We start from the raw sequence: 144,179 nt of genomic DNA, 5'->3' as shown, positions 1-144,179 counted from the left end.
AGTGTCAGCCACATATATCAGTGGGAAGGCAGAAGATTTGGAACTGGCTTGCTGCTAGGACTGTCAGTTGCAAGTTTTACTCCTCTTTTTTTAGGGTAAAATAAAACCTATTAGTTTACACTAGATCAACCTGATACCTGCGGGTGAGGGGAAGTTCCCCAGCTTAGGACTACCCCAGGCAGCGGCAGTGCTGCCCACTACCTTGTATCCACCACAGTGGCCTATCTTAAGGAGTGGATTGAATAAAATGGTTGACCTAATGGAAAGATACTCCTAATTTGATGGGGAATGCAGAGGGGAGGGTCTCTGGGGTTTTTGCAAGGTCTTCCAAGGTCTTTGCAAGGATGTCCAGCCTGCTCCCAGCTCAGCTGCACAGTCACAACGGGTGACACAAAGGAGGCGGTGGGAATGTAAGGCCAGGAAAGGGAAGAAGAGCAGGAAAGCCCCTTTGGAATTTGTCTGATCTTGCACCAGGTGAAGATGATCTGTCAGAGCTTTTCATTTCCTTCCCAGGTTCATTCAAATAGGTTAGTTCAACCTGATGCAAATCATCTCCCAACACTTAGAGGTGCAGCTCAGCATGGAGCAGAGTTCAAGATACTGGGTTCTCCTGGGCTTACTACTAAGGTGATTCCACCAGAGAGCTAGTACTTCAAAAGACAAGCACATTTTTAAAAAGCTGTGTTCATATTGTTTATTTGCAGTTTCAATTACTTGCTTTGCATATGCACCCCTTATGTTTAGTGCAAGACCAAAAGTGTAGATAGGTCTGTATTTTCATACTTGAACGTGGAAGCAATTTTCCCACAGTATTGACTATTTACACAATTTTAATGTTAAAATAAAATGTAGATAAACATATATTTAAGACCTTGTGAATAAATTCTGATTATAAGACTCTGCAAGCCCTTCAGTTAGAGAGATACTCATAGTTTTTAATCCTGAATCATCCCAGGTTTCTTTCTTTCTTGTAATTTGTAATTTAAAACACTAAAATCTAATCTTTCCATAAGCAAAAATTCACTTCAAAGGAAGGAAATCAGTCACATCTTCTACCACCTACTGTAATTCTCCAAGTTGGGATTTTCAGAGAAACCCAGGGAAACTTGATCCCTCCTGACATATTGGAACAGCTGAGCATCTAATTCTTGTAGCTCCCTTTAGAAAAATCTCAGGCCTGAGGCAGCTTTAGGCTACTCTTTAAAAAAAACTAAATCAAACTTTCCTGTCAGACACCTATTTACTTGCTAAAAGGAGTTCAATCTCCTTCTCCATTTAATAAACAAAAAAATTATCTGATGCAATCATCATGATTGCCTTAATATTGACTCTAGTACCTGTGAGGCATTTCTGGATTTCTGGGGACTGAATGTTGTTTATGACCAGCTTGATTTTTCAATATACGATTTCATTTTCTCTCACTCTTTTTAATTCTACTTGAAGTTTATATATTTTCCATTACTGTAAAATTGACAGTCTTTGAATACACCAAATATAGAGACACTATTAAATGCCATTTATAAGCATCACTTTATGTGGAAAGAAATCACTGAAACGTCTGTTGAGTTTATAACTGGGAAAGCAGAACAATTCTTTCCTTCCAACATAAAAAGCCTTTTTTATCTAAGCAAAGACTTACAGCAAGTGGAAGTTCAATATCATGCCTTTGAGAATTACAATCTGTTTAGACCAAAGTAAAACTATTTGAAAAGAAGTATTAAATAGCGAGAAGTAATTATACGTGGTAAATTTCTAAAATATTTGGATTTCTCCTTTCAGTCTCAGTCACTTTTCTATCTGCAGTAGCCTTTCCACTTCATATCCAGTTCACAATTTAAAATCTGAAGGAGTCTTTGAAGTATGTCATTTATAGCAAAAAGCACAGGCAGAATACTACTTTTTTTTCCCCTGGTGCACTGAAGGAAAAAAGCATTGAGATCCTTGATTGTGCACCACGACCCATATGGAAAAAGCATTGCTTAAAACCCTGCACTGAAGGAGTGATAAAGATATTTATTCAGTTACAAGTGGAGTTATATTTACAACTATTCTGCTTTTACTGCTGATAGGCAGTCCTCAAGATATGACTAATTTATCTTAATCATATCATGTCAAAATATGATATCTTAACAAATCTTATCTATATGTTACGATAGCTGTTTTGTTAGGAAGAGGGTCTGCTCCCCAAGGGTGCTATAAGGGAAAATATATTCTTTTGCCCTCTGTCCTCCAGATAGCACTGCAAATACGCAAACCCAGTGGTCATGGTTTACCTCTAGATAGGTTTTCTGCACTGCTAGCTTCTGCTGCTTTCAAGGGTCTGACAGCCTCCCTAAAACAAACCAGAGAAAGCTAGTAGCGAGTTTCTAAATTACTGAAATGATATATATACACAGTGCAGTATTATTATTAGGTTTTCTGAGGGATTATACATATAGGTTAGATGTAGATATGAAAAAGAGAGAGATATCCTTCAAAAAAGAAAATAAACAAAGCATAAATGGTTTTTGCTTGGGTATGTACATTTTGGCAGCACACAGGCACTGAGCAGTCCCCGACTGCTTCCAGTGCCTGTCCCCGGAGAAGCGTGGTTAAGCACAGCCCTCGGGACACACGCGCGCAGCTGCAGTCACACATGGTCAACATACCTGCCTTGCTCTGGCCAGGCCCTTGGCGGTATCTCATGATCTCAGACCTTGCAGCTGCTGTATGAGAACCTGCAAGTCTCATGAAGCGTCACATCACGTCTGGTTTGGGACAAGTGTTACCTGATGTGCCTGTTCCAGAAGGGCCTATATGATTATAGTTACTTGTGATCCCTCTACTGCGTACCTCAGTAATAATTTTGGGTGTACGAAACGCCGTGCCAGCATTATCACTGTGTTCTGCTCAGGGTTAGGTATTTTGTGTCTCAGCAGAACTAGCTGCCTTGGTTACAATGCTGAGGAAAAGCAGATACACCACTTCTGATCCCAAAATCAGTGGTCAGTAGTAGTTCAGCCATGGTACAGCTTTGAGCCGTGAGACATCCATAGGAGACAGGCTGAAGAGACAGTGGAGTTGTGAGTGTATAGTTATTTTATATCTGGACCTGAACATAGATGACAGACCTTGGAAATGTCAGTTTTGATTCCCTGACCTATATGATACACACACATGTAATTTGGTGCAACTGAAGACAACATTGTCCCTTCAGCTTGAAATAACAGCACAAGGAAGCAAGGAAAAGGTAAACAGGTTTTTCCTCTTCCCTTGCTATGCATTTCTTCTTGTTGTTATTGGAATAAACAATCAACTGCTCTTTCCAGGACCTTTTTAAGTACTAATTCCACAAAGAAGGGTGAAATGAGTTTCTTGAGAAGTAAGCGGCATCAAGTCAAAGCTATGGTTCCAGGCAAAATCGTACACTGCAGTGCTGCTTTCTGCACCATTATCTTCTCTTTCAGTGTATATTTCCGAATTAAACCTAGAAATATTTTAATGTTCTCTGAAGTCAGTGAAATGGCATTTCCATTTGATTGCATATTTTTTGCAGAACCTTTTGCGAAACTTCACTGCTAAGTACTAACAATGTCGCTCTCTACAACTTCCTGAAAGGGTGTTGTAGCGAGGTGGGTGTTGGTCTCTGCTCCCAAGTAACAAGTGATAGGACGGAGGAAACGGCCTCAAGTTGTGCCAGGGAAGGCTTAGATTAGATATTAGGAAAAATTTCTTTAGAGAGAGAGTGATCAGGCATTGGAACAGGCTGCCCAGGGAGGTGGTGGAGTCAACATCACTGGAGGTGTTCAAAAAACTTGTAGACATGGCACTTCAGAACATAGTTTAGTGGGCATGGTGGTGTTGGGTTGATGGTTGGACTTTATGATCTTAGAGGTCTTTTCCAACCTTTATGATTCTATGATTCTATGATTCTCTACTGCCTTCTGCAATGAGAGAAAGAAATTTTATTATTACACACTTCTTATAACCATGTTAGCATCTTCTGAAATGCTTGAAGCATAATTTGTGAAATAATGTGTGTAACTCATTGGTTTGTTGAAAAGGTAGGATTACTGCTCACACACATTCTGTATGGGCAGTGTCGATACATTCACACAGCTACCTCTCTTCTACAGCAGACTCTTCTTTTGTTCATCATTTGTAACACTGAAATTAAATTCAGTTTAAAAATCCACACTTGTGGATCAGACAAAATAAACACATCTGCCTTTGGTTTAGCCATGGAGAAGGTCCACATATTTTCCTACTCAAGATCCTTGAGAATTCAATGGTGACACCTGTAGGTTGATATTCATCTTATGACGAATAGACTTGTCCCTGCAGTGTGGGACAGCATGTCAAATCTATCTTCTGGAGCATATCCTCCTTCTCACTTACTCTGGCATAATAGATTTCCCATAGAAATCTTCTTCAGTAACTGCAGCTCCATGTGTTTGCAAGGGTCACAGCAATGCAGAACTGTCTGTGCTGGTACACACAGGTAGACTGTGAAATTTCTCCTTGTCTCTCTGTGGACATGACACTACACTTGCTCAAAGCCAGCTCAGCCGACAGGATGGCAGGTGTCCAGTTAGGTACTGCTAGGTGCTGTGACCTGCTTTGCAGAAAACATCAGAAAAAGAGCACATCTCTACATTCCATTTTTACATCCAACAGATTCATACCAAAGCATGTGGAGGAAATTGTGTGAGGACTGTTTCCACACTGGTGTATTGGGTCTAGCTGAGATGGAGTTAATTTTCCCGATAGCAGCTGTCATGGTGCTGTGCTTTCTACTGGTAGCTAGAAAGGTGTTGATGACACACCAGTGTTTTGGCTACAGATGAGCAGTGCTCCCACAGCATCAAGGCTGTCTCTGCAACATTCCCCCCCACCAGCAGGCTGGGGGTGGGCAAGATCTTGGGAGGGCACACAGCCAGGACAGCTGACCCAAACTGGCCAAGGGATATTCCATGCCATATGTCGTCAGCTCAGCAATAAAAGCTAAGAGAAGGGGCAGGGGGGGCATTCACTTTCCAGTGTTTGTCTTCCAGAGCAACCACTACATGTGCTGAAGCCCTGCTTCCTGGGAAGTGAGTGAATGTCACCTGCTGATGGGAAGTAGAGAGTAAATCTTTTGTTTTCTTCTGCTTCCATGCACAGCCTTTGCTTTCTGCTTATTAAACTGCCTTTATCTTGACCCATGTGTTTGGTTATTTTTTTTCTTTCCATCCTAATTTCTGCCCGCCCCCCCCCCCGCCCATCCTGCTGAGGAGGGGAGTGATAGAATGGCTTGGTGGCACCTGGCATCCAGCCAAGGTCAACCCACCACAACTGGAAGTCAGAGACCTTCTCTGAACTAGAAAGACACAGTAAAAGGAGCTAATTCCTTATACTCTGGCTTGTGGATCTTTCCAAGGATCCACAAAGTAGACTACCTTTCAACCCTTTTTTATAAGTTTTTTCATCCTTTCATCTAGTAGACCTGACTTTTCTCTTTTTGAAGCTACTGTGTGATAGCAAAGTGTTACACATTCTAATAAAACATCACTAGAAAGAAAAACAAAGGATGGTGGGTTTGTTTTCCCAAAAGGGTGGGTGGTTTCATTTCCTCGCTCTGGCTGACACGAGTCCCTTCTGGTTCCCATTCCCACACAACACCTTTGCCAACCTTCTTTTTCAGTTGGGTTCAGGTGATGCGCTGCCTAAACAAGGCTGTCTGCAGCTAAGTTTGGGCTGATATGGAAGTCTGGGAAAGCAAGCAGAGGGTCTGACAGACTGTGTCTTCTCCCACTGCCAACTGTGCTGATTAGAGAGTAATATGACCAGAATGATTATGCAAAAATATGGTGTAGAAAATCTTGCAGTCACTTTCACTGCAAAATGCATTTTGATGAAGCACATTAATTTTTGCACTTCTGTGGTACTTTACTGCTGTTTCTTCTTTCCTTGTAGCACTTAGTGGTAAATTGAAATTACACAAATTATATCCAGAATGCTTTTTCCTGCCTTTTTCTCTGTATATGTGAATATGTGTTCAGTTCTTCAGACCCAAGCAAGCATGTAAAGGCTGCAAAATGACCTTTCCCCATTCCTTTAAAAGAAAAAAAAAAAGAAAAAATCAAACATAAGTGATAGACATAATTAACACCACAGTAAAACGAAGGAAAACCATGGCAGTAGCGATATTTTTAAAGTTTGAAATTTCCATCTTCTGTGAAATAGGAAAACTTCTGTTAGACCAAGAACTGTAAATGAGTTTCAGTGGGTTTGTGTGATTTAAGAATAAGAAAGCTGAGTTAGACTATGTCAGTTATGCCAAATAGTAGGAAGGGAAGGTTGTTGGTTGCTTTTCTTTTTGGATCCTGATCAAATTTCTGCAATTTTACAGCTATACTGAATATTGTTTGAAAATACACAATGGTCTTTATTTCTTAAGGGCTTCCTTGGCAGCTCATGCAAACTTGAATTATTTCTTTATCAATCTGCTCATGGGAACATCTTGGAAAGTGGAGAAAGTTCTCTCAGGAGAGAGAGATCTTGCAGCTCCTTTCTTCAGAGTTTGAGATTGTTGATTTTGGGGGTTTAATGGAGTTTTCACCATGACATTTTGGCCAACGAATACACAGTAAAATGTTGCTCTTACCAAAATCAGCATAGCAGCCACAGTACCTAAAATGTTACAGGACTGCTTTTTAGTGAGTTGTGTAGTTCACTTATGAACCAGTCTTAGATACACAGATCAACTAATTGTACCTGCATAAACTCCTTTGCTCCTGTACCTTAATACAGGTCTTTAAAGTTCAGTGGCCTTGTTTCAATTATCAGGAGAACAGGAACCATTTTTTTTTACTTATTATGCATTCCCCAGAGGCCATATGAGAGGTGCTTCTCAGATAAAACCAAATAAATAACAGGGCTTTTCAGTCAGGTGGCCAAGTGAACCAACTGATCTTGAGTTGCCAGTCAGACAGAAACTCCGGGGTTTCTTTTCTACTGCTGTGTTATTCCTTCACAGAGTACATAAGTTGTAGAAATTGATCTTCAACCACACAAAACAAAAGACTCTCAGAACTGACTCATTCTGCATTTATACCAGAGCATTGTCTCCGCTACCAGCATTTTGACAAGCCTTGAAAAGGCAGAAAAATACTCCTAGAGCTTACCTGTATGAAGTAAATGTGTGAAGCTGTTCTGTTTTTATCTCAGAGGTAGTGAACTTTTTCCTCTATTACTGATCATTCCATTTCAAGCAAATATTTCTGAGAGTGTTATATCAACTGGTGCGCTGTATGCAAGTGGAGCAAAGGGTTCAAAACGAAGAAAATGCTGAATCCTCATGGACTGTTGCAAAGCTGGATCTGCAAAAACAAGTCACTATTCCGACATAGACCAGGAGCCTGTTTATTTAGCATCTGATTTCTATGAGTGGCCAGTGCTGGATATTTCATAAAAGCTGCTTGTGGCTTTAACTTCTCCTTTTGCCTAGGTAGAGGTATCATTGCTGTGAGTGGGGAAGTTACCTGTACAGGTGTGATGAGATCTGTGAATAGCCCTTGACACAGAAGACTATTTTTAAGGATCTCTATAAAATCTGGGGGTGGGGAAGTTGGTAAACACATTAGAAATGAGGATAAATTGTTACACTTTGCAAAAGTTTTATAGTGACACTGAGTAATAAGTGGACAGTAAGTGCTGCCTGGTACCTAAAACCAATTCGTAGCACAGCTACCAATTTCTGACTATGCCACATGCTACTGAAAAATAGGTCTAGGAGTATTTTCACGTTGCTTTAAGAAGCTGCAAATAGTGAAGCACTTTAACCTCTGAACAGAACACAGAGAGTACCTTTCTATTGCAAAACCACACCATATCAAGACACTGTAGTATAATCAGATCCTTTCAATATAGGCAACAGTCTCCCATAATAATGAAGATTTTGAAAGATTTCATAATAAGGAAGACAAAAATGAAAATTACATTAAAAAAATAGGTATTTAGTCGTATTTTAAAACTGTCTTGTTGAACAATTACTACCTAAGTATTAATATTACAACTCTTGACCTTCAGAAGACATTTTCATCTAAATTCACTTTTTACTTGTACTGCATTTTGTGTGCTTAAAAAAGAATGAAGCTTTCCTATTAAAATCTTTGGCTCAACAGGAATGCATTCTCATCTGATAGAGGTATTTATAGAAAACACTGAAGTACAGATACTAATCTACTTATTTTGAATTATTTGGTCAGAGTAATTGATTTTCTCTGAGGCAGCTTAAGTATACATCATAAAAACAATTTTCTCTTAAGACTGATCAACCCCAAATTTCTCTGTGTGAGGGATACAGCACAGAATTAAAATTATTTAGCCTTACTGCAATTTATGTCTTGAATGAGATAAAAAATAAGAGGACAATGGGGTGAGGGTGGTGGGGGTGAATAAGAGTAAATCACCAGTCTTTAGTAAATTTTGGAAGTGAAGTCTGATCAATTTCACCAATTTTTTTCTCTCGGTATACACCCAGGGAATTCTAGAGAGTTCATCTTTTCTGTGAAAGGACAAAGCACTGGGTTGGCAGAGATGTTGCAGAATTGACACGGTTGCTGAAATACATTAGTTGGTGCTACCTTGGCCTACTGTGTTCTACAATGCAGTCTTCAGTCTGAAAACGTGTATGCAGGTTTAGCGCCAGTTAGGAGATCACTTCCAGTCAGCGCTGGAAGTGCAATGTGCCGTGCAGTGCAGAAAAATACTTCCAAATCTTGCTTGGCATGCTGGTTGGACTGCCACGTATTTTAAACAACTAAGGAGACATTTTCTCTAGGAATGTATTTTTATCCATGGCATTGCCTCAGATGCTATGTAGAGAGATTTTTGCTGAACTCATTTTTAGTCTTGGCTTTGAACCAGACCCTCAGATATATTGGTTCTCCTATTGCTTTACACTCTGCCTACAGATCTCACAGGAAGAAAGAGACAGTGATTGAAGAGAAAACTCTACTATAACACTGATGTTTTACCTTGTCTTTGAGGGATTTGGTGGGGGACATATCACACTAAATGTATACTTTGAAAAAAGAAAAAATGAAAAATATTTAAATCCATCTGAACTGAAGGGCTTGTTTTTCTGTGACTTGTGATCTTTTGGGGACAGCCTATGAGTCCCAGAGACAGTGAGGGGAAGGTATTGTTCTGACCCTTGGCAAGGTTAATCATATGTGTTTGTCCTCCACCAATATCAAATTACTATCTACACACATATTTGTAGATCCTAAATTCCATTTCTTATTACCCACCTGAGAAAGCAAAGAATATAGCACAGATAGTAGCTGTTTTACTGCTGCATGACAACATGCCCATTTCCAGAAAGGTACATTTGAAGGACAATATTGACCCTATTCCAAAGTTCTTTGGCTGCAATGATATCATTTGATGCTGGATAACCTTATATCTAATTTTTTCTAAAGTAAATACAGCATAAAAGAAATAGGAGAAAATTAGGAACACAATTCAACCGTAATGCTTGGTCTTGTAAGAGCAGTCATTTGATTCATGATCAGTTGCCTAAAATTGCATTTAAAGGTATGGATACATACCAAAATTACAAAAGTTCTCTGTATTACAGAAATCCTTCCATTTCCCTGAAATCTATTCCTTTAACTGTACATATAAGTCCAGGAACTTTACAAAAAATGTTTTTAAAAGCCTATTGCTCCTTCTTTTCTAGTAGGTATAATCAACATGTCACTGTTACTGACTTCATTACACTGCAGGGTCTCCCATTTTATAGGGAGGATATTTGGGTTATTTATATGTTTCTCTGTATGGTCAACACCAGTATCTGAAGGACTGACTGAATCTATTCTTGTAGGCTACAGGTACATCTGTAACTCAGACCTGCAAGAACAAAAAGCTATTGTTACAGAACCGAATAAGGTCTTTTGTGACGTAAAGTTGTTCTGTTCCACATGAACACTTAAAAGGTAAGATATTTTTCAGTCTGAAGATAAATTTAATCCCAGTCTTCCAGGTGTGTAAAACTGCATAAACCAAGCAGAATTATCATAGCTGGAAAACTTACTTTACAATTAATATTAGCTAATGCTTTCCAGTGTAGCTGGTTATGTAAATGAACATTTCTTAGGACCTGGTATTTTCTCTTACATTGCAGAACACCACATTGTTTCTTCCAACAGACTGCAAAGCATTCACAGTGAGATAGTTTCAAGTGGATGTCCTTGGTGGGAATACTATGTCTCTAAAAAATACATCAGGATCCATATAAGTCAGGCACCAAACCTATCTGGCAGTAGGTTTTAGAAGACGTGGGTGTAAGCTGTTCCACCAGTCCATGCATAATTACACTACCAATTTTTGTCTTTCTATTGTGGTGGTCACAGACCCTTAGAAATGTTGGCTGGAAGGACGTCTGGGGGTCATCTAGTCCATCATCCTGGTGAAAGCAAGACTATTCCCAGGACTACATCACATCAGCTGTAGCCATATCTGTGCCTTGAAAACAACCAAGAATGGAGGTTTAGTAGTCTTTCTGGTGAACCTGTTTCAGTGTGCACTATTCTGTTGATAAGGTTTTTCCTGATCTCCAGTCTAAACCCATAAAGTAGCAATTTCTGGTCACCACTTCTTCTATATTACTTGTCAGTACTGGTTCTGTTATCTTTCTAATCCCCATTCAAGTAGTTGTAGGCAGCTATCCTACTGCCCCATAGCTCCTCTTTGACCGACTATATAAACCCAGATGCTTCATCCTCTCTTTGCAGACTACATGCTCTATGTCACTGGCCAGTGGTGGTCCCCGCCTTGCTGCTGTCCAGTTTCTTAACATCCGTTTTCCACACAGACCACTGGACTGCTATCTGGGTTGAAAATTTCTCATTCATCCAGTCTGGACTTAATCAGATTTACAGTGAGAATGCTGTAATTTTCCTCCTCCTTGCCTGTCTCAAAGAAGGATGTAGGGTTGTCTTTTTTCCAGTCAGCAGGAACCTCTGATCAACATGAATTTTCTTAGGTGTGTCTCACCATCATTTCAGCCAACTCCTTCAGTACCCCCAGGTGTATCCCATCCAGTCCCATGGATCTGAAGACATTCAGCTGCTATAATAGTACCCTAAAGCTTTTGCTCCCCAACTGCCCCAACTTCTCTTCTTCCCAACCATATTGATAGAAGATGAGGTCCCAGGAGAGGGCTTTGTGTAAGGACTGAGACAAAAGAACATGTTGAGTATTTCAGCCTCCTGGTTTGCTCAATGCCATGGTGTCCTCCCTCCAAATGTATGAAAGTCCCCCATGAGAACAAGAAATAGATATTTAAGTCTCATCCACCACCCCCTCCGCCCCAGGTGATCTGTTACAGACCTCCACCACCACATACCAAAATTAGTCCCATCTCACCTTGACCTCTGGTTTCTTAATGGAGTTTTTCAACATTCAAGGGTGCCTTTAACAGAAGGTACAGGTATCCTTTTCCTGCCCTCCTGTCCATGCTGACAGCACATTTCACCCATGCCTGTGCTCCACTTGTTCATGCCATCTATATTCCACTTGCACTCATCTCTTTGTAGCACTGATCCTAATTGTAAAACCTAAGTTATTGGGCCCTAGATCTTTCCTCAACAGTACTTGCTTCTCCTCTGTTGCCAGGGCCTTGGATCTATATTTTAGGTCAAATAGCTGCAGAAGTCACAGAAGTCACAGGCTTCCACCCTGCTGGGTGAGTGTCCTCTTGCTGCTTCTAAGTTGCCTTCCCACTCTCAAGGTGGCTCTTCCCTCAGAAGAGTTTCCTGAAGATCCTATCAGTGTCTCATTTGTCATGCCAGGTACAACAAGGACGGCCCATTTCTTGGCTTGGATTGTTTTGCTTGTTTTAATGAACTGAAGGAAAGCGCAAAATAGCAGAGATCTCTGACTCCGGGTTCCCTTGTGTATTGGGTTTGCGTGGCAAGGTTTTGGTAGCAGCAGGGGGGTTGCAGGGATGACTTCTGTGAGAAGCTGCCAGAATCTTTCCCGTGTCTGACAGAGCCAATGCCAATCTGCTAAAATATGGACCTGCCACTGGCCATCAGCAACAGTGGTAGTGCCTCTGGGATAACAGATTTAAGAAGAGGAAAAGTAAAATGGCACAGCAACTGCAGCCAGGGAGAGGAGTGAGAATATGTGAAACAGCTCTGCAGACCCCCAGGTCAGGGCAGAAGGAGGGGCAGGAGGGCTCCAGGCACCGGAGCAGAGGTTCTCCAGCCTCCAGGAGCTCCTATATGCAATATGGATAAAATTGTCTGGCTTGTACCGATGGGAAGTCAAACTAGCTGACTTCACAGTTAACTATGTACTTAAAATCTGGGGTCTACAATAGTTTCTCCTTCTCTTTAATTATTTGTGAAGCAGAACCCTTTTCCAGCTGTGGAGAACACAGAAGAAGGAGGTGTGTAGGAAGAAATGCAGCTGAAAATCTCCAGTGTTAAGTCTAAACTTGCAGAGAAAGAGAGAGCATCAAATGCGTAGAGCCTGCCTTTTGGAGGTGAAATGCTCTCCAGCTGTTCCCACAGAGAGAGGAAAAGCTAATGAGCTGGTGTCCTACTGTGGGAGTGTGTGCTGGGGACCTCTGAAATCTAGCACAGCAGAAGAGATTTTTCCCTCTATTTCGGGGTGAATCACACCTCACAGTGCATATTTCTCATTTTTAACATGTTCCAGTGGAGAAACTAAGCTGTGAGTATTTGCTGCTGTGAAATAGTTTCCCTGCTCTAACAGAAATACATCTTGTGACAAACTGACACGCATCTTCCCCAAGGGCAGCGGAACAGACATGCAATTTTAGGAAGAGAGGCACCCTCAAGCGATCCACGCGGCAACCTCTGTCCGGCACCGAGCACAATTCAGTGTTTCAAGGCAGCCGCAAGACGCTTCGGGGTAAAAGCCGCTCTGGAATGAAATCCTGACGGAGACAGTCCGTCTGGAGTCTCACCTGTCCAAGGGCTTTGACACACATTTCTAATTTCTCTGCTGTAACTCTCTAATCTTTTGGAGATTGCTAAGCTTCCCAATAATGTAAGTTATTGAAGTTGATAATTATTACACAATAATGTAAGTTATTGAAGTTGATAAGAGTAGTCACTAAAGTATTTAAATTGTATGCAAAAAAATGGCCTGTGGCTTAGATTTTTGCAAATCCTGATGTAAAATAGTCTGCTTTGTCAAGAAACCAAGGTCATAATTCATAACGCACTCTTCTCAAGTGCCACTGACTCGAACGTTTAACTAAAAAGCAACAGAGGGATACCGGCTTATTGAATAGTGCACTATAAAGGAAAAAAATTCTCTGTTATAATTCTTCTTTCTCTAAATCCTCCACAATCTTAACTGTGGGTGAGAGATTTAAAATAGGATTATACAAGGTTTTACCCAGCAAGGCTTCCAATTAGTTTTTAAGGCAATACTCATATTTTTACTGTACCAGGAGAAGCAGCAAAATTTATGGATCATTAGGCCAGTAAAGCTGAGAGGAAAGTAGTTGCAGTTACTTTAGACAAGAATTGAATGCACCTATTTTTCTCAGGTTTTTATGCTATGAGTTTATACTATATGTCACTGCCTCCATAATTCTGAAAACTGCTAGTTTTTTCTAATTTTATCTTTCTCCAGTGTTAAATCTTTAGCACTGCTTGAAGAGAAGGTTTGTTACAAGAGGGATAACAAATAAATTATTATCACATTACCTGTCTGCATTCTCTTATTTGGGGATTTGTTTGAGGCTCTCTGAAAGCTGTTACTACCTTTCAGGGAAAATTGTAATAACACATGCTCTGAAAAGGTCTATATGTCTATTACCATAAAGTAACCCCATTTTCTTCAGCATAATATGAAGCTAGAAATCATAATACCATCTTTGACATAAAACATTACACTACATTAATTAATTTAAAATAGATTAGGAGCATTGGTTAGTCAAATAAAGGCTCCTAATTACACATAGTTCTGCTTAATTCTCTGAAATTATACGTATGCTGTATGAAATGCCCCTGGGCTGCTGTAGCCCAGACCAATGGCCCATGACCCAAATATATGCTTCTCCTGAGCCCACCTCTGAGTTCAGCACCATTATCCAGTGTAGTCACGTTGGCATCAAGGATGTCAGGCTGACTACATACGCAACAGTTTGGCAAAACTCAGGCCCTGTTTAGGAATCCCTTGAGACTGCCAGTTTTCACATGTAGTCTCTCAATACTTTATGGAATGTCTTGCAATTAATAAGAAACTTAGTAAGACATTTTCTAACAAGGTTCATGTACGTTCACAAACCTCCATGAGTACAGCAGACTGAGGCAGCAACTTAAAAAATCAGATTTCAAATGCTAGGATTTAACATTCCCAAATTTTGCATTTTTTTGTCTTTAGAACATCAAAATCATATAACTCTTCCTTTTTTTCAGTCTGACCTTGAGAAGAAGTCAATTTTATTTATGTGGCTTTCTCTCTTTCACTGTACTACTATTTTTGCAGCCAATCTGATCCCTTCAGTGCCAATACTGCTACCTCTTGCTTTTATCCCACCAAGTGTTGCCACCAGTTTTGTAAAGGAATTTCACTTTCACCTCATGGACCCCAACACGAGTAATATGAAACACCCCAGACACAATGCGGACAAGTAAAACCTCTGGCAATTATTCCAATTACCGAAGAAAGAGAACCACAAAAAAAAAAAAAAACCCAAACAAACCAAAACCAGCACTTCACTATGTTTATCTATAATTTTTCAAAATTATATGCATTATAATGACACTTTCACCACAGTGTGTGCATGCCTAATAATTCAGAAGAATTTGTTCCCAGACACCTGTTCCATGATTTATCAGGACTGAATGCATTTCCACATAAAATATTCAAGGGTTTAATTTTAAAATGTGCTTTGTATGTGAACCCTGAGTGTGTTACCATTTTTGTTCAAGTGTTTTACTAGATATTCATAAAAAGACCTCTCTGCAGATAGCTTCCAGGCAAGTGGCACTGTGGTGCTACTGCAGCAAGTCTACAAGTCATTTGACTCATCAACAAGTAGTTTGACTCATAGAATCATAATTTGTCTAGGAAATGCCCTCCGAAGGAAGCAAATTGAGCCAGGTTACAACATCCATGCCCGTTTACCTGCATTTCCCACTCTGTGGGAAACTGAGAAATGTACAGCAAAGCCAAGATCTCTCTCTCTTCTGCCAGCACACACAGGAAAGAGAGTGAGTGAAGTGTCAGATACTGTAGGCCAAAATATTGCTTTCAAAAATGCAATCCAGTGCAGGGGAGAATGGTTCCTTATGCTTATTTACTCCCTTGAAAATCATGGCTGTTGTTTAAACCTTTCATGCCTCTGCCATCCTTTGATCTCCCTCCAGTTTGTCATGAGTCAGGAGAAAAAGGTATTTTCCTGAGAGTTACCCCCTCTAAAATAGCAGTTTATTTGAAAGCATGATTAGCATGGCAGAAAAGGTGTCCAGCTGCATCCAGAGGCATTATGTGACACAATAAAACTCACAGAGTCTTATTTCACCGATGCTCCAGGGAGGGAGCAAATTAAGACAAGCTGCAACATATACTCTTCAGTAAAACAGCCATAAATAATAGGTTGCTCGTTCATTTTGTTTTTTTAACACAAAACTGTTTGACACAGTTCTTCAAGTGAATGGCTTAAAATACCAAATGTAAGCCTATGTGCTGTTCTGTGGATTAGCTGTTATGTCTTATTGGCTGCTCACTCTTTAAAAGTCACATAACCGTACATCCTGATTTCCATGACCTGGAGGGATCCTCTGAGATTTCTCAGTCTCTCTTTTTGTTCATAAATTATACAGGTAAGAGCAAGAACCAGGTTTACAAAAGAGAACTGTGGTAGCTTTCTATGCATGACACCACCCCCAGTGATACTTCTTACTTTCACTGAATGATCTCATAAATAAAGTTTAAAATATGAAAGCCCTGTGTGAAGCACACCCACAAGCTGCACTCTCAAGTTCTTCTGGATCTTTATTTCTGTTTTCACTGAAGTGATTATAGATCGTATTCAGAGTGAGATATAGAGGAGTAAGTCAGCCTTCACTATTAATAGAACTATGTTGACCACTGGTGAAACGGTGACACCCAACCATTCTACTTTGCTGCTGACGTGATCTTAATTATGACAAGACATCTTGTGGGCCAGTAAAAATCCACTTCAAGATGCATTTGATTCAGTTCCTTTTCCTTATACCTTTGCCTCCCCAATTAGTTTTGACAAATAGCAGCAATCATCATTTAGCTTCCTATTGCACTCAAGTTAATTCCTTCTCTAATTTATCTTCAAATATTTTTAACCAGCACTGAGGTAATATAGTCAAATGAACTAAACATACATAAATGTCCAAACCAAGAAAATAACAGCCTATATATCAATGGCCTTTAATTTCCTACGATCACAAGCTTTTTCTTCCTCCCTGAAATTAGACTGATAGTCTTGTTTGAGAACAGCCAAAAATTGAATTGGATTAAGCTACATTTTAACATTTATTTTTCTCATTAGTGTAGATCCATAAAACCACTGCTGCATTTAGCAGTAAGTTTTTCTTCGTAAGTTGAGAGGAATAAGATGCTGGATTTCAACCTGTTTATTTTTGCTTTTAGATAAAATTAGACCACCTAAGCCTTGGTAAATCCATGAAAACAGTGAGGTGGCTTCTTTTTTTACTTTCCAGCAGATGCAAGAAAACATTTCAAAATTATGCAAAATATGAAGCAACATTTGGAGGAAGGAGACTACTTTTGACTAAACAAAATAATTCTGAACTGATATGCTAGTAGTCGTGATGTGATCTCTGCAGTTTCCAATTCAGGCCTTTAAAAAGGTTAGTTTTACAATAACAGGGAAGATGTAGAAAGAAAGAGAGATTTCAGGGGCAAGTGGGTCCCAGGCAGCACTCACAAAAGCAAAGCAACTTGGTGCTCTCAACATGGTGGGGTTAATTTTTCACTTAATTTTTCAGAGGAGACCTGCTCTTCTCCTTGAGGACACGGACTAAGGCTCTTGACAATCAGGAGAGTGACCCAGTTCCTGAGCTCTAGGGTTTTAGGAGATGGGGTTCAATCTCAGGTTGCCCTGGATGCAGAGAACAGAGAACAAATTTCTAAGCCACCAGCTGGAGGCCCTTGGCCCATTTTTCAAACAGCCCACAAGAAGGGTATTAATTATTGGGCTATAAGTTATGAGGGTTTTGCCATAGTGCTCTGAAGAGCTTCTGCTGAATCACAGTCCTGGTAAGTACAGTCAGCCAGCAAATATGTTTCAGGGGAAAAAAAAAAAATACTGTCAGGCATCTATTTTAAGATGCTACATGTAGCAATCATCTACCTGACATTCACTGTAAATAGATCAGGGATCTCTTTGGTTGGTAAGAAGGAAAGGTGTATATATACACTCATATTTTATACTTTCAGAGTTCTGATGTGGCAGGAAATTATGTCACTTATGGAAAGTAAAAGGCAAATAAGGAAGCACCAGCAGCCTGGGAAATTTTACAACCTTGGCCTTTTCAAAGACAGAAAAGAAATAAGGAATTTTATTTCTTTTTGAGCCAATTGAAAACTAGTAACTTCTGACTAAAATAAGCCACCAAGAAGGACTCATTAAAAACTGTTCTGTGGCTGTCCCAAGAATAAAAATCAAAATACAGATAATTAGAGAAATTAAGCCAATGTTCTCATTTAGACAAAGACAATGTTTATGAAACTGGAAATGGAAGACAATTAAAAAGAAGGAACAGAGACTTGGGTTTGGAGGGTTTTCTTTTTATTTGACAAACTCTTTCCAACTTAAGGTAACACTAACTTTCCTCATTGTTGATATATGGTTTTTTGAAATTAATCTTTTCTAATGTCTTTTTCCCTACAGATATCAGGTAAAAATCTGTGCCATCATAGTATCATAGTAAAAACCGGTTTATTTCCCTGCAGTTTGGGAAACATTACATAATGGCGTCCATTGGCTTTAAAATTAGAATAATGAACTTAGGGTGTAATCTTTCAAACAAAAGATTTTTGTAACACTGACTACTTTGGCCTTGAACCTTTGATGTCACTCTTCTTAAATACACACATTTCAATCATACTATCCAAAGAAAACTTCAGCTAGAGTACCTGTACTTGGTAAGACTGCCAGACAGCTTTTTTTGTTTAGTACTACTGACTGCAGTTCAAGGAACCATTCCACACTGGTAGAATGAACCAAATTTCAAAAAAACTATGCAGTTTCTAGCTCCGTTTACAGCTGTTATCACACCCTTCCTCAGATTTCTTCATGAGCTCATTGGGGCACAGTGTGGCTTTTTGCAATTCAACAAGCCCTGTCACCTTTCAGGTCACTTATCTGCTCTTGAAAAGCAAACCGTATACTTATCAGCTGTAATCTCCATTACCCATCACCACAATATTCTTCCTACTGTAAGATGTTAGAAGCTATAAGTAAATAATAATAAAATATGCTATACACAACTGAAGTACAATAAACCCCTCGGATGTCATAGGTATTTAATCAGAGAACAGTCTGCAAATAAATGATTTATTCATGAAGGCAGGGTATTGACTGCCATCATGCAGGCATTGTAAAATACAAATATTGAAATGATACAGAAATGGTGATGCAGAAAAGAACGTATTTAACTGCAGACAAATCCCAAGACAACACTCTGATAGTTTTAAAAGTATTCAAAGTATTTTATATCACCATAAAAACTCCTGCAGAGCATAAGGTATTTCTTTGGCTACAGTGAACCATGAATAATATTGCAGAAATGCTTAATTTTGTTTAATAGCATTGAGATGTGCATTTCATATAGGAGAGAGCCTGACTGCTTAGAAATTTTGATTCACAGCAGTCCCCAGTGAAATAATCTATTGTAAATAAAACCTATTGTAAATTTGGCCATTTCTCATAATTAGCCATGAAAAACTTTTTTCATTATTCAGCCAGCTCTAGACCACAGTATATTTATTTCTAGGGAAGGTACTAAATGATTTGAGAAACTTTTGAGTGGAGAGTTATACAGCTTCACTTAAACTTTGCACTCATTTAGGCATGCTACTGTGCGTGAATTGTATCATATATGGCACATATATAAAGTAGAGAAAATCCCATAAGTTTGATCAGACTATTAAAAATAATCTTCAGGAAAAGACTTGTGTTTGAAATATTCACAATAATTAAGTGAATGACATTATAAGTTAAAAGAAATTTGGGGCCAAACTCTACAATGGCAGCTGATAACCTTCTGTCTACAACATTGTGTATTGTGTAAACTGTCCAGTCATCAGATGTTGTGCCACATGATTCCCTTTACGCTGCATTTCAAGTTTAATGAATAATTAGTGGTGTAAACAAAAAAGAAGTATTGTGGGGGTAAAAATTGTTTATGTTCCACATTCAAATGAAGTCAATAAATGCTTTTTGCAGAAGACCATGAGAGTGGCAGGCACCTTCATCCTTGCTTTCTCTGAGAATAAGCAAAGCTTATTATCTAGGTTGGAAATTATCTAGCAAAGGAAATTATCTAGGTTGACTGTACGTTAGGTTTGACACAATTGCTAATCTCTATCCTGGCATGAAAAGGGAATCTGAGCTTCAGCACTGGTTCTTTTGTCAAAGAACATAACCCACTGCAAAGTATATGTCCAGACTTCTCCTATAGCCAAAAGAGACAAATAAGTACATCCAGGAGGTGATTCACCCAAAATAGTTATCAGGAAACATTTTTCTCTGTTTGGTAAAGTAGCTGTCTAAACAAAGATTTTGTACTTCATTCTCAACTTCTAGTTGGCTGAAAGTAGGTGAGACAACTGCTGTCCTTGGATTGTATCTTCCCTTTGGGAAAGTGAGCAGAGCAGTGCCTTACTCACCATGATACTGAAGATGTACTTTTCTCAGCCTCATGTGTTAGAGGTATTTTCTGTTATAAGAAAATACCCAGCAAAGCAGCAGGTTGAATCCATGTCCCCTACACCCACAGTGAGTGCCATGGCCACTGGACCACAAACAGGTGTTTGGGGACAGTGTTATATTTGGTGTGGTTTGGTTTTTTACGTTTGTTCCTTTGAAAAACTTCAGCCCACCAAATAGATATTTTCTGACAGCCATCAAAAGTAAGAAAAAAAAATCTGACTCTGCTTACTACTAAATGTTTGCACTTAAGAAACTATGCTTACTAATGCATTCAATCTGCAAGCTCAATGTCTTTATTGCTTTTTACTAAGAGTACCTTTCCTTTTCAGTTGGAATCTCCTCACCACTTGCCATTTCAGTCTCATGGAAGACCTGTCCATCTATAAGACTCTGATTTATACTTTACTGTCTTCTCTTCAGATTATGGATAATGTTCTTAAAATCAGCACAGGGCCAGTACACATAGAAAACCTAGTACTTTTCTGAACTGTGTCCAGATGACTGCCGAGCATCCCACTTTGTATTTTCCTTTTAAACATTCTTCTCCCTACCTGTCTCTGGAAGCAGCCTTTGTAATTCAGGGGACACTTTTATATATTTTCTTTATTTTTCAGACCTTTCAGAGATAAGTTGACCTTTAAGCACCTTTTGCCTCCTTCCAAAGCCATGAAAACCATAGGTTGCCCTATTTCTAAGAAGCATGGACTAATGCTGCAATGCACTTATCTACAGATTCCTGTAAGCACACTTCTATCATTTGAAAAGGTAATCAGTTTTTCCCACATAAGTCAGCAGTTAGAGCAAAAAGTTATTAGCCATGAAAAGAATAAGCAAAAAAACACATGTATTGATGTTTTAATCTTTTCAAACTACAGTACCAGAAAGCTAGTGATGAATGATAGTTTTCAAACCATAATAAAATTAACATGAATTTCATTTCATAGTAGGTGAACATTCTCCCTGCTGATTTCATAGCAGGAAAACTGGAAAGTCAAATTATTTAGAGACTAAGTGTTTCAAATATAGCAAGAAACAAGCACATTCCGATTTATAGAGATAATACTGTTCCTTCAAATAAGAGTGTCAGTTCTCACCTCTTGATGACAGATGTGTTTTATCACAATGTTTACGACTGCTACAGGATATTTATTAAGACATATTTTATTCCCTTAATTGTGTCCCCAAGGCACACATTTATAGGAAAAGAAGAATTGGACAAAACATTTCTTCCTGCATTTATGGACTCGCAGTTGACATTTTAATTCCTGTAGAATGTTGTCAATACTGCACAATGCAACAGGGATTATTAGGACAAAGAAGATGAGATGAACTGACAGAGGGTGGGAAACTGTCTGAAATTTTAGCTGAATGCTGCTTAAGCCTATTTGCGCAGTTCACTGAAGCTGAGGGGCTGTCTGCTGTTTTGCACAACACCGTCTTGCACTATGTGCACTAAAAAATTCTGTTCTTCACTAGATAAAACTACTTATATGGTCTTTGACGTAATAGATAAAAGGAAACTAATGATGTGTTGCATAACTTTGAGTTAGGGAATGTAGCTGTTAAATTAGCAAATGTTCACAGACATGCTGCCGTTTCTCTGGAAAAATGTCACGGGGGTTCCTCTTTTATTCAATAATTTGGCTGCAATCTAAACTTTGTTTGAGGATCTGTGTCTATGATGTACTAAACATTTTCTGTGCCCATTAGAAAAAGCTGAAGGAGCTTGGGATTTACAGAAGGAATACAGTTGTGCCATGATTCCTAATAAAATACATATGCAGAATGTATTTATGCATTTAGTACTATATGCATAGATAGGCTTAATGGAAGGATGCACTCACTGAGGTGTCTTTGCTCTGTTGTACTTTACATATCGTCAAATGTTTTGTGGACTTTCTCTGAAATTTGCCTTTAGTTTTTGCAATAGTTTATAATAACTGTGTTTGTAAGATTGTTAGGGCTTGAGTTCTTGTGTTTCTTTTTAATGCTTTTCCCTACACAATAATAGAATTAAAAGTTGTTGCTTGGGATTTTGATTTTCATGGGGTTTTTTTGCTAATATTTCTAGATAATGTTTTTCTTTACACAACAAGAGAAGAAAAAGTTATTTTATGCTTCATTAGGCTGGGTGACATATTCTTCCAAGATTCAATGGTCAGCAGTATTTTCAGCAAATTGTGTGTTACACTTGACTGCAGTTTGCAGGAAATTATAGAACAAGTAACTATAGAATACAATAGGTCTAATTATGGATATATTGACAAACTTTCTTTCCTGTTCACATGCTGGTCATAAACAGATCTTGATTTCTGTGTACATATTTGATATCCATAAGTATTTGCCAAATACCTTGGATAAATGATACACTGATTTGTTGGCCCTGCAAGTTTATGATTGATCACCTAACCCAGAGTATATTATTTCTGCTTCCCATTTTGAGAAATGTTTTAACTGATGAACAGTGCTAACTCTTGCTCTTGAGGATGTAGCATGTTTTCAAATGGAGTATATATTGTGTATTAAAAAAAAGTTTCTCCCTTTTAAATTTTATTGTTGTGCCCATTTCTCACAGCACTTCTCATTTTGCCCTACTCAGTGCAGAATCCTGCCACTAAAACTTTAAATAACAATAAATTAAGTCCAATGAGGTAGTAAATATTAATAATTTATTAATATCTCTTTCTGAATTTCAAATAACAAACTTCTGCATGGCAAAGATGGTAAGTACAATGATTTGCTTTCTAAAAAACAAACTAGAACTCTATAGGGAGCTCCTTCTTAAAACAATTACCAGTTACAAATCTCCTCAGTATGCCTCATGTCGGCAAGGAACGCTTCTGAACATTTCAAGGAACATTGGCTGGGCAAAAGGCACTAGCTTTACACATCACTATGTCACCAAATGTCATTCGCCTTACAGAAATGTTAAAACAATACCACCAAAAAGCTTGTGGTAGTTTGGAAAGATTTTGGTTCAATATTGTGACAAATCACCCATGTCCAATTTAAAGAAATTACACTACTGTTCAGACCAGCTAACTGACTGCTAGTTGACGATGATGCAAAGTAGTTTCACTTGTAAGCCTATAAAATTGGCCTAAGACTGTAATGTCCCCAGCCTTCATTGAAATAGTTTAATCTGTCATTTCTAGATGTCAGTGCTAGAGTTTTCTCTTACATATTTGCCAAGGCTGTTTCCTCTTTGGGGACAGTGGGAGCATTATATTGAAATACAGTTTAAAAACAGGCTGTAAAATGTTTTCAAGTTCTGAACATGGATGAAGCACTTGCAGTTTGGTAGATTGATTTTTCCCTCAAGTTGACTGCTCTACATCATTGAGATTAAATATAGTTAAACTGTCATGGTTCTTAGCTTGTTGCTTTGTTTCTCTAAATTCTCACTTCTACAGGTAGTCTTTAAAAATGAGTTAGCACAGAGGTCAGTAAGAAATCTGAGTCTACTGGAATCCATTTTAAAGGATCAGCTCTGACTATTTTCAATCTCATCATCACATCTTAATGATCCATAAAGTGATAAAGAAATGGACTACTCAGATCACACAAATGCACATAGTCACCACCTAGCAAAGACAAACCAAGCTATGCTCTATACCAGAAACAAAACTGACCTCCAGATAAAATTCTCAAAAGCCATTAAAATGCTTACCCTATAGCAGAGAAGCCCAAATAGAAGAGAAATTGTCATCCACCTTTAGAGACAAAGGGTTAGTTTATTATTGTCTAAAATGCCCTATATCCTTACTTTAGCTTTGAAGCTTTACTTTGAAAAATTACCCTGCTGTTTGCTCATGTGTTGGTATAGATGCCTGGTTCTGTGTCATGTTCTCATGGATTCTGCAGTCCTGAACAAGCACATGCTCCTAGTTAGCATGAGAAATGGCTCACTTCTAAAACCTAGAGGCCAATAGACAGCAACATCTTGCCCTTAAGCAGCAATTTGAGCTCCACAAAATAATTCCACAGCTAGACAACTATTATTTTTAAAATTCCTCATTCTTTTTACTGACCTGTAAAGCCTGTTCTCACTCAGTTTTACGTGTTCTCTTCCTTGGGCATTCACAGTGGCCGCCCATTTCTGACACAAACATGGTCCCTGAGTTGTGGGGAGTGTGGGCAGCCACCCAGGGCTCTCACCAGCACAGGCAATCAGCCAAGGCACTGGCTGTGAACGTTGCCTCCAACCGGTTCTCTCTGCACAGCTGCTCTCTGTTCACCTCTACTGAGATCTCCAAGCTGAAGACCTGTGCAGCGGCTAGCAGGCAGCGAAGTATTCAGTTATGTTGATGCCACAGTGTGCACTACAGAAGCTGTTGTCAGCTGTTGGCTCTGGGAAGGGACAAGAGGGCCAGGGACCTTCCCAGCCAAGAGTGGCACATTTCTGGAGGAACCAGCTCAGATTCACAGCCAAGTGTTGGGCAAGTTCTGCTCCCCTCAGGGTCTGTGCAGCGCCATCAGTGATCAACCTCATGCACACAGTGGACCCTCATATGAGGAACTGTACAGAAATTTCAGCACAAAAATGAGAAAACTAACTTTTGTTCTTTATAGAGCTTCTCCTAATCGCACTGATCTCCATGACATGTGAACAGCTCTCAGCAGAAGACTAAGCAATGTGTTTCTCACCTTTTACACACATCTGTTCTGTAATCTTGGGTGAAAAGTGCAGCACAGAGTAGAAGATGGGATGCTTTTGATATGCCTTAATTCACATCCTTTGGATAGGCACTGAACAAGGAAGGTCCTGGTTATCTGAGCATGTGAGATGGGATGGCACAAGATGCAGTAAGACACAGGAGCAGAGTGGTGAGGGAGTTATTGTTCTGAGCAGTTAAAAATAAAACAGTCTACATTTGAATGGACATGTGAAGAGAAGTAAGGTAGTATGGGATGGAAGAAGAGGTCAACCTGAAATATTCATAAGCAGGGCTCCTGCTTAACACCCATGAAAAATAATGCATGTCGACACTGCACCGAACAACACTGTTTGGGGTTGTTCAGAGATTTTTGATGTGTTACTCTGGTCACAAATTTCAGGTGCCGCTCTCTAACCTTGACAGCTAGAGGCAGGCCTTAAAAAAGGGAAGGAAAAGTGAGCAAAGACAAGAAGAGGAATGGAGAGAGAGGGGAGAGATGAGGAGAAGAGAGGGAGAGGGAAGATTCCTTTCTCTGGAAAATTAGGTTTTCCATCAAACATTAAGTAACAGTTTCAGTAAAACCTTAAGTATTCATGGCACTTTATAAGTGAAAGCAATAACATAAAAATAGCTGCATTAAACTGACAAAAGTCTTGTTTCAATATTTTATATTACAGATGCTGAAACGTTCAGTTGTAGCCATAATGATTAAACAGTCTTGTTAGATAGAGACCCTAAAAGAATAATCTCTAAAAGGATGAACTGGTTTTCTTCATGAAAATCACAGTGAAGTTTGCTTCCCAGTGCTTACAAGCCTTTCTTTTTAACAGAATTTAATTTTAGTCATTAGTGTCAAAAGTGCCTATCAGCTCTCAAGTGATTCTATTTAATTGTCATTCTCTATAATCTAGTTCTGGATAAAGCAGTATTTGCCAGAAGCATTTTAATGACGACTTCTGAAACTGTTCAAACAAATGTGTTATTAAAAAATGCATGTAATAAAACAAACACAAAATACAAGCTAGTAAGACAAATATTTTACCCAAAATGTTCTCTTTAAAAATAAACACTGATATTTCTGGATTCCTCCTTCACTGAGCAGTAGCTAAAGCTTTCTCGAGAAGCCTTATTTTGTTGGAAGTTAGTAACATAATGCCTCAGGCCGAGGTTCTAGACTGGTTTATTCACAGAAAATATTTTATCCGTGTTTACTTGAGCAATACAATAAAACAGACATGAGGTATATGTGGGGTAAAATCGTGGACACATTGAAGTCAGTGTTGCCCCGTTATTTACTGGCATGTACAAATCTACAGTGTTTTGCTAAAAGTGCGGAACTTTTATTAAATATTGAAGACGTATATTGTGATTTATGATAAAATAGACACTAGCTATTATCATAGAGTTTATCATATATCTAGTGAATAATATCAGATTATCAATGCTTTTAAAAATTAAACCATAAATCCCAATAAGAATACCTAGGAAGTTAAGAGAAAGCAAGCTGATCCTTTTGCTTTAAAATCATATTGGCTGTTTAGTCCTAAGAGACTTGAAGTCTGTAGGCTTCTAAAGGAAACCAGAGGGTGATAAAATGACTTCTGCCACACTAAATTACATACCGTATGCATTCTCCATCCATGAAAGACCATTTATCCAAATGAAGAATCCTCCTACATCCGAGGGAATAAGGTAGTGAATGTACCTAATATTAGAGCTGAATCGTAATAAATGCCCTTATCAAAATTTGAGTGCCAAAAGAGTTCTTGTAATTAGGCAATTTTAGAATTCTTGTCTGCTACCTGTAAGGACTCTTGTCCCATATCCTAAAACAGGCCAGCACATTCATTCAGATGCCTAGCTGGTTTGTGAAAGACATCAAGCACCAGCTAGTGTGCATCTTCTGTGTGCCTTTGGGACTGAGGCTTCTGATCTCTGGCATGGGACAGCACGAGGCCTGATGCTCAGCCAGGGTCTGGCCTTGATACCGACTGAGGATTGGGCCAGTATATGCACTTGGATATAGGCCCTCCAAATTCCCTTATGATCTGTCAGCTGGGGACGTAGTCAAAGAATGCCAGGAACAAAATGGCTCATGAAATGCCCTGCTTGATTCAAAAGAAGAAACAGATCCTTTCCTCCGCTGCGATTTTTACAATGATGTAAAAATCATTGGTTACTACTCCCAAGATTTCCAAGGGTCTCTCAGGATAGTAACTGTGACCAGTACATGATGCGGAAGTTTTAACTGAGTAGCACCTTATTCCACGAAGGATACCAGTGAAGTCAACAGATAAACATGGAATAAGATGTTACTGTGAGAGATAGCTGTCAGCCTGTGGCATTTGGTCAAAATCAACATGTTTTCAAAGATATTTTCATGAGAAGAAGGGGGCTGGTGGGAGATAACAGTTTCAGCAGAAGACCTACATTCCTTCCTCAAGAGCTTTGCTCTGAGGGAGTGGTGGAGATAGGTGGACAGAGTACTCTTTCTGCCTCCTTGCAGAGTGGGGAAGCAATGAGAAGGGTCTCTGAAATTCCACCCAAGTTTTCAAACAGCCTCTGGAGATGAAGGAGCGGTAATCCCTCAAACTGAATGTTAACAGTGATGCAGGGCACCTTAGCCATCCCATCTAACCAAGGCCACTCCGAGTAATGAGACTTTCAGCCTGCTGTCTTCTGCTTGGCTTTCAAATTCCTGGATCATTTACAGAGAGGAATGTAAATTCCCTTTTTTTCCCCACTTCTATCTGTTTCCTGGTCTGTTAGGAAACATAGAAGAAAGATGTGTGAAAGAGGATATCTCCACCTTGGTTTTGTGCCAAAGCTGTTGAAATCCAGGAAGAAACAAGTGACCAACTACTTATGCCAGGAAGAAAAAAATCTAGTTCTTAAAATACTATCAAAAGCCTTCCAACTAAAATCTAAGGGTAGTGTAGAGTTGAAAATGAGCAATGCTTTTGGAAACAACACTAGTGATACCTCTGGGCCCTAAATTTGTCATGTTCACCATGAAAAGTGTTGTTTTATGTTTAAAGAATATGACAGCTAGTTTAGGAAGGTTGGAAGGATGAATAAATCACTGAATGAAAGAAATATACCTTTCATGTAAGTGGCAGATTAAGTACTTTGTTTTCAATTTTTCGAAGGAAAAAGATATTGATGATTTAATACCAATAACCGATGATTTTATTAATGATTTAATTTAATACCTGGTATTAAAAACATACGTATCCATAGTAATAAGATTAAAGCCTTGTGCAGCATTGAGTTTTTATACAAACTCACATCATGGAGCCATAATACTACTGATAATTTGTATCGGGTTTGCGTGGCAAAGGTTTGGTACCGGTGGGGGTTGCAGGGGTGGCTTCTGCGAGAAGTTGTTAGAAGCTTCCCCTGTGTCCGGTAGAACCAATGCCAGATGGCTCCAAGACGGACCCACCGCTGGCCAAGGCCAAGCCCATCAGCGACGGTGGCAGCACCTTTGGGATAACATAATTAAGAAGGGGAAAAAAAACAGCAGGCAGCATTTTGCAGCCAGAGAGAGGAGTGAGAATATGTGAAACAACTCTGCAGACCCCCAGGTCAGAGCAGCAGGAGGGACAGGAGGGCTGTTACATAGTGTGAAGGTCACGTTGGGCATGTCTGTCTCACAACTTCAGATTCCATTCTTCTGGTCTTTCCCCACGGTGGCCACTCAGATGGATTTGAAGGACAGGACTCTCTGCTGTTAGCAATGAATGCTTCATATTGCTTAATATTGTCTGCATTTGAAGGGTGCTGAGACTCTTTGCATTGGCCACCCTGTCCATGGCAGTAGTCCTAGGGGTTCTGACATTGCACTTGATTCCTGCTCGCTCCACAGGCAACAAAAGCGTGAGGGCATCAGTGGTGGACCTGACAGCATTAAAGAGGTTGGGAAACCAAGGGAAATCACTGCCAGTGGAGATGCCAGCAGCCGATAAGTTGGAGTTGCTGTCAGTAGAGCTAGGCAGACTTCATCAGCTTGGTGTACTTGTGACAAAGCTCTTTCTACACACTGGTGAGCTGCACAGCAACAGGCTTTGTGCTCGGCACACCACTTCCTGGGCCATCGCTGCCCAGATCAACTTCTCCTGACAGCACTGACTGCAGACACAGATATCTTACCTAAATCATAAAAGGGATTTCATTAGAGATCAAACATGGGAAAAGAAAATTTGCAATTTCTTCCAGGCAGTCTGAAAAATCCCATGATCTCTCTTATAAAGAGTTTCCTTCCCTTTATAAAGCTAAATGGTTTTATGGCATTTTAATACTCTTGAAAGAACAAGTCAATTCTTGGCAAAAGGAGCCCTTGAACGGCAAAGATCATATCAAGTTTCAGGAGAAAAGGAGACGTACAGAAGTGCAGAAGAGTGAATATGAAGTTTTTTTTACCAAGGAATAACTGAAGTTAAAATCCTGAAGAGGACAGCTAAGGCTGAGAGCAGTGATGCCCAGAGGGCTGAACTTGGCCTGCAAGAACACTGCACACAGAGCAGGATTAGAAACAAAAGCTGCATGATGTTTTTGCAAACTGAGCTCATGAAAGAATATAACAGTACTAAATACAAACCCTGCCAGTCATTGGGAGGTTTGCCATTTATTGCAAAAGCTGATTATACTTCATTATCTCTTCTTTATCAAGTGATGTGGCATACTTTTCAGTCGTGAATGCCTGGCTAGATAAGAGCCAAGCCTGGAAATGCAAAAAACCCAGATTTTCCATGCACCAGAATGACAGGATGTAGAGGATCTTGAAAATCTTTGAAAGTTGTAAAATAGCATTAGTCAGAGATAATAAATATAAATTTTCCTCTGTGTTCATTAATAACATATAGGCATTGGGAACAGTGTTGCATTTTTTGGAGATGGTAAATATAAATTAGATGAAGCAAACTACCTGAAAATGCAAAATCTCTTTCCAGATTCCAGAGCACTTGTGGTATCAGGAGAAGAAAATCGACAAACAAAATACCAAGGCATATTTTCATTGCATATTTGTTAACCCATGTCATGGATGCACTTCAGTGACTATTTCAGTAATTAATGGAAGTTATTCTACACAGCTATTTTGATAATGCAAAACAAGAGGCAATTATTTAACTGGTAAATTTTTTTGGCAGACATTTTTGGTAGCTTTGAGCAACAGCTGAGAATAATGCATTTTCAATTTAAAAGAGCAAGAGGGTGTCATGAAACACGGGACAGTCTATAATGAAGATTTCAGGAGACTAGATATGAGTGAGGAACTCTAGTATGAAGTGCTAAAATAAAAAATAATTTAAGAGCGGAAGACTTTTTAAAAACTCACAACTTGAGCTTATTAAGGCTCTTAACAAATATGATTTTCTGCCAACTGTTTCCTGTTCGTTCCTCCACTGAGAAATCTAGAAAGAGTAATGAAAAAGAAACCATTATCTCTCAAAAGCAAATTTTGGAAAAGAACATGCATTTTATTCTACAAAATTGAATTCAAGTCTCAATGAAAATGTCTCATTCACTTTTCAGCAGAAAGATACAATTTTGTACTTTTAAAAGAAAGCCATCGTCTTTCTAAAAGACAAAGCCAAAAAATATACCTGAAAGATGGCTTCTATATCCAAAAGCTTGTTTGTTATTTTATTGGCCTGATTAAAGGCATTACTCCTCACTTCTGATCATTCCCCATTTATATGCTCAGAAAACCATGGTAGCAAAAACTTGTTCACTAAGAATACACCACACATCTTGAAGACCACTTTTTCAGTGCAAAATTGTAATTGACAGCTGTGACATTTATTTGTAGAAGAAAACTATATGCCTGGATACATGCCTGTATTTGCCTCTTAGTGTAGAGCATAACTTAAATGGATTTTTCTATCTATAAATTATTTCTATTAGAAAAAATCCAATTATTATTTAGTGCATTTTGCCCATAGCCACTACTGTGCTATTACTGTGTTGATGCAAACCATTCCCAGGCCCTTCAAGTCATGGCCCCAGAGCTAAAACTTTCTATGACTGGGTGTGAATAGCGAAATCAAGAAAAGACTTGAAGGTTGTGTGACACTGGTATGAGTACAACTTACTGAAAACTTACTGTTTAGAGAAATATAACTGAGACGTAGCTTTGGCCAGTTCTCAAGAGCCAGTCCCTGAATGGGTATCAACAGGTGCCTCCTCTCCACATCAGACACTTAGAGTCCAACATAAACAGACATCTGCAAGGCAGGTGTCTGGTTTAAGCCCAATACCTAACTCGTCTCCAAGAGAGACCTTGACTTACCCCACAAGTCTTAGTCCCTTGCTTTTGGTGCTCCTGCTTAGGCATCTCTTCTGGAGGAGTGCATCCCTCACCACCATTACAGAAAGGACCCACCCACATACCTCACACTGGCCCAGTGATATTTGCTACGTAAAAGTTAGGTGAAATGAACACCACCCATGGACAGTTGCATACAGTGGGCACACGCCACCTGGGGAATCCTGGCAGCAGTTCATCTGGTTTTAGTCATTCGCTGTTCACAGAATTAAAAAAGAAAAAAAGCCAACAAACTAACAAACAGACATCCTATCAGGATCTGTTAGCAAAGGAAGCCGGACATACACAAGCAAAATAAATTCCAGTAAAGTGATGGAAAATACTAGGTGCTTATCTCAAATAGGTAACAAAATTTATTAAATCATTTGAATACTTTAGGCAAGCTATTTCAGTCATCTCTACTATCACATAAATTACATAAAAGAATGCAAATAACCAGCCAGTACTGCATAGCTGTTACATTAGTAGAGCAGCTGGATGCAACATTAAAGTCCTCATAAACGAGAGAAATTATTGTTGTTACGCTACAGTATGAGACTTGAACAAGAGTTTAAAAGTAGTGTTCATTTTCTTGATTAAAGATTAACAAGGTTAAGTGTTTAATTGGTATTTTAACTGGTTAGCAAGGAGAGAAATTCTGCAGTTGAGAATTGAATGGATTTTGTGGAACACAGTTCTTTGCCTAACAAAATTAAATAGCTAACTCAAACTGCATTTGTTTAGAAACATACTGGTCTAGATTTAGGTAAATTTTTATACACTTACGATAAAAGTGTATTTTGATTCCTACACTTTGTTTCTGTCTCAACTGTTTTTCTGCTTCATAGACAGTAAATCTTGTGTAAATAATCTTAGAAGTTTAATGACCTTTCAAGTTTGGCTCAGAAAGTTAACGATGCTGATATAACATTACTTCATCCATGCAATGGTGTCCTCTTGGAACCTTAAAGTATCCCTTTATCTGCCAAAAAAACACCTTCTCTCAATGCAGCAACATATTTCTGGACCTACATTTTTGTTCATATAATTTCAAGAATTTACTTCTCTTGTCTATGTTATAGGTTTTATCCCTTTCCACAGACTTCTGTTGCTCCATCTGTAACTTTTTAAAAAATAAGTTCTTTCTTCTTTAGCTGTAGTTTCCTTTTAATTTAGGTGTTTCATTTTGCCTTATGTCATTTAAAAAAAAAACAAAACCCTTCTAAAACCTTGTCCATTTCTGAGCTGGAAGCCTCACTTCTCCTGGCTTCATTGTTCAGTCTCTGCTAATTTTGCCCTGTTCCATAGTTCAGCTTAGTCCAGAAAGTAGCTAACGGGGCTGTTCATTGTCCTCAGCTGTTTCTGTCACCACCTTTGCTCATTATATTGGAATGAGACATGAAAGAATTTCTGGCTACATGAGTGGAAAATACAATGGCAGACAGTGATTCTTGAGAAGCAGGTTTTATAATAGCAACATAAGCATTTCCCTAATTTCAACAATAATTCATACTTTGTATGAATTATTCCATATAATTGTCCAGATTGTCATTCTTGTCATCCAAGTAAGATTAGATGAACACAGCTGTGTTTTTCTGACTCACCGGTTTGTGACTATTTAAATCTGTGAAACATGTTAATATTTAGTATTTGTCAAGAGGCTGTTTAATGCATTATTTACTGGTTGATAATGTCACTATGTTTAAAGAAGATGCTTGATTTTCAAATTTCACTGCATAATGAGACCAATTTGAAAGATGAAGCTATGCAATACGTGTCATAGTGCATAGGGACTAGGTAAAATTCAGCTGTTGGATTAAAGATGAGCCAAACAAAACTCATAGGCAACAGTAAGAACCTTCTGCTTTTAGCATCAGCACCTGCAGTAGCAGATGTTGATCAAACAACATGACTTGATAACTTGCCCATGAAACTTTATTGGATAGAGATCAGATGCTCTCTCCCAAATCTGTTTAAGGTACATCATGCCTGGTAAGCTCAGAGCTCACTTTCAAGAAATGGAGTAGAGTGCTACTTTCCTTGGGAGAGGTGAACCCAAATTATGTTCTCACAGTATTTTTGTATATTCAGAGATACCCAGCACAACTCAGACTTTTTCCAGACAAATCAGGAAAAGAGAATCAAGGGACTTTCATTGTTGAATATATCTCCTTCTGAAGGTTGTTTGGAAGTCCTCAGTTTTGCAGAAGTAGTACTATCAGCTCCTTTTTACACAAAACTAAACTGTAAGAGGGAAAAAGGAGTAGAACTGTTTGACTTTAGTTTTTGATATTGCAGTAGCGTTCAAATGAGTAAACCTCAGGAAAGTCACCTTTAGCAATAGAGAGCGATGATGTACAGAGCCGTGGGAGTTGTGGTGGCATGCTGACCAGAGCTATTGGCTAACCGGCCCATCTGGGTTTTTAACCCATGCATCAGAAGGAAGGAGATGTCTTTCCACAAAGCGAAATGCATTATTCCATGTGATGTGTATGAGGCACTTCTGTCACATGTGCATAACCCTCATACCTATGCAGATTGGTATGCAGGGGGACCAACAGATACAGACAATCTACCATAATTAAATCTTCTTCAACTTCAATAAGCTGGCTGGCAGTAACTAGGATCATAAAGAGTAAGGAACTGGTGGCTTGAAGTGAAACACTTATTTAGCTACAAGAAACTGTAGGCACTCTACAAACTCCTTCATACACAATGACTGGGATAACATTATGTGTTACCAAATAATTTTTTTAAGAGTTACTGGGAAACAGCATGCAGATGTAGTTAATAAACATAAAAGCAATATTTACAAATCCTGACACTTAGCAGAGATTCTAAAATCATCACAATCTCAATTTAGTTTCTGTAAAGTTTGTTCTATGGAGATCCAGGAAAAAACTCTCCAAGTTGCTCTGATTGTAAAGGGAAATCAAACAAGACCAGCAGAGAACAAGAGCACTGATCTGGACCTGCCTTGATACATTTACTTCTCTTTGATCCTTTTCCTTTGTTGAAGGTATTTGTGGGATCTCCATGTAATACATGTAATACCAGAAAACTTTCCAGTCTGTTGATTCAAGTGGAAAAGCACTGCTGCTGGCAAAAAAAAAAAAAAGATAGCCATCCTGTCTATAAACCTTCTGACCCAGAACCTTCTGACAGTATTTTAATATTTTACTTGCAATAAATGAAGAATTGTCTTTTGCATTAAAACTTAGGTGACTGTTTACGTTTGATGTCTCAGTTGGATAGGAAGAAAGATTTCTCCTCAGATTAGATTTTTTTCCCAAATATTGGACATGCACTCATATCTAGCTACAAATATTGATCCTTTGCTGAATTGCAAACTTCAACATGGTCACAATTGTGATAATGGTCATGATACTAATGGTCCTAATCTCTTCTGTCACTTTGACATAGACAAAATCATCAATTTGTCTCCCAGTTCATTTTAGGAAATTTTTTTCTACCTTTTCCAACAGACTGAAAATTAACAAATATTGTTTTATACAAATATACTTTACAGTGGACATCTTTTTTCTGCAAGAGCCAACTCTACAAACTGATTGACTAATTCATTCCCCACAACCATCTCATGTAAAATACACTGACAAAAGGCCAGCTGCAAAAGCAACTTCACTAAACTGCTTCTTCACCAACAATACAATAACGAAACTAGATATTTGTTATTTGGATTTGATTGTTCACAGCTGGTGCTTTCATCAGCCAAGCATAAATATTGGATGTTGGACCCATGCCACAAAATTCATCTTCAAATTGTAAAGCCCCAAAACAAATTTTGTGGTGCTCAGATGCAGATTTTTTTTTCTTAATATAATAAAAAGGCATGATTTGTAAATTGAGTTCTAGGGTCAAACTCCAGCCTCTCCCAGATCTGTAAGTAACTGGTTATAGTGACTTAATCTGAGTGCTTCTATATTCAGTACACTCACAGACTAATGATGCAATGAAAGTTAACCTCATTGACGTAGAATCATAAAATCAAAGAGTAGTTTGGGTTGGAAGTGACCTGAAGCACTCATTTTTTAAACATAAATCTGGACATACTGAGTAAAATATTTACACAGTCACCTGCTTTGCCTATGAAAAGAAGCATCTCTCGAAATCTAACCTCTAGCCTGAACTTTTGGGTGTACAGCACAACACACAGAAGCAGCCACAGGGATTTTAAGAAGAAAAGAATATTTCACTTAGGAACCTATAAAAATCTGGTTCCTCATTTAAGTCACACTTCATTGAGGTTAAGTATCTCTATTTCCATTTTTTTGTGCATGTGAAAGGGCACTGATGTAAAAAACAATATAGGTCAGAACTCATTTAATCAGCATTTTGGCAAAGGGAAAGGCCATTCTATATTGCTTTGTAGCACTGGCTGTTTGCCTTATGTTATCAATCTTTTCAAACATGGGAATTTAAGCTAAAGCAATAAAATATGAACTTCCAATCTTTTTATTTTTTTCCAAAAGAATACTGAAAAGGCCACATTAGTCAGAAGAAACATTGAATAAACGGAGTAGTAGGATGAATATGAGTTTCTACATGTGTATCCATATAGGGTTTTTAAACAGCCTCCTTCCTTCTTTAATTCAAGGTGATAAAAAATTTCAAATTAAAGTATCTGGTCTCATATCAGTTTGGGTAATCTCCAGAGGTGTATTCTGTTATGTACAAGCCCTATTCAACTTGGCTGTATTTTTGAGCTGGTCAAATCAGAAAGCAGTGTTTATCCAGGCCAGCAAATACATTACTTACAGCACAGCACTTTCATGATGAAAGATCCCCAACTGCTTTTACAAACTCTATGTTTACTCATGTTTAGACATATTATTTTCTAGTGAAATACATCCACTGTTTTGATGGATCATAACATCAATTTAAGTGCACAGCGACAACACAGCAGTAGAGGATGGGAACTGAAATATTCTGGATTTACATCAAATGACAGAAAAATTCAAGCAGATTTGCTACATACCGAGAAAGGGGGTACTAGCTGAAAGAACACTGTCAGTCTTGCCAACCACCCAAACAAAACTGCTCTGATTAAAGAAGTTGACATGTTGTGAAGAGTACATTCAATTTTTAATACTTAACCTTGTTTCTAATTACAATTATTTCTGGTTGTTGTGTGCAACTCAGCATCGATCAGGATGACGTGAGCCTTCATGAAAAGTTGAAAACATTATAGGAATGTGTTTAAACACTAAAGGCACCCTACACCATTGTGCAAACCAAGGACCAGTTTTTGGTTTTGGGATAACCACTGTTTCTCTAGGAGAGCCAACTCAGACAAGAACAAGCCAGGAGCTTTCTAGGCATAGCAGACTGACATCTATAACACAACGGCGAGTATCTTCACAAAACATATGGGATCTTTTTGCATTGCAGCATAGGACTCAAAATAAAAAACAAAGATGGGGGTTTGTCTCAGATATCAGCCAGGAGCTTCCTCTGGAGGATCTGAGTGACGTTCACCTATACTGCATGTTTCACATCAATTTTATGCTGACACCTGTTGAAAGAGAGGCTACCAGAATGAATAAAAAAATTAGAATAAAAAATACTACTTTTCCTTGTCATTGTTGTCCTTCTTGTCCTATGCTTTGATCAATTCACTGATTTTTAGAGTGGAATGTATCTAATAAATATGTAAACTTTTTCTTCAGATGTATCTACAACTATGTTAACAGCTTTAAAATATTTAAGTTAGTTTTAAACTGATATTACCATCTGATATTATGAATGAGTTACCTAGAAAAAGGAAGTTAGATGTGTGATGCAAAACTTAATTTAGTTGCTACGAATAATGAAATGTAAACATGTGTTGGGCTTTTAAATTATGACACAGCTTTCAACTTTAATGGGGGAAGGACTTAGTCCTTACTTGAACAGGTTTAGAGTTAAAGAATATGTGTGTATACATAAGCAAATTCCTGGGATTTGATTGATGTAGTTATAAATACAATAGGTTTGCTTTCTTGCCAAGCCAAACAGTTGATATAATTGCCTTTCATTTATTTCTGGAGTTTGAGGCTGAATTTACCAAATCTTTTACTCTTCCTATTATAATTTTACCAAACCCAATGTATCTACCTTTCCTAGGTGTCATACTGGAAAAAACTTCCTTGACTTACGAACAAGAAATATCTGAAGTGCAGGAATCAGCATCATTACAAGTGAAATAAGAATCTGGCCAAACTCATGAAAAGAAAATCAAATAATCTGCTGCTTCTATCATATTTTCATTTTCACATGAATTCCACCCCAAGCCCGCAATCTTTTTTAACACTTGTGTTTGCTGAATCCAGTCTTTTGCTCTGGATAATGATACCATAGATGAGTCCAACAAAAGCATTGCAATTACAGTTATTGTTGCAAAAAATATTAGAACCACTTAGATATGAAATAGACAATTTGAGAGCAGATAGTCTTTATAATTGCAAACAGAAGTAGATGGAGTAGGTGGCTGCTGAGGAAATTCAAAAGCCCGAGGAGGGCAGGGTCTCTGCTGCATGCACAACCTCTGCTACTGCCTGCCCTGGGTGTAGGGTCTAGTTTGGGAGAAGAAGGGCAGCTCCCAGCCCTGCCTTCACTTTGCAGTGTGGGGAATGAACCGCATGCTGCCAAGGGACAGGAGGAGACACCCGCTCAGTGGGGAAGGCAACAAGTATTAGTGAGGGGAGACACACCGACCCCCTTCCTGTTGGGAGCTCTGTGAGTCCAGCCCACCTCCATGCTCTGGCACTTTATGGTTGTTACCTACCGCCTCCAGAAATCTCCCCTTGCCACCCCGTCCTCCCTCCCGCAGCCCCTCCCGGGATTCACTCTGTGCCCCCACACCATGAACGGTGAAGAGGTGAAGGACAAGGTCACCAAGACCGTCACCTTGGGGCAGAATTGCCATTTTGTCTGTGCTGCTACATAACCATGAGCTGGCTCTGGGAAGAAAGCCCACCCTGAAGCTGAAATAGCTTTGAGCACTGTTGTCTTTAATGGCCCACGTTGGTCAGCTTTTCCTCTTGCTTAAACTTATTGTAAATCTAAATTAATCCTGCTTAAATTGCAGTGACACGAATGATTACTCAAACTTAATGAATCTCTGTGTGAAGGTGTTTCGGAAGAGGTTTCACAGTGCATCATAGAGTGGCAAATCTTTTTTATTAGGGAAGCGTTTGTGTTAAATAAAGAATATCAAATGGTATCATACACAAGCCTCAGGCCTTGGGAATTTACTGCCAATAGATAAAGCAAAGGAGGAACAGGAATTTTCAGACAAAAAAATCCCCAAGCAATTAAAAAATCAGATTTATACAGTATCTAGCTTGAATTACTGCAGCTTTGCATTTCAAATATGGACCACAGTAATATGGATTTAGACTAGAAAATAAACCCAAGACTCAAAAGTTTTCATTTGCATGAAAAGAAATGGTATTACCAAGAATACAGTTATTATTTCCTCCTTTGTCATCACTGGCCCTGTGCAACAGAGTTACTAATGCACATTCCAGAAGTGTGCAGTAGGTTTGGCATACTGAGGGTCTTTGTGCTTACTTTGAACTCAGGGCTCTGCACTGAGCATGATCCTGCCGTTCCTCAGCTCCTTTAAGGCATGTCCAGGTTTGGAAACTTTCTCCTCTTCCACTTCTTCTCTGAAGGAGCCGTCTTAGAAGTAAGTTATGGATTTGCACTGCAAAATCTGACCATGACTTTGCCAACTGTATAGTACAGAAATATTTTTTCTTCTTAGGAAGTCAGAAATTAGTAGGAATTTTTTTGAAGAAATTGCAGAGGACTCCAAATATACTAATATCACATCCTACTAATTTATCTCTGAAAACATTCAAAGGAGTTTCCTCTTGTGCCTAGTAATAGAAATTCATTGTCTCTCCGAGAACTCTTCCTTTCTTCAGATACTGCTATCAAGAGTCACCAGGTTCTCTAAAACCGGTTATGTATTCACAGTTCCATAATGAGATAAACTGCTTTTGGTTGTTCTGTCTTCTTATTAAGGTTAGAGATTATATAGGAGATTACATATTTGTCCCCAAAGAGAAAGTGATTTATAGCCTTTGCCAGAGAGCTGTAAAAAGCTGGAATATATTTTCTTTCTTCTTTCCAATACAAAGTATTAGAGGAGAGTTTTAAAAAGTGATATTGGATATGTGGACATGAACAATATTTAAGCATTAACAGCAATATAATAATATTACTACACTGCAGACCTTCTATATGACAGGTTCAGCTTCGCACAGCTTATGTGCAAAGCTTAATAATGCCTTTCTTTCATGCAATTTTAATAATGCTCTTCTTTGGTTTTTTCCTTTTTTTTTTTTTTTTTAAAATGGTAGTTATAAGAGCCCGGAGTTGCGTTTTTAAAACAAAATGTTTGTTCTTGAAGTAGTTATGGATAAGCTGCAATTATATTTATTGCTTTAGATTTTAGCCCTCTTCCAAAGCCTGTGTTGCGCAGCAACAGCAAGCACACATGCAGGCATATTCAGTGGGAAGGGCATGATCTGGAAACAGACGGCTACCCGACCCGCGAGCAAAGGCTGTAGAAGGATCTCTCACCCACCCATACTTACATCCTTTGAAGACCTAAGAGATGGCTACAACCACAGCCTGCCGGGGAGGGACACGAGCATGAGCAGGCCCACCCGGCTCTCTCTGGACAGACACCCAGGTGCAGCGGCACCCTCAGCCCTGACGTGATGCTCCGTGCCGGCACCAGAGCCACGGCCAGCTGGATTTCACCTGGCAGGCCAAGGCCTGGAGAGACTCAGCCATGATGCTCTGCACAGGTTGTTCCAGGCACGTTAACTGCTGTCTTTAGATGGGTCTGGCCAGCCCAAGAAGGCACAAACTCACGGGAGTTCCTGTCTGCCTTGCAAACCAAATACATGAAATTAAGATGCTCACGTTAGCAAAAAGGTTAAACCACCTGCAAGAAAAGTATGCTTGTGGGAGGCCGAGAGCCATGGACACCTCCACATATGACACAAGCTGTAAAATGGGCTAAAAGTGCGTTTCACAGTTGCTACAGGGATTAGTCTCATCCCACAATCAGTTTGGATACAAAGCCCTTTGACGTCAAATAGAAAACTTCTTTGATCCTGGCCACAGACAGGAAAAAGCTGTCGGGCTCAGTAAATCCCGATTCAGCTTTTTTTCAAGTATGCTCTAAGAATATGGCTTCATATGCTTAAGTTAACCGCAAGCACAGTGTTTGCACAGTCTGCAAGTTGCCTTTTGAAATTGTCTCTGCTGCCTTTATTCGGTAGTTTTCACTGAAAAGCAAGGGAAAAACTGTCTCATCATTCTATTGATAGCACTAAGGAAATCACTTTCATAGTATTGAAGGGGACTATAGATGATGTAAAAATTGTCAGGTCCTACTGACCTTAGGAAGAATACTGCGATTTTTAGTATCAGAAACACGGTCTCCCTAAAAAATCTTTTCCAACCCCAGAGAAGCTGTCACCAGCTATTCTGAAGCCTTTTCTCTAAGTTAATAGTGCTCATAAGCTAAAAGGCTATACATGGAAGGTGAAACTTTTGCTAACTGGGACAACAATACTCATAATATAGCAAAAAAGGCTAGAGACCTTTTTTTTTCTTTATTTTACTTCCCTACAGGAGAGGTTTCAGAGGGATTAAGATACGACAAATAGTTGACAGTGTAGTGAATTCCTACTCCAAATTGCCTGTTTCTCACTTAGCATATCCCCACTGGGGTTTATAATAAAGTCAGCTCTCGTCTTTCCATTCACACCGCTGGACTTATGAGGTGGACTGGTGTTAAGAGGACAGAAGTGCTCTTTCTATGGAGGATTTAGAAATCCAGGTATCATATCCCTCTGCATTTAATTTAAATTCAGGAGAAAAAAAATGAATATTGTGTATATTATTTTCATAAGAACACAATATATATATATCTTTCAAACAGCTGTACTAGATCACCAAAGGATATGCTAGTCCCTAGCTAGCCAGTGGAAAACTCTTAATAAAAATTATAAAAAGAAGAGAAAGGATGTTGTGAATATTTTCCCAGGGTACTTTCATAGCCTCTAGCAATCTATGGCACTAGCATTTACTAAGCTAGAGATATAAGTTCTAATAATCCACAATGGATTTTCCTTTGTTGATTTGTCCAGTTCTTTTTTTAAATCCTGATACAATTTCAGCATTCACAACATCCAGTGGTAAGAAATTCCACAGATTAACTATTCATTCTGTGAAAAATACCTTCCTCTTTGCTTTTGCTGTCAACTGACAATATAATTTGATAGATACTAGTTATTGTATTGAAAAAAATAAAGAGGAAAAAAAGTTCCCTGTCCACTTCGTCTATGCCATTCACAAATTTACAAGCCTCTTTTTGCATTTTGCATTTCCACTCAATTGTCTCTTTTCCAGGCTCAGCACCTATGACTAGAAAGTCATTCTTTATCTTTGTTTAGCCTTGCAACCCATGAATCTCTTCTGGTTTTATGATGTCCTTCTGAAATAGGACTGAAATCACACACACTGTTTTTAACTTAAAAAAGGGCACGGTGCTGAGCTCTGTTTTGTTCTCTACTCCTTTTCTGATCATTCCTCTGGCATGGCATTTGCTTCATTCTTTTACTGTTACTGGGCTTGGAGCTGATATTTTCATCAAAAGGACCTGCTGTGAAGGCTGTGAAACCTCCATCCTTGGAAGCTTTCAAGATTTGTGCCCAGACAGGGCACAGCTGACTAGTGTTGGCGATGGTCCCGCTCTGAGCAGCAGATCGGACTTGATGACTGCCAGAGGTTCTCACAACCAACGTTGCTGCGAGTCTGTGACTAAATGACTTCACAATTTTTACACTGGCTATGAAATTTTCTGATCTGTTTCTTCAGTTAATGGTGTAGCAAAGCTACCTGAATACCTTATTGAGAATTTGGCTTAATTAGATGTCTGTAAGTTGTGCATTCTGGCTTTAAAGAGACAAATCCCTGAGCTTTAGAGGATGGTAGAAGCAGCTGTGAAAAATCTCACTGGAATTCCATATTATTTCATAAAGCTCGCATAGTTGCAGTAAAAATTTGTTTGAATTGACAGTGATTCATTCCTAAGATTTCACATCTTTTAAAAATATTCATGTAAGAGCATTTGTGTCTTTGGATCTTCAAAAAGCAGAGAGCTCTTAAAAGAAAGTGTGTCTTTAGCACTTAACCACTGGGACCGATCAGCTTAACTCATACAATGTGATTTAGGCACCCAGCCAGGCTGACCAAGGGATCCCGATCCCCTTTGTTGGCTGATTCAGTGTATTACAAGCATGGGAGACGTTGAAGACTTTGAAACCTTCAGAGAGAGATGAAACAGGAGCAAGCAGGTCTCAAATGTTTTAAATATTAGAATATTTTCCCGTCAGCTCCTTCCCAAGAGTTTATATTGCACTTAATAAGGTTCATGGACTCATGATTTAAAAATAGCTGTCTTCTCTCAATACTAAAGAAAAGACACTGTAATATATCAGGTTTATTTCCAGTAATCAGTCTTCACAATAAGCTTTGTTCTGTCTTATTCACAATATAAACTTTACCTTTCTGTCTTCTCCTTGCTGCTTTTATTCTAATTCCCATTGCAGTGAAGAAGTGACTAGAAAAGCATTTCTAGCATAAATTCAAGTGTAAGTGCAAAAAATTCTTGTTCTGGTTTATATCAGTGAAAAACAATTTCTCCAAACATTGGTACGAAGAAATTAAATTTTACAGAAAATGCTGCAAAGTGTATGTTTGAAGATAAATACATTTAAGTTTGTAAGACACATTTAATGTGTGCAGCTTTTCAAACATACAACTGAAAATGTTTTTATTTTTCAAGGAAAATATCCACAATACAAGCCACGTGCCTGTTTGCTTTGAACTGGGAGTTTGTTTGCACTTCATTCCTAGGGACATAATTCGTTGTCTATAATGCAGTAAGTTTTGCTTTCTTACTACCTGAATTTTTTCTGCTGCTTTCTTGGTTTCTTTTTCCACACTAATTGTCAAAGTTCTTACAAATATTGCTCTTTAACTTGCTCTTCAGGAAAAACAAAAAATTGATCATACAAATGCTTTGATTGAGCACAGTATATTTCATTACCTGATTTGGTTATGACAACCTTTAAAAATAGGTTCATGGTGTGAATAAAAGCAGTAGAAAATTCAAAATTAATTTATTAAGTACACTGCTTAAAATAAGCTGTTTACCAGAGAGACAGTTCATTTGCCAGATATATATGGGAAATGCAAAAGGGGTGCAGCTAGGAACAAGACAAAATAATTTTTAAATTAAAATAAAAATATATGATGCTATTCTGCTGTGACCTTGGGCTCATGGACTTCATTCAGATAAAAGCAAATACTTCAGCAAGTACATAATAAGTGGCACTGGCAAGAAGAAAAACTTTACTGACATGTCATGCTTTCATACTTTTGCAAAATGGAGGAAAGCTATTGCAAAAAGATGCATCTAAACGATAAATTCTGCTATTTCTCAGGTAATAGGAGCTGAAATGGCCCTCAACATAGTTTTCACTAGTTTAAGCTTTACTCTTGCGTTATCTCACGTAGCAGTGAGATGATGTGGAAGCCCATGCCGGCATAACTCGACAGCCAACGATTCGATTAAGGAAGGGGAAACGCTTCTGTCTCTGCACACACTGAAAGAGACAACGAGCCAGAAATGTGGAGATTTAACAGGCCAGTCATCTCACCCCGAGTCCCTGGAAGGGGCCCTTCTCCACCTCCTCCACCCCTTAAAAAACACGTTCTGGTAGGAGGCATCAGCCATCAGTGACACAAATCAAGCCCGGTCCCTTCTGCAGGACACCATCATGCCTTCCAGGGTGACACTGGGGATGGAGACGGGGACAAAGGCTGGGAAAGCCTTACCAAACTTGTGGCAAGTGTTTCTGGAACAGACATCCCAGGGCAGAAAAGCGGGTGCAGGCTGGAGGGTGAGGCACTGTAAGCGAAGACCTCCAGCGCCAGGCCCTCCAGGGCAGCAGTCCTGCGACCGGCCTAGGAGCGTGCACGGGGCCATCAGAGCCATGCCAAAGCTTTCTGCTCCATCGCCTCCTCCTGAATGCCCGGCACACAGGGACGGGGAGCAGACGATGCAAAACCAGTGACATGGGCTTTTTGACCAGAGGCTCCCTGCATGCCAGGAGCAGCGGCAGCCCCTTAGCAGCCTATTTCCAGCTGGCTTGCAGCACGGAAGCGGCGCGATGCACCCGCAATGGGGGCTTAAGGCCCTAAAGGGACGCAAAAATCCGGGAGAAAGGAAAGCTCAGTTAAAGCTGCTGCTCTGACTCCAACTCAGGCTGCTGAAAAAAGTAAGAGAGGCCATGGGAACAAAAAAAGGGCTTGTTCCTGCTTTTTAGCTGTCGATCAGTGTGTTTGTGTCACAGGCTTTCAGTTTGTCCTCCTGAGAATCCCATGCTGTCATGCAGTCCCCTTGTTTTGGGGACTTGTTTTGGGGACCCTTGTTTGGGTTTTCAAACATGCAGATGTTTGAAAACTCCTATTATTTATCCAGAAGAGCAGATTCCAGCAGCTACTGGTTGCATGAGGATGTACAGGAACAGTGGTGGAGTACTAAATGCTGCAGCAGTTACTGTGGGTCTTCAGAGCATGAAGGGACTGAAAAGAAGAGCTGTTACATGCAAGTACACTAAGAGGGAAAAAAAGCTGAGAAGTCTAAAAAAAAAATACACTAAGGAAAATTTCAAGAGACAAATTCTGGTGTCAAAAGAGACTACAGCAATAGATTAATTTTAAACAATGTCATCTGGATTACTACAGTATGAAGGGACAAATGCTCCTTTTTAATACGTGAAAATGTTCTAAGAGGTGCATTTTAATAAATTAAATGAAAATGTTTTAGAAACTTAAGAAAAACACTCTCAAAGGATCTTCAAGGAGTTAAAATCTAGGCAGGGTGTTCTTAAATGCATTAACATTTATGTGGAATGAAAGCTCACACAAGACCCTTCCATCCTATATATGATTCAAGCCAATAAAGAAAGAAAGCCCTGCTGTGTTAATGGGAGCCTAACCATTGGTTTCACTGGGATTTCAGTCCAGCAAGCCTCAGATATAGTCCTACTTTAATTTAAAGTTGGATGTTGGATTTGCAAACTCAAATCAGCACTTTTTACTTGAGGAAAGTTTCTTAAGCTGTACTGAAACCCAGCAAAGATAAATGCTGCTTTCCTGTCCATCTCCCAGTTTCTTGCTTTTTATGTGCTTCAGATCAGCTCACAGCCAGCTGCTCACCCATCAGCATCACGCTGCAGTTACCTGCAGGTTTATTCCTGCCTGTTCCTCTCCCAGATCACTGACCTCTGTTTTGCACTGTCAACTTACACTAAATTCACCTTATCCCAGCTTTGGTCCGGAGCAGAAGAGCCTTCTCGCTCTGAAGAAATTAACCTTTCATTTATCAACCTGTTTGACTAGGTCAGCTGGTGCTACATCACAATCAGGGAAATTGCACTTCTTACAATAAATGCGCGGTGGCTGTGATTTACCTAGGGCTGTTGGTTCCTGACACCTCCACTGGTCCCAGGAGGTCTCCTCTCAGAGAGCTTCACTGCCATATCAGTGCAGATGAAGGCTTCCTGGCCTTCACACAAAGTCCCAGACAAGGAAGATGCAAATACCGATACCCACCCAGCCTTCATCTGAAGTGGCTGGAAAGACATGGAGAGAAAGGTTGGAGAAGTAGTAAATTTGTCCTTTACACCTCTATTAAGTAAACAGATTGGCTTTAAGTACATTGTTGTGGTTTAACCCCAGCCAGCAACTAAGCACCACACAGCTGCTTGCACACTCCTCCCCTGTGGGATGGAGGAGAGAATCAGAAGGGTGAAAGTGAGAAAACTAGTAATAAGTAAAGCAAATCCTACGCACACAAGCAAAGCAAAGCAAAGCAAGGAATCCATTCACCACTTCCCATGGGCTGGCAGGTGTTCAGCCATCTCCAGGGAAGCAGGGCTGCATCACACATAACAGTTACTTGGGAAGACAAAACGCCATCACTATGAACGTCCCCCACTTCCTCCTTCTTCCCCCAGCTTTATATGCTGACCATGACATCACATGGTATGGAATATCCCTTTGGTCAGTTGGGGTTATCTGTCTCAGCTGTGTCTCCTCCCAACTTCTTGTAGACCCCCAGCCTATTCACCGGTGGGGTGGGGTGAGAAGCAGAAAAGGCCTTGGCTCTGTGTAAGCACTGCTCAGCAATAACTAAAACATCCCTGTATTATCAACACTGTTTTCAGCACAAATCAAAACCATAGCCCTGTACTAGCTAGTATGAAGAAAATTAACTCTATCCCAGCCAAAACCAGCATAGATATATATGTGGGTTTCTAGATTACTGTCTAGAGCCCTTAGAAAGCATAGCTCAAGGCTGCAAACCTAATATATAAATCAGTGAGCCATCCAACCAGTCGAGTAAGGGATCAGAGAGGGAGAGAGGCTTCTCTGTCTCCAGTGCTGCTTCAAAGGAAGAGTGACTTCCTTTTCCACCCTCACCTTGCTGTTGATGGATTTCTCTCACGAAAGACCTTTAGCATTTAATTGAAGACTGTTATGTTAACCATGGGCAAAGGGAGATGCTTCCGCTAGACCAGACATAAAGGGAACTGTGATCTGAGACATACCCTTGTCTTGGAGGGTTGCTGGTGATACCTCCTACCTGAAGGTGCTGGTTTATGCAGCTCAGTCGAAAGCGGCTGAGTTGCACCACTGACCATGCAGAAATTATGGTGGCAGGTATTTAAAATTTTTTCAGACATCTCCATGTGATGCTGAGATCTCAATGTACCTTTCCAAAAACCAACTCCCAGGGCTGCATTGCTTGATCAAGGTTTTCAGACTCTTTCATATTGACATGATCAAGGACTGGATGCACTTCAGCTATGTCCCAAGTTAAGGTAATGAACCTGATACCAGCTTTCCAGTGTCTCCGCACTTAGTTGAGCATAGGAATAACTCTGTATAACCAAAATCCACCTGAATACAAAGAGCAAAACCAAAATGAGTCCTTAATTTAAATTACATATCTGATTTAGAATAGCTCTGTAAGAACTACCTGTTACCAAGCATTTTAGGAAATGCAGATTTGTGAGACTGAAAGATCAATTAAAATGCTGATCTTTAGGTTCATTTTAATTCATTAAGGAAAAGCCTTGTCTCTAGGATAATGTATATATTGATTACATATTAAAAATTAAATATTGATTATATATAAAATGGTTATATATAAAATCTCAAAGATTAATTATGCTTATAGTGATGATGCCTGGAGGGCAGACTTCTGCCTGCTCTGGACACTGGTCAAGAGAGTCCCTGGAAGACAGTCCTGAAGGGCAAAGGGGTCCAGGAAGGCTGGACAGTCTTCAAAAAGGAAATCTTAAAGGCGCAGGAGCAGGTGGTCCCCATGTGCTGTAAGACGAGCTGGCGGGGAAGACGACTGGCCTGGCTGAACAGGGAGATTTTGCTGGGACTCGGGAAAAAAAAGAGAGTTTACCACCTTTGGAAGAAGGGGAAGGCAACCCAAGAAGAGCACAAGGATCTCGTTAGGTCATACAGAGAGAAAATTAGAATGGCAAAAGCCCAGCTAGAACTCAATCTGGCCACAGTCGTAAAGGATAACAAAAAATGCTTCTACAAATATATGAACAACAAAAAGAGAGGCAAGGAGAATCTCCATCCCTTACTGGATATGGCAGGGAACATTGTGTCCAAGGATGAGGACAAGGCTGAGGTACTTAATGCCTTCTTTGTCTCAGTCCTTAATAGCCAGACCAGGTATCCGCAGGATATCCAGCCCCCTGAGCTGGAAGACAGGGATGTAGAGCACAATGAACTCCCCATAATCCAGGAGGAAGCAGGTAAGGACCTGTGAAGTCACCTGGACACCCACAAGTCTATGGGGCCTGATGGGATCCACCCAAGAGTACTGAGAGAGCTGACAGAGGAGCTTGCCAAGCCACTCTCCATCATTTATCAGCAATCCTGGTTAACAGGGGAGGTCCCAGAGGACTGGAGGCTTGCCAATGTGACGCCCGTCTACAAGAAAGGAAGGAGGATCCTGGGAACTACAGGCCTGTCAGCCTGACCTCTGTACCAGGGAAGATTATGGAGAGGTTCATCCTGAGGCTGCTCACAGGGCATGTGCAGGACAACCAAGGGATCAGGCCCAGCCAGCATGTGTTCATGAAAGACAGGTCCTGCTTGACCAACCTGATCTCCTTCTAGGACCAGGTGACCCACCTAGTGGATGAGGGAAAGGCTGTAGATGTTGTCTCCCTGGACTTTAGTAAAGCCTTTGTCAGCGTCTCCCACAGCATTCTCCTGGAGAAACTGGTGGCTCGTGGCTTGGTTGGGTTTACTGTTTGCTGGGTAAAGAACTGGCTGGACAGCCAAGCCCAGAGAGTTGTGGCGAATGGAGTTAAATCCAGTTGGCAGCTGGTCACAAGCGGTGTTCCCCAGGAATCAGTTTTGGGGCCGGTCTTGTTCAATATCTTTACTGATGACCTGGATGAGGGGATTGAGTGCTCCCTCAGGAAGTTTGCAGATGACACCAAGCTGGGTGGGAGTGTTGATCTGCTGGAGGGTAGGAGGGCTCTGCAGAGGGATCTGGACAGGCTGGATCAATGGGCTGAGGTCATCTGTATGAGGTTTAATAAGGCCAAGTGCCGGGTCCTGCACTTCGGTCACAACAACCCCATGCAATGCTACAGGCTTGGGGAGGAGTGGCTGGAGAGCTGCCTGGCAGAAAAGGACCTGGGGGTGCTGGTTGACAGCTGGCTGAACATGAGCCAGCAGTGTGCCCAGGTGGCCAAGAAGGCCAACAGCGTCCTGGCCTGTATCAGAAATAGTGTGGCCAGCAGGAGTAGGGAAGTGATCATGCCCCTGTACTCGGCACTGGTGAGGCCGCACCTCGAATCCTGTGTTCAGTTTTGGGCCCCTCACTACAAGAAGGACATTGTGTTGCTGGAGCATGTCCAGAGAAGAGCAACAAAGCTGGTGAGGGGTCTGGAGCACAAGTCTTATGAGGAGCGGCTGAGGGAAATGGGGTTGTACAGTCTGGAGAAGAGGAGGCTGAGGGGAGACCTTATGGCTCTCTACAACTACCTAAAAGGGGGTTGTGGTGAGGTGGGTGTTGGTCTCTTCTCCCAAGTAACCAGTGATAGGATGAGAGGAAATGGCCTCAAGTTGCACCAGGGGAGTTTTAGACTAGGTATTAGGAAAAATTTCTTGACTGAGAGAGTGGTCAAGCATTGGAACAGGCTGCCCAGGGAGGTGGTGGAGTCACCATCACTGGAAATATTCAAAAAACATGTGGATGTGGCACTTCAGGATATGGTTTAATGGGCATGATGATGTTGGTTTGAGAGTTGGACTGATGATCTTAAAGGTCTTTTCCAACATTAACGGTTCTGTTGTTCTGTGATTTGTGTGACTTCTTGGATACCAAGCCAGTTTTAGTGTCCTCAGAGGTTGCTGATCAAGCTCACTTAAGAGAAAATGAAGAAAGTATCACATAAACAATATCATTAAATAAACTAAAAAAAAAATCCTAATTTTAGTGAAAATTTCCCCCTGTGAACAAGGAATTTCTGTAATAACTTGGTCAGTTTGATAAAATCTATAGAGTTAACAGAAATTCAATAACAGCAAACAAAGAAAGAGCTAAAACCAAAACAGAGAGTCAAAGGAGACAAATTCAGAAGGGAAATACTTTTAGCAATGCATTTTTTACACATCAGAACAATTACCCAGGCTTGAGTATTAATGGAATCAAAAACTTAATCAGCAAATGTCAAGAGTATAGGCAGTTAACTTGCAGGGCAATGAATGCTGACAGGACATTTAAAAACTTCTTATGCTGGAGACAAAGTTGAAGAGCACAATTCAGTGTCCTGCATGTTTTCATGTTTGGGTGACTTCTTGAGTATTTCACATGCATTTGCTGCAGCAGTTCTGCCAAAGTAGTCCAATCACTTTCTGCAACGAGGATAAACTGCACATCAGAAAGGTGTCTTTGTAAAAGACTGAAATACCTATGATCAAACTCAACTGACACGTTTTGGCAGATGTTGTGTTTATCCTCAGCAGCTTTTGAAAGTAAATTCAAAATGATGCCATAACCTTTTGTCTTAGAACGAGCTGAAGACCACAAAGTGAAATGATTAGACAATTTTGGAAAAAAAAATAGAGCTGTCAAAATGTGCTGCATAAGAGAAACTTTTAAACATTGATAGGACTGGCTTTGACAGAAATTTCTGCTGGAAAGGATGTCAAAGGCTGCAACTTACTTGTTGCAAAAAGGGATTAAGAAGAAATGGGAGAAATAAAAGTTATTCTCATGTTTCCTGAATATATTTTTATTTTTTAATGAAGTCTGAACCTATATGTTGAGTCTAGCAAAATAATGTTTATATGTACTTCAAATTTAGTCTGAATTTCTTCAACTTTCAGGTCCAGGATCTTTCTGTATCTTTATCTGCTAAACTAAAAAGCTGAGTAGTCATATTTTACTCTGCATCAAGTCAAAAAATTTCCATTTGGCTAAGCCAAAATATCCAAGTTCCAGCTGTTGTTCATGGTTGGTTTTGTGTCATGAACTGCCTGTTGTTAGAAAGGATTCAGGGACAAATCACAGCCACTTCTCCCATTGTGGAGAAAGAACTGAAAACAGCTCTTCAGAGGAGGTCTAAGCATCGCTGCCGGTGCAACACAGAGAAGCAGGATCTCACTGAAGCTCGGTTCAGTTGACCTTTCATGACGTTTGTGGACCACTTCTCATAGCCACCAGCAACAAAACTGATCCAATAGTGTGCTGCCACCAGAAAGGGGGCAGTGGTTTTGGCTGTTACATATATGACCATAACTTCTGCAGAGTACATTACATCTGCCCAGCTGATCACAGACTCCTGATTTTTTTGGCTCTGTTCTCTCTCACCTTAAGGTGGGGCGGGGCGGGGGGGGAGCATTTTCCATTTTTGTCATGTATACACCTTTTCAGCAATAGCTCCATTTTTACAGGCACACTTACAGGCACCAGAAAAAGGGTAGAATCAAGGTCTGATCTCTGTGGGGCTGCTTTGGAGACTCATTTTCACAGGTTAAACTGAGATCTCATTTGCCAGTTTCTAAAGCATTTAATGTGTGTCATGTTGTCATCTTCCAGATATTTCATAAGGCTTCTCATCTCAAGTAAAGAAGTTTGAGTATTATACATCAACACTATCATCCTTCAATCAACCCAAATTACTGAAAATATAATATGAAGCTAGTTTGATAGGATTATTTTCCATAAACACAAATGAACTGGCATTAATTACGCTACTCTCCTTTAATTCTTTATTAATTCAGTTTCGTATTAGCTGTTTCATTATTTTTACAAGGATTTATGTCACACTGACAAGCCTATAATTACTTGGGTCATCTCTTTTATTCTTTTTAAACATTGTCATGTTAACTTATTTTGCTCTCCCAAAACTTCCCCTGTGTTGCAAGAGTTATTGAAAATCAACATTAATTGTCAAGCTCTTCAATGGTGCTTCTAAATCTGTCAGATACAGATTATCCAAACCTGCTAATTTAAAAATATTTTATTTCCTCTTCCAAAGCAGAATAGAAACATCTTCAAAGTTCCTGAAGGACACACAGCTCTTACTGCTCCAAATCAAGCCAGTAACTGGGAATGCTCAGGGTCCCCCATCACTTGGAATGTCATAGATGGCAATGACAGTAATTTCTGACTGTGATCCAGAAAAGAAGGTGACAAGCAAATACTCTTTGACCTGTTAAGTTGTTAAAGCACAATTGTTTCTGTTTTAGAAGATGTGAAAACTGAGGTGTGGGGAACCTTAGCAATGCCCACAGTGCACATCTCAAACCTAAAATCAGAATTCAGAAGATCTGAGCCCCTCCATGCCTAACAGCTATAGACAGCTCCTCACACATCCTCCCTGTGTGAACCAGAGGTTCCAACCAAAAATCACCACATCATAGCAGAAACAAAAATGTACAACTGTTTATTATTAGTTTATCAGTTTATTATCTTTTTATTGGAATCAAAGTTAACAATAACTATGAAAAGGGAAGTAAAACAATTAATTGCTGATTTTTTTCATTTCTTCTGTTAAATTACTGGGTTTTGCCTCAGAGTGAATTTTTTTTTTTTTAAAGCAGTCAGCACACATGGAGTTAGCATGATGTATAACTGCAAGTAATTTTTAAAATAGGACTGATTATCATTTGGTTATTTACATTGCCTTTTTATGAAGATAATGACAAAAAAAAATTAAGGAGACATACATATAAATATTGTGTTAGGAACCTAGAAAAACAGCTAGGGACATTACATGCCAAACTGGGCCAGTACAGCATTAAAAACAAATATCCACATTTTAAGTTTATTTGTTGTAAAGTTGAACTTCTGAAACATACAAGTATGCATGATCTTAAAAGAATTATGAAGTCAAAGGTAAAAAAATAAATTAAAAATTTAAATAAATGTCTGATATAGTCTAGTACTAAAACAGTCACACGGTTATATAGCATTTTCTGAGATATGTTCGAGTAGGAAAACAGCTGAGACCAACTAGTGTCACTGAAAACAAGCTATAATGTTAAAATATTGAATTGCTCTTGGACACAGTAGCTAATACAAGTTATAAATTTGAATTCTGTTCCTTTATGCTTAGTGCTTGGAAATGTGGAATGATCCAGCAACAATAAGAAATCTATATAAATTGAATACTGTATTTCCTTCTCTGTGATTTAACATTCTAAAACACTCAAGCAAAAGAAAGGCTGCATTAAGAGAACATCAAGTGATTCATATACAGAAGATAGGCAATACCATATCTGAGATTGCTTTTATAATGTTAATTCAGCTCAGCTGTGTGAGTCCCTTTCCAAACAGCGGGTCATTTAATGAGAGCATTCTTTTTCAGAAGACCTCTATCTCACTCAGATCTTGGAATAAGTCAACAGTTTGTATTGAAAAAAACACTAAATGTGAGGTAGCTAATCCCTCATATTTGTTGTAGAAGTGAAATTTGGTGTAGTGACTCAGGTAACACCTGCAGAATGGTTGCTGGGTTAAGAAATTTTAATATTGCCCAGAAGAATTCAAACTTCTGTTTCTCTATAAAATTCCAAGGACATACTGGGATCATTTAAAACAACGTTTTTTAAAATTGCCATTAATTCTCTTTTCCTCATTTTCTATACCCAATCTTAAATCCTCACAGCTTGATCTGGTGGAATTTTAAACTCTCACAGTTGTAATTTAATATTTCTTAGACTGTATGTCTTAAAGCAATTGCAGCTACCCACAGTCAGTCAGAAGCTGAGTTATAGGATGTACGTGCTATTCATCTAAACCAAAGTGACTGTGGTAATTTGTCCTTCTTTCCTTTTTTACTACTCTTGGAACTTCATTCTAGGAGACTATAGGCACTCTGAACTTATTAATTGCTATGAAAAATCAGGTCCAAGGCATGTCAGTTTAGGCATCCAAAATCAGTGAACAATTTCAGACACACTTCCTTTGTTTCCATCTTTTAGATGTGGAAGAACTGAAATCTCTATATAGTGGCTGAATATCCATACAAGGTGTGTATTCACCAATTCCCAGCTCTTTGCCCCGGTTCCTAAGATAAAGAAAAATCCACAGCTGCTCCTGAATCCCCATCAACAGCTCTCCATCAAGGTGCTTGATCTGAATTGAAGGATCATAGAATCATTGAATACTATGGGTTGGAAGGGACATCTTCAACTACATCAGGTTGCTCAGAGCCCCATCCAACCTGACCTTGAGTGTTTCCAGGGATGGGGCAGCTACCATCTCTCTGGGCAACCTGTGCCAGTGTCTCACCACCCTCATTGCAAAAAATGTCTTCCTTATATCTAGTCTAAATCTATGTTCTTTTAATGTAAAACCAGTACCCCCTGTCCTATCGCTACAGGCCCTGGTAAAATGTCTGTCCCCATCTTCTTATAAGCCCCCTTTAAGTATTGAAAGGCTGCAATAAGGTCTCCCCAGAGCCTTTGTTTCTCCAGGCTGAACAACTCCAAGTCTCTCAGCCTGTCCTCACAGGAGAGATGTTCCATCCCTCTAATCATTTCTGTGGCCCTCCTCTGGACCCACTCCAACAGGTCCGTGTCTTTCCTGTGCTGAGGGCTCCAGAGCTGGACGCAGGACTCCAGGTGGGGTCTCGCCAGAGTGGAGTAGAGGGGCAGAATCACCTCCCTCCACCTGCTGGCCATGCTGCTTTGGATGCAGCCCAGGATACAGTTGGCTTTTTGGGCTGCAAGTGCACATTGCCAGCTCATGTCCAGCTTTTCATCCACCAGTACCCCCAAGTCCTTCTCGGCAGGGCTGCTCTCAATCCTTTCATCCCCCAGCCTGTACTGATACTGGGGGTTGCCCCGACCCAGGTGCAGGACCCTGAACTTGGCCTTGCTGAACTTCAGGAGGCTCACCTGGGCCCATTCCTCGAGCTTGTCCAGGTCCCTCTGGATGGCATCCCATCCCTCAGCCATCTCAACCACACCACTCAGCTTGGTGTCATCTGCAAACTTGCTGAGGGTGCACTCGATCCCACTGCCTATGTCATTGATGAAGACATTAAACAGTACTGGTCCCAGTACACACCCCTGAGGGACACCACTCATCACCGATCTCCATCTGGACATTGAGCTGTTGACCACTACCCTCTGGATGTGACCATCCATCTCAGGAAACTTCACAAAATGCTTTTTGTACAACCTACACATCAGCTTAATTCACTTTCTGCAAAGCAAAGATGATACCATTGATTCAGCTCATGACAGTAAAGGCAAATTAGTGTTTTTTTCTGAAGTGCTCAAATTCTGTAATAAGGTACACCATAGAAACATCTGTAAGAAATTAGTAATGTTTATCAAGAACAGCATCTGAGCAGAGAGTGATAAATAAACTGCAAGGTCACAGGTTGAAATGGGAAGAAAATAATAGTGAATTATCTGGGCACCATCCATTCTATCCAATAAATGAAGTAAGGGTATATTGAAAGAATAGTTGATGATGTGATAATCAAAGGCCATTTTAAAGTGCCTTCACAGAGTGGGTAGGTGAAGTTTGCACACAAAGTTTTAATTCTGACTTGTTCTAACCATTCTCACCTTTACTGACTGACCCTTTGGCAATAAAAAACTGTGGGGTATGTCCACATCTGTTTCGGAGCTGTTTCCTAGATTATTATTTTTAAAGGAAAACTATCTACTTCATATTACAAAAAGATACACAAATGCAATTTATTTCATGTTACATTTCATTGGAACTTTTGAGTTCCCTGATTTGTTGAAACTGCTGTCAGTGAAGACGACTGGCCTGGCTGAACAGGGAGATTTTGCTGGGACTCAGGGGAAAAAAAGAGAGTTTACCACCTTTGGAAGAAGGGGAAGGCAACCCAAGAAGAGCACAAGGATCTCGTTAGGTCATACAGAGAGAAAATTAGAATGGCAAAAGCCCAGCTAGAACTCAATCTGGCCACGGTCATAAAGGATAATAAAAAATGCTTTTACAAATATATGAACAAGAAAAAGAGAGGCAAGGAGAATCTCCATTCCTTACTGGATATGGAAGGGAGCATTGTCACCAAGGATGAGGACAAGGCTGAGGTACTTAATGCCTTCTTTGTCTCAGTCCTTAATAGCCAGACCAGGTATCTGCAGGGTATTCAGCTCCCTGAGCTGGGAGAAAGGGATGGAGAGCACAATGAACTCCCCATAATCGAGGAGGAAGCAGGTAAGGACCTGTGAAGTCACCTGGACACCCACAAGTCTATGGGGCCTGATGGGATCCACCCAAGAGTACTGAGAGAGCTGGCGGAGGAGCTTGCCAAGCCACTCTCCATCATTTATCAGCCGTCCTGGTTAACAAGGGAGGTCCCACATGACTGGAGGCTTGACAATATGACACCCATCTACAAGAAAGGCCGGAAGGAGGATCCTGGGAACTACAGGCCTGTCAGCCTGACCTCAGTACCGGGGGAGATCATGGAGTGGTTCAGGGCAGGAGGGCAGGAAGGCTCTGCAGAGGGATCTGGACAGGCTGGATCAATGGGCTGAAGTCAATGTAAGGTTTAACAAGGTTAAACAAAGTTTAATAAGGCCAAGTGCTGGGTCCTGCACTTCAGTCACAACAACCCCATGCAACGCTACAGGCTTGGGGAGGAGTGGCTGGAGAGCTGCCTGGCAGAAAAGGACCTGGGGGTGCTGGTTGACAGCCGGCTGAACATGAGCCAGCAGTGTGCCCAGGTGGCCAAGAAGGCCAACAGCGTCCTGGCCTGTATCAGCAATAGTGTGGCCAGCAGGAGTAGGGAAGTGATCGTGCCCCTGTACTTGGCACTGGTGAGGCTGCACCTCGAATACTGTGTTCAGTTTTGGGCCCCTCACTACAAGAAGGACATTGAGGTGCTGGAGCATGTCCAGAGAAGGGCAACGAAACTGGTGAGGGGTCTGGAGCACAAGTCTTATGAGGGGCGGCTGAGGGAACTGGGGTTGTTCAGTCTGGAGAAGAGGAGGCTGAGGGGAGACCTCATCGCTCTCTACAACTACCTAAAAGGGGGTTGTGGTGAGGTGTTCGTCTCTTCTCCCAAGTAACTAGTGATAGGACGAGAGCAAATGACCTCATGTTGCGCCAGGGAAGGATTAGACTAGGTATTAGGAAAAATTTCTTGACTGAGAGAGTGGTCAACATTGGAACAGGCTGCCAGGTCGGTGGTGGAGTCACCTTCACTGGAAGTGTTCAAAAATCATGTGGACATGGCACTTCAGGACATGGTTTAGTGGGCATGGTGGTGTTGGATTGATGGTTGGGCTTGATGATCTTAAAAGTCTTTTCTAATCTTAATGATTCTGTGATTTTGCTAAACCTCTAAATTCGAAGTCGGTGTTGTTAACAGACACGTGTTCCAACTACCCAAACATACCCTGACATATGTATTCACTAGGTACCCAACTCCTTATGGAATTCAAGTCTATAAACAAGCTCAAGTAGGTCTACTGACACGAAATTATACCGACATTACACATCCAATTGAGCAACATCCCCCTGATGTCTGCTTTTTCTTACCATGTGGTCTACAACACAATATTATTGTCCCATACAGGTTTTTTTTCCTATGACTTCCATTTTTATTTATATATTAAAACAAGGGTTTAATCCTTCCTTCCTTTTAATACTCACTAGAATTCAGTTCTTAAAACATTACTTGTATAAAATTTTGTCAAGTCTTGTGTTTTTTTAAATAGCAAGATAAATGTTTTTCCAATAGCACTATTGAGTGAAACTAAACATTGATTCCTGCCTTGTTTTCAGCAGGATCCAGTCTCCAGCTTAGCTGTATTCACTTCACTCCTCACTTGCATGGACTTTTCTTCCTACAGCATTTTTAAAGGTTTATTTTTTACTTCAAATTTTCATTCTGTGTACATCACCAGCTGTAAGAAAAGCCACTTTGTTCATGTACTTGTTTTCATTTAGGGGCTTGTTCCAGTGCAAAGTCAAATCCTCTTAAACCTTCAATTGGGCCCCAGCATTACTGATGGGTACCCTACACTTTGGGTAGTTCTGTATAGTCTATCTATCATTCTGATCTCTGAATTTTTGATATATCAGAGAATTTAATCTTCTAGCAAGAATCTTTTCATTCTACTGTAAGTGTTATAATACAACGGTCTGTAAAACTATTTCTCTCACCAGTACAATATCCAGCAACCCAGAATGTCGTGGTGTAAGACAGATGTTAGTCTGGAGCCATCTACTGGTTGTATTGCTGAGCTTTAATAGACTGGTTTGAAAAACCATTTTACACATGTAGTTTTATTGTAATTATAAAAAATAACAGCATATATTAATAGATTAATTACCTAAGTATATGATGTTTCTTGTGTACTTGTTCTTTTTTTTAAGTTTAAATACTCAGTGAACATAATATGGCCCAATTATCAAAATAAAGAATTATTTACCTTGCTTTCATAATCAAAACAAAAATGGAGGGGATGGGGCCTAAAAATGCTCTTATTTCTCAATAATACTGAAAACAAACCAAGGAATAAGGTAATATTTATTCTAAGATCTAAACAATTTAGTAAAGTAATCCACTTCAATTTTATTTCTGTGATGAAGAGGATAAATAATTCTTATTGCCTTATTTGATGCTTCATATGATTTCACCCTGAATTTGTACGTGTTGTTCTGAAATGGCTAAGATGCACCATGTACAGTTTTCTTGGGGTTAAAAAAGGTCTCAATCAATTTTATGATGTTCTTCAAAGGTTTTTATTAGAAATAAATTCAGACAGAAAAGGTAGCAGATGAACAGAAGTATGAAGCTTTTAAAACCAGAAGTTCTAATAAACAAGCTACTATGAACTAAAAATATTCCAGCCAATTTAGTTTGGAGACCAAAAGTATATTTATATAGTGATGCTGTTAAGTATGTATTTACTATCTATTATATGATAATATTGATAATTATTTCTGCTGTAATTTAGTCTTATTTCTATTACTGCAAGAATATGTGCAATTTTAACTGTGTCTTCAGGAGCAAGAGCGAGCGTTTTACAGAGTTTACCAGTTTAAGAGAGATTCTTTGCACCTATTAAATAAGTATGCATATACATCTACATATATATATGTATATAGACAGACACATAAAAAATATATACATATTAAATCATTATGCTAATGTCTATATATGTATGCGTATGCATATACGCATATACAGGTATATAAGCATGCAATATATCTACATTGAACGATATATGTATATACATATACATACATGCATGCACACCTATATATCACACCCAGCATCTAACTCATACCTTCTACAATCTCAGTTAAACAAAATCCTCCACTGGCTGTTAGTTGTACTGGGATTAAACATTTGCCATTATTCACATTTGCCCTCAGCAGATCCATCAGCAGGACAGACTTCCAACAGGAGCTGTAAGTGGCAAGTAATTTTATCAAGAAATGCAAAATGCAATTTAAAATGTATAAAAGGCAGATAAACAATAAGACTTCCCAGCATAAACAGGAAAGCATAAACGTATTGCAGGTTTGGAGACCAGACTATGGGAGCTAAAACCAAGAAGACAGACATTGCCACCATCACAAATGGAACTGGTAGAAACACCTGCAAGAGAAAGAAAAAAAATGGTTTAGGAAATAAACAGACCAACTGTGATTTTATACCTCATTCATAAGAGTAATAATGTGTTCTTTGCCACACTAGAGTACCATTTCTCATGCTGCTGCAATCTCACTCAGGACAAGATTCATCTGACCTCAAACCGCCTACAAGATAGGCATCTTTTCTAAAATACTTGTTCAGACTCCTACCATCAAGCAGCAAGTGACAGGCAGTACCTGAAAACCATTTGTCCACATATGATATTATGGGCTCCTAAAAGAAACTCAGGGTTGGGTGCAGCCTTCACAATAAGTGTACGCTTCTAACCCAGCTTTCTGACAGCTAGATTGAGAGGAAATTAAATGTATCTGTAATGTCTGTGGTTATGTCAGGAAAGATGAGAGTAGGTCAAGGTTCAATTAACCGTGAATGGCCAGCCTGGATCCCACACTGTTCTTGGTTACTGCTCCACACTAGCATGGTTTCATGTTGTTTGCACATCTCCCCCATTTTGCACATATCCAACTCTTGTTTTCAAGTGCAAGCTCTCTGGGGCAGAGACCATCTGTTTGTTTCTTTTCCTTCTACGGTGAAGCAAAGTTTTTGAATAAGGCTCTAAACATTGCAATTCTTATTTGTATTTTTGTAGTGACTATCCACTTTTGCCTTGCACTTGCTCCATAACTTTTGCACGTTACCTGTGACTCAAAAAATCTGTAAAAATATTTTGTAACTTATTTCCATTTACTTTGTATGGTCGATGTAGATGAGGTTCCCGGTATCGAAGTACGATCAGACTTGCACAAGTCAATCCAATCATAAGCCAGGCAGAAAATCCAAAGTAATTTGTTAACGTAATAAGGTCAGAGGGGATGATAAAAATGGAGGCAATGGTGGTTGAAAAAATCATGGCTGGTGCTGGAGTACAGGTGTGGATGTTAAGCATGGATATTAAAACAGGTAAATGTCCTGACTGACTTCCAGCATAGCTTAATCGACCTAGTGTGAACATGCTGCTGTTGAGGGCACCAAATATTGAGATAGCAACAGAGAGGGGAATGATCCAGGCAACAGAGGGGATCACTCGATCAGCCCAAGTGACTGCCACAGCAACTGCAAGAAAGCAAAACATTAGTGTAGTGTAGGTACCATGTTCTGAATTACTGACAGACTCAACAGAAATGAAACTTAAAATACAAGAAACACCTATTATTTACCAGCAATGCCTGGGTTTTTCTTACAGTGGTCAAACATGACTAATCTAATCCTAAGCATATTTAATTCAGGAGCTAAACATTTCCTGGGGGGGGGTGACAGCAAGAAGGAGTGCTGCCCGCCAGAGCAAGCCGGGTAAACCTGCTGGGGCCAATACCATGGTAATGGACTGCCCAGCGGGAGCAAGCTGCATCTCACCGCCCCAAATCACAAACGTACAAGCAAGGGGAAAGCCATGTGGGGAAAGAAAATGAACGCATTAGTCCCCGGCATGACCACAGTGGTGACATGATCTACTGTTATGAGGAAACTGCCAACGTGAGTGCATGTACGTGCAGGGACGCGTCAGCGAGCATGTTATTAACCAGGTTTTGCTTTGGGTGGAACTGGGAAATGTGAAAGATTGTTTCTGAACAAGAGATATTCAATATTGCTTGGAAATTAGCTATAGCCCATATTGTAGCAAAGACTAATATTTAGTGCGTCTATAACCAACTGCCATGAGGAATATAGGCCTTGCAGTGACCTGCACAGCATAGGAAGCTATCAGAGATGGGGAAAATGACCCCCCCAAAAAAATTTAGCGAAAGAACAAGAACCGCAGCAGTGTATAGCAATGTTTGAAATAAGAGCTATTATTTCAAATAATTTTAAATAATATTTTTAATATTAAATTATTTTTAAATTTAGCAATTTTAAGGCTATCTCCTCAGCAAACATAGATAAGCACAGCTCCCCTGGTATGTTTCGGGCTGGTCACGCCACCTGGACAGCTGCTATTCATGGATACCCTGGTATTCTCTGCCTCTTTCACTGTAGGATGGATTTGCAAATGCATGCATCTCTCCCAGCAGATAGCAGGACAACGGCTGAGCGATAATACAAGGTTGCTGAGTTACACCGCTCCCATTTATGTTATTGAGCCAGTTTCACAGTGGGGGGAAAAAAATTGATCCATCCAAATGAGGTATGTTTTTTGTCACTCCTGGAGGCAAGGTCTGACAACTCAGTTTCATTACAGTGGTATTTAAAAGGTGCTGTTTGGACAATCAAGGAGAAATACAGCTCCTCTTGGACCTTTTCACAGACAGCTTACTGGTACAGGAGCTGAGAGAGGCTTTACATGCACTGGACTTTTGTATAGGCTCTTCTAAGGAATCACAGTATTTATCATTAATAACCCCACACACACATGAAATGTCTACATTTTTGTGCCCATAGTCTATTCTGTATTATTTATCACGGTAGACTTGTCCACCTCCTAAACAGTAATGGCTTTGTCCTGAGACACCATGAGGTAGGGAAAGAAGGAGGAGAGAGGATTAAAATGACAGGAGAACAAAAGCCTTCTCTATCATCAGCAGAGACCTGCTCTTCACCTGATTTTCCAGGTTTTAATACACTTCCCGTTTCTTTTTAGACAGTGCAGGTATAAGCCAACATTTTCAACACTTCATAACATCTGTCTGCATTCAGTCCAACTTGTGTCATACAGCAAAATTAATAACAATTCTCTGTTAAAACTTAGAATGAAACCCAAACTTCCTGACTGTGAAGTTAGATGAGCAGAAGTAACCCAGTAAATTGACATCAGACGGGTATGCTAATGGACCACACCTTTTTAATAAAAAAAATCAAATCCATACCTGAAGAGACAATTTCCTTAGGTGTGAGGACGGTGAGATATGAGATGTTCACCAGTAAATAAAAAACAATTACTGCAGGAACAGCAGTCATCACAGTTAAGGGGATATTTCTGCTAGGGTTTTTCATCTCTTCTGAAAAATACAATATAAAAAGACTAATAAAGCAAGCAGTGTAGGTTCTGCAAGTGTGTTTCAGTAGTGAATCTGTGCAGAGCTTGACAAGACTGATACCAAAGTCCTGCCCCAACCCCTAATCATGGCTGCTAAAGCTATGTTGCTTGCAAGGTCCTACAGTGGTTCTCAAATAGTTTATTATCAAAGAAGCCTACCAAATTTTCTTTCATGTTTTAATTTTTTTTCTTATTTAGCTTTTTTTTTAACTATCTTGGAAGGAGGGATGGATGGATGTCTGATAGGCTGATAAAAAACTACAAAAGTACTAATAACTTTGATTTGAATAAACACATATTTGACTTATATTAGAAAATAGATTTGGTAAGAAACTTTCAAGTAGCCGTACTTTTAAATCACTAGCTTAAATGTGAGACTCTCAAATCACATCATTTGTTCTTACACCACCTCATGAATCCTGATCTGAGACTTTCTGAGTGTATTTTGCTATTCCTGTACAAAACCTTTCTCTTTGTCCCTGTATCAGGAAATACAGAAAAAGCAACAGGAAAGAGTGAAGGTATTGACAGAAGAGCAGTAATGCAGTGGCTTTAGAAGGGGGCCATTCCCAGCTGCATTCTGCTATTGATTATCTTTTCCAGGGCAAAGCTGGCAGAGGAAAACTGTTTAGTGCTAAGCCTGGCATCTAAGCTTAAAACTACACTTACCAAGTAAGAAAAAACTCTAAATTTTGCAGCTGAACAACTGAGGCACTGGCACACATTCCTAACCATGTGATAGTCCCAGCAGAACATGGAGCTGGTTTCCAGATTCCTAATCATTCATCCTCATCTCAGTCAAAAAGGGTCTTTTTCATCTCTTTCACTCCTTGATCCCTTCCTGCTCCTTCCCTCTCCCCTTCCCACTTCCCTCAGCATTTACAGAAGACTTCCTGAGTATTACCAACCAGTAACTCACAAGGGGGGAAAAGTGAGAAGTCAAATGCGCAGCTCTCTTAAGCTATTTTTAGGAGACAGAAATCCCTTTCCTCCCTCAAATATAATTTTGGTCTCCTGCACAGAACATCAGCTTCGAGCCTGCCTCAGCGCTGGCTGTAGTGCACAGAGCCAGAGGGATTCAATGAGCACAACAGTGGAATTCAGATATGGACTGTCGAAGAATTTGGGATTTATTTTGAATGTAAGAAATACACTTAGCAATTTCGAGCCCAGCAGAGGACAAGCACCAAAATTGCTGATTTAAATTTATCTTTCCATTTGTTTTGTTCCTCATTACAGACCTGCCATCCAGCTGGCACCTGATGTTTTATAGGAATAAAGTTACTGTTGAAAAATAGGAAATTCAGTTCAGAAGGGGACTATTGCAGAGATTGCATTTCCCTAAACAGCTGTGCTGCCCAGTGTATGGTATTTATTACTACTGCTAACTGATCAGAAAATGAATTAATATATTATCAATAATTTTGTATTTTCTAGGGCTTACAAAGCTAAATGCTTGCCTTCAAGGAAATCCTAAGATTTCAAAATTATACTTTGCTGATTTATATCATCTTTTTCATTGCAGCATATTGTTAAAATTGGAATAGCTGGATTGTAATAATTACAGTCATTTTTTTAAACATTAATCCAATTTTCACATTGTTCTCACCACTGAACTTTGTGTTATGCATTTCACACATTCAGTTTATTTAATGTTTTACATGTGATAGAGGTCAACGGATAAATAGGGTTAAAGACATAACAGCAACATCCACTTGCTTACAACTTAATTCTATAAATCTGATGATACAATAAAACACTATTCATTTAACTCGTGACGTGCATAAATAACATTATGAACATTATCTCTGCAGCTTTCATGAAAAACTGCTCTATTTATTACTGCCACATGTCATCAGATACAGAATAGTATAAGTAAATGGATATTCAAAAAGGTTTCAAATGTTTAAAATTGAGCACAAGTTATATGAAAGGATTTATACTACTTTCCTTAGATTCTTCACCTTCTGTGCAAAACTCTCTTTTCCCAAGGAAGTGACTACTGACCATCCTATATATCCCATAAAATTACTCTACTTTAACACAATTCAAAATGAATTTGTCCATGTACAAACCAGCTGCACAACCTCAGAGAAGGTACAGATATTTAAATACAAATTAATCAATTATCTTTTTTATTTGGTCCTTACTGTGCAAGTAATTTGGCACGAGTATCTTAATCTTTTTCTAAAAATGCACTGACACTGAGAAAGACAAAATGCAACATTTTAAGGTAAGAAAAAGTCTGTTTATGCATGAGATTTTAAATGAACTATTTTGATTGCTCTTGTACTCCTCTGAAAACATCAGTCTGATTCTGTAGACTGCACAAGACACATGAAACTTCCCCAGAGAGGAACAACGCCTCTTCTAACAGCCCCCAAAAACACAGGACTTCGTGAAACGTGAGAGACCCTATCTTATGGTCTGGAAGGAGAGACAAGTTGGTGACTGCAGAACAAAATCTAAAGAAGAGAAGTGAGATACCTGCCATATAATTGAGAGACCACCAGCCACCGTATGCGTACAGTCCTTGGAAGAAGGCTTCGGCAAGCTGTGATGCATTGGGGATCTCCGAGCTGAACGCATCCTCAAACCTGGCCAGACTCTCCTTTCTCCCGCCAACGAGGAGAACTATGCCAGCGATGGCGATTACAGACAAGGACATCATCTTCAGCAGTGTGAAAACTGTCTGCACCCAAGCAGCCATTTTGACACTGCGGCCATTCAAAATCCCCAGGGACCAAAGAACGGCCAAGGCCAAGCATTTCTTCAGCACTTCTGGTGCAGGGCAAATGCCATAGAAGGGCTGGGTGGCATATTCAGCAAACAGCAAGGCTCGAGCAGCATTTGATGCTGGCTTGGTAAACGTTGATGTCCAGATAAACACAAAGGCAGGCAGGGATCCAAGGCCTCTTTTAATATGACTGTATTCTCCTCCAGAGAAGGGCAGAGCAGTTCCCAGCTCTGCATAGCAGAGGGAACCCATCAGAGAAACGAGCCCAGATGCAGTCCAGATCATTAGTGCAACACCGACGTTGAGTAATGAATGCTTTAACACCCCCATGGGAGACACAAAGATCCCTGCCCCGACAATTGATCCTATAATAAAACTTACCCCATCAAAATAACCTATATTTCTTTTGAGCTGCATCTTGGCCTTTTCTTTCCTTTTCACATCTTTGAGATCATTGCTTTTTCCTTTTCCCATTTTTTTTCTTTTTCTCCACAGCAGATTATATGACTTCAGAGGCTGGATTACAGGTATTTCCCTTTCACTTTATTGTTACCAGACTGTCATGGCCCTACTTGTTAGTGAAATGTTATGGGAAGCCTGGCTTAATCATTCAGAAAAGAGAGCATACTTTGGGTTTTGATGTCTTCTGTGTGAAGATGATTAACCAAATACTTCAAGAAACACTGGCAAATCATGTACATGTCGGTTTAATATGTACTTCAGAAATTATTAAGGTCTGGAGGTATTTTTAAAGAAAACGGCATAACAAATAATGCACAGTAAATGCTCATTTCTCGGTTGATTTTCATCAACAGATTTCAATTTTTTTTTACATATGACTTCAGAGACAAATGCAAGAGGTGGGTAAATGTGACCTCTGCATCACACCTAGGGAAAGGGGAAGGGTATGGCAGCATGAAGAAAGAAATCAACCCTCCTTATGTGATTGACAGTGACATGGGCATTAGTTGAACAGCCTGCTACTATTTTTCCACTGTCAATACATACAATGGACAGTGATAACCAGTGATCAACAGTATGTTTTGCCAAGTCCTCATCAGTCACTGGGTATACTGGAGCTTATTTATACTTCACTCATTAAACACTGCCCTAGCATGAAAGACCAGTTTATTCCCAGTTTTTCTTGAGCATTCATCATTATAGTAGTACCCAAGCACTTCCTAAGCAGGTATTAATCTTCAGACATTGCTGTGAAGGGAAGGGGTTGTATCATCATTTCCATTGTCCATACGGGGGCTGTGGAACAGAAAGATGGGGGCTGAGAGTTCCCACCAGTTTGGTGTGTGCCTTTTAAGGTGAGGCCACTGATTTTTCTACGTATTTAACAATCTGTGGTATATTTTATGTTCAAACTACAGAAAAGGAGCTTCTCTTCGATCAGATGTGGATATACAATTGCCATAGACTTTTGCCCCAAGAAAAATGTATTTATTCTTTTTAAGAGATGTAGAGGAAAATGGGCAGAAAGCGGGAAACTAACTGAGAAAGAAGCTCAGCATACATCTTAAGGGTTGTTAGGCACCCAAACTAGTAGCTGTAAAGTTCTTACTTTTTGCTGGTCAAGTTGCGGAACCAGTTTTGTCCTGAAGGTCAAAGCTCAGTAACGCAGCAAACAAAACGCACAGCTTTTACAGGGCCCAACTTGAAAGACACAGGGATTCAGATCAGTCCTGAACAGCAGGATTTTCACTCAAGTGTAAAATAAAATCATCTGAAAAATTAGGTTTATGTAACATGCCATCATGTAAAAGATCTTCAGTTAAAATAGGCAGGTGCAGAGACAGTAATTTTTTTAGGTTTTTTCGCTGACTTGGTTAAAGTGGGTTTCCATCACCAGAAACTATGCAGCATAGTCAGTGACAGAATGAACAGCTCCAGTGCAGCTTTTAACTGTAAGTTTATTCCATCTTCTGCAAACCACTGCAGCTCTCACTACATACTTTCATCTCCAAAAATCATCAAGTCCTACAGGCTACAAAAATTTTAGTTCTACATGAAACACACCTCTATTTATAAAAATTTGCATGCATTTTAAATTGCATTTATTCACTTTATAAATTGCAGTATGTGTTTAACTTCAAGTGTGCATTTGCCATGTATTATGAATAATTGATAATTCAAATATTTATTCACCAGTATTTGTGAATTGGAAATTAAGTGTGACAAATGTTTTAAGTGGTTAAGTGGATGTTGCTCTTCTGTCTTTAAAATATGTAATTTCCTGTTTTATTTCAGTGCCTTTTGTGAGTCTCCTTCTCTGTGAATGGACACATTTTTTTGATATCCAGCAATCTTCCAACTCTTTATTTTGGGTGTTCAGCCATGTATAGCTGGATTTGGATTACTATTTTAAAACAAATCAATATTACACTAAATGGCGGCTTAAAGTACAGATGCAACTGATTTTGTTTCACTGTTCATCCTAAAGTATGTTAATTTCTACCATAACAAAGGCATTTCTAAAATCTCCCAAGCAGCAGATTAATAAGGATTTTTTACTTCTGACAAAGCTGCCAAATTTCAGAAACCCCACTGAGATTATTACTTTCTTGTGTGTGCTGTCTGCCTACCTCCGATAAACGTTTTTACACTTTCAGTTAAATGCTCTGCCGATTTATGCAAAGTATGCTTTTCATTTTGGTGTGTTGTTGCCAGAGTAAGAGCAGGTAAGAGCAGAGATAATGACAGCATTCCTACAAATCCAAGAAATACTGACATTCTGGAAACAGTACACTAACATGAGCATTACCAAGGGAGAACTCAGTAAAACACAGCTGGTTACACAACAACAAGTAGTTTTTGGCCAAACTGCTTTCTTATTTAATATGTAAGCACATCATACATGTTCACTTCCCAGGTTTTCTGTGAGATGTCCAACTTCTCCCTCTGGCTGAGATGATAAATTGCCACAGCCTATATGATTATCTCAAGGTCTCATATGACAGTGTCTCCTGCCTCACACACAACTATGTATTCAATATCTGGTCACATTCACTTTGATGACATTATCCAGAGACTCAACAGCTGAATATAGGGCAAAGATAAATGATTAAAATAACCTAGCCACGTTTGTAAGACAAGCCTAAGATTCCCCTGATACATGCAGTAGAGTGAAAGGTTGGATCATCATAAAAATAAAATGCCAAAGTACTGCAATTTTTATAGTCAACAGGGAACGACGACATTTCTTTCAAGTGCCAGCTACTGAGTTCTCTTTGACAGTAAAATGAGGTCAAGAGAGTGTTATATAACAGCTATGGTTGAAAGCTGAAACTTCAGTTGATCATTTCTAGCTCTCCTGGTGTTTAAGATTTTCCCTTTTAATGTTCTTTCAACATAATTCTAGCCTTCAATGTGAAGTTTTCATTATTAACTATCTAATGCTTATCATGACTGATACCTTCAGTCACTGTAGTGTCTAGATTTAAGAGAGAAACCAATACAGAAAAGTAATGGAAGAATACTTTTGTTGGCTAAAATAGATATGTTTTATCTCCTAATTGTAATCAACTGAATTTCAATGTACTTGGATAAGGAGTCTCAATTTCAATACTGTCAAGAATTTTCTGTGTGTACTCACTAGGTCTTCCCTATGATCCACTCACTGATTAGATGGACTAGAAAGAAGCACATCTGTCTAAACAATCCCAGATTTTAAAACATGTATTTAGTTTCTTTCCATTAATAACACAGTGTTTCAAGCGTGGTATTGACTTATCTCTGCATCATCCCAAATCCTTTAAGGGAAGAAGATGTAGCAAAAATTAGAACCTAATTTGTCTTCCAAATTTTCAATAAATACTCTTCTGTATTGTCTCTGAAGAAGCTTCCTGCTGCTGACATTCACCAAGGATAAAGCAGCACAGGAAGAAAGGAAAAAGCTGAAGAGACCTTCTAAGAAAAAAACAGTCACAGTTAATCTTCCTCGGCATATGTCAAGGGACATAGTCTATTTAATATGACTGACAAATTTTATTTATAATCCTCCTTTTCTTCCTCTTCTTTAGCTCACCTTTTGTTGGGAATATGACATTTCAAAGTAGTTTTCTTTGTCTTGCCTTCTGAAAGGAGCTCAACAGCTATTTAAGGATTTCAACAGCTATTCAAGGATTAGATAGAAGCTAGTTTACCATTTGCCACACTAGTCCCCATGATGTATTCACAAACTTTTATTTAGAAAATAAGCCTGCACGTAGAGGGACATGACAGTCTCCTGCCTTGGCAATGTTCTTTTTTTTCTGGTACTCTGCCAAACTTATTATACATGTGCTTTTTAATAAAAGTCTTAATGATCTATTTGTTTCCCTGTCAGATACACCATTCTACTTTTACTAGTGATCAAGAAACAGACTGCACACAGTAGTCATCTAATGGCAAACCAAAAAAAATGGGGAAAGTCATTGTTTTGTGACATGCTATGAAGTTTGCACTTGCATCCTATACAGCTGTTCACACTAGCCATAGCATTTACTTCTCTTCAGTATTTCTCTTTGATAAAATATAAATGTAAATGTGTTTGCTTGAGCTGCCATATACATTCTTTGTTGGGCTGCAAAGTGTAAAGAAAAGTATGATGGATTTTTTTCAGTAACAGATATTAATAATCAGTGGCTGGTGAGCATGTCCAACAATAGCACTCATGAGTATAAAAACAGACATTTAAAAACTAAGTGTCTAGACTGTTAGGCTTCCCCTGTAGGCAGTAGCAACAGATGGGTTAAGACTCATCCAATCCCAGCAACAGCTGTATGAACTGCCTACTGGAAATGATTCCACTTCTACTTTTAGATGGTTAGATGAATCTAACTCCCCTCATATTAGGATAGGCCTGCATTGTCTACATCAAATGCTCAGTGATACTATAGTGCCATGAAAAATAAAGCCATTCATGAAGAAATGTCAATACGGTATTGCACAGGAGTACAACAGCACTGATACTAAAACACATGTACAGTGCCCTGTCCAAGTGAGAAGTCTATCAGGACATCTCGTCCAGCCTTACTGAAATTGTTTAATCAAAATTCATCTTTAGCTAAATTTCTCTTCAAAATCCTAGTTGTACAGCCAGTGCCTTGTCACTAGTCATAGTCACCCAGAGGCTCTCCCCAGCTGTGCACACATGCCATGTTGAACAAGATACCCTAGCCGTGGCCAGCAGAAACCTGCCAGCAACGCAAGACAGTCCTGGGATTTTCCTTTTCTTCAGGATCTGGCAGGGGTCACACCATGCACAAATACTGAGGTGGGAGCCCCAGATTTCTGCATACCAACCCTGAACAGGCAGACCCATGGGCAAGTACTGAACCAATGCTCTAAATGCTACCAGGGCTTCAGTGCATTACAAAATGCCTCTTCTACAGAGTGAATCTGTGGCCCCTGCCAACACCAGGCCTGCCTGGGCCAGTGGTGAGTTCTGAGCCACAACTACAGTAAACTCTTAACACTCTATCAGCCCTCAAAAAATCCAAAGCCCCCAAGCATCTCCCTGAGGAGAATTCAAAGCAGCCCAGCTTATAAACCCAGCTGGTTTTATTATTTACCGCTAGGCGCTCCCGGGCGGCTGGGAGGGCCCGGCCCCCCACGCAGCACGGTAGCTACCTCCATAGCCACCCCGCTCCGGGCAAGCTGCGGACTCGCCTGCTACACGGCGCATGCTCGCAGGTGTCCCATCTTCCCTTCTGCGCGTGCGCCGTGCCCGCCGCGGGCCGAGGGAGGAAGGTGGGTAGGGAGGCGTTGCTTTGCGGGGGGGGTTGTCGTGAGGGTTTTGCGTCTTAGCCGTAAAGCACGGAGCGCGGCTGTTGGGAGGCGAGGGAAGTTTGAAGTGGTGTGGCAGTTTGTGCAGACGGCCCAGCGATATGGCGGGGAACCGCGCCATCCCCGGCGAGCTCAGCCTTATGGATAAGGGCGTTAAGAGGTGAGGAACTTGTCGCAGGGGCAGCTGCCCTACTGCAGCCGGCGCGGGGAGCTGAGCCCTTGGGGTGAGGGGAGGCCGCGGCCTTGGCGGGGCGCTGGGGCGGGGGAGAGGGGTTGAGCTGGGTAGAGCGGCCCGAGAATGAAGCTGTACGGCTGATGGCAGGTGCCTTTTCCTCGCAGTTTGCTGGAGATCTCCCTGAGCTCGGACCTGCACACGCTCAACATGCACTGTAACTGCATCGCCAGAATCGAAGGTCTCAGCCACCTCCGGAATCTGCAGCATTTAGATCTGTCATCAAACCAAATCCGCCGGATCGAGGGGCTAAGTTCCCTGACTAATCTGCGCACCCTAAGCTTATCCTGTAACCTGATAACGAAAGTGGAGGGTCTGCTGTATTTATTTCTATCCATTTAACAGCTCATGAAGCTTTTCTATGAACTGTGTTAAAGCTTGCTTCTGAACAGTGTGCATACAATTAAGGTTATATGAAGTTAGTATGAGCTACTAATCATATTATTATGTAAATTTTAAAAGGACTATATAGTCTCTGTAAGCTTTATCATAGCAAAATGCCTTCATTTAGAAGGAGAAACTGATTTTTATATTATTATTATAGTTTATTGCCATAATTTGTAGTTATGATTTTTAAAGGCTTACTTTGCAGCTTTTTATTTGATGAAAGCAGAACATTCTTCTGAAAATCTTACTGTTTCTTTTTTTTCTCATTTTGTTTAGGACTGGAAAAACTCTTTAATTTAACTATGCTGAATTTGTCATATAATCGCATACATGATCTCTCTGGTAAGTGAACGTGGCACGTGCAGTGCAATAAAAAGCATTTGCCTCACTTTAATTTTGAAAAACTTGACCAAGTATATTTTTACAAGTTTCTAGTAAGTTTTCTAGCCAATTGACTGCGGAAGGTGGCAATAGCTGCTACTCTTAGCTTTCAGGTTTCTAATATCAAGGGTTGTTCTGAACTGGAATTTATTCTCCTGTGTTTGGCAAGGCCAAGCTTGTTCAGAAAGCAGTCCAATAAACATTTCAAACTTATTTCCGAAGTGAAAAATGTGATAGTCTTGGAAGACATTTCCAAAAGAGTCATTTGTTTTCTTTTTATAGGACAAAAATGCAACTTTGTGTATGATGTGGAAGTTCTCTTCCAAATCTATTCATTGAAATAGTCAGTTGTTGCTTCTAACTAAGATTTGAAACTACAGAATAAAGGAAGTTTGTAATAGAAAATTTAAAAGATCATTGGTAACAATTTTGGTAATGATCTAGTTATAAAAAGGAACTTCAAGCCAATTGTTTATTTTTACATGTTTCTTGACAGTTAGAAACAAATCTGTTTCTTTAAAGTTAGCTCTCATAACTAGCTTAAGTGTGTGGTAGTGTACCATAGTTAAATGATACATGTAGACAAGAACATGGAGCAAAAGTTGATACTTTAAAACTTTAAAAGCTAAATGTTACATCAATTCCAGTTATGATGTATTATTTATTGAATATTTTTCAACAAGATGCCATTTGTTCTAAACCCTGTAGTCTAGGATTGTAGCAAAAATCATTGTTTTGTGTTTTTTCTCAAATTTTCAGGATTTCAGTGCCTTCATGGAACCAGTCATAAGATTAGCCATATTGACCTTCACAGCAACTGTGTAAACAATATTAATCACTTACTTCAGTGCATAAAGGGGCTGCGCTGTTTGATGAATCTGACACTGGAAAAAAATGGAAAAGCCAATCCAGTTTGTCACACAGCAGGTATGGATCTCATGTTAGGTAGGTACTTTGTACTCATTAGGTCAGTGATTTACCTTAAGCTGTGAGCCAGGTTCTGAAGATTGCAAATTCATTCATAAACTGGCCAGCCTGCAGAAATCTAAGTTCTGTCAAAATTAATTTGTTTTCTGTAAATTTTTTTTTCCTTGGGCATATTCTCAAAATTGTAACTTCTTGTATGCTTTGATAAGGCTCAACTTTTCACATATTATTTTAGGTTGAGGCGGGAGATAGACAAAGAGTCATGGGAAGAGAAACTATTGCAGAAATAGGAGGAAAGGAGTATTATAAGGTGGACGGGTGGGTGAGTGGAGAATTTGAAGAATCTACATAGAGATATTGACCTATATAGAAAGAGGGCAGGCATGGGAGGAAGATGGTCTTCTACTGACAAAGACCACAGGAGGTAGATCAGTAGTACGCACTATTAGCCTTTCCTCCTTTCACGCAGCTTCAGTAAGCTGTCACAGACTCCAAGATGCTCTGCAGTAATTAGCATTTTCATCAAAATAGTAGGCAGGAGTTTCACTAGGCAGCATGGAGACAAGTTGGTGGAATGTGTGTGGGTACATCACTTTGAGTCGTGTTGCCTAGAGCTGGTTTGGGAGTGCATTTTCACGCAGCTCAAATGTTACACCCTGTGTTTAAACAAATCAAACTGTAGCATCCTGTTTTGCTGCAGATTTTGTTTGTTTTCTATCTTCCTGTAGGAGATTTTCCCCTCATACACAAACGAAGAAGTGGAGGATTGATACTTTTGGGACACCTCAAAGATAATCTCATTACAAAGAGAGAAGAGTAGAAATTACAGTAATACAAAATAACAACCATATCATTAGCATGTAACTGATAAAGGTGTAATATGTGTACAGTTCTTAGAAAGAAACCTCAGAGATAATTGAGGGAAGCCAAATAAGGTCTGAGGCAATATTTTCAAAAGCACCCATGAACAAGTTTTACAGATGTGTTCAGGCACCATGGCAGAGGTAACAGGACTATTAAAGTTATCTGGATAACTTAGAATATTCCACTAGTTTGCTTCTGTAAGTGTTTACATACCTCTTTATTCTACCTCTTTGGTGGCACTTACTTTTGAAACTGCAATGTTCAGAAGCACAAATTCTATTAAAGAAATTTAACTTCAGTGCCTTACAGTTTCATAACACCTTATTTCATTCACTGAAAAAGGATGAAGTCATCTAAGCCCTTCCTGAACTTGCCTCTTCATTACGTTTTTTTATCCTTGCACTTGATACAACTATTTTGGTGCAGTAAGTAGGCTGATACTAAAAGGTTGTCTGTGCAATTGAGGTGTGCTGATAGTGGCAGGGGAATCCCTGTGTAGACTAGGACTAGGCAGGCAGCTTGCCAATTTGTTTTGTAATGTTGTGTGTTGAAAGCCTTGTGGGTGGGAAAAGCTGAGTCACTTGTAGGTAACTTGCTACTTTTTTTCTTCTATTAAAAATGCAGTGAATAATTTAATATCGTAGGGTACCTAAAATAAACAAGACATCTCCTTTGGAGATTAGTTTCAATTTAAATATAGTCTTTTTCTCAAGGTTATAGAGAAACTGTTCTTCAGATGTTGCCCCAGCTAACAGCTCTAGATGGAAGAAAAATTTCTGGTGAACCAGTGGACCCAGCAGAAGAAAACCGTTCAGATTTGCAGTGTTTAGAAGATATTTTGGGCTCTTTGGTTTCATCTGGGTGCCCCTCATCCACAGAACAGGTGCCATAGTTTGTGTCCCCTGATTTTTAAGATTGATGCATTATATTTTTATACTGCAGGCAACATTAATGTTACAAGGGTTGTCTTTCCTTTCAATAGACCTATGTTACCTTACCAGTGGTGACACCGCATATCGACCAGGCATTAGCTCATTTTCGTCAGCGTACGAGAATACCAGTACAAAGTGCCATCAGCTCCTCTACAGAGCCTGTCTCATCTTCAGAACCAGAGAAGGCCGAACTTGATAAAATATACAGTGAGATAAGGATTAAAAAAATAGAAGATCAAATTTCCCAGATACTGCAAAAGGTGAATGTTTTTTTTCTGTGATTGCATAGAAATTTTTGTTTGTAAAATGAAGTGTAACTTTTGATATTGCAAAAGTTTGCTGGGACAGACTGGAGCATTTCTGCTGGTATGTATGTGCTGACTTTGTGCTAATGTGCTCTTAACAATTTTGAGAAAATGTGAATAAAATAAACCCAAGTCTTTAAAACTGAAGATTGCACTTTGAATCACAAAAACTTTCATACTGAATAAAAACTATAGGGCATGGGATTAGGAGAGCTATCTGATCATATTATATTAGAAAATAGTTTTCTGGTTTTCACCCTGAAGCCATCAATACAGTAACTGAACCAGAATAAAATACGAAATGCAGCAGAATATCTGGATTACAGAGTTGGTGAAAATTAATTTTAAGTTGGTCTGATATTTTTGTCAGGTATGTTTTTGTAACAGTTTGAGGCATACCTTGCATGTTTGCAAGGCTTTTTTTGGTTTTAAGTGCTGTATTTGTTTTACACTTTGCACCAAGCTTCTGTGACTAAGGATTTTGCCAAACTTCAGGTATTTCAAAAAGATACAACTGTATGTTCTCAAGCATGCTGTTCTGTTGGGTTTATTTTATCTTTAAAACAATGAAATGTTTTAGCAAGGAGGGAAGGGGTTGTTTGGAAGCAATTATTAACTTTTCTGTCAAAATAATTTTGTGTGACCTTTAAAAATAGCACCTGAATAAGTGTTAGAATTTAGCCAATTGGAAATTGTAAAACATATAGAAAAAACTTCAATCTGTTCTTAGGTATCTGATACCTCAAGAAAGGAAACGCCTCCAAATGTTCTCAAAGCTAAGAGAGACACTGATCCAACTTCTGAGAGCGAAAATGATAGTGGGAAAGAGAACATCAGAAAGGTTGTGAAAAGAAGCAAGATCCCTACGTACCGTAGAACTACTTTATCTACTAGGTGTCACGTGAATCATCTTAAGAACAAAATAACTGACAGGTATCTCAATGTTTGCCATATAAAGCCAAAATGAATTAAGCTGAATATTGTCAGAATGCACGTAGTTTGACTTGAAACATTTTGCTGAAAGTGGTAAGTTGGGTAAATTAGCTCTGTTAATAATGCTCTAAACGTTATTAGCTACTGAGGCTTCACTCAGTCATTTCCCTATATGAACATTTTTTTTTCTTTAGGTGAAAAGGAAATTGAACTGAAGATTCCAAAACACACACAGAATTCTATTTTCAAGTTTGTTTTAAATTGTGATGACGGAAGAATTCTCCACAGACAAAAGAATTGAGTCATTAAAAAATAAAAGATTCCTGGTGCCAGAACGATGGCCAAGAATATAACTGCCCATATTTTGTGATGAAATTGAGGATGCCATAGTAATTTGTTTGATTTATGTAGTAAATATCAAGTGATGAATAGAAGATGATGTAAGTTAGAATATATTAGTTTAGTCAGCCACTACAGCTCAACAGCTACTCTGCTTCTCTAAAATTGTTTCATATCTATGTGATCATAAGATGTTTTTTAGATAGCACCTACTAGTAGTACTTCTTTTTTTTACAGCTGAAGACTTTATTTAGCTGTTTGTTTTATGATTCGTTTGCAAATTATTTTCTATGTGGCTTTGAACTCTGTACAATTCAGCTTCTACACAGAACTGTGAAATTTTGTCCTGTAAAAATGTCTGAATCCCTGTTACTGTTTAAACTCTGCATATTCATAAATATACCTTGATGTCCTGCTATTATAGGGAAGAGAAGAGCTCCTCAAAGTGTCCACACTCCAGTCAGAGAGACTCTCATCTCAATTCATCATCGGATACTCGAGACTTGGAAGTAGTGGGAAGAAAAGCTGAAATATTAACTGGAAGACAAAGCAATACAGAAAAAGTAGAAGAAATTAATTCAAGTGCCACAGAGGAATCAACATACCGAGTATGTTTTGCATCATTTCAAGTTAAATATGAATGTGTCTTCACCTGGAACCAAGCATATGTCTCCCGGTGAAACTTTAAAATCGGAGGTGACAAAAAATAATTGTGTGTAGATAGTTTCAAAAAATAGTGGAGTTCTTGTAGTGTCAGCTGGAAGAGAATTTATTTTATTTCACTTTTACGGGTTTTTTTGGCCTGGTCGCTTGCAGTCTCCTCTGTCATCTGTGAATTCCAGAAGGACAAAAGAATCTACAGTTACGAATATTGTTTGTCATTTTGGGCTAAATCTGAATGTTTTAGTAAGTTGATGCTTACCACATTCTTGCTAAGGTGCTGATTCAAGAACTGGATCAGGAGAAAGAAAGGAGGTGGAAAGCAGAGCAAGCAGAGAAGAAATTAATAGAGCATGTCAAAGAGCTACAGAAACACGCAAAAGAAGAAAAAAATATTCAGAGTATGGCTGTGTACACTACAGACAGGTAGGGGAACCGAGTGCTGTAGTAGAAGAGTTTGGTTTGTTTTTTCCTAATTCAAGGCAATTCAATTTATAGGCTTAAGAAACGATAACATCTTTAAACAATATACATGGAAAACAATGCATCAAGAAGTAGTGCTAGAATTTACTTTGGTATTATCTAATGAAATTCCTTTCTGCAGCTCTTTTCCTGTTCTTGTCTCAGAGCATTATCAGTATGTCACTTACCTCCATTTCTAGCTGTTACTTTCCAAGCAGTCTGTATCATAGTTGTACTTTCTCTTTTCGGATGAAGCTGTAGTAGCTGTCTCATATTATACTTTCAGCTTCCAACTCCCAATGTCCCTTTCCACCTATACATACCTTTTTCTTAACTGCATTGTATTTATCAGCGGTGCATTTTCTTTGTGTAAGGAAGAAACAAGCCAAATGCTTCCTGAGTTACCATCCATGACTGACTGTGATTATTCCCCCTTTTTTCTTCTTGTTTTAGATTCACTTCGCACATTTGTTTGTTACCACCTTGTATAAGAGGTTTATTGAGATAGATCTTATATCAGAAATTATTAGAGTATTTAAAGATATTTCAAAGTTTTCTAAAGAAAATTCTTAAATTACAAATTGATACTATATGTTCAACTTCTATATAAAGCCAAATGATACTGGAATGTCATTTACTTGAAGACCTAGCTATGAGGTTGTCTCCAGCTTAGTTTCTTTTAAAATGAAGCTCCATATAGTAATGTTACACGTGACTTCAGTAATATTTAAACAGTTTTACCTGACAGTGCTGAGTTTTACTATTTACAGCAAAGAACCAGATATGGTGCTACAACACTTACTAATGTCTCTTTCTCAAGGTACTTGGCATCAAACTAAACACTAAAATGTTTGTAATACAACTTTATTGCATTTATTCTCAGGTTAAAGGAATTGATATTGAAAGAGAGAGATGTTAAAACAAGACTGCAAGCAGATGTCCAGCAGCTGAAAGGTGAAACTGAAAGACTTACTAATGAGTTAAATCAGGCAAGAAATAAAGAAGCTGAACATCAGAAGGCCATGCAAGCTTTAGAAGAAACACTATCCAAGATGGAGACGCAGCGATTGCAGCAACGAACAATAGAGGTGAATATTTTTCATGAGTAAATAGTACAGTGGCAACAGGACGGCTACTACAGACCTAGATATTAAGAAACACTAGATTTTACAAGCTTTAAGTCTTGAGTTTTCCACAATAAAAGCTAGGGCTCTTTTTTCTACATTGTAGTAGTTAATAACAAGTACTCATTTTAATTGTCAATTAATGTATTTTATAAATAGAAGTATGTCATGTGATACGGCCTTAAGAGAGACGAGGAGAACCTCCTTTCCTCTCGCTAAAGGAGAACAAGTCCCATGTACTTAACATGGAGAGTTGATATTTTCTGAAAATACACAGTAACAAAGACAAGGGTTTTTTAAAACGTTGCTGAAATCATTGAAGATCTTGCTAGCAGGATGGAAATCTGGTGGTTCTGTTTGTTTTGCTGATCTAAAGAATTAGATGCTTTTAACTGCAACCAGAACAAAACAGTAATTGCTGAGAACTAATTCTGGCTGGTTTAGGGTTTGTTTGTTTGTTTGCTTGGGACTTCTTGGTTTTGTTTTTACGGCTGGAGAAGATAATGATGCTTTTGTTGTCAGAGGCACTTTTTTCCATATACAAATACATAAGATCAAGATGCTGGACCAGATACTGCCACTGTTTCTGGCTGAATAATTAATTGGTGAATTTTCAGTGGCCAAATGCTGCATCCTCCAATATCTACTCATCTTGTTTAATTGTATTCCTATATCAACCTATTTCTGTGTCACTGGAAGCATCCGCTTACAGACATTGAATCCTTTATTTTTCCTTTAATAAGCTTGTAGAAATAAGTCATCCCGTTTGACAGAAGTGGCATCATTTTTATTAACTGCAAAACTTTATTAAGGGAAGGTCTTTGTTTCTGTCTTTGATAATTATGTTTCAAAGAATAATCACGATACTCTAGAAACTAAATTGTCTTTTTGAACATTCAGACTTAATATACATTTGAACTATTTTGTCAACTCTAACATTCTAGACTATTTTATAGAGCTTTCTCATAGTGCACATTGGCAGTTAGCTTGAGTGGTAAATTACAGTTACTCTAGGTAGTCACTGTTTAAGGATTTTGGTCAACATTACTAGATTGCTTCTTTAAGGGATGGAAAATAAGTAAGTTACTATGCATCTAAATGTGTACCCTGTTTTCTGGCAGTCTTTAAATTTGTATGTGTTCTCACTTGAAATTTTTGTTAAGTGATTTAATTTAGGAGATAATTTCTTCACTTCATCCACAGAACAACAGCAATACAGGGGGTTGTGTCTAAGTGTTACTCATGGAGAGGCTTAACATGTAGAACATGAGAACTTGGATTCATACTCAAGCCTCACAACAATTGTACAACTGAAGTTACTGTATGAACTTTACCTCTGGAATTCATAACATGCAGCAGCACTTATATATCTTAAGGGACATTGCAGGAGATGATAAACATTGTTTCTAGTGTTTTATTTGTCAGTGCAGGACATTCCATACAGCTTTTTTTAAATTTTTTATTTTTCATTTTAATTGTTCAAAAATCAAGTTGAGGAGACAGTTGTGATGGAATTCTGAAAGAAAACAGATGTAGAATTTTTTTTTAAGTGGTCTTTTTTGTTTTGTCAGGGTTGGGGTGGTTTTTGTTTTCTTGTGAGAGTTAGAAAGTAAACTGGGTTGTTCATGTTGCATTCTAGTTCTGCCATTAGGTAACTGACACTTGGAATAATCTTGAATAGTCCATTAACCATTCACAGATTTGATACTCTAGAAAGCAAAGGGATTAGAATGGTATAAGTACAGAATGTGGAGACGATTTGCTTCGCTTAGGAGGACACATTGACAAGATAGTTTAGTTACTGCTCACTGCTTGAGCACAAAAGGATTGAGATGAATGTTAGAAGCAATGATTAGGAGTAAGAATATCTCCATTAACATCACCTCTGCTGTTGCTGTTGTATGTTCTAACTTGCAGCCTTCTGAAGTGTCTTGATTCTGAATTGCCATTTCATGAGTAATTAAAACCTTTTTAATAACTTTTTTCATTTTTTTTCCTACTTGTTGAGTCAGAAGAGACAGGTTTTTATGTAAAAGGCTTAAGATTGTAAAATAGAATTATTCATAAAAGCTTGCACCAAATGGAAAAAGTGAAGTATGCCACCTGCTGTTTATATTGATTCTCCATTTTTTGCAAAATCATTAGAAAGCAGCTCTGTTAAGCAACTTTAAGGTGTAAAATTCAGAAAGATAGAGATTTTTGTAACTGGAGCGTTAAAAAAAAAATTGAATACCTCTAAAAATGTTTTGCGTGAAACTGATACAAGCGTTACAATATGAGAGCTTGAAATGAAGGAAATCATTCTGCCAATACACTTGTTCCACTTCTGCAGGACACTTTCAAGTTCTTTATAAATTAAGTAAAAGTCCTTGATTCTTCATAAAGGTTGCTTTTTTTTGTGTTGTAGTAAGTTAGACTAAGACTTAATTTTAAACCTGTTGTCTTAAAACTTCTGCAAGTGTAACACAATATATTAAGTAAAAAAAAACCCCACAAAACAAAAAAACCCACCTTCCTTCCTTTGTCTTGGGCTAGGTGACATAATAAAATTCCATAAAATTTTTGTGAAAAGTACTGAGAGTTGTGGAGCGTGCTGTAAATATAATGGCCCAGGCAGACATGTATAAAACTTTAATAAAGCACCTGTTCCTCTGTATTCTAGTATAAGACATGAAAAATGGATTACAGCTTTAAGAAAATCTTGTTCCTCTCTTATGATTTTTACACAGATGAAACAGGTGCAAGAAGCAGAGCTTAAAGCATCAGCAAATGAACGAGAAGTACAGCTACTTCGAATATCCTTTCGACAACAGAAGGAGAAGGTAAAACAACTACATGAACTTCTTATAGTAAGAGAGCAAGAGCAAAGGTATGCAGTCTTCTATTTTCTTTTAACAAAGAAATGAGGTGCTAGTGTTGCAAACGTGTTAAAATGCGTTCTGCAAAGTGTGGGTGTGGTTTTGTTTTTTAATGGCAGAGATGGTATTTGTGGAAATGTAGATGTCTTCCCACACATTTTCTTGCTCATTTAAGACTATCTTCATATCTTGTAGGTTCCTGAGTCGTAAGTGCACACAGGCAACTATGTTCTTCTGGCCTTTCGTTTGATAGGTTCTTGTCTTATTACATGGCTGAACTTTTTATTTTAAATATTTGATCTTTAATCCAGGAAATAATAATCTAAAAATAAAATCATATTTGAATTATTATCTGAAGATCTGCATATACTACAATAACACGGGTTAAAAAAAAAGTCAGCTTCTACGGTATCTTGCTTTAGGGTGGGTGGTTGGGTAGATTGCCCGGCTGTTTTCCTCTTTCCGCTCAAAATTTCCTTGTTTTGCAGAATACTTGAACGTAAGTTCTATATTGTTTAGCTAATACAATCCAATATGTGTACAAACTAAAGCAACAAGTGGTATGTGGTATACTAGTATGTGAAGGAGGTTATTAATAGAATAAGCAGGTTATACTTGCTAAATTTTGCAAGGATAAATGTATTCAGATACCAAGATAACTGCAGGTTTAGATGGGAAGAATCTGATAGCTGTGTTTTGAGAACTTCCAATTATTATCTCATAAATCTCCAAAAGTTGTAATGTGAAGGACAGGGGATCTGTTTTGTGTTTGTGCTTTAAAGTAGATGAACAGAATAGTCTTCAAGTACAGGGTCTGTTGCTTCATGATTCTCCTATAGGGATGTTTCCAAACAGGAAGGAGGCTTATCCTGGAACCCTGTAGGTCCCTGTTGCTGCTGCTTTTCAGGTTTTGGGTCTGAGTGAGAAGCAACAGCTGTTGGGTGAGGGTGAAGAGAATGACTGGTTTTCCCTGATTCCAGTGTCTCTTCCAGGTCTTTGTTAACAGCAAAGCAAACAAATGCTAACTAACAGCAAAAGAACAACTGAATAATTGAAATTCAAACAAAATTTAAATTAAACAAAAGTTTTAATTTAAAAGTAAGGTTATTCCTTTGGTTGTTTTAATAGTAGTCAACATACTTTTCCTCATCCCAGGGCCATTGTCATAGAAGACTGAAATCTGTCTGCGAAACTAAGGAATTTATCCCACTTATTATGTAATTTATTATCCTTTTTAAGAAATATTAAGGAAATTAATTTAAACAGCATTGTGACATACTGGAGTTCTTGTCTCAAGTTTGTATTTGGTAACTTCAGGAAAGAACTTGAAACCCGAGTTGCTTTAAATGGACCCGAATTTCAAGATGCTTTGTCAAAAGAAGTAGCTAAAGAGGAGCAGAGGCATGAACAGCGTGTTAAAGAATTTCAGGAGAAAATTAATATGTTAAACCAGAAGTACAAAGATTTAGAAGATGAATTTCGTTTAGCCTTAACTATTGAAGCAAAAAGGTTTAAAGAGGTAAGACCAAGACAACTAGGTGGAGTTGTAGTTCTCTTAAATGTATTGAGTTGGGGGGGGTGATGGGGGAGTGTTTTGGTTTGGAGGTTTTTTTTCTTTTGGTCCTTAAGGTCTTTGTTACAAGAATTCATCTAAAAGTACTGGTAGTAAGTGTTGAAATATCAATGGTTAGAACATAGACACCAAATGCGGTCAGCACTCCAAAGAAGAGACAAACCTGCATTTTTGTTCCTAAGTAAAAGTTAATCAAAAGAAAGTAGAAAAACTTCTATCTGGTGGTATTAATTTCTTCTTTTAAAAGATGTTGACTGTCTATTAGAATATGTTCAATTATTGTAAAAACTGTCACGGTGTTTTGATAAGGTTATGGTTACATATAGAGTATTTGATAATGAAAGTTCCCTATTGTTTAACTTTTCAAAATTCAATTTTGTGAATGCATTTTGAAATTCAAATGCAAAACCTGCGTACTAAATTCCGTAGATAACTTATAAAATAATGTGAACACGATGCAAATAATTTAAGTGAAATAAAATTTTAAATGCTTCATCTTCACTTAAACTTGGTTTTCTTCATTTTAAATTGGTTGGATACATGGGAGAAGAGGGGAAAGAAAAGAAAACAGACTTAATTTTAAGTTCTTTCCAGGCTTTAATGTTAATCTTAGTAATGAGATTAAATTAAGGCATTGTTTTCATTTCTCAAGGTATGTTTTTTCTGCTCTGTGTCCCATCTACCCGTGAATTATTTTTTTCCAGTTTGTTTGGGTTTTTGTTTTGGTTTTGGGGGTTTTTTGGGGTTTTTTTTGTTTTTTTTTTTACAAATTTGTAGCTGAGCAGAACCAAGTGGGTTTTTTTAGTTGAAGTATCACCAACAAACTGGTAGAAAACCAGTTTCAGATATTCACTAATTTCACATACTGTTCACGAACTTCTATTTCTTCCTTTATTTGAAATTCAGTTTTCATTTGTGTATGTATACACACTTTTTCCAAATGTTAGCATTTTCAAAGTTGTATCTTACAAAACTTTAGGTAAAAGAAGGTTTTGAAAATGTTGCTGCTGATCTAGTTGAACATAAACGAGCCCTCTTTGAGTTTGAGCAAAAGGAAAAAGACATGGCAAGTCTGATCCAAGACCTGACAAGTATAGTGAAAGAACAGAAAGCAAAGATTGCAGAATTAACAAAATCAAATGAAGAAGCTACAGCAAACCTAAAGGTACTTGTTTCAAAACATTTCAACTACTTATATGATTTTTTGGGCAATATTTTATCTATAAAAGTAACAGTTCCATATAAGGTAGATGGACTGAAAGATGCGTTTTTCCTGTTACACTAAAACTTAATACTCTACATCAGCCTTTATTCTTACATCTTGCACTTCTATTTCTCACAAACACTGCTCCCCATATAGCAAAATCTAGACTCGTTTATGTCGTCAGAAGTGCACTCCTCACCATGTGAGTGCTAGCAGTTTCTATATAATCAAGTGGTCAATCTAAACTGAGATTTAAAAAACCTACATTAATAGCCCTGACCCTTTATAAACTCAGGTAATGGAATATGGTTCTGCAGTGGTCACTGTATGTGAAGTAAAAATTAAATTGGACAAATAATCAAGTGTTGTTATTAGCAGCTTAATATCTCTGAGAGTTTCATAAAATTGGCAGTATTAGTCATTATCTACTAATTGTCTAATTTTTATCTCAAATACTGTGGGCACAGTTGCTTTATCTTACACTACTGATCATCATATGGCAACATATTACAGTACTACGTAGCTCATAATTCTTTAAAATCTTAGAAACATAACTTTTAAACTGTCATGTGATCCAGTCCATGTATATATCCAGTCTACCTTTTATGTTAAAACTTCTGTGCGGTACAACCCCTGCACATGCCTGTTTCTAATCTTCTCCCTACATGTTGCAGTTGGCGTGTCCAAACATTTGTGTTGCTATACAGGACAGGATTCTGCCAGTCAGTGATGCTGCTAAAAACAAAATTTAAAAATAGCTGTACTAAATAGCTGTAATCTGTAAAACAAAAAGTAGCCTGCATAACTGCAGATAAATCTTTGTCATGGGAAGTGGAAATTTGTCCCAGCAGAAGTCTGTTTTCTTTTGATTTGTTTTTTAATACCTTGACTTTTTGTTTCTTTTTTTTTTTGACTTGTGCATTTATAATTCTAAACAGGTTTTTATAACAGGATTGATAATTTAAGGTGGCTACTTAGAAATCAGCTTTACAGTTTTCTGGGATTGAACTATGTCTATTTAAAGCAAACATTTGTGTTTCATTACTGGGAAGAGATGCAGATAGAACCCTGTATACGAGCAGAATATGTCTCTGTTAACTTAATTCGCTGTATATAAGTATTACTTTCCTAGCTGCTTAGTATTGATTTGAAATTTTGCATACGTGTTCTAAAGGATGTTATTATCTTCTTCCAATGTTCATTCATATAGTGTCGAACTGGAGAACTTGAAACTGTGATTGAGGAGGACAAACAGAAGACTGTTCAGGTTGAACTTCTGAAAAAGGAAAATGCAAAACTTATTTCTCAGCTGACAGCCCAGGAATCTGTCATTGATGGGTTAAAAATGGAAAGAAAAATATGGGGGCAGGAGTTGGCACAACAAGGTAAAATAGTATTTTTTTTTTTTCCTTTGCAGAAAAAATGGTGGTGGTCAATGTCATACCTTTAAAATAAACACTCCAATATAGTCATAATCATGACAGGGTCTCTGGATGCCTTGTTGATCTTACCCAGTTGTAAAGATGATGTGCAAAAAATAGATCTTCTGTAGTATGCAGGCCATTATATGAACTGTAACAGCCGTTGTGGGAGTTAGTTGCGAAGACAGTTTTTCTGTTTCCCCAAAATGTCAAAAAATACTATGATGTTATACAAAGACAACAAGGATTTGTAAATAGCGTTATGTAATGCTACTTGTCTATCAGATAAGTCTAATGTGAAAATTTCAGTATATATATTAAAAAAAAAAAAAAAAGGTGTTAAATACTGGGTGAAAAAAATCTTGGGCTTTTTTAATTTTTCCCTGATTCATGTGACTCTGCACCATCTTGTGGGCTCTTTGAAGATTGGCTGGGTCTGTAAGAATTACTGTTGACTTCTATCAGAGAAGTTTTCAAAGGATAAAATACAGACCTTCAGTTCTACATTTTTTCTTAAGTGTTACCTACCTACAAGTTAAAGCCCTACAGTGTCTCCAGTGGGTGAAATGATCATGTTTGGTTTTTAAGGTGGTTCTTACCTTCGCCTCCCCCACATCCCCAACTTTATACATCTTGAAGTCATCTGTAAAATGAGTACTGTAGTGTGAATATCCTGTTTTATCTAGGAGCTCATCTTGCTCAAGATCGGGGAAAATTGGAGGCAAAAATTGAAGTTTTAACCAATGAGATTGAGATGTTAAAAAAGCAAAAGGAACAGGACAGTGATACTATAAAAATTAAAAACAAAATAGTGGACGATCAGACAGAAACAATTAGGAGATTAAAAGAAGTAAGTGCTATGTCTGACAATTTGTGTGCTTAGCTAAAATTAAGACTTGCAGTGAAAGTTACTAGAAATGCTGTAATGAAAGCTGGCTCTGCTCTCCTAGTTTACCAACTCAGAAAGCACAATCAGGCTGTCAGTGGCAACTGATTTCACTGAGAGCAGAAGAGGGCCTTGTATTAACTTGATGTACAGAGACTACTTTGAATTTCTTATTGAACCATATTTATGTAAAGACTTTCTTCTCTTTGCCTTGCTTCAAGTTATTCTTGAAAATGATTTTGAAAGAGGATAGCATAATTCTTCCTGTGTGTTTAAACAAAAAGAAAAAAACATTTTAAAAGTTTTCTTCGGGTTTATTTTACAACGTAAATAATTTTTCTCTTTGTTCTTGTAAATGAATATTTTAACAGCAGAGCCTACTATGTTTTGTTCTATTAATTCCATTCATCTTATTTAGAGACTTAAGGCTTTAGCTTATTAATTAAAACAAAGTTTTATAGCATGTTGTGTCAATCAAGGTTAGATGCCTTACTTATAAAAATTCTAGCTATGTAACAGAATGTGAGCTCGGTGATTTGTGTATGTAGAATAAGTTGTTGTATTAGAGTTCTAAATAACTTTTTTCTTAATTTGCTTTCAGTTTCAGATTTCAATTTCAAATTTTCATCAAGTTTTGATTTTTTTTTTTTTTTTTTTAATTCTAACTTCTTTCAGATTATTTAACTGGCTATCACTTTACTAAGTATTTTTTATATTATAATACTACGCTTAGAAGAGTAAACTGTCACATGTCCATCTCTGCTTTATTCCAGCATAGACTAACCGGGCACTCTTAAAGGGTTTTAACAATAAAGTTAAAATGAAGGGAGTTCATATGTTCTAAAAGGTTTATCTTCTAAAGGGCTTACAAGAAAAAGAGAAACAAATCAAAAAACAGCATGAAGAAAATCTGGAAGCTCAGAAGTTTTTTCAGGTGCAGTTGGATGAAAAAGCTGCTGAATTTGAAGAGCTAATGGAAAAATTAGAAAGGCAAAATGAAAGAAAAGAGGAATTAAAGCAACTGCTAGAAGAAAAAGAAGTAGAACTTGATGACATTAAGAATGCACACAGGTAGTACATACAAGTGGCAATAATTCTTTGGGATCATCATATTATGCAACACTGCTGTGAAGTTATTCTGTGTTCAGAGAGTACTTCCTTGCTATTGAAACCCACAGAAATGTGGAAAAATGGAAAACTTCTTTTCCGCTCTCCTAAGAATTGGTATCTGCATTCATTGTAAATATGTGCATTTTATTTTAGTGCACTGAAAAAGAAGTGGCAAGGTAAAGGAGAGCTGTTAAGCCAGCTGGAGGTGCAGGTTAAACAAATGAAGGAGAGCTTTGATATCAAAGAGAAGAAGCTGATTGAAGAGAGAAATAAAAGTCTTCAAACTCAGAGGTGAACACCTTAATAGCTTATTTTGTGACTGGTCAGTTAGTGTAGAGTTGCACTGTTAGCAAATATATAAAAATGTTTGCTTATATGGTGAAAGAATGTGTAATACCTTTTTAAGTACTTGGTGAACCCAGTTGCTGCAAAAAATGCTGTGTGTGCATAGAAGTAATTCTTCCTATACAGGTGACTTCCTTCATGGAACTAGCATTCAGTTACAGCATTCGTCCTTTAAACTTCTTAGCTGTGTTCCGATTTTCTTTGAAAATAATTGGAGCCTACACTCATTCCACCCTAGGATGCCCATTCCGCCACACTGCTTTTGGTTTACCTCTGTGAGGAAACTCCGTGTCACGCTTACGTGATAGGGACTCTTAATACAGTCATCACAGATGCTGGCTGGAGTCATGCAGTGAAGATGCTCGTGCATGTGAGGCACAGTCTCACAGTCTGTAGCAGGGTTTCTTTGAGCATGAGCCTATCAGCCTTCTAGCTGCTGACCAGGATGCATGGGACAAATCGGTTGTCAAGCCAAGCAACTGTGGCTGGCATTTGGGCTTGGAAAGAGGCCACAGTGCTTCACAGATGTCTGAGCAGAATGATGAAAACATCTTGCAGGCTGTTTGAGGACAGATCCTCAATACTTACCAAAACAATGCTAATAAGTACTTCAGTCTGTGACAAACAGACTGTTTATAAGTTACCTGTCATCCTCTTCCCATACCAGTAGCAACAGGTTTTTAATTTCTTTTATTATTTCTCTTGTACTGTCAATTTTTTTGAGCAGTTAATAGTAAATATGAGATGATACAGAAACAAATACTCATAACACACAAAATAGTCAGGGGCTTAGATAATGCTCAGATATATGAGCTTAGATTGTTAGTGTGATTTCTACTTTATTCTTTGGCCCTTTTCTCTTATTTTAATTCCTTCCTCCCAACTATTCTTAAGAAAAGATTAGCTACTTAATAAGACTGCATATTTATCTAGCAGTGATAACCACACTTACTGAAGGAATAGGCTAGTATGACTAAGGTTTTTTGCTTTACATTTTTAAATTAAACACTTTGATTAATTACACTCACTATTATTTTAAGGAAGGTCATCTGATTAATAAATGAAAGAAAATACCTTGATGGTATTATACAGGTACAAGGTACAACAACAACAAAAACCAAAAAAACCAAACAACAACAAACAAAAAACCCACAAACAAATAAAAAAACCAACCACCTTAAATAGTCAATAGTACTAGGTTTTAGAATTGTTGGAAGATCAGTAATGAAACTGATTTTCTGGTTTTTTTCTGTTTTGTTTCAGAATTTTGGTGTAAATTAATTGTATAGTGGAATAATTTGCCTTGCTTTCTGTTGCTACGTATTTTAGAATTATCCCCTAAAAGCAGAATTTGCTTGGAGTCACAGAAATGCTTCGCTACTGTGAAGCAGACACACTTCTATTTCTGTGAGACACAGGCTTACAGGCTGTTTACAGGATTGCATAATTCAGTCATTGACTTCTCAGGAACAAAAGCATAATAAGTAGATGTTGGAAAACAGGTGGAGTTCTTATCCATGTTGACAGTAGCAAGTCTGAATCTTCATATTCTTTGCTAGTGATTAAATGCTTCTTCTGAGAGGAATGCCAGAAGCCCTAAACACAGCGCATAAAACTAGAACACGTACTTGAGAAAACAGATGTCTTCTGATGCTAGATATTGAAATAATTGTCTTCTTGCCTATGTTTTTTAAACCTTATCAAAGGCAGAATTGGGCAAAGCAAAATACTTCAGTTGTTTGCATGACTGGGAATTTTTTTTTTAATCATTTTTTAGGATTGCTGTGGAAAAGCTTCATGAAATGGATGTTGCTTTTAGAAAACAACTTGAGTCAATGTTGGCAGCTCATCAGGAAGAACTATTGCAGCTGGCAAATGAAAAGGAAAAACAAATTGAAGCAGCAAATGAAAAAGTAATTTTAATACTAAATTATATGTTTACTGTATGTGCATTTTTATTGTACAGCTGGTACAACAGTGGTGCTTGGAAGTCACCCATTTATATCTACCTGGCTAACCTCTGGATGGAAACAGCCCTGGTCTAGTCTAACTCAATCTTTGCACAGCAAGAAAATCTCTAGAACTGCACCATCATGAGGTTCTGTATTCAAGGAAAGTTGCATGCTATGTAGCTGTTAGGAGTCATATACCTAAACACTTCCTAATCTAGACATGCAAGAATAACGATGATTATGCCAGATAATCCATTTAATGCACCTGTGCCAGTGTTAACAGTTACTGTTCCTGTCATGTACTGCGTCCTGGTGCTTCTTCTGCATAGTAGGCATTTTGGTTTTGATACGTTGTCTCCTAGCAAATTAATACTTTCTTTTTAAAGCAAAATTCTGCTACTGCATTCAGTGTCAACAGTCGAGCATTGCTTATTTAAACATAAGCGTATAGCTCTTGCACCGCTTATCAGTGTTAAAAATTGCCAAGATTATATGGGTTTAGGGATATTAAGGAAAAGCAAGAATTCTTTTTGATCTCCATGTGCTCTTCCAGGTTTACTGTGTTGAAGAAGAAATGCGGCAGCTTCTGCAGGAAACGGCAAACAATAAAAAAGCCATGGAAAATAAAAATAAGAAGACTTACACATGCACTGAATGATATTCAACAAGATCTTTAAAGATTATTAATTATATATACTCTATAAATGTGTATCACACAAACTTCAGCAAATTCATACACTACAATGCACTTTTCCATGTTTTCTAGAGAATAAATTCTTTGTGATATATTTTGACGGTTCAGGAATCAGACATAAATATTTTTACATTATTTTAATAATAAATAGTTATTTCTAACCTTTGGTTATTTTTAACTGTTCTGCCAAACTGGGTCAAAACACATATAATAAATGAAAAGCATCATATGAAATCAGGCATTAGCATGTTTAGTAAGAGAAAAGAATGTTGGGCCTTTGCCTCTAAGACAAAAGCTTGAAGCTTTGTTTCACAGGGGTAAAGATTCTTGTAATGAGAGATCCAAGAATTTATCTGAAAATACATTTAATCTGCCACTGTTGATGAAGAATGCATGACTTCTACAACTTCGAGTGGCATTTTGGCAGTGTAGTTTGGTTCTCTACAGCAATAGCCTTCCTACAAGGCTTTTGAAAAATAGATAATAAACTAACAGCTTCTTAGGGACGCTAATCATAAGCCTTATGTTAATATGATTGTTGTACTTCTTTCATGATGGAGACTTTACCATCTCCACTGTACTCAGGCATTTATTTCATTTGCCTGTTCTCAGAAGATCCCAAGCTGTTACTGTACAACCCTGTACTCTGAAGTATTTAATGCTCCAGTAGTAAGTAGTAAAATCAGTTCTATGTTGGTACACCAGGTGGAGGTATTTCTTCCCCCTCCTTGCATCTTGCAGTAGCTAAAGCAGGGTCCTTTTTGTTCCAATGACAATAGAAGCCACTAAGCCAACTTTACCATCAGCTTGTTCAGAGCCCACACAGAAGCATGCTGCTGCGGTGTAAATGTACGTGCATTTTTGTACCCAGCAGCCCAATAAAAGGACTAATTTAGGTAAAAGGGCTTGGCCTTTGGCTAAAAGGGCAAGGCCCCTTAGAGCTTGTTACCAACTTGTTTTGAGCAGTTCCTGTGTGAACCAGAGCCTGATACCAGCTGCCTCTCATCATGAGGTGCAGCTTAAGCGTGAGATGTAGCAAAGGCTTTGAAAACACAGGCACAAGATGAAAGCAGAGGCCACAGCAGCAAAAGCAATTCACTGATGGTCAGTGTCTGGTCTTCAAAACACAACCTTGAGAGCTGGGAACCGATTGCTTTTGCTTTAAGGGAGTGGCAGCAAAGCAAAATAAAACAACTCAATAAGGCACCTGCACTGGCCTGGGAAAACAACACCCCCGCCCCACTTCACACAGTAACATTGTTCAAGGGTGAAGGTGGAGACCTGGGAATTGGCTAGAGATTGCACAGCTTTATAAAAGGGTGAGATCCCGAACATGTGTGAGGGGGAGAAAGCAGATACCAGCTTCAGCTCTGGCTCCCTGCATCCAGAGTTCCTGCACCTGGCCCCTGAGACTGCCAAGGACCGGAGCCATCAGCACTAACAAGGAGGCATCCTCCCCGGTACTGTATGCTCCCAGCTAAGGTGGGTATAGCTGTTCAGGACTGACTGCTTTGAATCTGTGCTAACAATTGATAATACATAAAAATTAATACATAGTGGTAATGGTTAGCAAGGTGTAAGAACCAACTCTTGGCACAATTGGGTTAATGAATGTCAGTCAAGTAAATTTTGCTGTGAAGTTTAAAATTAGCCTCATTTACTGGGATCCCAGTGACCTCTTGATTCCCTGATATAAAGATACTGATGTTATCTAAATGCAGAAGAAAACAACTTCTCATTCTTACCTTGTGCTCTACACACTCCTGCTTCTTCAGAAGCCATGTTGTTTGAGGAAATACTCACCTGGAAAGCTGTTCTATAGTGTTTAAATGGATATCACTGGTGCAGAAAGGTTGCACCACTTCAGAGTGCTTTTCAGTCATACTTATCAAGTGTTTCCTTGGGCACTTCTTTTTTCTTTGCTTCTTATTTGATCAAGCTACGCTTTGAGTGAAGTAATTGAATACCTGGAATGCACCAGGAAAGTAAAAGAACTTACCCTGATTCAATTTATTAATACCAGCTCAGAGATTCTCCTCCAAAATTTTCATTCTGAAACTATTTTCTGATTTCATCATAGGGAGTTGTTACTGTTTTTAACAAATTCTTTCTATTCCTTGCTCTTGGCTCAGAAATGTCACATTACAGTACCTGGGTACATGCGCACGTCAGGAGCGTTTGGATTGTTTGTTTTTCTTGTGGCTAATTCTACCTTCAGCATAATTTCCCTCTTTATGCTTGCATGGCTTCCTTAGAGCATTTTAATAGCTATTTAAATGATTTCTACTTTCAAAATGATAATAAAAATACAGTGTAGGTCAAAGCTGGGCCAAATTTACCTATTTGCAACAGTAAATTTCAGCCTGACATTACTAAAAGGTATAAAATGAATGAATGAAATAAATAATACAAATGTGAACTCTGACCTTGTCAGATGCAAGGCATGTTCTCCCACATTATTACAATTTAAAACTTATTCCGTTATTAGATTCTGTTTTGTTTTCATTTCTAGACAAGAATTTAAATCAATATTGAATCAGTCAGGAAATTCCTGTATTACCCAAGACCAGTGGGAATGTGACTGAACATCAGAGAGAGTACATACATGCTCACTCCTATACATACATATATTGCTCCAAACACGCTGTTATCTGTGAAGGTACGGCTCCTGTATGACATGGCAGATTCAGTGTCATGTCCCTACATAATGTTCTCCACTGCCTCATGTGATGGTGTACAAGAGGGTCATTTCCCAATGGCATTTCCTTCTTGAAGTGCATCTCTCGAATTCTTATGTGATGTGGACTTTAAAGCTTCTCTACTTTTATCTGATGGTAGCTGAAGGAAAGAGGTGTACCTGAGTGAAGGTTAAGGCCAAGTGTATTTGGACAGCGGTGCAAGGGACTGGGTAAGCATCCGAAATCCTCAGTGCCTCTCGCCAGACCGTCAGCATGTCCCATGTCTGGCGTCGGGAGATGGGAGAACGTAGTGTATAATTAAGTGTTTTTGTATCAAATGCAAATGGTGAAATGAGTGACAAGCAGCTATCGTGTCGGGGAAAAGCAGGCTGGCGGGGGCACATCAGGCACTCGGGTAGGTCGCCGATGCCTCGGCCGTCCCCTGCTGGGGCGGACTCCCGGCCTGCGCCCCCCGCCCCAGGGAAGCCGGAGCGGCGGCCCGGCCCGCCGCAGCCTAGTGCAGTTCCTCTCCCGCACGCCGCGGGACTGCCTGTCCCGCTCGGCCCCGCCTCTCCCGGCCGCAGGGCAGGGGAGCGCCGCCCCGCCGGCCTCCCCGTGGGGGACGGGGCCTGTCCCGCGGCCGCAGCCCCGAGGGGCGGGCAGCCCCGTTCCCCACGGGCAGCCACTCGCCCCCCGCGGCCGAAACATGCCGGTGTCCAGGCAACGGCGGCGGCGTCACTTCCTGCGGCGCCGCCCCTCCCGCCGCAGTCCTCGGGCCGGGGCTCCGTTCCGGGCTCGGGCCGTTGCAGCGGCCGCGACACGTGGCGCGGCGGGGCGGCCCCGCTGGCGGCATGGCCGCGGCGGCCGAGGCGGCGGGCGGCGGCAGCAGCCGCCACGAGAAGAGCCTGGGGCTGCTGACCACCAAGTTCGTGTCGCTACTGCAGGAGGCCAAGGACGGCGTGCTGGACCTCAAAGCGGTGCGAGGGCGGGGCGGGGCGGCGGCGCCATGGCGGCGGCCTGCCCGCGGCGGGGGGACGGCGCCCGCGGCCCCGCCGGGCCTCGCCGGCGCGCACGGCCCCGCCGCGCTGCCGGGAGGGCGGCGCAGCGCTGGGGCCGGGCTGCCCGGGCGGCGGGGCTTGCCTCGTGATGGCTGACAGCCCGTCAGCTAAAATACGCTCCCCGACTCTTTTTAAAGAGAGTGAAGTAGTTACCGTGCATAAAACGTAGCTCACCGGGTTTTTTTCTTTCTTTTGTACTCTCCTGCACTGACTCAGTGTGCGGGCTGTTACTTAAACCTTTTTCTCACCCGTCCCCCTTCGATTACCTTTTAGCAAGGGAAAACAATGTCGAAAAACAGACCATCGCCCCCTTACTATTTTTTTTAAATATATATAAAAGATGCTTAATTAGCGGGGTGGGTGGCAAGTCAGTGTCACCCGCTTCTGCGGCCCGCTGCCTCTGAGGCACGAAGGTGTTGGGCGGCAGCGGGAGGCCTTCCCAGATGACGGCCTGGAGTGAGCCCACCTTGCACCGGGAGGTCACTCTGTCACAGGAGGGACCCTCGGCACGGTGCCCCGCTTGCCCGTTCCCTGGACCACACTGCCGCACTGGCCAAGGGGCTGGGGCTCTGCTCGGGGCTGTTGGTATGTGCAGCGTGTCAAGGCAAAAGTATATTTTGCCTGGCTGGTTAATGTCCTTGGCGAAATGCTGAGGAGTTAAGCAGAGTGCAGTAAGAGTCTGGCTTGGCACTTCGGTTGCTTGAAGTCCTTTCTGGAAAACTGACCTTATTTGTTGATTATTCTTAACAGGCTCCAGGAGGTGAATGGTGTTCTCGGAGCTTTTTATGCATCTCTGTTCAGAGAGCAAGCTGTTCAGTGGTGTTGCTGTGGCCAGTGCAGCTTCAGGGTGAACTGGGAAGGACGCTGATAGGTTTTATACTTGTCCTTTAGATATGCTGTGGTCTGGAGAAGTTGATTAACTTCTTAGTATTTAACTGCCTCTTGCTTTAGTAAAGCGGAACTAAGTGGTCCACATCTCGGGTCTATTGTGCAGCTTTATTATCTGTCATGTGCTGTGAGGTGTTCCAGGTCAGTTTGAGCAGCAAAACATACTTAATTTGTAAGACATGAGGCCAAAAAGCTTAGCTTAACGAGCCAGGGAGGATGGATTTGAACAGTAGAGTTGAGCTGTGTAGAGGAATGGGGCAGTGTTTCTCATTCCCTTTTGTGAGGAAGGTATCCACCCAGAGGGAATGGAAGAGTTGGGGTTGGTAGCCAGGGAAAAGTATGTGAGCATTGCAACAAGTCATTGGCATTTCTGCTCAACAGCTCTTGGAGACTGGTTTCTGAATTACAGGACACTGTTTGTTGGAAGTACATACTAACTGAATTGAATAAATCGTTGGTACTTTCATAAACAATGAGTCAGAACGTATATTTCTGTAAGCAGTATTTCTCATAAGTAAGGCACATATCTAAGGAAAACTGAAAACCAGCATGTACATTATGTCGGTGTGCTCAGGGAACTGAAGAACAGGATGGTCTTGAAATGGAACAATGGTTGGAAATGGTTCCAAGAAATGATTCATGCAGTGAACATCTTCAGATGTCTCCCTACTGACAGGTATTGACCGTCTGATGTCGTGCTGCTGATTAGTATTTCTGTAGCAAAACCAGCAGGGCACTGTGAAGAAAATACAATTTGGAAACCTTGAGTGTACTTCTAGCCTTGTGATTCAGCAATTGAGAATGAAAAGCTGTTCTATAGGACATTTCGTGGTGATCTTTGGGTGCATCTATAATTATAGTTAAGCGGCCTGTAAGAGGATACTTTGAGATGTGTGTGCTGACCCATTATGAAGCAGAAGTGATGCATTGTCCTATGTGTGGGCACTGTTCCTCGCTCTAGGTGCAGGGAGCCCTGCAAGTTCTGTATGCTGAACATTTTTTTTTGAAGTGTTTTAGTGCTGGACACTTCCTCTGCTAATATCTGACAAACTGTGGGAGTGGAAGTGAGGATTTTCTTTACTTGAAATTTGAATTCTATAGTGCTTACTTTTAAAATCAAACAGCTGCTCTCAAATAGTGGCATAACTGTCCCTGAATAACCCTGCATAAACAAATCAAGTTTTGGGAATAAGCTTAAAACATGAAGGGATGAGATAGAATGGAAAGAAAACAAAGCTCCTATATGCAGCAGCCCACAAATTGCAGGGAAGAGAGAGAAAGAGCAAGATGAGTCAGTAAGGGATAAGCCACCTGAAATGATGCCCAAAATATCATGTATTCTTTCTCTTTAGTAGCATGCAATTGCTTCTGCCTTGATTTCTTAAATGGGCTTGGTTTCTAGCAGAATGCTGATCCTGCTATACTGACAGTTAAGTAGTGTATCTGATCATCAGTGCAAAATGTTAGGTACTCTAAAACCTACTTGTTTGCTACTACCTTTAGAAGTGTATTGATTGGGAGCAAATAACACCTGCCTTACACTTGCTCTATTCCCCAGAAGAAGAAAAAGCCTATCTATTAAATTTTACATTCCCTTAACCCTTATATGTGCAGTGATATTCGTTACTTTTACATACAGGTTGCTAAGCACGCCATTCTGTTTAAAACTCCCACCAAACTGTTGACGATCCTCCTGGGGAGAAGATGTTGTCATCTGCTACAGGCACAGTCCAGAAGATGCAGGACCTCTTTCCTTTGACACATGGAGAGCAAGCAGGCGTTGCTGGCCCTTGGGTTCTGTTAGGCTTCTCAGTAATGACTCTGCCACGGTGCTCTAGTGAATTCCTCTGCTCTTCAGTGCTAACGCAGTGAATGTGCAGCTGATAATTCCTGCTGCCAGTTGTCAGCTCCCAGGGAGCAAAAAAGTTGCGTGAGAATGCACCCAAACTCTTGATTACCCTTTTTTCCGGTTGTCTTTTTTTTTTTTTTTTTAATTTTATTTCAGGGCAGGCTTTTGTGTGTGTGTACATGCCTGCAACTGAAACTGTGCTGAACAGCACATTTTCTGTACTCCAGAAGTTACACAATCTAAGCACTGTGCTTAGTTGCTTTTCTTCCAGTTCAGAACCTGTCTGTGAGACACTCATATAGTGCTTGTCTTGGATATATACGTATTCAAAGTATGAGGAGATGTTAGAAGGAATGACTAGAGTGCAGCAGCTTTAACGTTAAAAAGATTTTATGTAGTAACTCCACATGCAAATGATTCAGAGGAAGGAATGTGGAAGCTACATCAGCCATCTTAACAGGGCCATTGTGGTAGATGTCCCTTTCCTGTGCCGCCTGGATCTGCTTCAACCATTTGACATAGGCTGAGAAATTATGACTTTTAAAAGTGTTTTTGACAACAGGAGATTAGTTTAAAAGTCTCAGGAGGCTCTTTTAATTATTGAAGTCATTAGTGCATGGCTTGCGTGAAGGAACTGAATGCCTGAATTTAATTTCTGAGCCATATGCCTACCAGAAGGTGTTACATTGGTAACTGCTAGAGTGTTGAGGAGGAACTTTTCAATTGGTTTTTAAAATGTCTGTGAAACACCCCATAAAATTTTGATAAGATAATCAGGTTGTAAGACCAGCACCACAAAGTTAGTGAATGCCTGGATTAAACTTTCCAGACTGGCCCCTGTTTGATTTCATTGATGTAATTCTTGTTGTAAGTAGCTGGATTTTGTACCTGTGATTGAATTGGATACAGTGCTAGTCAAGTCAAATACATATGCATCTGTGTCCTACTTTTTCTCAGTCCCTAGCCTGGGGTTCCAAAGTTTGCAGCAGTAGTCAATCTTCACTTCTGGTGTTAATGGGAGTTCTGCTTTAGGGATATGAAATGCAGTAAACTTTAGAATACTGGGACCACTCCAACTTTGAAACATCTGAAGCTGGGTACTCAAAATTAGTGACTTTTTTTAGTCTTAAACTTGGTTTGAAAAAATACTTTAAGATTAGTAAAGAAGCATTTATATATTGTACAGACAGGCATTTTGGAAAATCTCATGGGGTAATGAAATCTGTCGCTAGAGCATGTTCTTCATAATTCAAACCATGAACAGTAGACTAAGTCCTAGGTCCATGTATTGAGCAATGGGAAAAAAGCAGAAAGTAATCAGTCAGAATAGCAGCAATTAAGTGTGTGCTGTCCATTCCTTGCACTGAATAATGTAGAAAGCTTGTAGAAATTGTGCCTCTGAAGACTGTGAGGTATACAGGGTGTTGATTAAATGTTTTGCAGGTGGCGTTAATTTTGTCACTTCCTAGATTTTGAAGGCCTCTCTTGCAATTGTTGTAAGCAGTGTGTACGCATGCAGCAGAAATAGCAGGTTAAGATAGCAGGTGCATATCTGCTGATAAAAGTGATTAAAGAGCCTCTTTCTTTGGAACTAAAGTGTGAGCTTTTATATGTATTTTGTTTTGTTAGTTAGGAAAAGATTTTTAACAGACTGCTATGGAAGACAATACAAAAGATAAATGTTGATAACAGTAGAAACACTGTTATCAGTACACTGTAGGTACATCACTGTCAAGGAGAAAGAAGGAGCAGTGTTTATACTTCATGGCTATAAGAGTATTTTTTTTTTTTTTTTAATCTCCATCCTTCCTTCATTTTTTCCTTTAATTTTACTTCACTAGCAAAACATTCACCAGTATAAATTGGACTACTAAGTCCTAGTAATTAACTTTCCAATAGGAAAGTGTAATGTCTTTGGAAGATTAGTGAGTTTGTGTATAGTTCAGAAAATACTGTAAAAGGAGTTATATGGACTTTGCTATAAAATGGATTTGGTTTTCCTTCCTATTTGCGGTTGTCTCAGGTTGTACTCTTCATATAGGCTACTTTACCAAAAGCATTAATTTCATAGATTGTTGGACAAACTGAAATAAATCATTATGTGCCTATAGTGGAAATTAGTTGGTTTTATGTATTAGTTCAAATTTGGGATGCAGAAGTCTTTGCCAGATATTGTTCTCTTTATTTTTCTTCATTTCTTTTAATCTGTTTAATACATAAAATCCCTTGCAATAATTGTATCTGAGTGTCTTGAGTAGTTACAGAGTCAGACTCCTCTTTGCTTTCTGTCCTTTTGGCTAATAGTCTTCAAACTTGAGCTGCTTTATAGGATCAAAGAGATGAGGGTGTGGAAGGCACGACTAGCTCGAGTGTGCTTATTTTATCTTAAGTCTTTGCCTCGTGTACGTAAAAATCACCGTGGAGAGAATTACAGCATCAAGCAGACTGTTTCCTCTGCCTGACGCTCTGCTTTGAGTGACGAGCTACGACAGCACGCAGACACACAGCGTAGCTCGCTGTAACGTAACAGGGATAGGGAAGCTCACCGCTGTCACACGGAGCTGTACCAGGGCGCTGGTGGCTGTGAAACGGCTCTTGGTACTCGGCCTGACAGATTGAGCGAGCCCGGCTGTGCCGCGAGGTGGATTCGCGCAGCGAAACGTTGGAGGACAATGCTGGCTTGAAGTATCGCAGCTCTCCTTCAGCCACTTTGTGAAATTACAGCCCTCTCGTTTCGTATCCTGGCGCAGTTTAATCCAAACAAAGGCTGCAGTACCTCAAGTGTCAGTGGAAGGGGTGACAAACTTAGTATGTCGTTGGCTTCAGAGGCTTGCTCCACTGCAGGGTGTTGGCTGTCTGCCTTCCCTACTTTTTCCTGCTTGCCAAAAAAAGCATTGCGAGCTCCTCCGTGCTGTTGAATAGCAGATGCTCCAAATACCGAACACAGTCTTTGCAACACACATGAACTCTCCCCTCTGACGAGGGTAGGCCTTCTGGCCTTCAAAGAGGTGACTCCTCTCAGCATGTTTTGTAGTGCTACATGCAGGTGCTGAACGTTTGAATTCATGATTGAGCACCTAGCTTTTGAAGAGCTGAACCTTCTCCCTTCAGAATGACATTTGTTGGCATTTTTCCAAGGGAATGGCTTAACTGTCTTTTGCCCTCTGCATGCAAGTTGCTGATACTCGTCGTTCTTCTCTTGACAGGCTGCTGATACCCTTGCTGTGAGGCAGAAGAGAAGGATCTATGATATCACCAATGTTTTGGAGGGCATTGATCTCATTGAGAAGAAGTCAAAAAACAGCATTCAGTGGAAGTAAGCCGTGTTAATTTTGCAAATTTTCATGTGCTCAGGAGCAACAAAAATTGCCTCTTTCCACTTCTCCTGGCTTAGATATGACACAGTAAAATTAATGTTACACTCACCAATGAGCAATGTGACATTTTAGAATTATACTAAAGTTGCAAATGAACTTTGTCTTCCCTTTAACTTGCATCTTTGATACATAAAATCAAATTTAAAGCATACAGGAGAGCAATTTTCATAAAACTTGTACTGCTACTTTATAACTAGCACTTGCAGCTGAAAAATTTACTCTAGATGAATCCAGGAACGGTACTGGGACACACTGTCACCACCTACCTACCCTTCTGTAGTCTGTGCCTATTTTGTCTTGGGTCGTTGCTTGAGCTTTCACCTTCTAAGAGTTAGAGGGGAAGGGGGAAGGGCCTGCAAAGCAGCTTCAATGTAGAAAAATCTGCATTCCAAAAGAAAATAGTTAAAGGGAAATTTTAAATTTTATTTGAAGTTAAGAGTTTTCATTCTTGTGTTAAAACACTACTGAACACTACTGGGAGAGTAAATGCATATTCCCTTCATATTGAATATTAGATTTTCAAAATGTTGAAAGTAGTCTTAAGAAATGATGTTAGCATGTTTGCTTCATATTTTTACTTCTTGTGATTTCATGAACCCTTATGCCTTTTTAAGAGGTGTAGGTGCTGGCTGCAATACAAAAGAAGTCATAGACAGGCTGAGGTATCTGGAAGCTGAAATTGAAGATCTAGAGCTAAAAGAAAAAGAATTGGATCAGCAGAAACTGTGGCTTCAGCAAAGTATCAAGAATGTCATGGATGATTCTACAAATTACCAATATCCTTTTAAATTAATTGTGTGCATCTTGGAACTAGAATTAAAGCAACAGTTAAAGTGTAGGTAACAGGTAAAACATAATGTAGTCCATTTTGTCCAGAAGCAAGGAAAGGCTAATTTTTTTTCCAGTTTTGGTTGAAAAAGAAAGAAAATCTAAATCTTATTTACATTACTTTTTAAACCTCTGTGACTGTATGATTGGTAACCTGAAAATAATTTAGCACACACACACACATTTATATATATATTTCAGTAATTTTTAAGTCAATGGTATAATCCTGGTGTCTTATTTTAAAACAATTGTATTGCTTTCCAGTGCTTGAATTTAATCTTTCTTAGCAGTACTTTACATGAATCTCTCTTTGTGTTGCTTCCTTATCTTTTAAAGATTAAGCTATTACCCAAAGATAAATTGGGTTGGCAAAATCATGAAGCTTGTTGGGTTTGGAACTGGAAACATATCCTGTGTGTAAAAATCCCATGAGCAGAGAGTTCCTGCTGCGTTACTTGTAACCATATGTTTAGCTGTCCGGCAAGATACTGAGCAAAATAGACACCTGAGATTTGGAGCAGAAAACTGCTCGTCTTATCTATAACACCAGTGATAAGTACTTAAAAATTGCCTGCAGTTGCTCTACAGAAACTGTTGCTGTAAAATAGATTTTTGTATAAAGGAGATTGAAGTTAGATGTTAGGAGAACCTTTCCTTTGGGAGAGCTAGCACTGGAATTGACTCCCTAGAGGTGATGGAATATTCATCACTGGGGGGGTTCCAGAAGAGGGGAGACAAATATCTGTCTGGCATGTCTTAACAGTTAATCCTACTTTGAGGCAGGGGAATGGGATGGCAGGTGAACTCTCAAGTCCCTTCTGGCAGTATTTTTGTGTGATTCTGGGAAGTCCTGATACGTACTCGAATTCTGTAGTGTCAAGTTCGTGAGGTAAACAGTATTCTTCGAAACAAGATTTCACATGTTCTCTTTTTTTTAGAAGAATCTCTTCTCATTCAAGCTATGCAACTTTTTCCTTTTTGTATTTTCTTCACAGATACAGATTTTTTTTTCTTTAAAAGACAGAATACTGCTATTTTTAACTAGCCATTCTGAAAGACAAAAATCATGCCTTGATTATACTTCTGAGTAACAGCAGTAAGTTTATAGTTTAGGCTGAGTTTGGACAAACTTCTTTTAAAGGGCAGCAAATATCAGTTTTGTGTTGCTTTAAGAAAAAACTTCCTTGACATAAATTACGTTTTCATATGTCACACATGAAGATATTTGCAACTGCTTCAATGGTAAGTTGCTGCTAGGTTGTATTTCTGAAAGTGAGGGATTTCCTGATCTTCCTCTTGAAAACTAACTTCCTAACTAACCTGCTTTTTCCCTGTAAGCATTTTGAATTTAAAAGTATTCAGTAGTGATCAGTAGTAAGCAGATGTATCTTATAATGTTTGTGACCAGCAAGTTCTGGCATTTTCTAGGTGTAATTACAGATTGTACGGAATGGAAGCTCAGCTGTTTTCAGAGTACTGTTTTTGGATGTCTCTTTCTGTATTCATACTTTCTAGTAGCTTGCCTCACGCTGTTGATGGAACCAGGGACAAGGCATGTTGGTCCAACCTACCAGAAAGACCAGGCAGGTCCAAATTTCCTCAAATTTTCTGGTGGCAGCTGCAGTCAGATGGAGTTCTTGATAATGCTATATAAATGGAGCCAGCTGAAGTTCAATGATGGGGCATTTCTACTAAATCAAAAGGATTCCTTCTGTATAGAAGGTTTGAAGAAATTGCCAAGAATTGCTGGCAAGAAGTTACTTCCCTTGACATCCTCTCCTGATCCTGGACACCCAAGGACATTCTTCAGCTAGGCTTAGAACCATCTCTTCTTTGCCACAAGGAAAGTTTGGTTTGGTTTTGAATAAAAATGTAAGATCAGACAACTACTGCATTTTAACAGAAATGAGCTGTTACTAAAAAGAGTTAGTAATTACAAAATGTGGAGGCCCTTAGGATGTTGGTCATGTAGTACTTCAGCTCAAGGAGTGGGCCCATGTGAACATCATGAGGTTCAACAAGGCCAAGTGCAGGGTCCTGTGCCTGGGTTGGGGCAACCCCTGCTATCAATACAGGCTGAGGGGTGAAGGGATTGCGAGCAGCCCTAGTGAGAAGGGCTTGAGGGTACTGGTGGATGAAAAGCTGGATGTGAGCTGGCAGAAGGCTGACCATATCCTGGGTTGCATCAAAAGAAGCGTGGCCAGCAGGTCAAGGAAGGTGATTCTGCCCCTCTGCTCTGGTGAGACCCCACCTGGAGTCCTGCGTCCAGCTCTGGAGCCCTCAGTACAGGAAAGACGTGGACCTGTTGGAACGGGTCCAGAGGAGCGCCACCAAAATAATCAGAGGGGTGGAACACCTCTCCTGTGAAGAAAGGCTGAGAGAGTTGGGGTTGTTCAGCCTGGAGAAGACAAGGCTCTGGGGAGACTTTATTGCAGCCTTCCAGTACTTGAAGGAGGCTTATAAGGAAAGTGGGGACAGACTTTTTAGCAGGGCCTGTTGCCATAGGAGAAGGGGTAATGGTTTTAAACTAAATGAGGGCAGATTTAGACTAGATATAAGGAAGAAAATTTTCACAATAAGGGTGGTGAAACACTGGAGCCAGATTGCCCAGACATGTGGTAGATGCCCCATCCCTGGAAACGTTCAAGGGGCTCTGAGCAACCTGATCTAGTTGAAGATGTCCCTGCTTATTGCAGGGGGGTTGGACTAGATGACCTTTAAAGTCCCTTCCAACCCAAACTATTCTATGATTCTATGACTCATGTAAGTATCTCTTAGGAGGCAGAGGAAGAAAACCATTATTCCAAGTTATGGACAAAGGGGAAATGATGAACAGGTAGGTGAGTGACCAGCAGTGTAAGGCAGGTTGTGCCAGTGCTGTTGATGTGATTGTGATCTCCTGACTTTAACCAGTATATTTTAGTGTGCATAGTAAGCCACAGGTGAGTTTGATGTCCAGCTCTTACATCCCAGTTGTATGTGCTGCAGGAGCTGTCAGCTTAGACACTGGGAAGTGCTGGCACTGATGTTGATCACCAAGACGTTTTTTTCCTTCCGTTAAATCTCTCTGTAGTACCACCATTCTTCAAAGCCATAAAGTGAGCTGGAACAGAGCTGCTAGCTAAAAAAGAAACTAGTTAAGTATTTTCACCTCACATTACATATACAGCTAGGAGATCTGGGGACAGTAACAAACAGGTAAAAGAAGTGCTAGATCTTGTACTGCTACGAGAAAAGGTTTTTGCAACTATGGTCTAAGTATTTGAATTCTGTGATTTATATTACAGGATATACTTGGATCTTATACGGACTATGCAAGTCCCACTGTAAGTTTATTCATGCTAGAATTATGCAGTATTTAAAGTGACCTTAGAGAATTACCGTATCTCATTTGAGTGGATACCATGCAAAACTTAAGAAAAATATGCACACTTAACACTTTCTTAAAAATTGCTATTTAACCAGGAGACACACTTCTAGCAATTCAAGCACCTTGTGGTACACAGTTAGAAGTACCTATACCCGAAATGGTATGTACTGGTTTCTTGTTTACCTGAGTTTTCTAGAGGGACAGTGGAAAAGAAGAGCTACATTAGAACAGAGGTTTTATCTCTATCTGTGTGCAAGAGTGGGGGGGAATAAAAATTAAGATGGTTTCAGTTGAGAAGGGAGGGGCCAGATGGGAAAAAGTGTTTTTTGCACACCTAGATAGACCTAGATAGTAACTCGTATCTTCTATTAAAAACAAGATACCATAGTGGGGGGTTTTGCCCTCTCTTCTTCTCTCTGGCTTTTAAATGTTGCAACTTTCCAAATTAGGCATAATTGTCATGAATTCCCCTGAGAACTTACTAGCACTGACTTTTATGTGTCAAATTGCTCTATTGTATTGTTAAAACAGATCTCTTATGAAAAAGCCTCCTAGATTTAGTTGTAGGTTTAGTTTAGCTATAGTTTATGTTTAGTCTCGTGGTACTAGACTGGAGAGAGAAACAGACTGCAGTCTTGCTTCAGCCAAAAGGCTTAAATGGGCAAGATTAAAGTAGGAGGCCAAATTACTTACCTCTGTCCATCTTTAATATTTTTTTTGTTGCAGTGCTCTGTTTTAAATAGGGTTTACATAGTTGGGCGAGAGCATTGTATGAAGCATGATAGCCACTATGCTTGTAGAAGGCTGAAATTCACCCGAGAAGTTTCACAAGCTATTTTTAGTGAGGCTAAGCACAGTCTAATATCATAAGAGCATCCAAAGCTAGAACCATGAAGCTGATCAGTGGTACTATCTTTGTCCGTCTCTGCTGAAATCAGTTCAGGCAATGGTAAGGTTCTCTGTGGGACCAAAGGTAGCAGCTGTCATGTTGGGGGTGGCTTGGCTTTTTTTGGCTTTTTGTCAAGGACTAAAACAGCTGACCTTAGTCTTCATCGACAAGTTCAAATTGGATGTTTTTGCTTTGGTTTCCCTTCCCTGAGGCTTCTTTCCCACTTTTTTCATCCTCATTGTTTTTTTTAGAATGTACTTGCTGAAAACCTGTTTGCTGAATTAGCCACTGTGGAATCGGCGGTCTCATTGAGACTGTGCTAGAGGAAGCTAGTCCTAGCTGTATTGCTTAAGTAACTTGCCAAAAGAAGGCCTGGAAAGTCAGCTAAGAAATTGTTTCTACTGATTCATGATCCTGTGTTCAATCAGTCTGGGTGAGATATCCAGCTGTTTTAGGATGCTTGGTCCCAGTGGGGATCATTCTAAAGCTCCATTTAAAAGGAAGAAATGCGCAGAAATCATTATCTATCATTGTTGCTATTGTTACGATGTAGTCCCGCTATGTGTAACTTGAACTCAGGATTTAGTTAAGCACTTTGAAGAATTGTGTATTTGTGTCCTCTGTAACAGTGTCTGGTCAGGTAAATACATTACAGGTTTGTAATCTGGTTTGTTTATTAGATCACTGTATTAAATACTTCTTTTCCTGAGTATGATTTGATAAGTTTGTTCCAATTATCAGTGATCTAACTAGAAGAGCACCGTATTTACTTTCTGGGAGGTAAAAAGTACATCAGTTTGAGAATTCTGTTCAAACATCTTCATTACTTTCTGTGGGAAATAACTGTGCAGTTACTGTTACGTTTTGTAAAGTTCCAAGTTCTCAAGGAAAGGTAACTTTCATAACATGCCACCTTTACAGGGACAGAATGGACAGAAAAAGTATCAGATCAATCTTAAAAGTAGTTCAGGACCTATCCATGTGCTGCTTATAAATAAAGAATCAAGCTCCTCCAAGCCCATGGTGTTTCCAGTTCCTCCGCCTGATGACCTTGCACAGCCCCCATCTCAACCTGCAGCTCCAGCGACTCCCCTTAAACCTGCTACAGCTCCACAAAATCCACCAGAACATGACCTGAACCAAGGACAAGAGCTGCCACAAACATCAGTTGCAGACACGCCATCGGGTGGGTCCAGACTTTTTCCTACCTCAGATGGGTGGGGAAGGAAGGGGACTGGAGGGAAAGAAGAAACTGTTAGAAAAGGTGGTAGATAAAGGAAAGATCAAAAATTTGTGTCCCATAGCAGCTGTCTGTTGAGAAACTACCCCAAAGGCTAATGGCTCTCAGGAGGTTACAGAGAAGCCTCTTCTGTGTGGTGAAACAAATTCTCCCCTTGTAGCTTGTCATCTTATACAAACAGCTTTTGGATGTGATCCTGTTAATTATTGAGATGCTTCTCCAGAATGCAGTATGGAACAAAACTGCCAGCGTCTGAAGGAGTCCGTGTTTTGAACATGTACCTTTTAATGAGACAAATAGCACAGGCACCAGTTGCAGCTTTTGTGCCACGAGGTCACTTACCATCTTCCCACATAGCCACAGTGAGAGACTGCCTGAATATCAGGTATTTTTTTCATAATAATAGTAGGGTAATAAGAAAATACTTACGAAGATGCTGTCAGTGTTACACACTGCATTTCTGCCAATGACATTGTGCTGGTGACTTTGGAAGGGGGAAGACTCCTGTCACCTCATCCCAGACATTGGCCATGTTCTTCTCAAAAGACAAAGCCGTTTGCAGGCCTTTTGTGTTCCCTTTTACCATAAGGGACTTTACAATGCGCCTTTCTGTCTCTGTAGATGGCAGTGTGCAGCAGGACAGTACAATCCCAGCAGCTCCTTACTCCAGCCTTCAAGAGTCGGTGTTGTACCCCAGCCTTTCAGGAGATGTCGCCCAAGCTACAGCTAGCTCCAATGACTACCAGGGCTTGCTGCCCCTGGATGTTAACTGTATTCTGAAGCCAAACTCATTCGACATGGCAAAGATGGAGGAGCCCGCAGGTAGGAACAAGCAGTTAATGTTTAAATGGTTCTGTTAGTTTCTTGAGCCCTTCTTTGTGACCAAGCTAGCGATGAGTTACACAGAGGGAAAGAGGAGCACTTTTCCCACAGAGGAATTGAGAGGCTGTTGTTCATCTAATGAAACCACTGAGCCAGCTTTGAGTAGCAAACTCATTTTGAGAAAACTGCCTTTCTCTGCCACCAAATAAGCTTCATATTGTACATGGCTCTAGGGCTATAAAGGATCAGTGGGAGGAATGTATCTGGAAAAACTGAGGGATACAAAGATGAATATACTTTACTTATATATACATGGCATGCTGTCTCCACAGCTCCTACATTGCACATGAGCCATACTGTACTGTGCAATTCAGTGTTTTAATGCAGAGAGTATGTGTAGATTTCCATAAACACATGCTCCTGTCTTTCACAGGAAATATCAGTGGGGATATTATTGATGAACTCATGTCTTCTGACGGTAAGTATTTAGCATATTTACTTTTCTAATAATCACAAATAGCAGCATGGTTTTTGTGTGAACAGCACTCTGGGTAGGTGTCTGTTAAATCTGATGCCAAGAGTTAGTATGAAACTACCTCTTTCCCCTGCACTGCCTCCTCTATCTTTGTCATTCTTGTCTTTGCTCCCCTTTCCATTCCCTGTACCGGTTTTATTTAACAATCAAAACATGAAAGCCTTAATCCAGCAAGAACTTACATGCATGAGTAACCCACCAGTCCTTAATTCAGGAACAAAGAAAGAACAGGCTGACGACTAGAATGCTGCCTTAAAAAAAAAAAGTTGGGTTTAATTCTGTTTGGCCTCAGGCTTCCTGCAGTAGCTTTGAGTAAACATTTCAGAACATATGTACATGCCTGCATGCAGACTGATACATGGCCAGCTGTGGTACACTAATAGAATAGACAAATGTCACCTGTTTCTGCTCTTGCACCTCGGTGGCCATACAGGTGCTGAACTGAACCACAACTAGTAAGTTCACATGTTCCCTGCCTCTCTGCTCTGTCTCGCCAAGGTACCAGGCAAAGAGGTGAACTCAGCTGGCGCTGGTCCTCTTGCCCTGTAAATACACCACTGTGAGCAGCCTCTGCTAGTGTCTGCCCTTCAAGCAGACAACCTGAGGGTTTATCCAAAAAGAACCAGGTAATTATAAGATCCGAGGGGCAAGATGGGATTATGCGAACGTGCCAGTACGTGGCTAAAATGGAAATAGTCTCCACTTTTAGAGCAGGCACAGCATGCCCAGCTCATCTGCACTAGGTTAGTGTTCCTGAGGTGCAGCATGAGGGCTGAGGTTTCTCTTCTTGCATTCTCTCTCCAAAGGTGGCTTCAAGTCCATGCTTGAAATGCAGTGCACAGAGAAACTGCTAGCCTCCATTCGTCATCTGTAAAATAGGGATAATGGTAACTTCCTTACTTAAAATGATAAATACTTGAAGGCTGATACATGCAGTACTGTAACAAGATGAAGGAACATAAATTACAGCTTTCTGAGGAAAGTTTCAAAAGCTGCTCAGAAGCTCCTTTGCTGCAGAAGTTAAGTCCATATTCCACTGCTATCACTCCATTCCAGCAAGTGCACTTAAAATACTAAGCAAGAAATGTAGACACATCACTTACTGCCTTAGTTTGAAGGCAATAGAGGTATTCACAGTATGTATCTTAGCATGCTTGTCAGATTATCAAGACTATTTTAATTAAGACTAACCCTGATACTGGTCATGACAAACATACTGAATTATGAGATAGGGCTTATATTCCAAAATTGTTTTAATTTAAACTAAACTATTCCTGCTTTACAGTTTTTCCTCTCTTACGACTCTCTCCTACTCCCGGAGATGACTACAACTTTAACCTGGATGATAATGAAGGAGTCTGTGATCTCTTTGATGTGCAGATACTAAATTATTAGATACTGTGTCAACCAGACTACTTATCTACCTCTAACTATAACATTCTAGACTTCTTCATAACCTAAGTATTTGAATAATGAATGTATAACTTCTTAGTTCACTGACTCTGGGAGTATAATTCCTTTTGCTTCCTTTAACTACTTCACAAAACAAATTCAACAACCAGAAAAAAGGGCTTTTATCAAAAATCCTGGCACGTTTTTCCACCTGAGTGTCCTCTGTGTAATCCAATTATTTGGAGTTTTCTTTAGTAAGAAAAGCAAAAATGCTTTATAGCCTTTTGATCATTTTTTAAAAAATGGTTAGGCTTCTTGTTCACAGTTAACAGCATTTTCTTTGAAGCTTTACTGCCGAGAAGCTTTCTATTTTTTTTTAACCTTTCAATAGATTTTGAAGCTTTCACTGCCAACCTGAAAAGTGAAGGATATCAACTTGGGTTAGTTAAATTGTTTCAGTGAACCTATTTTGTGAAGTGCCTTCTGTTTTAGCACTTTAAGTTTCTCACACTGACTTCTGACATTCCACTTTCCTAGATGATAGGAAAGGTCTGTTTGTAGTTTGTATTAAAGTGTGCCAATACTTGTATATTAACAATTTTTTTTTTTTAATAAAATTGTACAAACAAAGGCATCAGTGTTTTTCGTCTTCATTTCTTGCAATCCCTTCGTTGTCCATTGTGCATTACAACTGAGATAATAGGCTTGTGGCAGCATCCACGTTTGCTGGTTCTTCTTCCAGATGTGTGGAAACCTGAAAAAAATGAGTTAAAGTAGAAAACAGTATCTTTTTACTCTGCTTGGGAAAAACCCCTAATAAACACTTGTTGTCTAGAAGATTAGTTTGTCTTTATGTATTTAACTTAGGCTATTTTTTCAATCATAATTCAATAATTATGGGTATTTACAGCATTCACTAAACTTGACAGATAAGCAGCCAATACTTTATGCTGCAGGAGAAAGACAAAGCATTGTGCCAGTAATGTAACGTAGGCTTATCTTTTAGTTCAGGAAATAATACTCTCGACATAGTTTTGCAGCTTTGGAGAACATACTGTTACAGCCCGAGTGATCAAATTCAACATTACATCACATACAGCTGTACCAGCATGCAAGCAGTGGTACAGTCTGAATTCCTGGCTCCGTGCAATAGCAAACCAGCAGGGATAGGGCCACTGGCACCAACTGCCTTGAAATCCTTGCTCAGCCTCATCCTGTGCTGGCGGCACTGTCACCTACATTTCATTTTTCTCCCAGCCTCTCCTTAAGGTATTTGACACGTGTTCTGTCGCTCCCAGACATACAGAAACTTGATCACCCCAGGCACAGTAAATAAAACTACACTCATGTTCACTTCTCCCAACTCCCTCTACTTCGGCCTCTACCCAACAGCCAGGATGGATTCATCTGTACTTTGTCCTGGCTTGCTGCTTTCTCTCTCCCCCAGACCATGCCCAGTACATCAGTAAGAGTCAGCATAAAGAGTTTATACGGAGGAGCTTGTCTACAATTAAATCCTGTGAATTATTTCTTGCTCGATACTGCATGTAGCCCTGTTTAATAGAGCAGACAAAGGAAGACAAGTAAAACACTGTCTTGAACCCTAAGTGCTACAGGCAAGATCTTTAGCACAGAAATTGCTGTTTCAGGTGTTGGTATTTCTGATGAGGGAGTATGCTTAGGAAGTGGGAACAGAAGGAGGCAGAGCTGTTTGGTTCAAAGCACTATCAGGTGCTTCAGGTAGGGAACAGCAAGGTTAATCCTTAATTTCTGTGTCTATTCATATTGAGGCATAAGTCTCAAATCAAGGGGCTGGAGCTGGAATTACCTTTTAAAAAAAAATAATTAAAAACCACTAGAACATAATTTAAAAATATGTTTTGGAAGCATGCTCCAGCTTGGCTGCCCACCATCTTCTCTCTTGACTTTAGGAGTTCCATAGCACTTGAGTATGCTAACCAGATTTCAACATTACCACACAACTGAAATTAATACAGCTGGGTTTATAGCTTTAAAGCGGCTGCATTAATTGCATCGCAGTCTTAGCGCCAGAATACAATGCTTTGAACATGCATTTTCCTTTCATTTACCTCCTCAGATTTTTACAAAGGGAAATTACCTGATGACTCTTCTGAGGTTCTGCTGCAGTGCCTTTTGATAGCTGCTGTACTTCCTCCTGAACTTCAGCAAACGCTTTATTTATTGTGCTGACTTTCTCAGCATTTCTAATGTTTATCTGGGAGGGGAGAAAAATACATTGCTATTTTTAAGTGAAATTCCACCGGCATGTGATATTGTGCCATATTTGTACAACCATTACAGTGTTGCATGCATATCTTCCAAAATTGCTTTTCAGTTGGCATGTTTTTAAACTTGAATTCATCTGTTACTTAATTATACTACTAATGTTCTAATAAATTGAAAATTATGAAAGCAGTAAAACTTGTTCTATTGGAAAGGGAGCCCATAGTGATCCAGAAACAGAACACAAAGAAAAGAAAAGCCAGGCTGTGGACAGACCCTGCTATGCCACCCTCAGCTCCTCTTGGCTGGAGTGGAATTCCAAGAAGGGTTCTTTCCTTCATTTGTAAATGATCTTACCATTTTAAATTTCTTCCAGTAGTTTGCCTTTCAGCATCACACCTTGCATCCCTAGTTGTTCATACTGTTAGGTCTGGCCAGCAACATCTATCAGATTTTGCTGTGGTATTGAAAGAAACTTGTATGGCTGTAGCAGACCAGGATGTGTATCTGGTCCATAGACACCTCAGCCTCACTTAATAGACCAAGTCTGTCTTTAGAAGTTATTTCAGCAAAGATGCTTGCTTTGGAATGGCAAGAGCTAAGATACAGGCATGTGCTGGGGACAATAATCTGTCATAGAGGAGCAGGGTGGATGCATGGGGCCATAAACTCTTTCACCACTGCAGCGAATTCAGCTGGTCTCAGCCCTAGCACCTGTTGCTTCTGAAGTACCAAGTCTGGAACAGGACTGTAGCCAGATAATGGCCTATTACATTGCAAATGTTCCAGAAGCATGCACATACTTCTTCAGGCAGCCCCAAATTTCAGGATACCTACTGCTCTTCCAAAGGTGAATTACACCTGTAATTCACCTCTCAAAAATTTACATAGACAGAAGCAAACCATGACTGTTACATGTATTCATTTTGCTTTCAAAGCTGCTGTAATTTCAGTGCATGTGTACATTAACAATAATTCTATTTATTCTGAGTGACCAGGAGAACCAGTAGTAAGAAAGCAGTGGCAAGAGGCTAATAAAACAAGCCTATTCAGATTAGCAGTTTAATTCATAATAACCTGGATGGTGGCTCGAGAAATAGAGACTCAACTACTAGCTCAAATCAGAGTGGATGGGACTGTCGGCAGTGCAGTTCACAAAGAGCTTAGGTTTCCCATTGGGGCTTGTTACTGTCTTCCAGCTTCACAGGGGTGCTGCCAGGATCCAGTCAGTTTTAGTACCTGATATCTTCAGCTACTCTGGCAGGACTTCTCCATAGAAAGAGGCTCTGTAGCCTCATGTGTAGCTATACCAAAAGTCTGAATTGTTACAATGGGCTTTTATCTATTAAAGAATAAATCTATTTTAACATCTTTTTCTGAGCATTTTCCTATACTGCTTAATGATAAGTAACTCCCCAAAGGCTTAATGAATTAAAGAATACAGCTTCAAACACACAGAATAAAATTTTACTCCTAATAAGCTACTGACTTTTCATGAATATGTTTTTAAACCTGTTTCTCCTTTTATTATACAGAACCCTCTAGACTAAGTGGAGATGTGACGCCAGCAATATGGAATTGTTTTGGGGCTCCTTGTTTATTTCCAAAGTTTGTTACGTTCCTGTCTGTCTACCAGATTAACTTGTCAAGTGGCTTTAGATTCCAGGAGAAAATCTGAAAGGGCCTTTTTTTTAAAGCTGCTATTTAACTCTGCTTGCCCAGTAGACTGCAACTAAATCTCATGGGAACAAGAAGCCACTAACTTTCTGCTTTTATTATGAGATGCCCTTCTAGAGGGACCAGCTGAACTCTGAGCAGGTCACACAGCTAGGGCTGGAGGCAGGGTTTGAGAAGAAGGTACTGTACAATGGCTGGCTGCTACCAAGAGGAAAACTCTTGCTCAGATCACCCCTATCCCTCTTCCCCTGCATCGCTCCCAGCCACAAGACCCACCTTCTCCCTCCTGAGCTGTGGTACTCTCCGGACACAAAAATGGCAGAATATTATTTTTGCTTGTTTACTTTTCCATTCCTTTAGTGTGATAAGTCAGCTCACACAAGGGTCTGTGGAGCATCCCAGCCCATCTAAGGTGTCAGAAGGGGGAAAAAGAGGAATTAAGAGTAAAACATATGACTGTGTGTGCTCTTAGATCGGTTCACTGCATCTCACTGACATGGTTTTACTTGACAGCTCAGACAAATAAACAGTTTCTGGATCAGAAAAGGCTCCATCCTTTCTGGTTCTTTCTCCCCAAAATGTTTTTTTTTGCACTCATTCATAATTTTGTTCAACTCAAACCCAGCAGAGAAGAACAAAGTGCATTTTAAATTGCTTTTGCTGCTGATTTAGCAAGTTGAATCACCTAGTATGTGATGAGTTCCCGAGCCAGCATCAAGGTGAGCTGTGGGGAGGGCTCTGTGGACGCAAGGGGGGCAGGGGTCAGGAACATGACAGAAAGGAGCAGGACTTCCCCTTGCAGAATCTGTGCCTGGTGGTTTGAATCAAGCCATTTTGTTAAACCGTACCCTGAATTACACCATCAGTGACGCTGCAAGCGTTGCCTAGTAAACTTAAGCTCATTAAACCACTGATGTCTTTAGCACCACGTTCCCCAGGACACACCGAGGTGCCATCGGATACTTTCTAAATGGGCCCCCTCAAGCTGAACAGCTGGAAGTCTACGTGGCAGATACTTGCAGGAGATTAGTCAAATAAACTGTTTGTGCTTCTCTTTCTGAAAATGATGACGTCAACATATAAAGCAAATTTTCGGGTGGAAAATTACGTACTTTGCAATTTTGCACCCAGAAAAACACTGTCCATAAAACAGCTCTATTCAGTCAGTCGCGAGCTCTTCCTCCGCCCCGCAGAAGAGGCCTAAGAGGAGAAAAGGCTGCGCCAGCCCGGCCCGGAGCCAAGCCCGCGGAAGTCCCGCCTGGGGCCTACGGGCGACGCGGCAGGACTGAGGCCCGCCGGTGGGAAGCTGTCACGCCGCTCCCCGGGCAAGCCTCCTCCCGCCCGGCCGGCCGGCCGGCGGCCCCCCGCGCCTCTCACCTGCTTCAGCCCGGAGGTGACGGGCCGCGCCTTGCCCTTGGCCTTGGCCCTGACGGCGCCGCTGCGGGCGATACGGAAGACGCTCACCGCCTTCGCTGCCCGCGACCGGCTCTTCCCCATGGCGGCCCGGCGCCGACGGTCGGCCGACTGACGTCACACCCGCGCGCCGGGGCAACCGCCAATCCCCCCACAGCAGTGCCATTGGGCGGCGGGGTCGGCAGGGGGCGCTGTGGCCCCCCGCACCCCCACGACCCCCGTCCGCCTCTGCCTCCGCCCCGCGTCGGGGAGCGGGAGCGGCGGCGGCAACGTCCCCGTCCCAGCGTGTGGCCCCCCCGCCCCAGCCAGTTTCCAGCAGTGGCCCTGGCTGTGTCACGGCTGGCCGCCCAGTTAACGCCACCGTGCCAAAGCACGCGCCGGACAGTCGCTGAAACACGGGGATTAAAATAAAATAAAATAAATAAAATGTCGAGTGGGTTGCGGGAAGCCCTTCTGTCTTACGACCCCCGGCTATACAGCGTGGATCTTTCTACGGCCAATTCCAAAGGGAACTGGCCTCCCTCCCCGCGGACGAAGGCGGGAGGGGAGCACAGGGGCCCGCCGCGGGACGCCATAGGGCCGGGGGGCGATGCTCGCTTTGCTTTGCTTTCGGGGGGTGAGGTCGGGGAGTAACCCCAGGAACAGAGGCTTATTTCCCCGTCCTTCCAGGCCGCACAACTGATGCCACTTGCGGGAAGGTGGCTGGCGGAGGAGTAACGGCGTTACTGTGCAGGAGCGGTCCCTCTCGAGGTGGCACCGGCAGCTGCCAGCCGGCCACCGCCCCCGGGCCGCCCCGACGGCGCTGGGCTGCGGGGACGCTTGGCGGCGGAGAGTTGGGGGTGAGAACCGGCACGGATGGGCCGGGGACCCGGGGCCGGGCTGCGCGGGCGCGGAGCGCCGCGGGCTCCTTATCGGCGCCCCAGCATCGGGGCGTCGCCGCCCGTCGCCTTCAAAGCGGGCGGTGGTGACGGCGCGGCCGCCTCTCCCGTCCCGTCCCGGCAGGAGACCAGAGCCATGCTGCACTGGGGATACGACGAGCACAACGGTAGGGCGGTGGCGGGGGGCGGCGGGCCGGGGGCGACGGCGGGGCCTCGAGGTGGCCGCTCCCGCCGCGGCCAGCGGGGTGCCCCCGGGGGCAGCGCCAGCAGCCGGCTTCGGCGGCTCCCGAGCCCGCGAGAAAGCTGAACTAGCGGAAATGCTGTCGAGGCTTTGCAACGTGAGACCGAGCAGATTTTTGTCTCGGAATGACGCAAGGCTGGCTGCTGAGAGAGATGTTTGACGCGTGCGGCATCGCCTGCGAGAGTCGGGGTGGGGGGCTGTGATTTGGAGACTTGGTCTGTCTCGTTGCCCGTCGGGGTTCCGTTTGCTCGGCTAGCTGAGTACTGCGTGCGCACCGCCGCGATTGATTTAGACGGTCAGAGGGATGAGCGCGGCTGTAGCGGCAGCGCCTTTCCGACTTCGTTCTCGTGCTGCTACGTGGTGGGAAATAATAGTAGGTACCGGCGACGGTTATTTGAATGTATAACTATGCACCCAAGAGGAGATGCTTTTGGATTTTAGTTGTTTCATGGTTTCCTTAATCTTGTCGGTCTTTGAAGTCCCAAGATGTGCTCATCAGCCGGCTTAAAGATTTTCCTCTGTTTTGCATTGTAAGTCATGCAAACGCCGCTCCTGCGTGCAGACCGGCTCACAAGTCATGCAAGTAGAAATGAAAGTGCGTTTGTAAATTGGAGACGCAGCTCTGATAAAGTAAATGGTATAACTTACCTTGTCTGTTATACTACACAGAGAAATAAACCACCGTGATAGTAAATGGAGAAAGCTGTATATTTGCATATACTAATGCTTATAGGAGTATGCTTCATTTATATTATTGCTTGGAGTTTGGAATACTGTTTGTGCATGTACTCCCTTCCCTTCCTGGTCCTTTTGTTCAATCTTTTCTGGATGGATATACTTTTCCTGAAAAACTGGGTGGTGGTGGATCGCAGTGATGGTGCAATGATTAGGTGTGTTATCTACTGTTGCGCAGTCTACTCGACCCCTCCCCTGAAGACGTAAATGGGTCTTGTTTTTCAAATTTGTTTCTCCATGTGTTTTCCGAAAGTGCTGTGGACTTCACCTGCACCGGCCAGATAAGAAGCCCACTTTCCCTCCCTTATCCTATCCCTCCTCCTTTGCTATCCTCAGCTTCTAGGAAGGGGAAGGCACCAGAATTTCTATCGGGGTGGCCCTGGACCTTGCTTGAGGCCCCGTTTCTCCTACAAAACTCTGTTTACTGGCTGATAACATATTTGGGGTGGAGTTTGACTTTCTCACTCTCCTTCTTTCTTGAAGCCCCCAGAAGCTCACGTGGGTAGTTTTTCATCAGTCCATCCCCTTTCACTCACCTCTCACAGGAGACTAAAGGAGAGGGGCATGGGCATCGAACACTTCACTGCTCTTCCCAAGCATCGGTTTTATTTCTCAGCTTTTTCTCTTTTTATGCGTTTGTTTTATTGGTTTTGCTTGTTTCTCGTTTTGCTGAACAGCAAATGCAGGAGATGGCTCTGATTGATATACTTGAAAAATGTCGTTGCTCTGCATGGCCCTTAATAGTTTCCCTGAGACTAAGATAAGCTTTTGCAACTAAGGAGGTAGCAACAAACTGAAATTAATTAAATTTGGTGCAGTCATATGTTAAAGTTGACTTCCTGAAAAGTTGGAAAGACATCTGCATTCCTTCCGAGTTCTGCATTTGTTACTTGCAGTGATAAAAGCACTGTTTTTATAAACTGGGAGAAAACTCATTTGCCCCTTAGCAATAATAACCACAACACAAATCATTCTGTGCATAAAATAAAATGTCAAATATTACGCGTACATGTCTGGATATACGGTATATCTATGTATAAGGACATGGTCTGACTGGTACACACAGAACTAAATGTTCCCCCCTGCTTTGATGCATGTATTTCTGAAATGCAAAGAGACATTATTTCTATGCCTACCTTGGCCTTTGGTTTCCTGCCACTGTTCTTGCCTCACAGTTTTGATGGTGCTTGTGTATGGAGGTGTAATACTGAGATCTTGAAAATTGGCTTCAGTGTGGCATCATGCATACTTTTAGCTGCTCAAGGTACCTGTGAAGAGGGGAATGTTCTTGCCCCTTCACAGAAACAGTTGCCTTAGTTAACGGGGGAATTGCCTTAGTTAAAAGACAATTCGAAAATGAACTGCCTTCAGTTTACTATTTGTTTTACAAAATATATGGAAAGCACTTACATGTATTGTGTTTTACTGCAAAAATGTGTCTTGATCTAGTTACAACTCTAACACTGAGAGGTTTTGTAAGTAAAAAGGGATACGAATTCCTTACATTTTTTCTCCTTGACAATATTGATGTAATTTTGATGGCTGCTTTAAAAAAAGAGCACTTAATTTTAGCTATTGTGAGTTTCCAAATCTTTTTATTAGAATTAATCTTACTGTAAGCTAATGTGCAACTAAACCACTTGCAGACCTAACTTTATACATTTTCAAGCATTTTGTATATGATAAACTGGGCAGTGGATTCTCTTTAGGAATAAATGAGGATGTGATCCTGCAAAGGTCAGACCATACCAAACTAATAAACTTTCTGCATATAGTAGCAAACTGTCCAAAAAATGTGTAGATGTGGCACTTCAGGATATGGTTTAGTGGGCATGGTGGTGTTGGGTTGATGACTGGACTTGATGATCTTAAAGGTCTTTTCCAACCTTAATGATTCTGTGAAAAAACAATTCACTTCTACGTACATACTCTATTTGTGCGAGTATGGAGGCTCACTGCAGTTGAACCGTATCCCGTGATGTCTCCGCTTGCTTGAAGTCAGTCTCGCCTTTTGGTGAAACTCATCACCTTCAACTCCAGCTGGGTAAAAAAGGTGCTATATAAAAATTAGGTGCTATAATGCAACGAAGCTGGTGAGGGGGCTGGAGCACAAGTCTTATGCGGGGCGGCTGAGGCAGCTGGGGTTGTTTAGTCTGGAGAAGAGGAGGCTGAGAGGAGACCTTATCACTCTCTACAGCTACCTGAAAGGGGGTTGTGGTGAGGTGGGTGTTGGCCTCTTCTCCCAAGTAACTAGTGATAGGACGAGAGGAAATGGCCTCAAGTTGCACCAGGGGAGGTTTAGATTGGATATTAGGAAAAATTTCTTCACTGAGGGGGTGGTCAGGCATTGGAACAGGCTGCCCAGGGAGGTGGTGGAGTCGCCATCTCTGGAAGTGTTCAAAAAACATGTGGATGTGGCGCTTCAGGACATGGTTTAGGGAACATGGTGGCACTGGATTAATGGTTGGACTTGATGATCTTGAAGGTCCTTTCCAACCTTAGTGATTCTGTGATTCTGTGAAGTGCCTTCCTTATGAAATCTAGTTCATGAACAGAATGTGTGCGATGCTGATGGGTACCATAAGTAGCGATAGTCTAATCTAAAAGAGTCAGCAGTGTGTATCGCATTTGGTTACTCTGTGTCCAGCAATCTTCAGAGCAGATGGTTCCATTTTTTGTCCTAAATCTTGGTCACAACAGCTTTGATTGTTAACAGCTACTAGGTAATCTCCTCTAGCAAAAGAACATTTTCCCATCAACAGGAGGGAATTTCATAAGGTCAAAAGTCAGTATATTCAACGAAGTTCCTTCAGTAAATTAAAAAATGAAAGGAGGTGAATCGGTGAGTTACACGCTCCTGGGTATGTCTTAAAGTACGTACCTAGAAAATTAAACTGTACATTATGTTGAGACAGAGGCATATAATTCATGTCCAGATACAGAAGAAATTTTCACCCTGGAGATCCCACTGGCTTAAATATGATTGTATGACATGCATTTGAGCATCATGTCCATGTTCTTCCAACTGTAATGTGTTATTTTCCAACAATCATACACAGTGTTTGCTTTGGGGTAGGGTCCATAGTGATGCATTGAGCCACAGTTTTCCTAGACTGGCAAGAGTATGATAATTGTATTAGATTGCTGGTAGATAATCCAGTAAGGAATACCTCTTGATAGATCCAAGTGGTAAAAAATGAGCTGAAATTTCTTGGTATTTTCCTGTATATTGTGAAAGGTCAGATTTCTGGCAGTCTCATGTTACTGACAGATGTTTAATCAACAAAGCAAAAGATGATTTTGGTCATCCAAGCTATGGACAAGTACAAAAGCAGGTACAATGTCTTTTTAGAACTGAAGTTTATTGTTGAATAATTAGCTAATGCCAGCATCAAAGCCTTGGGTCCTTTTTTTGTCACATTCATATTATTTATGAATGCAAATCATTCATATTATTTACTGTACAATAACTACAGTTATTGCTGAGATAGAGCAATAGGACCAAGTAGTTAAGCACATGAATATATCTTGCCTTTCCCCAGCTTAGGAATATCTTAAGCATTAAAATTAAGTAGCAATAAGCATTTTCTAAGCATCCTAAATCGCAGCAGTTAATTATAAATGATGGAACGGTGCTTCTTCAATTAATAAAATTGTACATTGCATCTCTTAACTACAAGGTACTAGGATCTAAACACAATTAAAATGATATCATATGCTAAACTGTATGTAATTAAAATATTGAATAGCTTTGATGACCATTTGTGAAGTGAGAAGAATTAAGTTTAAACAGCTTTATATTTCAAACCTGTAGGATTTTTATCTTCTGTCTTAGAAGTGGTTTGCTTAATGAATTTAGTTAATGAAGTCACTAACAAAAGGACTTTTTAAAACACTCAAGACTGAAGGCCCTGGCCTTTGTTCTACCTGAGGTTTAAGTCTTAGGCTGGTCTTTACAAGCTGCTCCTTCCCGCTTCCATTTTTCGGTGCTGCTCAGAGGAGGGCCAGGCTCTGCCCAGGTGGCTGTGCAGGCGGCTTCCCCTCGGCGCCGTCGGACGCTTCCCTCCCTGATTTACTGCTGCGCTGCTTGGGTTATTTTAGCACCTGTGAGTTTCTGAGCTATGTTCACTTCTATTGAAGTCAAGGAGAGAAAACTATCTGACAACTTTTGATGTTAGTCTATTAATCACAGCATAATTTAATTTTAATCCTTTTTTGTCATCGTGTTTATTTAAGTGCTAAAGCCATCCAGAAAGACCCAAACCAACAGGCTGATTTTTAGACTGAGATCAATTACCTTCAATATAGGGAGTTATGAAGATTTCCAGTAATGCAGATTTTACAAGATCAGTTTCTGATGCTCATGTTTAAGTTTTTCTTACATTCAATCTCTTTAAGTTGATTTATTATGCTTCTTACCCATGATAAGCCTGGAGGCAAAACAAGTGCTATGCTCTTTACAATGCTGAAAGATCATTAGCCCTGCAGTCTTTCCCCTTTTCCCTTTTTTACCTTTTCCCTTTTTTCCCCTTTTTCCCTTTTTCCTTTTCCCCCTTTTTCCCTTACCTTACCGTCTTTTCCATCCTAAATCTTCCTCACTATCTTTACCTTATAGAACATATTCCCCAAGCAACTTGTTGTTCCTACTTTTCTTCGATGGCCTCTTTCCACATTGTTTATTATTCAAATATGGTTCAGCAAACGGCACATATTCTTAATGAGGACTCTCTGATGTGTAGTGGGTAAGAACAGACATGTCACACATCTCATCAGTGAAGCTTTTCTTATATTTTAGAGTGACATTGCCATTTTTCTCATATGCATATTGTTGATTTACAGAAACAATGCTTTTCAGCTGACTTTTGGCTTAGCTTGCATGAAGGTTAACACGAGATCCCTAATATTGATTAACAGCTTTTCAGTGTTTTAACTTCTCTCTAACTCTGGTGAATGATGGTGCAAGTCAGTGTCCAGAAGATCTACTCTCATTTACCAGCAGGAGGTAGCAGAAATCCAAACCTTGTGCAGGCACCACTGTCCTGAGTTTTCCTGTTCTTTGCTGAATTTGTCAGCACTATGTGTGTGTGTGAGTGTGTGTGTGTGAGTGTGTGTGTAGACTTCATGGTTAGAGGGTGACTTTCTTGTGTTGTGACAGCTGGTTTGCAGGGTTGGTGGGTTGGGAAGAGGTGGTCGGTTGTGCAGTGATGCTTAGGTTACAGGCATTGCCATCAGGCCCCAGGAGAGTCCACACACCTCTCGGCCTTTTTACCTTTTTTGACATCTCCCCATTTCATTCAGCATAGTCGGTAGATGTGTCCTCAGGTCTTTGGCAGCCAATGACTAACGTATAAAAAAACCCTTAATGGTGGTATTTCTGATTAATAAGAGGCAATCCTTAAAGACATAATGAAACATGATATTAGGCAAAAACGGCATGTCACAGATTTATTGGGGCACAGTGCCTGTTGGATACAGGATGCTTGAGCATTTGTTGGATATGTCTTGTGCATAGTTGAGTCTTAACTGTGAATAATAAAATATGTACCTACTGCATGTGGCCTTGTTCAAAGGCCAAATACAGTTAGATACACCATGAAAGATAGATAAAGGGGTCCTGAGAGCTGCTGTTGCAATGTGGTGCAGCAAAAGTACCTGAATATTTTGATCCGTGTTTTTCTGATGCACCCTTTTTGAATTTAAGAGATGCAAACAAGAACAATTCTAGCAGAGTCTTCTTTCATACAAAGCAAGGCGCTGCCATCAATATAGCCTTCTCCTCCAACGCTTTGCAGGGCCTGCCCACTGGAAGGAGGTTTTTCCTGTCGCTAATGGAGACCGTCAGTCACCCATCGACATCAAAACTGAGGAAACCAAGTATGATCCCTCTCTCCGTCCTCTAAATCCGAATTACGATCCAGCTTCTGCTAAAATCATCCTTAACAACGGGCACTCTACCAGTGTTGAGTTTGATGATACCGTCAACAAATCAGGTTTGTTCCTTTCCTGTTGCACTGTGTCTTCGTCCACTACATACAGCCTGGGCATGTTTCACTGCCGGGCATGAACTCCTCATAAACAGTAAGGCTTTCTTCCTCTGGATGAGAGATTCTTTTTTTCCCTGTTTTTCAGCATGATACAATGTGGGAACATATTTGGACACGAGTTCGAGGTTGCATTTCTCAGAAAGTGCTAGGATTCCCTTTTCATTGGGATGGTTTGATCCACCCCAACCAGCTAGATAGTGCCAGCCCCCCTGTTTGAACAGTGTTGTGTACAGTTTTTCAAATGCTGCTCTCTCTCACTGCAGATGCATCCTTTGTGTCTCATTACAGGTTCATTCCAACCGAATCGCTCAAGTCTCTTATCTGACTTTAGCTGCAAGTTTGCTTATATATTTTTTCCCTTTTTACAATCCATACCTGGACTTCTTGTGACAGGAAAGAGCCAGTACAGAAAAAATGAAATGTATCCGAAGTGATCCCTTTTCTTCTTTGAAAAGTGTTATTGTCCCGATCTTTTCTATGAGTATGTGGCTTCCCTTTTTGCAAGCAGTAATTCTTATTTAGAAGTTCTCTGGTTTAGTGTAGTCTTTGTAATGTTTGTGCCTTCATCTTTGAAACCTTCTCTTGGATGGTAGGCAAGCTAGCACACCTTGCCTTGAAACTGTAGGAGTGCAGTTTCTACAAGCAATAAAGTCCTCTTGTGGTTGTGTGAGGCTTAGCTCAGGATCCAAGCCCATGGGGTGCATTCACAAGGGTCAAAGCCAGAGGGGGACTAATTTGTGCTCACCCTGACTGTTCGCCCTGAGGGACTATTGGCTTATAGTGGCAAGAGGGAGAGACCTAGGTGGAGACAACATTACACTTTGCTTTCCCAGACAGTCTTAGTTTAATTCTTAAATTTCCTGTTGATACAAGCAACATTGGATGTTGCCTGAAAGCCATCAGCTGACCATCAGTGATCTGGTCTGACCTCGTGTGTGTCAGATGCCACGGGACTTCCCAGAATTATCTCTGCTTCAAGCCTAGTAGGTGTGGGTGAGCTAAAGCACATCTCTTAAAAAAACATACAATCTTGATTTCAAAATTTCCAGCGATGACGAACCTACCACAGCCTTTGGTAAGTTGTTCTAATTGTTAATTACCCTCACAGTTAAAAAAATTGAAATCATACTTTATTTCTGGTGTGTGTTAGATCAACTCAGCCTTTAAACTCCTTTTTTTTTTTTTTTAAAGTCATAGATATGAGTATGAATACACCAAGAACCTCTTCCACTTTCTAACTCCACCCATGAAGTGGCAGGGCCTGAACATAGTACTTCAGTAGGCTTACAATGGTACCAAAGCAGTGGTAATGTGATCCCCTTACTGCTTTCCGCAGGCCATATCTCCAAGGATATAGTTCATGTCATGGCAAAGCACTGACAGATGTTGATCAAATAATTAGCAAATGTAATCCCCAGTCATCTTCAGGAGACTCCGTATCTTCTATGTATGGACTAGATTCTTCAGTCCATATACCTGGCTTTACGTTTTGGCCATTATTATGCCTTACCTATCAAAGAATTCAAATCCTTGTGTATCCATAAACTGAGTTATTCACTATTTTCCCTAATATTCGTCACTGACAAACTTTATCAGTAATGTTTTTGTTTTCTTTCAGGTCATTGGTCAAAAAATACTGAATTTTCTAGGGCCAAAATTTGGCCTCTGTGGCACCCCTGTGAAGTAAGCACTCCTGCCATATAGTGGTTTTATGGAAAAAAAGATCAAATTAATTGTACTAAATACATTAGCATCTTTTAATACATTATTAACTGACTTTCATATGAACTATTTCTTCACTTTGGCCAGCATTGAAACTGTATTTCATGTCTGTAACTGTTTGTGTAATTCTGTTTCTCCTCTTGGGTACCACATTAGCTCCATTCTCTGAAATTGGTCTACTGATGTTTCAAAGACCTCTTCTTGCAGCTCTTTTTAGACTTTGAGATGCTGATATTTGCCTTAAATAGATCGACTGACCTTTTCCTTAATTACTGTTGGAATGGAAGGGTTTTACCATCACTGTATGATGTGGCACAAAGACGTCATCAGGCCATTTTCCACATTTTTCAGCAGAAGTATTTCATTTAGTGGTGATGCATTTCTACATAATTGTTTTCCCTCAGCCAGTTAGAACACCGATCTTGATACATTTCTAGGATCATTTGCCTCCAAGTTTTCAGTCCTTGAATGAAGGAATTAGTTTCAGGAGTGCCACTTCCCCATCCCCTTTGTTCACTAGGTTTATAGGCTCTGTAAAAGCATGGGTTTTGAGTTGAAGTTTTAAGGAGATAAACAATTCCACTTCCTTTTCATTAGCCAGGCTACTTGTGTTAGCAGATAGGCAACTTAAGAAATTCTTCTTTTATCTTTATTTGGTGGTATTTCGTTCCTAAAAAAGTTTAGGTTTTGGAGTAAACCTAGAAGAGAGAAAAAAATTGCTATTGTCCTCCCCAGTGCTCTTAATTTTAAAATGATCTGGTTAGAGCTCCCATCCTTTCCCCTTAAAATCTCTATAACAAGCCAATAAACCAGCCCAGACTAATTCCCAAACCCTCAGAGGAGATACAGAGCTGGGAGAGTGGGGTGATTTTTTTGCAGTGAATAAGGAATCTTTCTGAATGCATTCACGTTCACGTCTGTATGCAGAGATGGTTTGGTTCCCACTCTGATCAGCAAAAGACGAGCACTTGCAAAACTAAAACAATAAAAAGCCCACCCATATGCATGTTAAGTTGAAATAAATGGCTAATTAAGTGCCAGTGATATTGCAGTTGTACAATGCATAGGTAGTGTATGCTCCTTTTTCTCCGACGTCAATCTGATGTAACTGGATCTAGTTGCAAATGAAGGAAAGAGCCTTGAAAATTTTTTTAAGCTTGACCTACTTTCCTCCAAATTTCAAAGGGGAGAAGAAATTCTGTTTGCATTATATTCTTCTGATCCTCCCCTTTATTCATAAAACCTGTATTTTAAGCTTAATTTCACAGTGATTCTTTTAAATACATTCAAGAGAATGTATTTAAAAAGAAAACCACTTGCAAAACAGAAATATTTTCCCATCTTCTGAGAAATATCCAGCCCATAGCAAGGCAAACCTGGTGATAACAACATACCCTTTAGCAGCCCATAACCCGCTCATCTACACATAAATGCAATTTTGAAAGTCATATCCTGGACAAGTGAGGGTTTCTGTAGTACTTCAAAGAAATGGATGGGAAGCCATCCGAGACAGGCTTTGAGAAGGAGCAGGGGACTGCCCGAAGACTGAAGTCTGGTGTGAGGTTAGAGGACGTGGGTAGCGGCTCCCGTTCCTGCAGTGAAGCCTTTTCCTTTGCTTGGGTTTCCAGTGCTGACCGGGGGGCCGCTCAGCGGGACCTACAGACTGCGCCAGATTCACTTCCACTGGGGGTCCAATGATGAAGCCGGCTCCGAGCACGCAGTGGATGGGATGAAGTACGCGGCAGAGGTAAGGCTTTACATGGAGTCATCTGTGCCACTAAGCTTGTGACTAGTTTTCCATTGTAAGAATAATGTTGCCCCTCCTCTTCCCGCTTTTCCTTCTCCCCCCATTTTACCAAAAGACAAGCGGTCTCCCTGAAGTGTTGCGTGTTTGATCCTTTCTCAAAAGAGAACATATTTGAAAGCTTTGGAGAGGATTAAAAAAGGAGTACAGAAGACAAGAGCTTGATAAGAGCAAGACTTAATGTTCAAGAGTTATTTTAATCTTTGTCTTTCACTGTCTCTTCCTTGGAGAATGCTTTCAAAGTCAGCTTCAGTTACAAACCACAGAATTACTTGATCTGGGGCCTGTGCAGTGTAAAATGTGTTCAAGACTTAGGAGTCTTGCATTTTGTGGTGCATGTGGCAATGTGATGGTTATGACCTTCTTTGAGGACCGCACCTTAATATCTGTGGGGTGCCTGCTGTCTGTGGAGGTACCGCGTTTCGGTGGAGGCAGCGTGCCCCAGGGAGAAGTGCCCCGTCTGCTCTGGCACGGAGAGTTCGCTCCTGCTCTGTCTCCTTCAGTGTGTTTGAGTAGTCTACGGTAAAAAGTATTCAGTATCTGATTCCTCTTTGCAGATGGAAGTAACATGGAGTATTTTGATGAGACTGAGATCTTTAACAACACATAGTTCAGACAGTGGAAGAGTTTTCTGGGGTTAAAAAGAAGTAAAAAGTATAAAAATAAATGGTAATGGACAAATAAAAGACGTAATACTAAAGAAGAAAAAAAATGAAATGTTTGCACAGTGGTGTGATCAGCTTTTACTGGAAATGCTATAAAAGATACTGGTCAGAAAAAAAATCAGTTTTCTAACACTAATGGGGATAAGTGACATTTGCAGTGTTTAAAGGCTTATGTTTTCCACAGGAACCAGGTGAGATGGAATATAAAGAATTAATAGAGGTGCTTTAAAACCGTTAAGTACCAAAACCAAATTTCTAGCTGAGAAAATATATATGTGTTTCCCACCTAAGAAACCAAATGGAAGGAGAAAATATCTCTGAATTTCTAGCCAGTCTAAAAACCTTTCCGTTACCTGTTGATTGGGTAACCTTCCACAAGAAGCTCTCTAGATGTCACTTTGAATTTGGGATAAGAAACCCAGAATTAAGATCAAGGCTTCTGAGCACTGTTCACACAAAAGAAAATACCTCAGAAGGAGACATGAAGATGGTTTCAGTGCTCACCTGCATAAGGAAGATGTGTAAGATTTCAAGAAAAAGCATCAACTGAGCCGAAGAAAGAATTAGTGTACAGGTAAAGAAGACTGCAAGGTTCAGCCCCCTAAGCCCACCGGGAAGCAGAAGGGATCCATGGCTCCATTCTTTGTGACAACGTATGGTCTGATCAAGGTCTCTTCACAAGCTGCAGTGACAGAGCGGTGGTAAGACGGGATATATTCCTTAAAGAGAAGTCGCAAGCCATTGAGAATGGGGCTGTATCCAAAAGTCTTTCACAGCTCTGTTTGTTTGGGGGTTTTGGGATTGGGGGGTTGGTTTGGGGGGTTTTGGCAAAGCTATGAGGGATTGGGCTTTATTTAGTTGCGGGAATTTTCCTTTTTGTTCTTTGTTGGTTTTTTTCTTTTTTTTTAAATCCACAATAAAAGTCAATTCTGACTGAGAGTATCTGTTTCCTTTTTGTGTATGTAAAAATGTAATTGTCTAAAAGTTGTTCAATGTAGCTTCTGTGAACTTATAATAATGAGTGGTGCAGGCACTGTGAGCTCCAGGGTACTAACGCACCTGAGAATGGTTTAGTGGACTATGTTCTCTTCCCGATTTCATTTGTAATATTTTTATCAACTTTCCTTCAAGGATCTCTGAAGCTGTGAACCAGCACGTGTTTCAGCATGAGCATGCATGAATTATTATTGATTTCAGTGAGATTCCTTAGTTGCTGGAAGTAATGTTTCCGCACTTCAGAGCCCAAGTGTTTAATAAACGTTAATTATACCCGGTAACACCAAGTAAGAGCTCCATTCCACAAACATGGAAAATTGAAACTCATAGAGGTTAGGCAATGATTGAGATTTAGAGTAAAAATCTTCACGCTCTTAGATCCCTATTTCAACCACGCAGCTATGTTGCTTCCCATAGAAAACCTTTAAAGCAAGTTTCATCTTTCCTAAATTGCTCTTACTTTAGAGGTCTTGAAGTGCTGTATTCCAAGAGGACGCCTTTTTTTTTTTCAGGGGTTCATCCCAGTTTAAGTCATTCAGTGGAGTTGATTTTCAGCGCTCCTAAAGAGTAAAGTTCAAAGTCTGAAAAGGTCACCAATTTTAGAAAAGCCATTCCCACGCCCTGCTTCTGAGGCTCTCTTTCCTTATCTAAAAACTATGGGTAATAAGATTTACTAATCCACTGAGAGTGTGTGGGATTAATTAATGTTTGCGAAGTGCTGAGTCTTAAGCGCTGTGCGAGTGTGTGTGCTCTCCCCGGCTTGGCAGTTGGACCCTTGCTCAAGGCTGGGATATCCTGGCACTTCCCGGGAACCAGGAGCACCCGCTGTGGAACGTGGCCAGGATTTAGGAAACCTGGCTTAGCAGGAGAGACTGAGGTGGTATGGGGGTAGACATCACGGGCTTTTCCTTTCCCCACCTGGCTAGGTGATATCTTTAAGCTGCTTAAGCAACAGGACAGTTCCAGAAAAATGCATGTTGGAAATGCAAATGCTCAAACCTGAGATAATCAAGCTGCTTGTAAGTGCCTAACTACTGGTAACCACAGAAAATCACATTTGGAAAGTATAAAAACTGAAATTTTTCATGTTCAGCTTAATCTAAACAAGGGAAAAGGGGTCAGTGCAAGTTTAATGTGTGTTCCTCTGCCTGTTTTGTAGCTATTTATGTGGCTGATTAATGTTACTGAAAGCTTGATTAAGGAAAAAGAGGAGCAACTAATAACATTCTCATGATTTTTAATCACTTCTTAAAATCAGCTGTACTAAAAATGGATTTAAAACCTTTAGTTATATAACTATGGGATATCTTGTCTAAGGTTCTCTGTTCAAAATCTGGGGACCCAACAGCAGTTTTCCAGGCACTGTAGTGTGCTGATGGCTTAAATTTTGAATAATCCCAGCCACTGGAAATGCTTTTTTTGCCATTTGTGCAAACTCCATATTTACCGATTTCAAAAAATAATTGCATTTGAGAAACTGAGTGGCCCTGAATACAAATGAGAGAAGTAGAGTATCAAAACCAGTAAAGTTGTAGTATTGATTTGTGACTATTTGAGTTCAGCGGGAGTTGATGCTGTCTGTGTCTCTTGCTTTTCAGCTTCATGTGGTCCACTGGAACTCAGAAAAATATTCCAGTTTTGTTGAGGCAGCTCGCCAGTCAGATGGATTAGCAGTCATGGCTGTATTTCTGAAGGTAAGAAAAAAGTGTTCTTCAGTTTGCTTAGTCTGCACTCCTGTACAACATGAGATGTGGAACTTAATTCAGCTGCCCCTATATGCAACCCAATAACTTGTACTTGACTAACAGGTTTCTTTAAGAGAGCAATCTGACTTGGTTCAAATACCTTTTTAATGGTTTGTTTCCAAGCTGGTAGTTTCTTCTGAAAAATAATAATTAAAAAAAAACCCAAAACACCTAAACCCAGAAACTAGAGAATTTCCTTGTAATTGTTGTGTATCTCTTTACCTTTTGTACCTATTCTAAGATGAAGTTAAACTCTTGCAACAGCTTCATTGACTTCTGTATGAAGAAGCAGATGGAGAATTGACACAATCCATGACAAAGGACAGGGCTTGGTTTCTGCTGGGCTGCCACAGCTTCCTGAGCACAGCTAGTGCTGGCGCTGGCAGAGTCAGGGAGCCATGACATGCTGCAGTTGCAATGAACTGCTTCAGTAATTCTGTTCTACCAGTTTACATTATAATCATTCAAAGAACGTTTCACTGGATTTCTTAGCACACGAATCCTGCTTGGGATACATAAGAATGATGTTTTCACTGTTTTAAGCAATTTAAATTTCAGATGTAAGCCTGTAACTTTTAATGTCCTGCGTATAAAACATGAAAAATAAATTGCTTTTATTCCCCCGCAGTGTAAAGTTTGTGGGTCTTTTGTAGCTGAAGTAATTACTATGAGTAGCCAGAAGGGAGTGGATCTTCTTTACAACCAGTACTATTTTTCTAAGGAGCTAGTCACAGGCTCATACTCACAAAATCCATCAGATCTCACAGTCACTTAAGTAAAGTTATATAAACCAGTTTCATTATGCATTTGCTTTTTGATAATTTATTTTTTGCTATTTTTCTCTGGAACCCCAGTATTTCTTTTTTCTCTGGTGTTAATAGATTGGTGAATGCAACCCTCAGCTGAAGAAGATTACTGACCGCTTGGACACCATCAGAATCAAGGTGAACAAATACTTCTAAAAGAATACTAATACTGGTGGTTGTTTTTGTTGTTTTGGGCTTTTTGGGTAACCTGCCTGCTACTTCCTTCACCTTCATGTCCCTTAGTCTCTAGTTTCATAGCTATCCATATGTAACTCTGACTTGGGACAGTTTAAGAGCATTCTTCTTAGGTGAAATTGAAAACTAAGCAGACAATAATTTTTATACAATAAGAGATCAGAGGAAAAGGCTAATTCCTCACAGAACCTAGTCTCTGACAAATCTGTTGCTACGAGAATGGTAACAGAAGAACATACTTTATGGAAAACTGTGAAAAAGATGAGGGAAAGGTTTCCTCCCCTGTTCTGCTGAGGTACAGGGTGAGAAAGAAGCTATTGTGGTGTGAGATAAATCAGCCAGACTCGCAGCATCACGTTCATACAGGCATCTCTGGCTTGGTAGCTGGAACAGGGAGGAACCTGTGGGCCTGGGGAGGGGCGGGGCGGGGAGAGGGTGGCAGTGACCTGTGGGGTTGCTCTGCCAGCCCCATAGAGACCAAGCTGAAAGTCTAACATGTTCTCACCTCTCCGTCCAACCTCCATCCTGTGGTCATTTGTAACTATGGGGAGCCTATTGCTGACATGGCACCTTTGGTGGTGTCCTGGTGGCATCAAGGATAACAGCAGTAAAGCTGCCGCAGAGGTGAGACCTCATTAGAGGGGTACTGGCTTACCTGCCATCATCATCCAGGATGCTGGCAGCCCACCCCATACTGGAACAAGCTCTACCTCCTTTGGCATGGTTTATCTTGGCCTCTTGCTTTTAAACGGTATTGCCCTGTTTTTTCTTTTTCTTTTAACTTTGCGTAAGAAATAAATTTTTAAATATAATTAACCTAGGATCATTTTTTTTTTTTTTCCCCTTTCCAGGGTAAAAGAGCACTATTCACAAACTTTGATCCTAGTTGTCTGCTTCCCAAGTCCCTGGACTACTGGACTTACTTTGGCTCTCTCACTGTTCCACCTCTTCTTGAGAGTGTCATCTGGATTGTCCTGAGAGAGCCCATAAGTGTTTGTTCTGAACAGGTATTTTCTGATTTTTCACTGCTATAGAAATGTTGCTTTTGTAAGACTTTAAATTCTAAATGCCACCTAAAAATATATTTTTTTGCAGATCTTGGCATTGCATACCTTATCAAATTTTCAAAGGACAAAATGTGTCTATCAGATTTATCCTGACTTATTGCCTTTCTTTGTGTAACAGCTATTTATTATCCGTTTTTAAAAAAGAATCTGCATACTCTAAAAATTAACAGTCAAAAATAACCCACAAGGAACCGACAGAAAAAAAGGGTTCTGATGACACTTAGAAATCCTGGAATTCCATTCGATTAGATTATTCGCGTATCCTGCTCAAATCTCTTCTCTGGCATTTTTGTTTGGCAGACCAAATTTCTTCTTGCATTCCAGATGTCTAAATCTTGGTGAATTTACTAGAATAATGAAAAGCAAATACAGTTTTAATAAGTTGGTTTTTATGTTAGCCTATCTTAGGAAAAGTGTGGTACCACATAAAAGAGTATACTTACATTTCTTGTTAAATTAAGCTTCATGCTATATATTAATGTTGCAACAGTGACGCCCTGTGGGCTGATCATCTTAGATATAAAGAGTTTTTCCCACTGGAGACACTGAAGTATGTCAGATTATAGCTTCTAATATTGGATGCTGATAAGTACATCACCTGCAATATTTTATCAACAATCTGGACACACTGTAAACCTTAATATTTTTATACCACAGCATTTGTCTCATTCATGGTCAATATTACAAATACCTCAGAAAATTCAATAACCTAGGCCACATATTCAGGGGAAATGGTGACTTCAGTCTTTATGTAAAATGTTAAGACAGTTCACTGAATGGGGTGCTTCTTAGTCAGGAGACCTCAAATTCTCTTTGTAACTGATTTGAAGTTGTGTATTTGCTCAAGTGTGTGCATATTTTCTCATCTGTCTCTCTTCCCCACTCCCCTCAATTTGGCTTTGTAAGACTCACTGCCATGCGTATGGCTCTAGGATTGAAAATTTCTGTTAAGATATCAACATCCCAAAGCCAAGCCACTGTTCAGGTTAAAGGGTTCTTATCTGGGCTAATCTATAGCGAATACATTTTAAAATGTGAAATACTGTATGCAAATGCCCATGTATAACAGGTTCAGAGGACATGGTGTCAGAAACAATGTCAAATACAGTGCCCCTTTACCAGTGATTTTTCAGACTGTAGCTGTATCTTCTGTATTAAAGTATAAATGTGCTATATGCTTATAAACATAAGCATATGTGTAGCTAAAAGTGTTTGTTTCCAGCAATGTCTACCATTGTGATTGATCAGTCGTCACCATGCCTGATACTGTTTTGCCAGTTAATTTTATTCCTCAAGTTTTTTACTTTGGGCTTTACCATTTACTACCTACTTTTTAGTGTGCTTTGAAGGTTGAAAAAAGTTAAAAATAAATTTTAAGTTTTTAGAAACTAAATAAGGAGCCTGAATTACAAATGTTAGCTTTAGAATGGGGTGAAGTAACATAGTATTGGCTTTTTTTTTTCTCTTAATGCAATAAAGATGTAATGTGCAATACAACTAAATGCTCTGTTATAATGTAATGATTTTTGTGCTGTCCTACTCTTGGTAACCTAGAAGGGAAATAAGATGGTATATAGAAATACTAAATATTGGAAGTACTAGAAAGTAGACAAAATACTAAACTTCAGGTCAGAAATCAGACTCAGGTTTAGAGGTTTAAACATGGAGCTCTGATCTGGGTTGCTGCTGAGATCAGCTTAAGTAGAGAAGCTTGTGCTGAGGTATGAATGTTCACACTTGTTCCGTGTCTCCACAAGGGAAAAATCTGCAATCTCTCCTGGTTTGAGTACATTTAATATATCAAAAGTGCTAATTACAGGAGCTTTCTATAACACCACACCTACTATTACAGGTTAACTGTGAGTGTACTCTTTGAACAAGAAGATGTACACATAAGAAATCTGATTTTTGGCATGAAACATTCCAGAATCTCTGAACTATAAAATCAAACTAAAAAATGTGAAAACCCCTGTTTTAGAACAGGTTATGGAAGATAAAGTGTGAATATAGGAAACAAATAATCCTTACGCAGTTTCATTCTGACACATATTTTGTGAGATTTTATCGGTAGTTGTCGTTTTTCATTTGCAAAGACAGAAATGGTGAAATTGCCATTCCTCACATGCCATAGAAAAATACAGTTCCATTCTTCCTGGCAGAAAAAAGGTGATGAGTAGCTTTAATACTTACTACATGCTTTTTCATTAGTACAAGCGTGAAGGTTTTCTGCTGAACCTTATGTCTGTTTTGATTGCAGCTAGCCAAATTCCGCAGCCTCCTGAGCACTGCTGAGGATGAGGTCGCCTGCTGCTTGCTGAGAAACTACCGGCCTCCCCAGCCTTTAAAGGGACGAGAAGTCAGAAGGAACTAAAGGAGTAAAGCCAGAGTAGTCTCCCTCTGAAACCAAAGGCTGAATTACTTTTAATAGTTAATATACTTTATGATTTTTAATTTTTTTTTTGGCATTGTTGTAACAAATAGGTGTTGTTTTATTATTGGTTACTGTGCAGTCATTTCTTAAAGAGAAGTATGCCCTGAGTTGTTGCAGGTTCACCAATGTTGACAGGTCTGACTGTGTTTGAGTGCGTTGGTTTGGGAGCATTGAGGCATTAACGTTACAGGCACGGAGGGCAGCGCTAACCATAAGCGGCAGATGTGGTGAAGGAGTCGTCCAGAATTTGACACTAAATTACTGAACAGGATTCCTGATATTAATGGCAGCAGAGGGTGTTCTGGGATTATTCTTCTGGTCTCTAACATAACATCTAGCTTCTATATAAGACTTCACACTGTAATTCTCAAGAAAAAAATATTTCAAGGCTGATATAATTTCTTTGCTGACTTCTGCAATACCACGCTTACCTTCCTACAGAAAGCAGTAGTGACTAGCAGCATTTAAGTATAACAGATACTTAGATGATCCTGTTGTTGTGACTGTTTCATAGCAGTAATGACATACTGATTGAATTTTTTTTAAAAAAGCAAATAGTAAGGATTTTGTATGTGGTGGGATGATGTCAGGTGGATTAAGTATTCCTGAATTCCACCACATATACCGATTAAATTGTTCTGAAACCTGCAACCTGCAAGGTGGAAGGGCACAGAGGGACTGTTTGTTCATGCCTAAAGTCAGCCTGTTGCATTTGGTGAACAATAAGGGACTGTAGCACTATACCCATGTAGCACCAGACTCCTACCACTTAAAATCAGGAGGCAGGGGTAGCTGTTGCTCCAGACTGTTTCATGCTAGACACGCTGCCACATGACACACATGCGGCGTACCTCGCATCTCGCAGTGGAGCACAGCACTGCCCTGGTATGTAATGTCTCCCAGATACTGGCTGATGTCCTGCTGTCATAGCTGAACTTGGGAGGTTGCATTTATATCCCAAGACCAAAGATAGCAGTTAGAGTAAACCAAAGAAATCAGGATCAAGTCAATACCTAAAAAAAGATCAGCCCTCAATAGCAATGTGTTTAAAAATGTCTTTATGAACTGACTTGAGCCTGTGTTTCTCTCAGAGCTTTTGTTATCTGAATACAATTGTTTGTTTTATAACAAATATATTTTTTAATATTTTTAATGAACTTGTCATATGACGTAGCTTAGTGTAGGATTAGATTTACCCTCAGACTGTGAGACTTACATAGTGAAAACCAGTGATAGCTGAAAGAGGCAGCTAGTGGTTTCATGGGCAGTGACTGCCACCAATCTCTTGGTCAGTACTTCTGACCAAGCTCATCTTCCACAACTGCTCTCCCTGAATTTGCTTTTTCATACGTTTTATAGACTGTGCCTGTTGCCTCAACAGGTCTTTTGATCTTAGATGGACAAACAGAGGGAAATAAAAACCAGGATTGACTTTATGTACCTTCTTATAACTCAATAAATTAGACATAGAGACATAGATATTTTAGCTTAGTTTAAGATAGGTGGATTTTTTTTGTCTTTCTCCTCCCCAGAATGTAGCTACTATTGCTGCAAGGCCTCTCAATGCCTTCTGAATGTTTTCTGAAGGAAAGAACACAAATAGACCATGGGAGAAATAAAAGGCATTTGCAGCGGCAGCAGGTACAAGTATTAACCAAAGGGGAAAAGCCTGCAAGCACTTTTTGTTTTCTGGCATAGGGAGAAGGTGGCAGCTGAAAAGACCTCAGGGTGGTTCTTTCTGAATGAGGTTATCTGGAAAGTGTGCATGGAGAGAGCGGGAGTGTGTCGCGTGTTTTCACACCCTTTTTTAGATTTAGTGTTGTATCTGATATGTATCCCTGTCACGTGAGTAGCTGCAGAACATGAAGAAAATGTTTATAAATTGCAGGAGGTTATAAAGTTTGTTTGCCTGAGAATAGAAAGTAATAAGTCTACTGCTTCATATCAGAGACAAAAGTTTTACATATTTTTTACGTATTGAAAACAGTGGAGTTGATCCAGTGCTTTGATATTTATAAGGATTTTTTCAAAATAAAAAATGGATTTTATGAATGTGTCTTGTATTTTCTATCAAAGAGAGTAAAGTTTTACAGAGGAGGTTGCAGTTTTATAACTAGCGCCTGCAGCTCTAGTTTTGGAAAGAATAGTCACCCTTCATTTGAACTCTATCTTTAGACTTTTCCAAGTAAAATGTCTTTGGCAGTGGTAAGACATGCAATCAATTGTACATAAAGTTTCACATAGCACTTTTTTGACTATTGACTTATTGACTATTTATATAGCGTTATGCAAATGAGTTTTAGAAGAAAACATCATTCACAGTAATTCTCCTAATGTGGAGGTGCTGTGTTCACATTAGATTGACCTAGCACAGTACTGCATCTGGGCTGAGAGCTAGTGGTGGCATCTGGAAAAGACTAGAAATGCTAAGTTGCCTGAAATCCTTTGGGAACAGCTTCCCGGATTATCTCTCTGCTGCAACGGTAAGGTGAGAGCATGGACCCAGTCTCGGCAGTGAACACTTGGTTTGCATCTTCAGTCACTAACTTACTCTATGGCCAGGCTGCACTGAATCTCAATCAGACTACATGACGTGCTCCCAGGGAATTAAATCTTAAGTGTGGGCTCTGTGCTGTACTAACATGACTCTAGAGCAGCAAGGCTAAAGTATGTCCTCACCCTGGCAGCTGCAGGTCTCTTTGATCATCTTTTTACCCTCTGACACACTTGGAGCCTTTATACTAAGAAGAATGAAATGCTCAGTGACCAAAAAACATACAGGGTATTTGCTGAAAATAGTACCTGTCAAGAACTGTATATGGCTGGATAGTTGTTCACCCATAAACTTCTTCTCAGAATGAAATAAACTGCAGTAGAACCTTGGGGTCAGCTCTGGTTTGGGCACAGGAGGGAAGCAGTGTGCTCTGCTGTGTTTATAGCCTTCGCCAGTCATGCTCATGATGCCTTTCATGTTGCAAAGACAGCGTTTAACATCAGCTTGGGGATTTTCTTCACGTCAAAGAAGAAAACTGGGAAGTAGCAGTCTTTCCTTCTGGAGTATGGTGGGCTGAAGATCAAGCAGACATCTGTTGGCAGCCATACATCCACTTGCTACATACCTGTGGTTTCTCTGCCCTTGCAGAGATTTGTCTCTCTATTGCTTCAGGAAGCAGGACTGTGCTGGCCTTCCAGCCATGAACTGGGACCTAAAAGAATTCAGGGAATAAATTCCAGGAAAAAACCCACAAGTCTTCCAAATACGCAATTTTAAAATAACTTTACTGAAGAAGTGGAATATGACATGTACATGAAGTAACATAATAGAAAGAAATATGTAATACATTTTTAATAAATTTAATGGATTTTTTATAAAATTAATGGAAAGGGAATTTGGGATTAAGACTCTTGTAGCTTTAGGTAGGCAAGGAGCATATTGCTAGAGAAAAATCTTGCCTAGCTTTCAGATGTTATAAGTTGCAAATAATTGAGAGAACACCTACAGGTTGCAGCCTCAGTATGAAGATATGAATGCCAGAGGAATGCTGCTCTAGAGACCTTTTTTCTTTTATTATCCATTAACTAGTATATAAAAGCATTGTGACAATCTCCTTTTTCACTCTGCTGCTAGATAGACTGCATCTAACTTCTGGCCTAACCTATATTTTGTTGTTTCCCCACTCTCTGATCTTGCTTTGTGGTTTTAGCTGTGGAGTAAAGAGTTTGTTCCATTTTTGTTTTTAATTACCATTGCTTGCCTATGCTCAGTTTTCTTTGATTCTTCTTCCCTGGCATCTCTTTATGACTTCGGAGAAAAACCCTGACTTATAAAGCATCCTACAAAAACCCAGTAGCGTTATATTTCCACCAATGTTCTGCACATATAGATAGCCTGCTTGTTTTTCCTATGAAGTCTTGTTATTTTTTGTTTGTACAGATCTAGCCTAGATACAGTTTTGTTCCATGAGTTAATCTCTTAGATACTGTTATTTCACAGAATCACAGAATCACTAGGTTGGAAAGGACCTTCAAGATCATCAAGTCCAACCATTAATCCAGCGCCACCATGTCCCCTAAACCATGTCCTGAAGCGCCACATCCACACGTTTTTTGAACACTTCCAGAGATGGCGACTCCACCACCGACCTGGGCAGCCTGTTCCAATGCCTGACCACTCTCTCAGTGAAGAAGTTTTTCCTAATATCCAATCTAAACCTCCCCTGGAGCAACTTGAGGCCGTTTCCTCTTGTCCTATCGCTAGTTACTTGGGAGAAGAGACCAACACCCTCGTCGCCACAACCCCCTTTCAGGTAGTTGTAGAGAACGATACGGTCTCCCCTCAGCCTCCTCTTCTCCAGACTAAACAACCCCAGTTCCCTCAGCCGCTCCTCATAAGACTTGTGCTCCAGACCCCTCACCAGCTTTGTTGCCCTTCTCTGGACACACTCCAGCACCTCAACATCCTTCTTGTAGTGAGGGGCCCAAAACTGAACACAGGATTCAAGGTGCGGCCTCACCAGTGCTGAGTACAGGGGCACAATCACTTCCCTACTCCTGCTGGCCACACTATTCCTGATACAGGCCAGGACGCTGTTGGCCTTCTGGGCCACCTGGGCACACTGCCGACTCATGTTCAGCCGGCTGTCAACCAGCACCCCCAGGTCCCTTTCCGCCGGGCTGTTCTCTAGCCACTCCTCCCCAAGCCTGTAGCGTTGCATGGGGTTGTTGTGGCCAAAGTGCAGGACCCTGTACTTGGCCTTATTAAACCTCATACAGTTGGCCTCGGCCCATCGATGTCCAGATCCCTCTGCAGAGCCCTCCTACCCTCCAACAGATCAACACTCCCACCCAACTTGGTGTCATCTGCAAACTTACTCAGGGAGCACTCGATCCCCTCATCCAGATCATCAATAAAGATATTGAACAAGACCGGCCCCAGAACCGAGCCCTGGGGAACACTGCTTGTGACCGGCCACCAGCCGGATTTAACGCCGTTCACCACAACTCTCTGGGCTCGGCCATGCAGCCAGTTCCTCACCCAGCAAAGAGTACACCTGTCTAAGCCACGAGCCGCCAGTTTCTCCAGGAGAATGCTGTGGGAGACACTGTCAAAGGCTTTACTAAAGTCCAGGTAGACAACGTCCACAGTCTTTCCCTCATCCACTAGGCGGGTCACCTGGTCCTAGAAGGAGATCAGGTTGGTCAAGCAGGACCTGCCTTTCATGAACCCATGCTGGCTGGGCCTGATCCCTTGGTTGTCCTGCACGTGCCCTGTGAGCACTCTCCAGACCAACCGCTCCATAATCTTCCCCGGTACAGAGGTCAGGCTGACAGGGCTGTAGTTCCCAGGATCCTCCTTCCGGCCTTTCTTGTAGACGGGCGTCACATTGGCAAGCCTCCAGTCTTCTGGGACCTCCCCTGTTAACCACGACTGCTGATAAATGATGGAGAGTGGCTTGGCAAGCTCCTCCGCCAGCTCCCTCAGTACTCTTGGGTGGATCCCATCAGGCCCCATAGACTTGTGGGTGTCCAGGTGGTTTAGCATGTCCTTGACTGCTTCCTCCTGGATTATGAGGAGTACATTGTGCTCTCCATCCCCATCTTCCAGCTCAGGGGGCTGAATACCCTGTGGATACCTGGACTGGCTATTAAAGACTGAGGCAAAGAAGGCATTAAGTACCTCAGCCTTGTCCTCGTCCTTGGAGACAATGTTCCCCGCCATATCCAGTAGGGGATGGAGATTCTCCTTGCCTCTCTTTTTGTTGTTAATATATTTGTGAAAACATTTTTTGTTATCCTTTACAACTGTGGCCAGACTGAGCTCTAGCTGGGCTTTCCGTACCTTCTATTCATTAAGTGCTTACGCTCTGGACAGATGGCCTTTTCTGGGTGTCTGCTGTCCTTGTGAGACAGGAGATAATGCTGAAGTGCTTAAACAAAAATGTTTCTAAATTAAAGTTTTGTTTTCCATTTCTGTCAACCTCTTCATCATTCATGCCAAGTACAAGTTTTCACTGTGGTGAAAGATTTGCGTGTGTGACCTGTGTAGGCTTCTCTTGTGCAGCAGAGTCTGGGGACAGGGGATGTGTCTGACAGGAGAGTACTGGATTTTCCTGTGAAAACAAAAATTGTCTGCCTCCGCTTAACAGAAATTATGTGCTGCACAGTCAATTCCTATGTCACGTCTATTTTACGAAATTTTACCTACATACTTGGGTACATATATTTGAATAATTTGTAGATGCTCCTGACAGCTTCATTTTTCAGATGTAAATCATACAGGTTGCATGAAACAGATGATAGATGAAATATATTTTTTATGAAGATATGATTTAATTTTTTTCTGTGTCTCTCATTTGAAAATATTTTTAATAAAGCATCAGCAGTTTAAATGTCAACATTTTGCTTCCAATTCTCTTTTCTACAGTTGTATGAACACCAGACAGAAATATGCTCTCGATAAAATAATTTTTTTAAAAAAACAGCACGGTTGCATTTTTGAGGAAAAAAAGGAACCCAGTTATCCTCAGTGTTTTTCAGAGAGTCTGTTCTTGATTTCTGTTTTCCCTTTGTCCAGGTTCTTATGTAGTTTGTGATTTCATGACTAAATAGTTTACCTGGAAATCACGAAGGATCTCAGCATCCAAACATGTGTTCCAAAACTGTTTTATGTAGAAAGCATAGGTGCCTATATATGAATAGCTGAAATAATGCTTTGTCCCCAGGTCTGCAGATGGCAGTAGCAATCCAAAAATTGCTGAAGATTATTCAAATAGTATTTGTTACCTATTTCATTGCAAATAATACACTTATAAATACGAGCAATATCTTGTATCAAACAAAGAATACAAGAGTAATGGTACTGTGCTATTCAACAGTGTATTAATTTTGAAGTCTGTTAAAAATGTCTGCAGAGAAATAACTTCCAGCTTGTTGGTCCAATGCCCAAAAGAAACCTTGAGTCTTTCAAAATAGTTTAGCTCATCTTCATGACTGGTTCAGGGAACCTTCATCAGAAGAACAAAGCCCTTCACAAATGTCTGCTGCAGCTAACATGTTTGACTGAATTAGTTTTGAACTGATACATAGCAATAACATATGGCCAAATCAAAGCAAAATGCTATTAATTAACATTATTTGAGTAGCTGTAACATGGTGTGTAGTATTTTCAGCAGGTATCCTGAGCAAATCCTTGAAATATTCTCTTCTGTACTCACAGTCTGATGGTGTTAATGTAATTACTGTTCCTACATATTGTTCCTAAAATGTTTAGCAACTATACTAAACTATCTATATATATTCTCTCTGTATATACATTTATCAATATATGCATGATATACTATATACATGTTATGTATTAGTATGTATGTACACATATACCATAGAATATAAAGGAAGAGAAAGGAAGAGCTGGAGGATGACTCTAGAGCACAGCAGATTCTGTTGAGTACTATAGAATCGAGTACTGTAGAATAGAACTGGACTCCACCAGCCTCCTGAAGTCTGCAAAGTCCTGTGCCCAGCGAGGCTTCAGTTTTGGTGTACGGATGGTGTCAGCACTACATTCAATAGGTAGATATGTGGGAATGCTAAATATACGATGTTGAGATGATGTTACCTCAGCAGCAGTTGTGTCTCCTGGATGTTGGAGGTGCCTAGCACTCTTACATGCACTGGCAAAAGGTGCTGATGGTACAAAATCTTGTTCTGTTTTGATATATACTCTGGAGATAGATGGGTGATTGACTGAGGACAGGGATATTTGGTTTGAAAAGATGGTGACAGACTAAACTATATTCAATAATCTAAAACGCTGAACAGATTATGAACAACTGAGTGGTGAGATGCGAAGAAGATGAAGAAAAATGGCAAAGATAGGAGCATGAACGCCAAAAAGACCTGTTCTAATAGAAAAAGAGGACCTTTACAGATTGCTTTTGCCAGTAGATGTCACTGTAAATAAGGCAATGGTCTGGATGTCACCTTCACACTGACACGACAGCCCGAGCAACATGCACGGTGCCCTGAAGTCTCAGCCTGTGGAAGGTGAGTACATAATATAACTCCTGTACTGAGGATGTGCTGTTGATTGTGACTTGCTCCCTTTCTTGCCAGTGAAACAAGGATTATGAAAAAAAGGATAACTTGCAGATACATAACAAAAGTCGTGCAGATTTTAAAGATCATATTTAGGTGAATCTGTGCATTTAAATGCTCATCTGTTTTCCATAAGCTGTTACCATCACATAGTTACACACATGCCCAAAAGCCACAGGCCAGAAACAACCACTGTAGGAGCAAATTAAGTTTTTCTGGTTTATTCTAGCTGAAAATTTCCCCAGGCATTAAAACACAGGTATTTAAGTCATTTGTGTTCAGGGAGCCTGGACTGTGCATGGCCACATCAGTGCTACCAAGCGGGCTCTATATGTCCAGCATGTTCTGGCTTAGCTGGACTTCCCTAAGCATGTGAAAAGCTGCTGGGCAGAGCACAGGCAACAGGTCAGACTGTGCCAGCACCCAACACCATGGGAGCAAGCTCTGCGCAAGGACAAATTCATACATGCAGTAAATACAACTGAGCGTAGGTGATCATTGAGCAGGTTTTTCGCAAAGGGAATAGCAAAGGTTCATACAGAAAATCTGACCAGATATTTGAAACCAGTTTCTGCTTTCATTTCCTGACTGATTCAGGTGAACAGTGATGCTTACTTCAGCTATGGCAACGTTCTTGCCTCACTGTGTATGTAAGACTCCAGAAAGCATGTGCCAGCCTGTCTCTCAGATATGAGATAACTAAATGTCATTGCTAGGACTTGAGGCAGGCTTCTTGGTTCACACAAGCACACTGCAAATATGTGTTAACTGGAAATAGATCTGCGTGATTACAGAAAGATGGCGGTTGTAATTATGGACCGGAAAATGCACTGCCAAAATGTTCTTTTCTGGCCTGCTATTTATTTTTTTCAATTTATTGGATAACTGTCATTTTTACAGATCTGGATTTCACGCTCTGAGTCAGTGAGCAGAGGGGATATACAACCTACACTCTGCCCACCTCTGGGTTATGGCAATCGGGAAGTAATCTGGCAACCTAGTCCCGCGACACGGCCATCTAATAGCAGAGTGGGAACTCCCAGGATATTGGACCTGAGCAGCACTCAGGTATACACGCTGCTTAGGTGTGATATTGCTCAAATAATACAGAAGTCTCATGATTGTGCTTCGCTTCCCTCTTGTGCCTGGCGTAGGTGTATTGCATCATGACAATGTGTTCAGAGGTGCTTGTAGAGTCACTTGCACTAAGCTCCTGTTAAAATGAGTTGAGAATAAGAAAAAAGATTAAAATAAAGAATTTTCTTTTGCATCTTGCATCCAGTAATTCATACAAGAGCAAAATATGACTGACTGAACCGCTTTGTATTAAAAAAACAGAAAGCCCAATTTCTTTTTTTGGAAAGTCTGTATTGGTATTTGGTTGTGCTTTACATGCTGTTACTTATATGTCTGTACTGAACTTCTTTTCTATTGTGGCTTAAGACTATATTCAGCCTCTTCAGAGTCAGTCCTCGTCCCAGTCTGGGCACTGGGTCAACTATTCAGCATGCAGGTCTTTGAGTGCTAAGATGTGCTTCACTTCTAGTACTTAGCACTCTTACTTTGGTAGGCACTGTACAAACATTAGCTAATGCTTCTTACTGGCCCTAGGAGCTTGGCAGGAAAAAAGGCTACCCAGCCAAGGTATAAAACCACTAACCAAATGGATGGCTAAATAGTTAAAAAAGAAATTATTTAGTTGCATATTCTTGTTGCTATCCCTTGATTTTCTGAGTTTACAGAGAGGCATAATATCACACCCACAATGTAAGTACTATCCAGTTACAGCAAGGAAGAGTTTGTGTTAAAAGCCAGTGTAGCAGATGCCTCCCGAGGGGCTGGTTCAAAGCCTGACCATTAGGGCACTTGCAGAGGCAACAGAGATCTCTCAGGCTGAGCGAGCAAAAGCTGCCTACTTCTTGAAGGAGTGTGTTTGTTAGCTACCAACACCCCTGCTTTCCTGGAGGGAAAGTCGAGCATGCCTGCTGTGCCTTGCAGCAAACTTAGTAAGCTGTGCCTATCATAGTAAATAGAACAAGCCAGGGCCCACTTTCTGGTTCTGGAACAAGCGCCATAACCTGCCCTGAACCTGTATAGATGAACTTTCCTGGGTACCTTTCTCCAGATGGCCTACTGGGAGCCATTTCATTTCACTACATCTGGGCCCTCTCGCAGAAAGCTCTAGCTGA

At 40.1% G+C, this 144,179-nt stretch overlaps 5 protein-coding genes across 5 annotated transcripts; 3 read left to right on the top strand and 2 right to left on the bottom strand.

Annotated features, from left to right (window-relative positions):
• Nucleotides 1–58,852: 58,852 nt before the first annotated feature.
• Nucleotides 58,853–65,812, bottom strand: SLC7A13 (solute carrier family 7 member 13). The gene is made up of 4 exons (XM_082014755.1): nt 64,694–65,812; nt 62,037–62,168; nt 59,924–60,288; nt 58,853–59,178 (listed from the first exon to the last, which is right to left on the bottom strand). Exons 1-4 carry the CDS (start codon nt 65,415–65,417, stop codon nt 58,933–58,935), a joined length of 1,467 nt encoding a protein of 488 aa, XP_081870881.1. The 5' UTR covers nt 65,418–65,812; the 3' UTR covers nt 58,853–58,932.
• A 4,785-nt stretch (nt 65,813–70,597) lies between these two features.
• On the top strand, nt 70,598–90,271 carry LRRCC1 (leucine rich repeat and coiled-coil centrosomal protein 1; the record flags this gene model as incomplete). The annotated part of the gene is made up of 19 exons (XM_082014643.1): nt 70,598–70,878; nt 71,058–71,263; nt 71,614–71,679; nt 72,478–72,645; nt 74,223–74,392; nt 74,492–74,701; nt 75,477–75,679; nt 76,443–76,626; nt 76,956–77,104; nt 78,024–78,228; nt 80,994–81,133; nt 82,440–82,641; nt 83,675–83,860; nt 85,110–85,284; nt 86,007–86,170; nt 87,069–87,277; nt 87,470–87,607; nt 89,439–89,574; nt 90,167–90,271. Exons 1-19 carry the CDS (start codon nt 70,820–70,822, stop codon nt 90,269–90,271), a joined length of 3,075 nt encoding a protein of 1,024 aa, XP_081870769.1. The 5' UTR covers nt 70,598–70,819.
• Nucleotides 90,272–93,836: 3,565 nt separating this feature from the next.
• Nucleotides 93,837–109,236, top strand: E2F5 (E2F transcription factor 5; the record flags this gene model as incomplete). The annotated part of the gene is made up of 9 exons (XM_081996889.1): nt 93,837–93,962; nt 99,987–100,096; nt 100,772–100,954; nt 102,184–102,227; nt 104,451–104,515; nt 106,166–106,430; nt 107,106–107,306; nt 107,740–107,784; nt 109,127–109,236. 9 exons carry the CDS (start codon nt 93,837–93,839, stop codon nt 109,234–109,236), a joined length of 1,149 nt encoding a protein of 382 aa, XP_081853015.1.
• Nucleotides 109,237–109,918: 682 nt separating this feature from the next.
• On the bottom strand, nt 109,919–114,651 carry RBIS (ribosomal biogenesis factor; the record flags this gene model as incomplete). The annotated part of the gene is made up of 3 exons (XM_081996923.1): nt 109,919–109,987; nt 111,353–111,469; nt 114,532–114,651. The coding sequence occupies 3 exons, from the start codon at nt 114,649–114,651 to the stop codon at nt 109,919–109,921; spliced, it is 306 nt and encodes a 101-aa protein (XP_081853049.1).
• Nucleotides 114,652–115,581: 930 nt separating this feature from the next.
• Nucleotides 115,582–134,785, top strand: LOC309402439 (carbonic anhydrase 13-like; the record flags this gene model as incomplete). Its single annotated transcript, XM_081996268.1, has 9 exons — nt 115,582–115,612; nt 122,214–122,411; nt 122,754–122,802; nt 123,515–123,540; nt 125,816–125,934; nt 129,251–129,346; nt 130,279–130,341; nt 131,250–131,405; nt 133,723–134,785. The coding sequence occupies 9 exons, from the start codon at nt 115,582–115,584 to the stop codon at nt 133,834–133,836; spliced, it is 852 nt and encodes a 283-aa protein (XP_081852394.1). The 3' UTR covers nt 133,837–134,785.
• Between the last annotated feature and the right edge of the window lie 9,394 nt (nt 134,786–144,179).

Source organism: Phaethon aethereus (assembly GCF_964289735.1).
Source record: "Phaethon aethereus genome assembly, chromosome: 2".
NCBI classification, from domain to species: Eukaryota; Metazoa; Chordata; class Aves; order Phaethontiformes; family Phaethontidae; genus Phaethon; species Phaethon aethereus.
The sequence above is the reverse complement of the archived record's forward strand: the minus strand, read 5'-3'. Positions and strand labels throughout refer to the sequence as shown.

Coding starts and splice junctions, on each gene's coding strand:
- SLC7A13 (XM_082014755.1), bottom strand. CDS start 65,417: ATGGGAAAAGGAAAAAGCAATGATCTCAAAGATGTGAAAAGGAAAGAA. Junction 60,289..62,036: donor TAAGGAAATTGTCTCTTCAG/GTATGGATTTGA, acceptor GCTTTCTTGCAG/TTGCTGTGGCAGTCACTTGG. Junction 59,179..59,923: donor ATCTACATCGACCATACAAA/GTAAATGGAAAT, acceptor TTTCTCTTGCAG/GTGTTTCTACCAGTTCCATT.